This window comes from Orcinus orca, chromosome 1, assembly GCF_937001465.1.
Source record: "Orcinus orca chromosome 1, mOrcOrc1.1, whole genome shotgun sequence".
NCBI classification, from domain to species: Eukaryota; Metazoa; Chordata; class Mammalia; order Artiodactyla; family Delphinidae; genus Orcinus; species Orcinus orca.
In genome coordinates, this window is record NC_064559.1 from 95,883,193 (window position 1) to 96,027,371 (window position 144,179).

Consider the following 144,179-nt stretch of genomic DNA (forward strand, 5'->3'; position numbering starts at 1 on the left):
GATTTATACCCCATTCACTGGATCAAAACAAATTATAAAACCATCATACTTATTTCCACAATATGCTCAAAAGTATGTACAGGCAACCAGAAACTATAAGTCTACATAGAAAGTTTGAAGAAAAATAAATGAATTGCTAGAAAAGATATAGTTTTAAAAATTCAATTAACATCTATTATTAATATCATTTTACATGAAAGATATTTTAATAACAACAAAATAGAAAGGACATAATCACAGAGTAAATATAGTTCTTTACCTTGAATACATCTAATTGCATGGAAGATCCACATTTTTGTTCTTATATTTTTTATGGTGTATGCCAACTCCTGGAAACTGTCATGACCTGCCACCATCTTTAGAGGGCAACTTGTGAATCTCTGATTTAGTAAAAACTCCTCTCATGATCAAAACTTTTGACATCATTCATACCCCAGATCAATGAGTTCTCTGAGAAAATATATTTACCTCCCTTTCTCAGTGACAGAATCAACCACTTCTTCCTATGTATTTTCATAATTCTGAGACAAGCTTTTATTATGTAACTGATAACATTGCATTCAAATATTTATTTGCCTCTTTTAGCAATTATTAAGAGAGATGGTGATTTCCCATGTTTGCTAAGCTAATATTTTCTATTTTGAGAACATCAAGGAAATGAATTACTCAAAGGGTTCAGATGAATTAAAGCAAGAAATGAGTTCTCAGATGTCTAGCGTTACAAAGTTTTAAAAAAACAACAACAAAAAATTGCAGGAATAGACTATAACCAGGCCTAAAACCGGTGTCTGCCACCAGGGTGTTGTGACTACAAAACAAGCTTTCAGTACTCCTGTACACTGTGATATCCTGTAAGATTGAAATGTTAGTGTACTAACTGGGGTAAAACCAGGATGGGTTTTTAAGCAAGGAATGGATATGGTGACATTTTTTAAGAGGAATGTAGTTTTATTCAATTTGAAAATTTAATGCAAAATGTTCCTCAAGATATATATTAAGATACACATTCAGATTTCATATTTTTGAAAAACACTAAAATATTTTATTATACCCCAAATACTGGGATTTTGGAACTTAAAAGCTCTGTATTTCAGAATGTCAGCATATGCCAAACCTGTACTGTAATCACAAACTCCCCACTAGGCCCAGGTTTTCAGGCTGCTTGAGGTCTTACCCAGCAGTTACACACTTTTCTGGTAGGTCACTGAATACACATTTGTCCTCATATTCTCAATAGTCCTTTGTTAGAAACAGTATTCAGCAGAGAATAAACCCATATGTTGATGATCAAAGAATGAACATCTGGAAGATTACTAAATCCAAACGTAATTAAAAATGTATTGTTTTACTCCCCCAAATTTTACTAAGCAAATTTTAGAAGTTTTATATATCATGTAGAAACAATATTGCTCAGCTCCCTCAGCTGCTAGGTTGGGTCTGTGTCACTAGTTACTATATTGCACATGAGATACCACATAGCAAATACATGCTCTTGACTGAGGTGGATGGAGACAAAGATTTTGGGAGTGGTATTTTTTTGTGTGTGTGTGTGTGTATATATATATATATATATATATAGTGCCTGCATATGTGTCTGTGTGTCTGTGTGTGTCCTGATTGAAGATGATTTATCAAGGAAATTTTTCCATACTGTTTGCCTGTTGAAGACCCAGAATCAGTTATTCCTTTTGCTCCTGCTTGCAAAACAGACCACCTTTTCTCTCTGAGGTCCTGTCCTTTGTAATATAGAACCAAGGCAGCTGACATGCAGTGCTCACATTGTTTCCCAGAGGTCTTCCCTTAAAGCTCCAGTGCAGTAGGTACATCACATACCTCCTGAGATACCACAGGCAACACATGTAACATTTTCCCTACAACAGAACACAGAACTCCATCCTTTAACCTCCAAGATTAGTTTCTTCATCAGCTATAAGCATGCCACCAAGCCAGGGCTACATATTTGAGTTATTTCCTGAGGCTGGGAAAAGGGCAATGTTGACTTGTGCCCTGCCTGGTAAAGGCTTCAGCCTGAAAATAACCTTTTCTGCTTACATTCCTTGGCTAGAACAAGTCCCATGGCCCTTTTTAACTTCACAGATAAGAGGTGCAGTCTTCCATGTGCCTCTAAAAGAAGTGAATTGAATCAGAGTGAACAATACTAATGATTACCTGAAAGTTTTCCTGATGAGGTGACATTAGTGGTCATTTACTTATGGCTGTAAGAAACAGCAGAGATGCATGGGAGACAGTTCGGTCCTCTTTCTGTATCTCCTTCCCTCTCTCTCCTTCCTTTCCTCCACCCCTCCCTCCCCCTTTCCTTTTTTTTCATAATGACTTAGACACTTATAAACCACTACCCAACTCCAAAACTGGAATGTTATTAATAACCTATACCTACCCATGTGCTCCTCTACATTGCCGTTGTCTGAATTTGTGTTTACCATTCTGTTGTGTAGACTTACTTGGGCCAAGATTGTGGCCTGAGCTCTACTTCCTTTCATAGGCACAATAAAATTAAAACAGAGTAACTATTGATGAGAAAGATTGGAATCTAACAGAAAAGATCTTCTACAACTAAAGATATAGAGAAGGAATCTCAAGGAGTTAGGTAGGAGGGGTGGAGTCTTGATATATCAAGACCCATACCCTTGGGTGGATGACCCATAAATGGGAACATAATTACAATTGCAGAAGCTCTTCCTGAGGAGTGAGTGCTCTGAGCCCCACATCAGGCTCTCCAGACTGGGGGCCCTGCACTGGGATGATGAGCTCCCAGAACGTTTGACTTTGAAGGTCGGCAGGGCTTACTTTTGGGAGAGCCAGAGGGCTGTGGGAAACAGAGACTCCACTCTTAAAGGGGGCACACAGGATCTCACACACTCCAGGACCCAGGGCAGAAAGAGTAATCTGAAAGGAGCTTATAGCTCATAGCCACCTGCCTATCTTGGGAAGCCTCATGGAGAGGTAGGAGGTAACTGGAGCTCACCCTGGTGACATAGACGTTGGTAGCAGCCATTTTTGGGAACTTGTCCTACTACCTGGGCACTGGTGCTGGCAAGCACCATTTTGTAATCTTCTATCTAGCTTATTAGCACTGGAACCTGCCCCCCCCACCAATACTGTGATGCCTCAGGCCGCGCAACTGATTGGTGGGGACACAGTCTCACCCACCAGTAGGCAGGCTGCCTTAAGACTCCCTGAACTGACACCTTCCTTATGACATGGCCTGTCCACCAGAGCGTCCAGGACCCTGCCCCCCAGACCAGGGCATAGGCAGTAACCCTAGAACCCCCAGAGCCCTGCAGCCAGAAATTCCAGGATCTGGCTCTGCCTGCCAGTGGGCTGGTAGGCCAAATGACCAGTAAGACAGAAATACAGCCCCACCCATTAAAAAAAAAAAAAAAGGAACAACAACAAAAATGTTACAATGAAGGAGCAAGGTAAAAACCTACAAGACCAAATAAGTGAAGATGAAATAGGCAGCCTACCTGAAAAAGAATTCAGAGTAATGATAGTAAAGGATGATCCAAAATCTCAGAAACAGAACGGAGAAAATACAAGAAACGTTTAACAAGGATCTAGAAGAACTGAAGAGCAAACAAACAGTGATGAACAGCACAATAACTGAAATTAAAAATACTCTAGAAGGAATCAGTAGCAGAATAACTGAGGCAGAAGAAAGGATAAGTGACCTGGAAGATAAAATGATGGAAATAACTGCTGTGGAGCGGAATAAAGAAAAAAGAATGAAAGAATTGAGGTCTCAAAGACCTCTGGGACAACATTAAGTGCACCAACATTCGTATTATAGGGGTCCAGGAGAAGAACAGAAAGAGAAAGGGTCTGAGAAAATATTGGAAGAGATTAGAGTTGAAAACTTCCCTAACATGGGAAAGGAAATAGTCAATCAAGTCCAGGAAACACAGAGAGTCCCATACAGTATAAACCCAAAGAGAAACACACAGAGACACATATTAATCAAACTTTCAAATATTAAATACAACGGAAAAAATATTAAAAGCAGCAAGGGAAAGCAACAAATAACATACAAGGGAATCCCCATAAGTTAACAACTGATCTTTCAGCAGAAACTCTGTGAGCCAGAAAGGAGGGGCAGGACATATTTAAAGTGATGAAAGGGAAAAACCTAAAACCAAGATTACTGTACCCAGAAGATATCTCATTCAGATTTGATGGAGAAGTCAAAAGATTTGCAGACAAGTGAAAGCTACGAGAATTCAGCACCAACAAACCACGTTTACAACAAATGCTGAAGGAAATTCCCTAAGTGGGAAACACAAGAGAAGAAAAAGACCCACAAAAACAAACCCAAAACAATTGAGAAAATGGTAATAGGAACATACATATCAATTATCACCTTGAATGTAAAACGATTAAATGCTCCAACCAAAAGACACAGACTGGCTGAATGGATACAAAAACAAGACTCTTATATATACTGTCTACAAGAGACCCACTTCTGACTTAGGGACACATACAGACAGAAAGTGAGAGGATAGAAAAAGATATTCCATGCAAATGGAAATCACAAGAAAGCTGGAGCAGCAATACTCATATCAGATAAAATAGACTTTAAAATAAAGACTGTTACAAGAGATAAGGAAGGACACTACATAATGATCAAGAGATCAACCCAAGAAGAAAGCATAACAATTATAAATATTTATGCACCCAACATAGGAGCACCTCAATACATAAGGCAAGTGCTAACAGCCATAAAAGGAGAAATCAACAGTAACACAATAATAGTGGGGGACTTTAACACCCCAATTACACAAATAGACAGATCATCCAGAGAGAAAATAAATAAGGAAACACAGGCTTTAAATGACACAATAGACCAGATAGACTTAATTGGTATTTTTAGGACATTCCACCCAAAAGCAGAAGAATACACTTTCTTCTCAAGTGCTTACGGAATGTTCTCCAGAATAGATCACATCTTGGGTCACAAATCAAGCCTTGGAAAATTTAAGAAAACTGAAATCATATCAAGCATCTTTTCTGACCAAAAAGCTATGAAATTAGAAACCAATTAGAGGAAAAAAACAGTAAAAAACACAAATACATGGAGGCTAAACAGTGCACTGCTAACTGACTAAGAGATCACTGAAGAAATCAAAGAAGAAATAAAAAAATACCTAGAAACAAATGACAATGAAAACACGATGATCCAAAACCTATGGGACACAGCAAAAGCAGTTCTAAGAGGGAAGTTCATAGCAATTCAAGCTCACCTCAAGAAACAAGAAAAATCTCCAAAAAACAATCTAACTTTACACCTGAAGCAACTAGAAAATGAAGAACAAAGAAAACCCAAAGTTAGTAGAAGGAAAGAAATCATAAAGATCAGAGCAGAGATAAATGAAATAGAAACAAAGAAAACAATAGCAAAGATCAATAAAACTAAAAGTTCGTTCTTTGAGAAGATAAACAAAATCAATAAACCTTTAGCCAGACTCATCAAGAAAAAAAGGGAGAGGACTAAACTCAATAAAATTAGAAATGAAAAAGGAGAGATTACAATTGACCCTGCAGAAATACAAACTATCATAAGAGACTACTATAAGCAACTTTATGCCAATAAATTGGACAACCTGGAAGAAATGGACAAATTCTTGGAAAAGTACAACTTTCCAAGATTGAACCAGGAAGAATGAGAAAATATAAACAGACCAAGAACAAGTAATGAAGTTGAAACTGTAATTAAAAACCTTCCAACAAACAAATGTCCAGTTCCAGATGGTTTCACAGGTTAATTCTATCAAACATTTAGAGAAGAGTTAACACCTATCCTTCTCAAACTCTTCCAAAGAATTGTGGAGGGAGGAACACTCCCAAACTCATTCTACGAGGCTACCATCACCCTGATAGCAAAACCAGACAAAGATATCACAAAAAAAGAAAATTATAGACCAATATCCCTGATGAACATAGACGCAAAAACCCTCAACAAAATACTAGCAAACAGAATCCAACAACGCATTAAAAGGATCATATGCTATGATCAAGTGGGATTTATCCCAGGGATGCAAGGATTTTTCAGTATACACAAATCAATCAATGTGATACAGCATATTAACAAATTGAAGAATAAAAACCCTATGAGCATCTCAATAGATACTGAAAAAGCTTTTGACAAAATCAGCAACCATTTATGATAAAAAGTCGCCAGAAAGTGGGCATAGAGGGAACCGACCTCAACATAATAACAGCCATATATGACAAACCCACAGCAAATATCATTCTCAATGGTGAAAAACTGAAAGCATTTCCTCTAAGATCACAACAAGACAAGGATGTCCACTCTCACCACTATTATTCAGCATAGTATTGGAAGTCCTAGCCACAGCAATCAGAGTATAAAAAGAAAAAAAGGAATACAAATTGGAAAAGAAGAAGTAAAACTGTCACCGTTTGCCGATGACATAATACTATACATAGAAAATCCTAAAGATGCTAGGATTCTAGAAACAAATGAAACCAGAAAACTACTAGAACTAGTCAGTGAATTTGGTAAGGTTGCAGGATACAAAATTAATGCACAGAAATCTCTTGCATTCCTATACACTAACAACGAAAGATCAGAAAGAGAAATTAAGGAAACAATCCCATTTGCCATTCTCAACAAAAAGAATAAAATATCTAGGAATAGGGCTTCCCTGGTGGTGCAGTGGTTGAGAGTTCACCTGCTGATGCAGGGGACACGGGTTTGTGCCCCGGTCCGGGAAGATCCCACATGCCGCAGAGCGGCTGGACCTGTGAGCCATGGTTGCTGAGCCTGCGCGTCCGGAGCCTGTGCTCTGCAACGGGAGAGGCCACAACAGTGAGAGGCCCGAGTACCGCAAAAAAAACCAAAACAAACAAACAAACAAACAAAAAAATATCTAGGAATAAACCTAACTAAGGAGGCAAAAGCCCTGTTCTCAGAAAACTATAAAACACTGATGAAGGAAATCAAAGATAACATAAACAGATGGAGATATATACCATGCTTCTGGATTGGAAGAATCAATATTGTGAAAATGACTATACTACCCAAAGCAATCTACAGATTCAATTCACTCCGTATCAAATTACCAATGGCATTTTTCACAGAACTAGAACAAGAAATTTTACAATTTGTATGGAAACACAAAAGACCCCGAATAGCCAAAGCAATCTTAAGAAAGAAAAATGGAGTTGGAGGAATAAGGCTCCCTGACTTCAGACTATACTACAAAGCTACAGTAATCAAGACAATATGGTACCAGCACAAAAACAGAAATATATATCAATGGAACAGGATAGAAAGCCCAGAGATAAACCCACGCACTTATGGTCAACTAATCTATCACAAAGGAGGCAAGGATATACAATGGAGAAAAGACAGTCTCTTCAATAAGTGGTGCTGGAAAAACTGGACAGCTACATGTAAAAGAATGAAATTAGAACACTCCCTAACACCATACACAAAAATAAACTCAAAATGGATTAAAGACCTAAAGGTAAGAAGGGACAGTATAAAACTCTTAGAGGAAAACATAGGAAGAACACTCTATGACATAAATCACAGCAAGATCTTTTATTTATTTATTTATTTATTTAATTTTTTGGCTGTGTTTGGTCTTCGTTTCTGTGCGAGGGCTTTCTCTAGTTGTGGCAAGCAGGGGCCACTCTTCTTCGTGGTGCGCGGGCCTCTCACTATCACAGCCTCTCCTGTTGCAGAGCACAGGCTCCAGATGCATAGGCTCAGTAGTTGTGGCTCACGGGCCTAGTTACTCCGCGGCTCGAACCCGTGTCCCCTGCATTAGCAGACAGATTCTGAACCACTGCGCCACCAGGGAAGCCCCCAGCAAGATCTTTTTTGACCCGCCTCCTAGAGTAATGGAAATAAAACCAAAAATAAACAAATGGGACCTAATGAAACTTAAAAGCTTTTGCACAGCAAAGGAAATCATAAGATGAAAAGGCAACCCTCAGAATGGGAGAAAATATTTGCAAATGAAGCAACTGTCAAAGGATTAATCTCCAAAATATACAAGCAGCTCATGCAGCTGAATATCAGACACACACACACACAAACCCAGCCCAATCCAAAAATGGGCAGAGGACCTAAATAGATATTTCTCCAAAGAAGACAAACAGATGACCAACAAATACATGAAAAGATCCTCAACATCACTAATCATTAGAGAAATGCAAATCAAAACCACAATGAGGTATCACCTCACACCAGTCAGAATGGCCATCATCAAAAAGTCTACAAACAAGAAATGCTGGAGAGGGTGTGGAGAAGAGGGAACCCTCCTGCACTGTTGGTGGGTATGTAAATTGATACAGCCACTATGGAGAACAGTATGGAGGTTCCTTAAAAAAACTAAAAATAGAACTACCATATGACCCAGCAATCCCACTCCTGGGTATATACCCTGAGAAAACCATAATTCAAAAAGATACATGTACCATAAGGTTCATTGCAGCACTATTTACAATAGCCAGGACATGGAAGCAACCTAAATGTCCATCAACAGATGAATGGATAAAGAAGATGTGGCACATATATACAATGGAATATTACTCAGCCATAAAAAGGAACGAAACTGAGTTATTTGTAATCAGGTGGATGGACCTAGAATCTGTTGTACAGAGTGAAGCAAGTCAGAAAGAGAAAAACAAATAGCATATGCTAACGCATATAAGTGGAATTAAAAAAGTGGTATTGATGAACCTAGTGGCAGGGCAGGAATAAAGATGCAGACGTAGAGAATGGATTTGATGGCACGGAGGGGGAAGGGGTGGTTGGGATGAAGTGAGAGAGTAGCACTGACGTATATACACTACCAAATATAAAATGGATGGCTAGTGGAAAGATTCTGCATAGCACAAGGAGATCAACTCGACGCTTTGTGACGACCTAGAGGGGTGGGATAGGGAGGGTGGGAGGGAGGCTTAAGAGGGAGGGCATATGGGGATATATATATATATATATATATATATATATACACACATATAGCTGATCACTTTGTTGTACAGCAGAAGCTAACACAACATTGTAAAGCAATTACACTCCAATAAAGAGGTTAAAAAAAAAGAACAACAACAACAAAAATAACAAAGAGCCTAGAAAAGAGAATAAAAAGGAATAGCCAATGGGCTGCAAATGTGCCTGAGAAATCTTTTGGGGGTGATGAAAACGTTCTAAAACCAGTTTGTGGTAATGAAACTGCAAAACTCCATAAATTTACTAAAAGTAATTAAATTGTGAACATAAAATGGGGGAATGTAAATTATACCTCAATAAAGCTGGGATGGTATTTTTTTTTTAAACAAAACAAAACAAAACAAAAGAACAAAACGAACAGGGCAGGAGGAACCAATGCATTTCGAAAAGATAAAGGGGCTGGTTGTGAAAGATAAAATTGTTATTTTTCAGACTTGAGGAAGTGAATAGGAATAAAATTTCTGGGGTCCAAGACCCAAAAGTTATCCTTTGATATAGGCTGAGAAGAATTACTAGAATTAAAACACAAGGCAACAAAAGTCTCTGCCAAGGACTTATAAATCTGAAATGATGCTTTAAAAACCTCTGTTGGAATGAGGCTGATGTACTTTTTGACATTTAATGGTGTGTCTAACACTTGTGCTTGTGCTGGATTGCCCTGGCTGGGATGGAGGACAGAAAAGCAGTATCAGATAAGAGAGTGGAGCAAGGGGAGGTCAAGGCATGTGATCCCCAAGTCTCTTTCCTCACAAGAAGAAAGCACACAGATGTGCTAAGGAACACCAGCAGAGGCAGTTAGAACAGAGTCTGCCAGAAAGACTGAGAGAACTTCACATGAAAGTTATATAGGGAGGTTGGATGGGGGGAGAAAAAGGGGAACTCTTGGGGGATGGGAAATCCGATCTAGGCTCTTCATTTTTTGTGGTCTAATATGTGGACATGTGTAACCTGTGTAGTAGATGTAACCGCACATGGAATCAGAAAACCTGTCAGCACTGATATGGATTATACATGACAGACAAACAACAATGTGGAGAAAAGAAAATCCTCCAGAATAGAGTTTGCCATGTCAAGAAAATTTCATTTATGGTTTATTGCGAATGTTCATATCATTAAAAAAACAAGATAATTTGGTTTTAAGTTCCTAACTGCAGTATGAAACTTTGATCACATGTGCTTGTTTTCAGAGGTGCCAGTGTACCACAACTCAAAAAATTAAAGGGAACATTGGCTTGCACAAATTACCTTATCATTCAGACCTCAATTTTGATCTTCTAAATTTATAATTCACAAAGTAGGTGCAATTCACAAACTAGGTGGCAGGGCACCTAGAGTCATTATGTTTTCTTTTCCATTTTGCAAAACACTCAAATGTAACAATTTAAGTATAAAATTGGATGCTAAATCAGATTCTGATTTATACTATACAGTTGACCCTTGAAAAATGAACAATGGGGGGGTTAGGGGTGCTGATCCCGCCCCTTCCAAAGTCTAAAATTTGAGTATAACTTTATAGTTTGCCCTCCATACAGGCGGTTCTGCATCCGTGGATTCAACCAGCCACAGGTCACGTAGTACTGCAGAACATATTGAGTGACCAAAAAAAAAAAAGGTTTACTCTCCCTCAAGTAAGAGAAAATTTTCCCGCCTGATGACCTTCAAACTGAGACATTGGCTCTGCAGATTTTTGATTTGCCAGCCTCCATAATTTCATGAGCCAGTTCTCTATAATAAATCTCTTTATCTCCATCTCCATTTCCATCTCTATCTCTCTATCTATGTCTATATGTCTCCTATTGGTTCTGTTTCTCTGGAAAGCCTCACTAATACATTGATCTTATGTTATGTAGTTGAAAACCTGGGAACTTGGAGAACTGGTATTTTAAATCATCGCACATGTAATATAGTTATTGTAAAAAGTTCTGGACAGGAAGTATATGTGGAATAAAAAGTAAAAGTCACTCACTCACCTCTACTCAAAATTCTATTTCTTTATCTAAAGGTTGCCATCATGAATATATATATATATATATATATTTTTTTTTTTTGACTGTGCTGGGTGTTTGTTGCTGTGCGCGGGCTTTCTTTAGTTGTAGAGAACGGGGGTTACTCTTTGTTGCTGTGCGTGGGCTTCTCATTGCGGTGCCTTCTCTTGTTGTGGAGTTCGGGCTCTCTAGGTGTGTGGGCTTCAGTAGTTGTGGCACCCGGGCTCAGTAGTTGTGGCTCATGGGCTTAGTTGCTCTGCGGCATGTGGGATCTTCGTGGACCAGGGCTCGAACCCGTGTCCCCTGCATTGGCAGGCAGATTCCCAACCACTGTGCCACCAGGGAAGTCCCCAACATGAATATTTTTCCCCAGGCATGTTTCTTTGCATTTACAACCATTCAGAGAACATAAATACACACACATTAGTTTGTCCACCTAAACAGAACTATATTACGCAGATGGTTTTGTGAATGTCTTAAGCTTCTTTTCATGTGAGTATGTAGACATTTATTTTACTCTTTTAAAAGTCTTCTTAATATACTGTAGTATAGAATGAATACACCATATTTTTTAAACTGTTCCCCACTGATTAACTTTAGGTTATTTAGGATTTTTTACTTAACAATGCTATAAGGAAGAATCTTGCTTATCTTTGGGCATTTGTGAAAGTATTAGTGAGAGTATTTATATGGGTAAATTCAAAGAGGGGTATTGCTAGGTGAAAGGGCATATGTATTTAACATGTTAATGATTACTATTAAATTGCCTTCTAGTAAATTATCAAAGTTGAAGGTGGTCTTAGGGACCCCAAATTTAAAATTAGTCTCAGAAGTGGGTGGATTGTTTCAGACATTACATGAAATTTCTAAAAATATTATATGTTCTGGTATAATGTTATAAGTCATAATTCTAGTTATTACTTTAAAATGTATATCTCAGAAATAACTAAATTTCCTTGTCAATTGCATTATTATGAACTTTCATCAAATCCTTAACCGTGGTCATTTTTAAGTCTTTTGTCATTTACAGACAGTTCTGGGTGTACTCTGAGGCTTTTGCAAAAATGTTCCTATAAAAGCGTTTCATCTTCACGGAATCCATGGAAAAGACTGACAAGTACAGGTTTCTGGTAACTGACTATACTCCTGAACTGAATGAATAAGCATTTTCAGAACTCTAACGGAAAACTGATGAATTCATAAAAGTGCTAACAAAAGATGAAAAAACAAATTAATTACATGGGACTGAGTGAACTGATGAGGATGATTATAATTTTTGTGACTTTCTGTTTGAATAAAAAAAGAAAATCCCACAAGGACTCAGAGGCAAAAAATATACAAATCAATTTTCACTGCAAAGTAAAGGAGCTGTTACAGTGGAGGATTCCTGGACTGAATGTCAATATTATGACATAGTATGAGTGTGTTTCGTAATTGCAATCATTGTTGCTTTTGTTGTGGTCATCCAAAAAAAAAAAAAAAAGAAGTGAGTGGATTTGGGGACTCATCAGTGTTGTAGCTGGGATATACTAGAATGAACTTGACTCCTTGAAACATGGTGAAAGTGTGATTTGAGAAAAAGAAGGATGAGTGGGCGGGGGTTGATGGAACATTAATTCTTGGATGGTCACTGACCATTAAATGTCCAAGACTTACAAAGACCTGGGGAATATGCATGGGAAATGGGAATACAGGTGTTTCTGAGTTTATGTGGACTTCGTAGCATCTTGGGTCTTCATACTAAAGTGGCTGGATTACACAGAATGGCTCTTTGTACAAGGATCCTGCAGGGCAAGATATAAATTCCATGAAGGCAGGGACCATGGTGACTTAGTTTACCAGTGTATCTCAGAGGGAAGGGAAATGCTTTCTCTAGGGAACTCATTCATTCCTTCAGCACTCAACAGTCTATAACCAACTATTAAGAGCCAGGCACTGGGCCAGGCTCTGGAAACACTAAACTAAGGAGAGAAAAGACTTCATGTAGAAGAGCTCAAGGTCAGGCAGGGCAGAGTGTAGAACAAGTAGCAGTTATCATGGAGTAGAGTATGGTAAGGGCCACAAGACACAAAGTGGTACATCTGCTTCCAGTTCAGTTTCCAGGGGATGGTAGGTCATCCACGTGACTGGTGGGAAGAGGATGGAGCTGGTGCTGGGGTCAGGAGTGGCGAACCAGATTCCTAATTAATGTTGTCCATCAGTTGCTTTGAACAGATGGACCTTGTCCTCCATCTTTAATGGGAGGAAATTTACTCTTCCTTATTTTATCATGCCTTGAGCACCAGTTCTTAAGGTCAAGGGCATGGCCAGATCAACTCTGAGGAAATTTCCCAGGACTGAGGACTGCCCCTTGGGAGGAGAAAAATGAGAGAAGAGCTGATAACCATTAGATTAGCTGGAAAAATCTGTGTCGGTCTCCGTTTAAGAAAACAAACAAAACCTTACCGTTGTCCAGAGTTTTTTACACTCATCCTCTCAGGTACAGTTTTTAATTTGATTCTGAAACTACCTTGTAAGGGATGGGAGCCAAGTATTGTTGAGCCCACAGGCTCAGAAAATAATTTAGTCAGGATCACACAGGCTGTGTGTTGCTGAAATGGAACTCAAGTCTACATCTTTGACTCCAAATCCAGTGCTCCATCCGGAATATCACTGCTGCCTTTTTTGGCAGGCAAGGCTTTCAGTCTGCCTCCCCTCAGCCCAGCTTCAGACAGGGTGACTGGAAATGGATCAAAAGATTGAAAAGGAGAAGAAAGACTGACCTGAAGTGAACTGAAAGTATTTTCTGCTAAGGGGAAAGCAGAAGAAAGAGAAAGGCATAGAACTCTGGGGTGTGGTCTCAAAGCAATTGCATTCTGAGAAAGATGGGATGCCTCCACCTCTCCCTGGCGGGGTGAAGAGGATCAGATGCTACCTGGCCTTTCTGGAGGGTGGAATCAAAGTGCGTGCTTGGGGGAAGCAAACATGGGTCTACATCCTGTCTGGGTGAGAGAAGCTGAGAGAAGGAATAAAGAACTATTACGGGAAAGTAGAAAAAGAAGAAGGGAGGGAATTTAGAAGTACAGATAGGAAACTAGGGCAAAAGCACATTCTTAAGAAAAAAATTTAATTTGCATATGCTTAAACAGAGATTCCCCAGGCCTGTTAGATTTTTCTAGTGCCCCTTACTTGTCTTCTTCAACATTTCACCCACTTATCTAGGGTTCCACTTCTCAGTCCACATCCTTCCCAAACCCTCTCCCCTCCACCTTCACAATGTCTGTTGGGATGGGACAGGCTCTGATGATGGCTGTTTGGCCCCCATGTAGGTTCCTCCATATTGCCAGTAGGATGCAGAGAATTGGAAAATTTCTTGGGCATCTGTCCTTTAAACAAAGCAGCTGGGCTGGGGCAGAGCTTGGGACAAGATATTGAAGCTGGTTTTGTGAGTCACTGTGAACTCTGAACACCCGCCCACTCGAGGCAGACTTTGCAAGTTTAGCTTGCGGGAACTATCAGACCAGGTCCAGGGACTGGGGCTTCCTCAACGGCCTTGTTAGTGTTCAGCTAATGAGAACAGCCTCAAGTTGAGGAAACTGTGGCTGGAGCGAGGCCGTTCTGCTCTCCGTCAGCCTCCTGCTGATGGGTGGCTGCTGAGCCTGTGCAGGGCAGAGCATCTGGTGGGAGAGGACCCGGCCTGACCCCTCTGTCTTGTGGGGATGTTGGGGCAAGCACTTACCCTCACACTCCTTCTGCTCATCAAGGGGCATCGGGGCCAAGGTAAGGAGGCTTAGCCTGGCAGGGGTGGGGCTGGCATGGACTAGGGGCCGTGGCCTTCAGGGAGATCAGTGTCCAGGGCCTCTGGGTTGTGCTGCTTACATTGGTGACCTGGAACTGTGACTCTGAACAGTTCCCCGCAGCTCTGGACAGGCTGGGTCAGAGAGCAAAGGCTGGCAGTGGGTTGGGAGGTCCTTGAGAAGCACCTCTGGCCAAGCAATCCAGGCCACCTCAGGCAAGGTAAGTCTTTTCCACTGGCTTCAGTTTTCCTTTCTGTCTAGTGGGGAGAAAGTATCCTCCCTGCTGGCTGTAAGAAGGACAAAGGAAATATCCTCTAATTTGGTGCAGTTACCAGCAGAGAGGAGAAGTGGCCATGAGCTTGGGTTTCTCCAAGGAAGTAGGGGTACTGGAGCTCAGAGACTGACAGATTATTCTCTGAGGCAGGAGAGCTGAGCCCTGGCAAGGGATAGGGGAGAGGGGAAGGGTGAGGCCAAGGCCAGAACAGAGGCTTTACCAGCATGGCCTGGTCCCTCATCCCTCAGCTCTCCCAGCAGCCCAGAGGCCACGGGAGCCTGAGAATTATTAGGGAAATGTTGTCTGGGGGCAGCGTGAGGGGAAGGGAAGAGAAGGAGACAGTATAAGGAAGCTCCATAGCAAACTGTTAACTGTCAGCTAGGCCCTGAGCCAACTAATGTTTGTGTGTGTGGGAAGCAGGTTCCCCTTCTTTTTCCAACCCTAAGTCTAGGATGCTCTGAGACTCGGAGCCTGCATTTTAGATCAGTGACTCTTTGAGGGACATCATGAGTGGGGGGTGTGGTGAGAGGAGGGCACACTTTTGTGCAAAGGGAAGAAACAGAGGCACAAGGAAGTATTTGTGCAGGGCCTGTTAGAAGCCATCCCTGGGTACTCAGTTCAATCACTGAGCCCCTGAGCACTTTGGTATCCTTCAAGAAGACACATTCCAGGCTCCGGCTTTTGTAATGAGTACAGGCGGAGTAGGGCGGGGTGTAATAAGGAACAGGGAGCAGAGAGAGCAGTCTGGAGACTGGGGCTCATGCATGTGGGCTGGAGGGACCCAAAGACGCAGGATCCTAGGTAAGAGAGCTAGGTTGGAACCTGGGCTAAGTAGCCTTGAAAGCTGAGGTAGGACCCACATGCTTTGATGCCTGGCTCTGGGGGTGGGAGGGACAGAACGTTGAGGCTGACTCAGATCATGAGCCCAAGTGGCAGGAAGACGATGCTCCCTCCATCCCCATTCCCAGGGCTGTGGTGCTCTCTTTGGGTGTGGCTATGACAAGACCCATTGGTGGGAGGTAGTGGGGAGCCTGGCGAGTGATTCTTTGAGCAGAGGGAGGGATGGACTTTGGTCTTAGGGAACTTCTCTCTCTTCTTGCTATGCCCTGTGTCTGTGGGTCTGACCTCATGTAAGCTGACTGAAACTGCTTTGTTTATTTAGTTCAATTTTTAAACTTCTTAATTGAAAATGATTTTTAAGTTTCAGGGGATAGCCCAAAGAATTTTTGTATTTCCTTCACCTAGATTCACCAGTTGTTAACATTTTTTCACATTTGCCTTATTTCTCTTTCTCTCCAAATATAGGTATGTGTGTATAGCTGTATAATAATAATTACTTTTGTGGAATATTCAAGAGTAAGTTGCAGACATCATGCCCCTTTACTCTTAACTATTTTAGCACACATCTTCTAAGGACAAGGATGTTCCCATATCATATCATATATCAGCACAGTTATCAAATTTAGTAAATTTAACATAGATACAATCAAACATACAGTCCATATTTAAATATTACCAGCTGTCCCCCAAATGTGCTATACGACATCTTTTTTCCCCAACCAGAATCCAATCAGGATCATGTATTGCATTCAGTTGTTATATCTTTTTCGTCATCTTCAATCTACAATTATTCCTTTCTTTGTCTTTTATGAATTTGACATTTGTCGAATACAAGTCAGTTGTTTTCTAGAGGGTTCCACAATCTGAGTTTGTCTAATGTTTTGTCATAAGACTTAGGTCATGCACTTTTGGCAGGAATACCATGAAAGTGATGGCATGTCTTTTTCAGTGCATCCCATCAGGTGGTACAATGACAGTGAAACATTTTTTCTAAGACTTGGTTTACTGAAGAATGTAATATGCATCACATATGTGTAAGAGGCTCATAGCGCTCTTGAGCATTGCAAAAGTCTTCCAAAGGCTTCTCACTTCACGTAGAGTAAAAGCCATACATTTTACAATGGCCCATGTGATCTGGCCTCCCTGACCACTGCCCCTTCCTCTCTGGTCTTCTCACTGCATTTCAGCCACGCTGGCCTGCTGGTCCTCACGCATGTTCCACTTGGGGGCTTTGCACTGTTTTCTCCACTTAGAATGCTGCGTTTCCCTCATTTGCCATGAGGCTTCCTTCCTCATTCTGCTCAAATACCACTTCTGCAGTGATATCTTTCCCACTAAAAATGTCAACCCCTTCATCCTGTAACTTGTTATCTCCCTCTTCGTTTATTTTTCTCTGTAATGCTCGTCTCCATTTTGCATACTATATGTTTACTTATTTGTCTTATTTTCTATCTCCTAGGCTCTTCTTTACCTCATTAGAATGTAAGATCCTTGAGGCCAGGGCTTTTGTGTGTTTTGTTCACTGCTGTATCTTCAGCATCTAGAACAGTATCTGGCACAAGTCGACCCTCACTATGTATTTATTGAATGAATGAGTACTTTAAATAATCCATGGAATAAAGTGAGTTTATCTGCCTACCAGAAAGCTTCATTGGGAAAACTGTTTTAGATTTTAAAGCATGTAAATACTAACTACCTCTGTGGCCTTGAGGAAGTTAACAAACTTCTTGTTTCTCAATTTTTCATTCATAACATGAAGTTAACAGCGGTGCCTGCTTCCTGGGAGATGTGTGAGGATTAAATGAGATATAGTATATAAAGTGTTTAGAGAAATGCTGAGTTATAACAAGTCCTCCAAAATGAATGCTCATGTTAGTCGACTCTTTGGAGGCAGGGCATATATTTCACTTAGTTTTGTAGTCAGAGTAAAGAGGAGAGACTATTCAGTAATCTTTTGTTGACTTTAATTAATTGAATAGAAAGTGAGTTAGAGAATCTTCAGATAAGATGATAAAGTTTTAATGTGTGACCCTTTTCTGAGGGTTTCTCATTATCATAACCAGGATCTTAGGGAGACTTCAACATTTTTAACTTAAAGAAACATGTATTCAAGACATTTAATCACATGATTACATCGTAATGTAGAGCAGTCTGTTTTCACAATAGCACCTCCCTCTCTATTCCCATTCCTTCCCTGGATATGTTTTGAGTAGCTCTGCACCAGGTGCTGGACAAGATATTTAGGATTCAGTAGTGATTAAGTACACGGCCCCTTTGTTTATGGAGCCTACACCATTTTTATCCATCAGTACATAATTACAGCTGTGATTAGTGCCCAACGAAGTGCCCAACACAGTAAGTGCTCAAAACATGTTAGTTGAGTGAATAAATGAATTGTTTTCAGGCATCTTAGAGGAAGATTGGGATAATTTTGGTGTCAGATGGTTTGGGGACAAGGGACCTTCAAATCACTGCCCATAAGAGTGGACTTGGGCCCTAAAGTTCATTTTGGGCCCTAAATTCAGATTTTGGCTATACATTCTGAAGAAACTACAAAGGACACACCAGAGGCTATTAATGCCCAGGGGCCACAAGGTCTGGGGTGAGATGTGCTGGACCAAAAAAAAAGGGGCAGGGGCAGCATCTCACAGATTAGCTCTGAAGGCCGCAGGCTATTCCCATAGGTTGTGTTGAAACTTTCACTTCTCAGGAAGAAGTCACTGATCGCAACTGCTCTGGCTGGGATCCAGACAAGTTCTAAAAAGGCTGGATTTATTTTTGTCCATTTTTTCCTTATTGTACTCCCCCTCAGACAAAGTGTGAATAGTGAAGTATCTGTCCACAGGAGAGAGATCAGGACTCAGAGAACTCAGGGCTGCAGCACCACTGGAGGGAACCATTTCTATAGAAATCCCTGCAGAGGTAGCTGGGCCATTGTCTTCATGATACGTGTGCAGAAAAGTGTGCAAAATGGGGCTTCCCTGGTGACGCAGTGGTTGAGAATCTGCCTGCTAATGCAGGGGACATGGGTTCGAGCCCTGGTCTGGGAGGATCCCACATGCCGCGGAGCAACTAGGTCCGTGAGCCACAACTACTGAGCCTGTGCGTCTGGAGCCTGTGCTCCGCAACAAGAGAGGCCGTGACAGTGAGAGGCCCGCGCACCGCGATGGAGAGTGGCCCCCCCGCCTTGCCGCAACTAGAGAAAGCCCTCGCACAGAAACAAAGACGCAACACAGCAAAAATAAATAAATTAATTAATAAACTCCTACCCCCAACATCTACAAAAAAAAAAAAAACATTGGTTGAAAAAAATAAATGCTTTGGTACAGGCATGGCTAATTATTAAAAAAAAAAAAAAGAAAAGTGTGCAAAATTATAAACGTACAACTCAATGAGTTATTGTTAAGTGAAAACACCTGTGTGTTTACCACATGTTCCCTCCATTCCTTACCTCCACCCTCTTCCACAAATACAACCACTCTTCTGACTTCTAACATCATTGGTTAGCTTTGCCTGTATATAAATGGAATCATAAAGTATATACTCTTGTATTGGCTTCTTTTGCTCAACATCTGATGAGATTTATCTCTGCTATCACTTGCAGCTGGTCGTTTTCATGGCTGTATTTCATTGTATGACTATATAATAGTTTATTAATCTATTCTACCATTGATGAACCTTTGGGTTGTTTCAAGGTTTTTTTTTCCCTATTATAATCACGCTGCTAAGAGTCTTTAGGCCGAGCTGCTCAGCATGCGGGATCTTGGTTCCTAACCAGGGATGGAGCTCGCGCCCCCTGCAGTGGAAGCTCAGAATTTAAACCACTGGACCACCAGGGAAGTCCTCTATGAGCCTTTTAGTGCATGCATGTCTGTTGGGGGTAGAAGCACTGGGTATGTAGATATACCTCTAGTAGTTGCTGCTAAACTGTTTTCCAAAGTGGTTGAACCAAGCAGTGCGTGAGAGTTCCAAGTTTCAGGGCCACCAGCTTGTTCTGAGGACCTGCAAATGGGAAATGAAAGTGCAGGGTTGTGGAGCCTGAAAGGTGAAAGTCAAAGCCAAGAGAACCATGTCTGTTCTGGCTTCCCTGGTATACTGCACGAAATTCCTACATGAGAGTCATTTCTGGGAGCTGAATTTAATTAATTAATCAACTGAACACTTCATTAAACCCTTACTATGTTCCAAGAACCATGCAAGATTTTGTGGAGGAAACAAAGATGAAACACACATTGGTTCCATCCTTAAGAATCTTTCAGAAGTTAGAGGAAAAGAGACCTGTACAATATCAACTCTAAGGGAAGACAGCAAATGCTAAATGCTAAGTGTCTCCGACAGGCAAGATACATTTAGAGCACAAAGGGTGCAAAGAAGATGGAGAGTCCTAGGTAGGGACACTGGGGAAGTGGCCTTGAAGGACAAATAAGAGTTCAGGAGATAGGGGTAAGGTAGAAGGACAAGCTAAGCAGAGGGAACAGCCTAAACAGAAGTAGGGAAAACAGGTTTGAACGAGGAGACGTGAGAAGCAGATGCTCTTGTCATCTTGGAGAAAGACAGTATTACAAATGGGATGATCCAGTTAATTGATACAAAGAGTGGGACATAGCCTAGGTAAGTTGACAGAGGTAAGGGGTTGCATCGTCTGAGAAATGGAGTCAGTATAGCCAGGAGGAAGCCCCCCAGGGTGGGGCTAGGTGAAGAAGAAGAGAGGTGATGAATTGGGTTGTGGACTTGGAGGGGAGTTTATCTACTTTATAATTTTGCCTTGACTAGGGCCGGCCCTGCCCCAGCACTTTTGGGATCTCACTGAGCTTTACCCACCCAGACCCCATCAGGAACCCCTTCTGTTGCCTTCACTCCAAGCCTGGTGGCATAACCCTGAGCTGAGAAAACCTCAACATCCTTTGTTGGCTAGGGGAAGTTACACTTTTCTGAAAGTTTTCTTTTCTCTCCCCTGTCCCCTCTCCCAGGCTCTCAGGCCTCAACCTGCTTCCCATCTCGCCCTTCCTCCGACCAGCAGGTCAAGGTCAGAGGAAGCTGAGCTGACGGTGGACACTGTGGGACTTTGGAGGCTGCGGCTTCTGCACCCAGCTCTGGGGCTGAGCGGGACTCACTGCTGGGTCAGATCGTCTCCTTGACCGTCCTCTGTGCTGGCTTCCCTCTTCTTCCTGAGGAGGTGGTGGAGTTAATCACTTGACCTCTGCCCTCCCTCTGCAGAGTTGTTTCACCCCATTCTTTCCTAACCACCGGAAGAGAGGCCCCAAAGCTGCTGAGTGGTAACAACAGAGGTAGCAGCAGCCCTGGGGCCTGCTCTGACCACCGGAATCTGCTGTGGCCTCTCCGCTCTGAGCAATCTGCCGTGTGTCGGGGCCTCCTCCACTTCTCACTAAGCATGTGAGAATTTGTGTTGAAGTTATCTTTTCATACTGCCATTTCTTGTCTCTCCATTTGGCATATGTGCCCCTCTGGGACAGGGACAGAGGTCTTTCTGCCTCAGTCACAATACCCAGTACATAGTACCTTGCCCACTCATCTTTCTGCTGTATCCTCCCACTCCAACCTCACCCCACCGCCATCCCTGTCTAGCCCTGCCTCACCCTGAATATCTTCCTTTTCCCCACACTGGGCTGTTGAGGGCTGCAGAAGAAAATTCAACAACAAAGAGCAACTACAGATTGAGAGCCTTCAATTTCAGCTGGGTCCCCACTGTCCTGGGAATCCTTGTTTCTGATCCACAGCTTTCCCCTTTCTCCAAAGGGGTGATTCCAAACCTTCACCATCTCTTCAGGATCCTGTTCCATCATCATAGCTTTTATCAGCCTACACTCTCCTTCTCCAAGTGAATGGAGGCCCCAATTAGGGATTCTGCCGACCTCACCAACAAACCCTCAACATCAACTGACCTCACCTGTGCCCATAAATGACCACATTCACCTCTGCTCTGCGTTAGGGAGCTCTCCTCCTTTCCTTGGTCTGTCCTTCCCCGTGTGCTCTGGACATCACGGCTTCATCTGGTAGGTCATCCAGGACCTGCCCTGTTCACGATATCTCTGATCTTTCTTCAACTGCTCCTTTTCTGTTGGCTTTCCACTCTTAGTTCATTATCCTCCCATTTCAAAATCTATGTTGGAATACCATCCAGTTTTTCCCTACTGTGTCTTTCTTTCCCATGTGTCTCTTTTACTACTCATACAGAACACTTCGCTTCTGATACCTCTGGTCTCCAAATGTGTGTGAGGTTCTTTCCCCACACCAAGCAACTCTCTGTGGCCCCAGCTGGGTGTCTTACAATTTGACTCAATTCTGACACCATCTGCCCGGAGACAGTGTTAGATTTCACAGATTAAGGGCTCGTTCCCACAAGATTACCTCCCTCTGCCATTTCAGACACCAGTCTCAAGCCCAGGTTGTAGATCAGAGGTTCCAGTGATCCCCTCTTCTGATTCAATTAATTTGTTGGAGTAGCTCACAGAAGAGTGGGAAACATTTACTTACATTTACCAGTTTATTAAAGGATATGATAAGGGATACAGATGAACAGCCAGATGAAGAGATAAATAGGGCAAGGTCTGGAAGAGAGCTTCTGTTCCCTTGGAGTTGGGGTTCACCAAACTGGTAGCTCCCCTAAACTCGTGCTATTGGGATTTTATAGGGGCTTCCTCATGTAGATGTGATCAGTTATTAACTATTAACTCCATTTCCAGCCTCTATCCCTCCTCCGAAGGGTGGGGAATGGGGCTGAAAATTCCAAGCTTTTAATCATGGCTTGGCCTTTTTTGTGATCAGCCCCTCCCACCCAGGAGTCCATCCAGAGTCATCTTAATAGAATAAAAGATGCTCCTGGTGCTCTTGTTACTTAGGAATTTACAAAGGTTTTAGGAGCCCCATGTCAGGGATGGGGTCAAAGACTAAATACTAAAGCAAGAGATGCTTTTATCACTGAGAAATTATAAGGATTTCAGGAACTCTGTGCCAGGAACTGGGGGGAGAGAATAATGTATATATTTCCATTATCTCACAAAAACCAAACCAGCAAACCAAAATAACAGCTGGTGTTCTTCCTGCGGTAGCTTCTTTCCTAGCTCCTTTTTAGTTGGAGACAAACCCTTCTTAAGTGCATAAACTAATACAATTTACATGAAAATATAATAGAATAGTATAATTAAAAAATGACTACAATGGCAGTATAGCATCAGGAGTGTAGATCACACATTTGATTCCTTAATAATTTAATAGTTTAGTTCATAACTTAATCATTCCTTGTATACTCTATATTCAGTTTTTAATTAATTAATTAATTAATTAATTAATTAAATGGCTGTGTTGGGTCTTCATTGCTGCTCGCCGTCTTTCTCTAGTTGCGGTGAGTGGTGGCTACTCTTCATTGCGGTGCGTGGGCTTCTCATTGTGGTGGCTTCTCTTGTTGCGGAGCATGGGCTCTAGGCGCGTGGGCTTCAGTAGTTGAGGCACGCAGGCTTAGTAGTTGTGGCGCACGGGCTTAGTTGCTCTGCGGCATGTGGGATCTTCCGGGCCAGGGCTCGAACCTGTGTCCTCTGCATTGGCAGGCGGATTCTTAACCACTGTGCCACCAGGGAAGTCCTATATTCAGTTTTGTCATGATGAAGGAGAACCAGAATGAAGGCTCTGTGTTTTGATCTGATGGTGGTTATTCAGGAGTTTACTTTATAATTATTCATTATACTATGCATTTATATTTTAGGCACCCTTTAATATTTGTGCTACCTCTCAATTTTATAAAAGTTAAAAATAAAATAAAACCATCACAACCCCCTAAAAATTAAACTCATTTTCTATCACCCCAGTCTCCAGACCTGCTGGAGAGAGCTTTATTACCATCCTTAGCAGACCCATAAGCCAGAATTATGGGTGTCTGTAACAATGCTGCTGTTCTGTCTGTGATGCCCTCTTCCATACTCTTTTCTCAATCCGCCTGGCAGGCCTGGGTACCCCAGGCAGCACCTAGCTCACCTCCTCTGGGAAGTCACTCCTAATGCCCCAGGGAAGAGTAGAGCATGCTTTCCTTATGCTTGTGTCACACCTTGGGCATACCCCCATAGCACATTTCACATCAAGTCTTAGTTGGCTGTTTTAGGTTTATCTTCCTCTAGACTGTAAGCACAGTAAAACAGAGATTGTAACTTTTCCTTTACGTCTTTGCCCAGTGCCCTTAATAGTCCCCTTCTCCAAAATAGGAGTGATATTACAAATATCTACTTACAGATATGATATGAGCAACAGCAATCATAACAGATGCCAACTCTGAGCAACCTGGAAAGCTTTGTTTGGTGTATTGGCTGAACTTCTTCCCTGCCTTTGGGCCAGTAAGATGCACCCATGCATGCACCAGTAACCTGGGCTGTTCACTGCTCCCATATTACACTTATATGCTCCTGTTTTGGTCCTGTTCTCATCTTATGATTTGGCTTTCATTCCTTATTTAAAATCCTGCCCAGCACTATAGATTTTGGTTTGGTGACAAGCATTTCTGTCACCCATCCTGGAGCCCTTAAACTTGGCATTTTGTGTCGCTCTTGGAGTTGGCTCCTGTGGGATACTCAAGATCCATCTGTAGTCTCAGCCCTTTTGCTGCCTTAGGTGGGGTGGAGTTTTAGATACCCATTACTTAGCCCAGTGCCTGGTCAATGAAATATGTATCCATTGGTGTGGCTCCCTCTCTACTGAGCCTTACCCTTGACCCTTCATATGACTGACACTGCTATTGCCAGTTACCCAGTCTTGGGAGTTCCATATCTTCCTTTAGCACTTGCTTGTTATATATGGGGGGCATTTCTATCTTTCTGTGTACCATTCTATTTGCAACTCTCCCCAACTCTACTTGCCTGGGTTAATCTCTTGAATGTAATTTGGTTGTTTTATCATCTCCCATTTCTATAGTCTGTGAAGGTGATGTCCTGTTTCTAGGAAATTAAGACTTATCATATGTATGTATTTCTTTGCAAATGCTGCCAACCACTAAGACCATCTTGCTTAGTTCTTCTATCTCTAATATTCTGCCTAAGGGCTGCATCTTCTGCTTGATTCCCTGTCCCCAGAGGAGCTGTGAAGTTGCAGTTCCCCCTACCCAGAATGTTTTTTCTGTAGCTCTTCGCCTGGCTGGATCCTTCATATCTATCATTTCTTAGCTCAGATGTCACCTCCTCAGAGAGGTCTTCTCTGGCCATGAATCTACCAGTCACTCTGTTAACTCACCTTTTAAAACTACCTTCATGGCACTTATGCTTCTCTGAAAGGATCTTGTCTCATTTTTCACTTATTTATGGTGCGTACCCCAACTGGAGTGTAAGCTTCATGGGAGCAGGGACATTGTATCTCTTGCCCACCCCTCTAGTCCAATGCCCTTGAGCAGTGGTTCTCAAGTGGGGACAATTTTGCCCCCCAGGGGACATTTGGAAATGTCTAAAAACTTTTTTGTTTGTCATGAATGGGGCAGGGGTGCAGGCATCTAGTGGGTAGAGGCCAGGGATGATGTTACACATCTTTACAATGCACAGGACGGCTCCCGCTTCCTCTGCAACAGGGAATTAACAGGCTCCAAATGTCAAGTGTTGAGATTAAGATATCCTCCCTAGAGCAATACCTGACACACAGAGAGTATTCAATAAATAATTGTTGAATATAGGAGTGAATGGTCTTCTCATTGCCTCAAAGGGGCTCACTGATTCTTATAGATGTACCTGGAACCTAGGTTTAGAACATCTTTGTCAATCTGTAAATTTGCCCAACCTATTTTCTAGTCTATTTTACCTGTGAGAATTTCGGACCCACTGATTTCTGGTTGTCATTTGAGTAAGTATCAGGAAGAATTTTCTAATATTTCGCCAAAAGGTGAGTGCAGAAATCTCCTGTTTTTCCACTCTTGCTGTGGTAATGTTTCCACAGTGGCAACATCTTACTTTGCTCTTATCAAAGTATATTTTACTTAGTTTAATGATCAGAACAGCTCTCTGAGAGGTGGTAATTACTCCTTTTTTACATTTTGTATTTTTATCAAGATATAACTTACAGTAATGTACAAAAAGTTTAAGTGAATAGCTTGATGAACTTTTATATATGTATGTACATGTAACCACCACCCATCTCAAGATGTAAAACATTTCTAGCACCCCAATAGTCTTATGTCCCCTCCTACTTGATAATTTCCTCAGAGTTAACCAATATTCTAACCTCTTACCATAGATTTGTTTTTTTTGGATTTTGAATTTCGTATAAGTAGAATCATTCACTATATACCTTTTGGTGTCTGGCTCCTTTATTAATAACCAAGTCGATAGATCCATCCACATTTTTGCTTGTAGAAGTAGTCTATTCTTCTTTTTTTAAAAAAATTAATTTATTTTTGGCTGCGTTGGATCTTCGTTGCTGCGTGCGGGCTTTCTCTAGTTGGGCGAGCGGGGGCTGCTCTTCATTGCGGTGCATGGGCTTCTCATTGTGGTGGCTTCTCTTGTTGCAGAGCACCGACTCTAGGTGTGCGGGCTTCAGTAGTTGTGGCATGTGGGCTCTAGAGCACAGACTCCATAGTTGTGGCACAGGGGCTTAGTTACTCTGCGGCATGTGGGATCTTCCCAGACCACGGATCAAACCCATGTCCCCTGCATTGGCAGGCGGATTCTTAACCACTGTGCCATCAGGGAAGTCCCAGTTTATTCTTTTTCATTGCTAGGTAACAGTCCATTATATGAATATAACATGATTTATTTATTCATCTAATGATGACTGATATTTGGGTTGTTTCCCATTTTGAATTATTATGAATAAAGCCAATATGAACGTTCTTGTATATATTTTCTTGAGTATGTACAAATTCTCCTGGGTTATAGGGCATATGTAGCTTTAGTTTTAAAAGATATTGTCAGTTTTCCAAAGTGGCTGTACCAACTTACACTCCCATTAGCAATGAATCAGAGTCTCAGTTGTGCCTCATCCCTGTCAATACTTGGAATTTTCAGTCTTTTAAATGTTAGCCATTTTGGTGGGGATATAGTCGAGTCTCATTGTTTTCTGATATCCAACAATGTTGGGGACCTTTTTGCTGCTTGTTGGTTAACTGGGTATCATTTATTTGCCAAGTGCCTGTCCTAGTCTTCTGCCTTTTTTTTTTTTTTTTTTTGGGTTGTCCGTTTATTTCTTACTGATTTTTAGGAATTCTTTATAGACAGGCATACCTCGTTTTACTGAGCCTCACTTTATTGCACTTTGCAGATACTGAGTTTTTACAAATTGAAGGTTTGTGGCAACCCTGTGTCACACAAGTCTATTAGCTCCATTTTTCCAACAGCATTTGCTCACGTTGTGTCTCTTTGTCACATTTTGGTAATTCTCTCAATATTTCAAACTTTTTCATTATTATTATATTTGTTATGATGATCTGTGATCAGTGGTCTTTGATGTCACTATTGCAATTGTTTTGGGGTGCTACAAACTGCACCCATATAAGATGGTGAACTTAATCAATTGTTAAAATGACAACAAAGGATTCAGAATATTACATAAACTTAGTTGATGAAGCAGCAGCAGGGCTTGAAAGGATTGACTCCAATTTTGAAAGAAGTTCTACTGTGGTCAAAATGCTGTCAAACATCATTGCCTGTTACAGAGAAATCATTTGTTAAAGGAAGAGTCAATCCATGTGGCAGAGGAGGCTCAAGTAAAGGGCGGAGCCTGACTTTCCTTCTCCAACCCACTACTCCCCATCTGGGCAGAGACTACTTCAATGTGCATGGTGTGAGGGTGTGCTCTAACTTCATTGATTTACATGTAGTTGTCCAACTTTCCCAGCACCACTTGCTGAAGAGACTGTCTTTTTCCCATTTTATATTCTTGCTTCCTTTGTTGATGATTAATTGACTGTAGTTGTGTGGGTTTATTTCTCGGCTCTGTTCTGTTCAATTGATCCGTATGTCTGTTTTTGTGCCAATAGCACACTATTTTGACTATTGTAGCTTTGTAGTATTATCTGAAGTGTGGGAGGGTTATGCTTCCTGCTTTGTTCTTTTTCCTTTGTATTGCTTTGGCAATTCTGGGTCTTTTATGATTCCATACAAAATTTAGGATTATTTGTTCTAGTCCTGTGAAAAATATCATAGGTATTTTGATACAGATTGCATTAAATCTGTAGGTTGTTTTGAGTAGTATTGCCATTTTAACAATATTAATTCCTCCAATCCAAGAGTATGGGATATCTTTCCATTTCTTTGAATCATCTTTAATTTCCTTTATTAATGTATTATAGTTCTCAGCATATAAGTCTTTCACCTCTTTGGTCAGGTTTAATCCTAAGTATTTTATTTTTCTTTTGGTGTGATTTTAAAAGGTATGGTTTTGTTACATTCCCTTTCTGATATTTCATTATTAATGTAAAGAAATGTAACTGATTTCTGTATATTAATCCTGTATCCTGCTACCTTGCTGAATTCATCTATCAGTTCTGGTTGTTTTTGTATGGAGTCTTTAGGGCTTTCTCTATATAGTATTATGTCATCTGCATATAATGACAATTTTACCTTGTCTCTTCCAATTTGGATAACTTTTATTTCTTTTTCTTGCCTGATTGCTGTGTCTAGGATTTCCAATGCTATGTTGAATAGAAGTGGTGAGAGTGGGCATCCTTGCCCTGTTCCAGATTTTAACAGGAAGGATTTCAGCTTTTCACCATTGAGTATTATATTTGTTGTGGGTTTGTCATAAATGGCTTTAATTATGTTGAGATATGTTCCCTCTATACCCACTTTTGTAAGAGCTTTTTTAAAAATCATGAATGGATGTTGAATTTTGTCAAATGCTTTTCCTGTGTCTGTTGAGATAATCATGTGGTTTGTCTTTCTTTTATGAATGTGGTGTTGTATCACATTGATTGATTTATGTATGTTGAACCATCCTTGTGACCCTGGAATGAAATCAGCTTGACCATGGTGTATGATCCCTTTTATGTAATGTTGGACTCAGTTTGTTAATATTTTGTTAAGGATTTTTGCATCTATGTTCATTAAAGATATTCGCCTGTAATTTTCTTTTTTTGTGGTGTCTTTGTCTGGTTTCAGTGTCAGGATGATGATGGCTTCATAGAAGCCATGAATTTGGGAGTATTCCCTCCTCTTAAATTTGTTTTGAATAGTTTGAGAAGGATAGGTATAAGTTCTTCTTGGTATGTTTGGTAGAATTCCTCAGTGAAGCTGTTCAGTCCTGGATTTTTGTTTGCAGAGAGTTTTGTTTTGTTTCATTTTTAAATTACAGATTCTATTTCACTTCTAGTGATCAGTCTATTTAAATGATCTGTTTCTTCTTGACTCAGTTTTGGCAGGCTGTATGTTTCTACAAACTTGTTCATTTCTTCCAGGTTGTCCAGTTTGTTTGCATATAACTATTAGTATTCTCATAATCTTTTTGTATTTTTGTGGTATCTATGGTTAAAATTTCCCTCTTTCTTTTCTTATTTTGTTTATTTGGGTCCTCTCTCTTTTCTTCTTGGTGACCTTGGCTAGAGGTTTGTTGATTTTGTTTACCTTTCCAAAAAATTAGCTCTTGGACTTATTGATCTTTTCTATTTTTTTTTTTAATCTCGATTTTATTTATTTCCTCTCTGATTTTCATTATTTTCTTCCTTATATTGACTTCGGGTTTTGTTTGTTCTTCTATAATTCTTTTAGGTGGTAGTTTAGGTTGTTTGTTTAAGATTTTTCTTGTTTTTTGATACAGGCCTGTATTGCTATGAACTTCTCTCTTAGAACTGCTTCTGTTGCATCTCATAGATTTTGTAAGGTTGCGCTTTCATTTTTGTTTGTCTACAGGTATTTTCTGATTTCTTCTTTGATTTCACTTTTGATCCAGTGGTTTTTTAAGAGCATGTTGTTTAGTCTCCATATGTTTGTTCTTTTCCCGTTTTTCTTTCTGTGGTTGATTTCTAGTTTCATATTGTGGTCAGAAAAGGTCTCAGTTGAGTTCATTTTTCAGTTATGTTATATTTTATTCCTACAATTTTCATTTGGTTCTCAAAAAATTCATTTTTTCAGGTAACTATTGCTGCATAATGAAGCACCTCCAAACTTAGTAGTTTAAAACAACAACCACTTATTTAGTCAATGATTCTGCTAGTTGGCAATTTGGGCGGGGCTTAGCTGGGTCATTATTTTCATTTCAGCTTGCACCATTTTTGCATATAGGGTCAGCTGCCAGATTGACTGGGGACGGCTGATCTAAGAAGGCCTCAGCTTGCTGCATGTGATCTCTCATCCTCCAGGAGGCTATCTGAGTCTTGTTTATATGTCAGCTAGACAACATGCCAAGAGAACATGTAGAGGCACATTCCAAGAGGCATGTGCAAGGCCTCTTCAGATCTAGGCTTAGAACTGGCACAACATCATTTTTACTGCATTCTGTTCAGAAAGCCAGCCCAGTTACAAGAGATGGGAAAGTGAACTCTATCTCTTGATGATGGAAGGAGCTGCAAAGTCACATTTCAGGGAGCATAGCCATTTTGCTTTCTATCACACTAGTTCTCTGCTGTAATTCTCAAACATATTTTATTTCCTTGAACATGTTAAACAAAATTACTTTTAAGTTTATGGCTGATAACACTATTATCTAGATGTCCCTTGGATTTATTTCTATTTTTTCTTTTGGTTTTTGGACATGTTTCCTCTTCTTATGCCTGTTTATTTTTTTATTTCATTTTGGACACTGTTGTATGAAAAATTTTAGAAATAGTTTAATGCGCTGGTTTTTGTTATTTTCCTCCAGGAATAATTTGTATTTGCCTCTAGTCAGATTAGAAATACTAGAGATATTAGATAATGTTAATCCAATTCAGGGTTGAAATTATTCAAAACTGGGCTTCAATCTCTGTGAGAGCTGGCCTATTTCTTTTCTTTTCTTTTTTATTAACTTTTTGGCTGCGTTGGGTCTTTGTTGTAGTACATGGGCTTTCTCTAATTAAGGAGAGCTGGGGGCTACTCTTCATTGGGGTGCATGGGCTTCTCATTGCGGTGGCTTCTCTCGTTGTAGAGCATGGGCTCTAGGTGTGCAGGCTTCAGTAGTTGTGGCACACAGGCTCACTAGTTGTGGCTTGCGGGCTCTAGAGTGCAGGCTCAGTAGTTATGGCACATAGGCTTAGTTGCTCCATGACATGTCAGGGATCGAACCGGTGTCCCCTGCATCGGCAGGCAGATTCTTTTTTTATTTTTAAATTAATTAATTAATTAATTTTTGGCTGTGTTGGGTGTTTGTTGCTGTGCGTGAGCTTTCTCCAGTTGCGGTGAGCAGGGGCTACTCTTTGTTGCGGTGTGCGGGCTTCTCATTGCGATGGCTTCTCTTGTTGTGGAGCATGGGCTCTAGGGTGAGCAGGCTTTAGTAGTTGTGGCACATAGACTCAGTAGTTGTGGCACGTGGGCTCTAGAGCGCAGGCTCAGTAGCTGTGGTGCACAGGCTTAGTTGCTCTGCAGCATGTGGGATCTTCCAGGACGAGGCTTGAACCTGTGTCCCCTGCATTGGCAGGCAGATTCTTAACCACTGTGCCACCAGGGAAGTCCTTGGCCTATTTCTTGTTCACCCTTACTCTTAGTGTGTAGACCTTTATGGTACAAACCCCAAATCTGCTGGATTTTAGGTATACCCACTTCCTCTCAAGAGGTTCCTGAACTCCATGTTCTCTTAGTTCCTTGAGCTTATTGTAAGCTCTGCTTAGCTTCTCAGCATTTCAGATGCTTTTTATGGACTCAGAAGATGCCTCCAAGGAGCAGCAGTCAAAAATTCTGGTTTCACCTCTCTGAGTTTCCTTCTTCCAGATCTTGGCCCTATAACTTTATGCTGCTTTATTAGCTCTCTGATGCCATTAACAACAAACTTTTTTACTTTGCCCATTTTTTCTAGTTATTCTCAGTGGGAGCATTGGTTAGTATGTCTTAATCTGGTCTTCCATGATCCGAATTAGAATTCTTTAGATGATTATGTATCTCAACCTTAAATGTATGCTGTGGCATGAAAGCATGTTCTATTTCCAGATCACAAATTCTCTGGAGTCAGGAACCATATCTTACACATGAAGAGGCCCTGCCTTTTCAGGGCCCTCATTACAGTGGGGACTCAGTAAGGACTCAATAATTGGTGATGACAGTTCATGTCCTTTTTGTAGGTTTAGTAATTATTTTTCTGTTCACCTTTGTTCTCAACATCTTTAGGCAGTGCTAGGACCTCAAGAGACAAAGTCACAGAGATGTATATCACAGTCTCTGCTTTTGGCTTGGTAATAAGCAGAGCCAGTCCAAATCATGGGACTATGAGTAGGAACCTCATGTGTTTTACTCTTAGGAGTGTCAAATCAGAGGAACATATTATATTAACCAGATAGTAATTACGAGTCCTTTAGTTATTTACTTAGTCTCCTGAGAAAATGCTGACATGAAGGTATGGTTAGGAGTGAGTGTATTTATAATGCACATGGACATCTAAAGATCTCTCTCCATTGCTCTCTTCTCAATGTCCTCCATTTTAACAGATCTGTTTGTATAACTATCTCCTTCTTCTATTCTCTCCTCCAAATTCTCCCTGACCCTTTTCAACCTGCCCAGACAGACCTTTACATTTCCAGCATCCACTGGGCCATGCCACATATCTTCCTTGCCAAAAATGGCTACAGGGATTTCCACTTGTTTTCATTGATTGCACTGGAGTACTCTAGGGTAGGCAATGACATTATGGTCTAAGGACCATAATGGTCCTTAGAGAGGGATGCGCTAGGATATGCCTTGGTAATGTAGTTTTATTTTTCTCTATTTGTTTTCTATGGAGCAATCCTGTGGATACTTTCTAGTAACTAAAAAATTGGCAAACACTCATGAATAAAGACCACAATCTTATGTGCAAAGTGCTACAAGAAAGGATTATGAATCTAGTTCTATGAGGACGGAGGATGGAGGAGGGAGCCATTAGTTCAGCTTGGAGGGTTAGTCTTATTAGGTTTGGCCATTAAGACTTTCCAGCAGTCACTGATGGCCACTGTTGGTTGCCTCAGCACTGCGGGGAAGGAGTGACATCATATATGATATTTATAACATCGTGGTTAAGAATTCGTCCTCTAAAGCCAAATTGACTGGATTTTAAGCTCATCTTTCTCACGTGTAACTTGGGCCAATTACTTTTAAGTTCTTTCTAACTCAGTTTCCTAACCTGTAAAATGGGGATAAGACTCTTTTAGGGTCATTGTAAAGTGAAATAGTAAAAATATGTAAAGTGTTTAAAATCTATCTGTCCCATAATAAGAACTCAGGAGATTTTAGCTATTATTACTGGTGTGTGGGCCCTTCAGGCACAGAGCATGGAGGGAGGGGAGGCAGATAAGGGAGATACACTTTCAGGTTCTCTTAGACTTTGGGCTCCTCATATGCATTTCCATCCTCTTGGTTTAAGGGAGGTCACATCCAACAATCCACAATGCTCAGGCTTGAAATTTTCTTTCCACCTCCAGCCTGGGTTCTCTTTCCTATAATCCCTAGGTTCTGCTGATCATGTGGTTGGAATCTCGGGAGAGCCTGTCTGGTTACGGTCCCCCAGCATACAGATAAGGACATACTCTGTTATATGGAAGATGAAGCCATACTCAAATTCAAGCTGTTATTTCATATACTCTTGGAAGAATGTTTCCAGCCAGAGCGATGTAGGGAAGAGTTTGAATTGGACTTCAAATCATTTCAACAATAGACTGAGCTTTATAAGAGAAAACTTAACTCTTCTCATCATGGCAGCTCAGCAGCAGGACAGTGGCCTCTACCTCCTGGAGGTCACTGAAGACACTGGGAAGGTTTGGAGACATCAGTTCCAGGTTTCTGTATTTGGTGAGTCCTCAGGACAGCTCATACTGCACCTCTGACTCCTGCAGGGCTTGTATTTCCAGCAACTTTCTGATCAACATCTCTGCTTCCAGATCGTGTTGAGAAGCCCCAGCTGGTGGAGAGGTGGAAGGTCCTGGACAGGGGGATGTGCCAAGTGACTCTGTCCTGCTCAGTCTCCAGAGGCGGTGATGTGAGCTATGCTTGGTATAAAGGGACTGAGCTGATTCAGACACCCAGGAACCTCACCAAACTGGAGGAGCAGATTGATGTCAGTGGTTTGCACACATACACCTGCAATGTCAGCAACCCTGTCAGCTGGGCAAACCACACCCTCCAACTCACACAGGGCTGTCTGAATGCCTACTCGAGTAAGTGGAGCTCTTTGCGCTGTAACAGGGGCTGAAGGTGTGGGACCCCACAGCCAGGCTCATGTGCAAAGGAGGCTTGGCTCTGAGATCCCTTGGCTGCCTCCCCCAGGGCTTTGCAGTCTTTCTCCAGGGAGGTCCTGGCCTCTAGGCACACAGTTTCCATAAAGTCAGGGCTGTCTTTGTCTGGGAAGAATTTTATCCCAATAAAGAATCTCCTTCTGGGAGATGTGCATTTCTCCTTCATGTAGGGAATGCTTACTTGTTTGGTGAGTCGCAGCCCTGCCATGATTCTGATCATCACTTCCTTTCTCTGAGAGACTGATGGAGATCTACTTTCTCCTCCTGAGTGATAACTCCCCCAAACCATATAGCTCCCCAAGAGGTAACTATGCTGTATACAGTACTCTGAGTCATAGGGTCATCAGGATGATCTTGGGGGTAGCTAGAAGAGTTCTTGGGTTGTTTTTGCTTATGCACATCCTAAGAGTTACCCCGAGTTAAGTGTACACCACTATTGATTAGGTAAACAAAGAATGACTGTGCCATCAGCATGGGCATGATGGGAAAAAACAACCCACAGTTCCCATACTTAAGGAACTTATAATCAAATGGGGCAACACACTAAGCATTCATGGGCAAAAAAGAAACAAGCAAGCTGAAGTAATGTGGAGTGACAAGGACACTGGAGTTTGGTTCATGCCAGCCATGGCTTCATCATTCACTAGCTCTGTGAACAGAGGCTGATGCATTACCTCTCTGAGCCTCAATTTTTCTTTTGGGTAAAATGGGGATGATAATAATAAGTACCTCACAGGATTGTTGTTAAGGTTAAATGAGATAATGTTTGTAAAGAGCCTAGTCAGCTGGCATCTGGAACTTTAATTCATTTCCCTTCTCCCCATGTTGGCTGGGTTATATAAGAGGCTACACGTGTGACACAAATGTTAACGTTTGAATGAAGAGCAGTGAAAGCAAGAATAGCAGAAGGTGAAATGGAAGACTTGCCTGGCACATAGTAGGTGTGCAACAAATGTTTGTTGAGTTCAAAACAAAAGAGTGAATGGATTAACATTTGCTGTGCCAGATGTTTTACATATATTAGACTGTGTAATTAACCCCCATGTGTAGATAACATTATCTCCTTTCTGTAAGTGACAAAACAGAGGCTTAGAGAGTTTAATTAAGGAAGTTGCCCAAGGGCACAGAGGTTATAGAATTAGAATCGAGCCTGGCCTCTGAGATACTAATACCCAGACTCTTAGCATCACTCAGGGGAGGTTACCCAATTGAGAAGAGAGATGACTTTGATGGTGAATTCACAGGGTGCGAGGAGACCAGCCATTTGAGAGAGGAGTGTGGGTTTTGAGGCAGTCCCTGCAGCAGACAGGTGGGAAGGGAGAACAGAGAGGGCTTAGCACTCAGGCCTGGTGCCTTCCATATCCCTCAGATTTCATCTTTCTGTCCACTTTGGTGAGCATCATGATTCTCCTAACGGCATTGTTCCTGGGCGCCCTCACCTGCTTCTATGTGCGGAGGTGGAAGAGGAAGCAGTCACGTAAGTGGGGGGGTTCCTAGGAGGTGTGTTGCCTGATTTGTCATCCCCAGTGGCATGTGCCTGGGAGCACAGTACCTGCTTTTCCTTGGGGGCATTGAGGTATGTGTGTGTGTGCTTGGGGGAGGGGAAGCAGTGGCTGCTGGGCCCTCTCTCCCAGGCCACGCCTTCTGGGGTGGCTGCTGGATGTTTACAGTCTGATCCCCAATGTGCAGATTTACCTGCACTCTGCCTGGCCTGACGGAATAGGTATGTCAGGGCAGGTTGCTGCCACTGTGCATTTCGGGTATCCTAGGAAGAGCACTAATCTGCCTCCTTTCTAGAACTTTTCTCAAGGTCTTGGTCATCTGGGATGGAGGGAGGATTTCCAGAAGCAGAAGCCTGGACAGGACGCCCTCTGGAGGTCTCTGCAGCTCTTTTCTTTGCTTCTTTGCTTTCCTCTCACAGAGACCAGACCAGAGGAATTTCTGACGATCTACGAAGATGTCAACAACGTGCAAACCAGGAGAAATCAAGTACGGCACCCTAGGGGCTGTGGTTTCTCTCAACTAGTCTGGGAGATGCTCTTAGGAGAATGACCATCCAGAGCAGGGGGTCAAAGAGGACCAGACAATTGTCCTCAGTCCTCCCCATCTGTCTTTTCTCCGACAGCCTCCTAGCTCTGGCCGTGGAGGAAAAGAGGAAAACGAGGGGGCCTGGGTGCAGAAAAAATGAAGGAGGCAGAAGGGGCATCTTGGTGCAGCATCGCACCTGTTGGGGAGGGATGGCCCCCTGGTGTCCTCATTTCTGTCCTGTCTTACCAGCCAGGCTCAGCCCCATGAAGAGTCCAACCTTCTTGTATTTTGCGTCTGACCACAAATTCTTGTGTCTCTGCAAGTCCGAGTTTACTTTTGCGGGTCCCTTGATCGTTGCCCAGGCTGAGAAGGAGGCCAGCCTGAGCAGCCAAAGCACAGCGGTTTCACAGATGCCTCAGTGGTCTGTGCTCACAGTGTTTTGGGAGGAAGAGGCCCGGGTCTGGCTGAGGTGCTAGAGAGAGTAACCAGGTTAGCACAAAGGTTAGTTCCTCTGCGAACCTCTCTGGCCAGTCAGTCTCTGCAGGTAGTGGCCAACTCTGCCTGTCATCCAGGGGTGTCGAAGAGGAGGAAACTGCAGGGGGCTGCAGGGGCCCTCCTGCTGTTCTGCCCCTGAGCAGGGCAGGATGTGTGACAGGCCTTGGGGAAAGGCAGTGCCCAGCTGAGATGCCAGGTGGGAAGGGTGATGGGCGTGGGGAGGAAGGGCCCTCTTCCCACCCCTATTCCTGGTGCTTCACCTGTGGGGGCGAGGCAGGAAGTCACAGCAGTGGGACTCTTGCTTGTCACAGGTGTGAGGCCCTGTGAGACCTCATAGAACAGAGAAGCAGCTTCCCAAAGGTCTGGGCTCAGTGGGAATTAGGAATCAGTGTGGCTCCCCTGGCCTGTTTCCTTGCCTCACCCATGGAATATTTTGGGACATGAAAAACAAAAGGAGACTTTGTTTCTCCCATCATTACTGGATGCTGGTACAAATTCCTGAGAGCAAGTGCATCTTCCTACAGCCACGGATGCCCATTTGCTCAGTAAAAATAACCTTTCTTCCCCAACAAAATGAAGGTGACTTCAGATTAAGTAAAACGGAGGAGAAGACAAAGGAAAATAACTACTTAGAGTAAAAGAGACCTCTTGGGGATTCAGGTCTGTTACTCTGCATCTGACTCAGGGCTTCCTCCCTCCGTGGCCACATCTCTCTATGGCCTGTCCCTACTGTCCCCAAGGTTCTGCTTGAAGGCCTAAATCTCAAGTCTCACGTGCTCTCACTTTGGGCCCCAGCTCTGACCTTTCTGGAGACACTTCACTCAGGTCTGGGCAGAAGAGAAAAGCACAAACTCCTGTTTCTTGCCAGATGCCAGCGACTCCAGCCTCCACGGACGGTTCATGTTTCTCTGCTCCTCTTAGCGTCTTCCTGCTTCTGGGGAGTTCAGCTTCTTCCTTGTCTAATGGACTCTAATGGTCTCCATGGGCTCTCCCCTAGAGCCCCGCCTGGCAGTCTGTGTTCGGGGTCGAGCAGCATGAAATGCCTCCAACTCCAGTCTCCCGTGGGACAGGACTGAAGAGGGAAGCCGGAAGGGCATGTGCTCCCTGCCTTTGGCCTCGCTCCAGGGTTCCACCCAGCACCACCAGCACTGCTCAGAGGCTGGCTTGAGGCCAAAGGCAAGCTGGCCACCAAAGCTGGATCTAGAGAGGGGGCTTTAGAACATTTAGAGTGCCTGAATTTGTGTCCTTATAGGTACGACTCAGATTAGAGCCCCACCCAAAGCTCTGTCCATTATCAGTAGTTATGTTGCAAATTTAGTCAGAAAGTCAGCAAAGGCAAGTTTCTAAGTTACTCAAGTAAAGCAAGTGACAGGAGACCCTTTGGGCAGGGTCACTCGATGCAATTCTTTCACACTTGGGAGTTTCCTCACTTCTGACACTAACTGCTGCACGGTGAGTCGCTCCTACTGTCTCTCCCTATCCTGAGATGCTCAAAGAACACCTCCCTCCCAGGTTCCCGGGAGCGCCTCTTCTTATGCTGTTTCTCCCCCACTTGATCCAAATTCAGACAGACACAGCTGTCTGCTCACGTTACCATATGTCCTTTTACTATCTCTTGTGCAGGAGCAGAATTCCCCTGGAGAAGGGAGAAGCATCTACTCCATGATCCAGTCCCAGGTACCACTCTGGTTTCTCGAATCCATTCTGTACCTGTCCATGGGGTTTCCTAATGCCCCCTAGACACTCACACCCTTGAATGGCAGAGTAAGACCTTGGTGCTCCTGGAGTCCGGAAGACAGCTTGGCCTCAGCTGCATTAAGTTGTTTGTAAAGATGAGTGTGATTCTGGAATGTCTCGACAGCTGAAAAGAGCTGGAAAGTCTGATGCAGACATTCTTTTCTCTTCCATGCCTGGTAGCAAGTGTGGTCCAGATAAGTCAGTGGGAGGAGGAAACTTGTCAGGGGACTCAACTTCTGTTTTCCCTCCCTGTTGCTTCCAATACTTGGGGGCCTTGCACTTTTTATTCCTGCCCTTGATTATACCTGTTTTCAGGAGAGAATGCATCTGTGTTGTTCTCTTTTATCTAATTATGACTTAACAATAGCATTTATTAAGGACTTAACATGTCTATTTTCTTATTGAATGTCACAAAACAACCTCATGAAGTAGGTCTAATAAAAACCCCGTTTCGGGGACTTCCCTGGTGGCGTAGTGGTTACGAGTCCGCCTGCCAGTGCAGGGGACACGGATTCGAGCCCTGGTCCAGGAAGATCCCACATGCCGCGGAGCAACTAAGCCCGTGTGCCACAACTACTGAGCCTACGCTCTAGAGCCCATGAGCCACAACTACTGAGCCTGCATGCCACAACTACTGAAGCCAGTGTGCCTAGAACCCATGCCACAACAAGAGAAGCCACTGCAATGAGAAGTCCGTGCACCACAACGAAGAGTAGCTCCCGCTCGCCACAACTAGAGAAAGGCCGTGCGCAACAACAAAGACCCAACAAAGCCAAAAATAAATAAATTAAAAAAAACCCCATTTCGTGGATGAGGAAACAAACTCAGAGGTTAACTAACGTGCTCAAGGCCACATAGCTGTGTTGCGGCAAAGTTGAGCCAAATTGTTTCCGAGTCTTCACTCCACCTCTACCTACTTCATCTCTAACATTCTGGGATTGTGGAAATTCACCCGTAAACTGGAGAAGGGGCCTGTACTGTAATATTGACTGCTAAAATGACTGTATTGATAACCCAGACTGCTGAGGCATCTCTCGCAAAGGAAACACTGCCCCCTGGTGGCCAGTAATGATAATTTCTGATGCAAATGACATTATTTTACCTATTTATTTTTTAAAGAATTAAGACTTGAAGCAGCAACCTCTTCAGCTTGGTGGCTAGGCTGCAGGGCAAAGAAAACTCTTGGGGAATGGTGATAAGCTTCAGAGGGAGATCAAGAAAAGAGGGAAGAGGAGAAGGGAAGGCAATGGAGGGGAGAGGAAGAGAGGAGAGAAATGGAAGAGAGGGAGGAAAGGAGGAAGGAAGGTGCCCGACCCCTCAGAGCCACTCTGGAATTCCCAGGCTGGGTGTTGCCTACTTCTACTCCCCTTAAGATAACGTGATCCACTGATAATGGGTCAAAGTCAAAGAGAGATGTAAGGGCCATTGATATCTGGCAGTTTTCTGGCTTTACTCACATTGAATTCCAACAAGAGGAATTTAAATAAATGCAAGGAAGAAATCCTCTTAGACTGAGATGATGGTGAGAATGAGATTTCTCCTCTGGAGCATCTTAAAAAGAGGATGGTTACCTGCCTTTGAGGACACCTGGCTCAGGTCCAGAGAGGGAAGGCATGATGTCAGAGGGAGGCACTGAGGTGTTGAGGAAAGAACCTTGGAGAGTCTGAGGTTTAGATCCTGCTTCTACTCTCTGACTTGGGCTATTTACCCTTTTGGAGTCTCATCTGTAGAATGGGGCAAATTATGATTATTCCTATTTTGTAGGAGTGTTATAAGCGTTAGGGGAGAATGCATATACAGAATAAGCACTCAAAAAGTAGCAGCTGTCTTTTTTTGTTGTTTGTTTTTTTTGCCGTACGCGGACCTCTCACTCTCGTGGCCTCTGTCGTTGCGGAGCACAGGCTCCGGATGCGCAGGCTCAGCGGCCATGGCTCACGGGCGCAGCCGCTCCGCGGCATGTGGGATCTTCCCAGACCAGGGAACGAACCCGTGTCCCCTGCATCGACAGGCAGACTCTCAACCACTGCGCCACCAGGGAAGCCCACAGCTATCTTTAATAACAGAGCAGGACTACCTTTCAGGTTGTCTGACCTCCCAACTAGTCCAGGATTCTTTTCACTAACACTCAAACCTGCTGTCTGGGCAAGGTTGAAGGGGAGAAATGGAAGAGATAGATGCCTGCCTCCCCAGGGTTGTGTTGGATCTCTGCTTCTGAAATGGTTTTATTTCTCTTTTCTATAGTCTTCTGCTTCCACATCACAAGATAACGCACATACATTGTATTCATTAGTACAGTCTTCCTGGAAGGTAAGTCTCCTCTGCAGGGTGCTCTTTATGCAGATACGTATTTTGCCTGTGCATACGCAGGCATGTCTTTGCAGAGGGTGTGTGTGTGTGTACTTCTGAGTGAGTTGTCTTCCACTGTGTGTATCTGAGTAGCTTGTGTTAAATGACTGTGTTTAAATGTTAATGGGTCAACTAGAAATGCCTTTCTGGTTCTGTCTGGAGAAAAAGAACAGCTCAGATTAGGAGAAGAGTGGATTCTATAGGAGTTTCTGTGGGAGGCAGAGGACCGTCAAAGACAGAAAGGAGGTGCTTTGTGCAGAAGGACCACAGAGTCCTCATTAGACCAACTGAGGCTATGGTGGGAGATAATGGAGTCATTTCCAAGGCAGAAGCATATAACCTGGAACTGGAGGAGTAGACTGGACCTAGAGAGAAACAGTGTTGACTTTCAGAGAATCAGACAAAGGTTCTGGCCAGTCACCTGCTGGTGGTGGTCTCCAGAACGAGGCAACCCATCACGGTCTCCTTGAATCCTTCTCCAAGCTGAGCTCACAGCTGTTACATGTGCCTGGGACCACAAAGTGGGACATCCTAGTGCCCATGGTCATATTTCCACCTTGGGGGGTGGGGGGTGTGGGAAGAATGTTAATTCCAAGGCTGGAGTCACAGTATGAAGCCAAAACCTTACCATGGTAGTATGGGAAGTTTGCGATCTGCCAAACTGTGGAAGTGTTGAGTTCATGTGTGTCAGGATCCTGTGTTTGTGTCAAATGGGGGAGAGGTTTGGGAAGATTTTTAGACTTTTCACTCACCCTCCTTCTAATAAGTCATTAAATCAACTTGGATTCTACCATGAGAGGTATTTATATTTAAAGTATACACTAGAGTTTATGGACATATAGATGGTCACGGGCACCATGATCACATGCTTTTGTATTAGGTTGTGAAGGCTCTGTAGACTACTGAAAGTGCTTCTGAGTTCCTGCACTGTCTCCAGTATTTCACCATGTTCAGGGTATGTGCTAGGATTGGTACTTATGTATGTGCCAGAATTGTTTACACTAAGGTGTGTATGTATGCTGTGTGTTGAAAAGATACACAGTTTGAGGCAGTATTTGTATTAGGTTTGTCTGAAGGGGGTGTGTGTGTGTGCTGGGAATGTGTGTATGTGTGGATTTTAGGGATCTGTGGGTGTGGGATACTAAACTCTTTTGGTTCAGAAATGTCATATCATAGGCAAGTATGTACTGTGCCTTCTCTGGAAACCATAAACACCATTGTTTACTCCCGGGGTAGGAAATTCTATTCACTCCTGGCTGGGGACACTTCAGGGACTTTCTGGGCCCTGAGTCTCCTTTGGGACCTCTCACATCAGTTAGGAGTGGTACATTTCTTAACTTGAAGTTAAGCACTCTTTACCCTCTGAATTTCCAGTCTGGATCCAAGAAGACGAACCGCAACACTTCCGTCAATAAAACTATCTATGAAGAGGTAAGGAGCTCCTCTGAATGGGTTTAGTGCTCATAGCATAGCCCTGAACTCATACACGTGTGAAAAGTCATCCATAGAGTCTCAGGGTTGTAGGGATTTTAGGGATCTTCTAATCCAAATCTTCATTTTAGAGATGAAGAAACTGAAGCTCAAAGAGAGTGATGGTCTAACCCAAGATCATATCATATTTTGGAGTTTGACCCCTGTTGGGGAGATAGAGTTTTAAATTAGGGCTATCCCCAGGCTAGTTTCCCAGCTGTGTGCCACACACCGGACATCTCTCCTTTCTACGGGTATGTGTGTGTTGGGGAATGGGGAGCAGAGAAGGGAGGATAAATGAATTTAAATGATTTTCCCATTAGTAAGTAATTGAGAATCATTCCAGGATATAGGTGATCTTCAGCTGCTGCTGGGATGGACACTGCACGAAAGAGACCAACGAGCCCGGTGGCCGAAATGATTCCCATCAGGCCATTTAGGGAATGGAAAGTAGGGACTCAATGTTTATTGGAGGTTTATTGCATATATATATATATATATATATATATGCCTGCCAGTGTCTTCATGTGAACTATCTTATTTAATCCTCACAGAATACTATGAGGTAGTATAATTATACTTCCCATTTATACCCAGAGAATTTAAAGCATGGAGAGCACCCCACCCATCAGCCTCATTTAACACCTGAGCTTCCACCTGTGGCCTGATAAAGATGTTGCCCCTGGTCACAAGGGAGAAGGTAGAGGGGGGCCTGCTGGAATTTCTGGCACTTGAGCTGCAGCCCTACAGTAAAGCCAGCTGGACAGGCCAGGGCTGTAAAGGACACCATGTGGGCCAAGGCAATCTAGGTGGGTCACGAAGAGGGGTGGTGTGGTTAAAAAGCACTAGAAATGGAACCAGAAGAACTGGATACAAGCCCCTCCTTTACTTCTTACTAGTAGTTGACCCTGAATTTTTTGCCGTACCCATGTGAGCTTCCTTTTCTTACGAATTATGAATCGGGATAATAATTCATGGCCCAGAGGGTTGTTATAAGGATCTCTTGGTGGGAGGGTCTGAAGTTCTCCTTTTCTTCTGCAGGTGGGAAAGAGAGCACCCAAAGCTGAGAACCTGGCTCGACTGAGCCTCAGGGAGCTGGAGAACTTCTGTGTATATTCCTAGTTGCCGCAGCTGTTCTCATCTTCCTTACAGTCCAGCTTCTGTTGCAATGGATGACACCACATGACTCTCTGCAGAGCAGTTCCTAGTCTGGAGAGGATATGAGAGTTTGTGCATGGTCTATATTTTGTTTTGAAAAAATGATTGCTAACAGCCATTATAGGAGCAACGCTGTTAAATACTATCTCAACTCACAGACTGGACAAGAATGAGTAGAGATATTGGGTAGTTTCCAAAAACAGACTCAGCAATCCAAGTACTGGTAATCTTTCAAGTGCGATGTAAATGTACGGTGGTGTTATTATTAGCATTAAGATTCCCTTCCGCTGGTTTTCTAATCTATGACTTGTCTTCCTTCCTCCCTAATCAGGGATGACCACGTTTTTAGACCCTTCCCTTGCCCAGGCCCATCTTCCAAAGAGGAAGGAAAGATAATGGGGATACAGAGGAAAAGAAACAGCCCCCTCTGTGAGGGTGGAATAACTAGCTGTAAGCCAGCTGGCAGGTTCTCCAAGGGGGCCATGCCTGGGCTTTGGTCACAAAAGGGTGTAGGCAGGAGCGAGGGTAGATGGTGCAAAGCAAGCCCATCTCTGAGTGGAAAAATCACGCAGAGCCCACGCCATCCTGATAACCTGGCAGTGGGACCAGCTCTGTCTACAGAACGAGGTTTGACTTACAAAAACACATTATTAGACATCTATTCCGGTCTCTTCACAGTTACAAACTATATTGTATTTAAGTTCTGAGTCCTGATGTTCCCCACGGCACATGCTGGAGGGAGGGCTCAGACAGCTGAGCAACTGGGAACCAGGCACCTTGCTGGGCCCCCCTGAGTCTTCAGGCCAGACCCTTCCACAAGGCTGTGGAGAGCAGGCTGAGACTCTGGCCAAGCCCAGGAAAGAGTAAACTGGAAGAGGGCCTACTCAGGGACCCCCAACAGGTGACACTGCATGGAGCCTGTTCTTCAATTGCCCCACTCTGTATATAAGGTATGAATTTAATATAGAACTGTGTTGTTATTTAGAGGCAGTCTAAATTTCTTTCCTGAATTAAATGTCTGGGTCTCCTCCCTATTCTGTACTTTTCTTCTCTATAGCAGCCAAAGGGCACACGTGGGCCATCAATAAACACGTCTGTTCAACTCCTGCTGGAGAGGAGTCTGGCTTCCTGGTAAGCTGTCAGTGTCTCCCCGCCTGTGTTCACACTGGAATCACGGATTCTAGGGTCCCCAGATCCCAGGACCACTTAGTCTTGGGGGATAAGCTACTTGTTCATGCCCCACCTGATCCCTCTCCTCTGCAGGTGTGTGGTCGGCCAGGCTAGCTTCTTCCTGGAGGCAAGTGTGGACAGACCACATCCTAGAGAAAGTGTCAAGGGTAAAACTTGGAAAATATATGCAAAAGGAAGGGCGGGGGGAGGAGCCGAGGCACCTATTCGGAGCTGAGCTGCTCTGTCAAGGAGTTTGGTGAGAAGAGGGAGTGGGAAATGATGGGGGTCACAGCAGGTCAGATGAATACCAGAGATGTGGACTGTTGCCTGCTGCTGGCCTTTCACATGTCCTGAGTTGCATAGCTCTTGAACCGGCCAGATTTGTTTAAGGAGCAGAATAGATCCTATGGGCCCAAGACCTTTTGGGATGCTCTATTCTGGAGTGTAATCACGTATATCATTATCATCTTACATGTCTTTGTTGAGCTTCTGTGATAAAGCCTTACAAAGATGATTATCCATGCAATGACCAGCCAATGAGCAAAGCAGTAATTAAGCTCCTGCTGTGTAGGAAGCACTGCCTGGCTCCCTGGGAGTACTCACTTCAGGCCGCAGAAGTCATACTGACCCCATGGACCATGTGCAGGGGCGCGTGACAGCAGAAGCACAGTATTCAAAAACATAAACGGGCTGCAAAGCACATGTAACGCAAGTGGACACGAGGGTATCATGAACGTAAATCAAGGGCCGTGTAACTTACAGGCAGGGGGACAGGGCTGAGGCCACAGTTTGGGGGAGAAGAGAGATATTATGCCTGTTATGCATCCAGACCTGACAATAAGGAGGGAAATTCTCTTGGGTAAATACGGGAGGCTTATTCAGAAGAGGCATTCTAAGCACTTAAAAAATATATCAAAAGAGCAGTACACACAAATGGTTTAAAAAATATCTGGCAGTACAAAATGTATGCATTAAAAAAATCCCCAAGCCAGTCTAGTTCCCTCCACAGAGGCAGCCACTGATAAGATCTTTGTATTTCCTTTCAGAACTTTTCTTTACCTATATAAACATACAGTTATTTTTTTTATCCAACCGGTAGCATATGATACACACTGTCCAAGACTTTGTTCTTTCCATTAACAATGTATCTTAGAGCTCATTCTATATTAACACATGTTAGTCTTTCCTTTCCTTTCTTTACAGAAGTGGCAGGTTTTGCCATCGCGTGGGTATACTTTCACGTGCTGAACCAGATTCCTACTAGATGGACACTTAGGTTATCTGTAGCCTTTTATTTAAAAAAATACTACTGTGGTCATGATTTCACCTAGATCTTTGTGTCTGTAAGTGAGAATATCTGTTGGATTTATCTTAGCAGCTCTTTAGAGGAACATGTGAAGGTCCAGGTCCCCTTCAACAACATGACAAGCCTTGGCAGAGTTCTGAGGTGTGCATCTGAGCTGAGAGGCAGAAACAGTATGAGCATGCAAGGAGACAAATGGAGCCCAGAAGTTGTCTGATCTGCTAATGGGTTTGGGAAGTCATGGGGGTGAGAGGAAGGGGGAGCCACAAATCCAGACATCGCTGGAACCCTGAAGGAAATTCTGAAGTGCTTCTGCCTGTGGGAGCCCCAGGCCCTGTTAGGTCCAGCACTCCAACCTCATGCAGGGAGGCAGCTGCATTTCAGGGAACATTTTCATAGGTAGATATTTCAGGAGACTCAAGATCATTCTGTTGCGGTGCTGGTACCACCTGTGAGCCAAAAGACACACAATAATATGGTTAATAAAGCAATTATCCAAGCTGATGACAAGCATTTACGGAGAATCTCCTAATGGTGAGGGCCATGCGCTAGGCTCTTTGGAAGGGAGATATGAGACAGTTTAGTGCAGCAAATTGAGGGTGTTCCAAAATGACAATAAAAGGCCTTGTTCCCAGGAAGCTACAGTCTAATGATCCCAGTCTCTACCCTAGCGAGAGAAACAATGCAGACATTTATATAAAGATAATTCAGGTGATAGAGGCTAAGTTCCAAAGTAATAGTCCAAACCATTAGACCTTCATATTCCAAGGGTTCTGAGGCTCCCTTGTCTGACAGTGTTCAGGAAAAGCTCTAAAGAGAAGATGAGACTTGAGCTGATGCAGAAAGGAGGTTAAGTATCATCAATAGCTTGGAAATAGCACAAACCTTCTTTGAGATATCATGCAGAGACAAGTGTCAGAAAATAACTAAAGTAGGTTTGAGAATTTCCTGATCAAGTGGGAAATAATGACCTTAGGAGACCCAGAACCAGAATTCCTGGTCCTGAAAATTCTGAGGGCAAGGAATAAATTCTTTCTAGAGTTTGGCTGAGGAAATGCACTGATTTCCACTTATATTGTGGGTGAAGGTGGTTTTAGGGGTCTTGAGTTCCTGGAGTGGTGTGGGAGTCATGCAGGACTGACCAGACAAGGTGGGGGGGGGGTGTCACATGACCATTCTGAAACTCAGAGCAGGGACTGCTGTCCATGACTTTAAGATTGACCAGTATTGACCCAAACGCAAAGGGCCAGGCCCAAGCAGCTTCAGTGAACGTAGTGAACAGTACAGATTTGGCCTTGAGGACAAAGATAAAGTTCCTAGCTGGCTAGGCATTAGGCCATGCTCTAGAAATCAGGACATGAGGCAGAGATGGTTGAACCAAACTGTGTATTTGCACAAGCGTTTACTGAGCAAATTCTATCCATCTTTTAAGACCTCATCCAAATTATTTTTTTCATGAAGCCTTTCCTGGCTACCTCCATGCATAGCTGTCTACCATTTCCAATGTCCGAAAAACCCTTGGGAACTGCACACAGTGCAGTTTTCTCTCATCATATTTTCTCTCATCTTTCAGGTGACTAAACCAATCCAACTCTCCTACATCAAAGATAGATAACAAGTCTTCAAAGTCAAAAGTGGTGCCTTAAACATATTTGAATCCCCGTAGCCCTCAGCCCAGTTCTGGGCAAACAAAAGGTATTCAATACATATCTACTGATTGATTCATCAATCACAGAGAAGTAGCATAATTGAAAAACTTTGAGAGTTAAAAAAAAAATCTTGTTCGCACAAGTCTTCTGGGGGAGACTTGAAAGCAAGTATGAATGGACCCAGTATTTCCAGGAAAGTGAAAGTGGAGTGGACAGCCAGATTCAGATCAAGGTTAATTGTTGAAGACGTTTCAGGGTTATTTAAAAACTCCTTGTGGTTTTTAATATTGAAATTCCAACCACTATCTGTGTGAACTGAGGCAAATTTAATTTCCTGAATCTCAGCTTCTCTGGCTATAAAGTTTGGATGACAGCACACTTGTAGAGTTGTTTTAAGGATCAGATGAGAATATGTTTGCTAATGTTTTGTAAACTGTAAAACTTTATATAAACTTATTATTAATGGGAAATTCTAAGCTTAAGGGATGTTTTAACACTCTAATGAAACCAATGTGCTGTAGTTAATAGCACATATTCCAAAAAATCTTGGCATTAGACTGTTGGCTAATTTCCAATTGTTTTGGGAAGTTGCCATTTTGATGAATTAGAGATAGATTTAGAAACATACATGGACCATACAGTGTTTGGGTTTACAGACTGTTATTCTGGTAGTATTAAGATTAATCAATATAAGATATCATTAAATTAATTAGAAATGTTCAGCTTTTGGCCACACAGATGTAAATCAGGAATATTTGTTTCAGCATCTCTATGCACCATGGAGTGTGTCAGGGGGGCACACAGTGATGGAACTTGAGCTCCTCTGCTTTCAGTTAAAATGGTCTGGGCAATATTTCCTCACTTTATGGGCCTTAGGATACAGAGAAAATTGTTCTCACCTTCTGAGGTTTCTGTATAGAGTAGTAGATTGTGGCTGACTTCTCTTTCTTCTGAGGAACTGGGGTCTGTCCCTGTAACAGACCAGCACCAGGATATCCATAATCACAGACGAGAGAGAGCTTTCCAGAGATTCGCCCTCAACTCGCACCCCACCAGGTTCTGATTACACATAGAGGGTGGGAACTGCCTTAGTGCAGTGGAAACAGTGCCTCTGGTTTCCCAGCACCTCCCTTATTTACGGCTCAAGAATGGGAGCGAAGTTCCTTTATATCAAGGGACCCCAAGGTTGGTAAACATGGATAGAATCACAATTCTCTGCCCTTGCACCGCTGGTCCTGTCCCCCAGTTTGGAGAGATTAGTCTTTCAGGTTACTGGATGGTCCTAGAATGGGGAGGGGGAGGGAAGGTGTACTGATCAAAAGAGCTCACCTGAAAGTCAAGGAACACCTGTGTATACACAGTTTCCCCTTCAATCGCAAGCGCTGGTGTCGTGTCATCTGGAGTGACGAGATAATACTCTGCTTGCCCCTCAGAGTCCGAGTCATGTCCAGCGTCCTCCTGAGTGACCAAATCACACACCTGGTCTCTTCCATTGACGGGCTGGTGCATCTCTGTCCTCTCCTCATCCTCCTCAGTTGTCCCATTGCTGTCAGAGCTGCTGTCGGAGACGTGCCTGGCGGTCTTAGGGAAAGTGTCCACCTTCTCATACCCTTGGGAGAGCATGGAGCATACTGTGTGGTCAGCAGTGGGCTCTGGAACACATTCTGCAGGGTTGGTAAAGTATGTACCAGCCCCCTTCTCTCTCTTGCTTTGTGCAAGGATCCAAGCTGCTCTGACTCCTAACCCCAGATGAGGCCTAGAGAACTGGAGGAGAAGGTGTTTTCCTGTCTTCCCTCACAGGACTCCATTCCATTACCCCTTCCTTCTTCCTTTCAAGCATTCACTTATTCATTCATTTGATAAGCATTCATCGAGTGTGATATGTGATGGACTTAGGAGCTCTCAGTGAGCAGGACTGGCCCCGTTGAATAAACCATCCTAACTGCCATGACAGGTACTCTGGGGAAACACAAAGGTGAGTTAGACCCGGTCTTGAAGGAGTACACTGTCTACCTGGGGGTCAGATCTATGCATAAATCAACTAATGTAAGGCCAACTGTGTCATAGGAAAAGTATGAGGAAAGTGCAGAAGTGAGAGGAGATGGTCTCTGGTTAGGAAGCAGAGAAGAACTTGTGAAGTGGCAGAATTAAGGTAGGCCTTGACATTGGGGCAGGACTTTGTTGAATGACAGTGTATTCTTGGTGGAAAGAACAGCATGATTAAAGGCAGGCATGAAACCTGAGGCACCCTCTCTTTTGGGAAAGGATGATACTTAAAATATTTAACAACCACAATGGTTTGGGCATAGGACAATCAGAATGGGTACCTGCTACGAACACCTGGGTGGATGTCTACTGCCTTCGGGACGTATCAAGCAACCCATTCGATCTAAGTGTAGAATAATAATGGCTCACATTTATTAAGTGCCCACTATGTGTCAGTCACTGTTCTAAATGTTTTTCATGAATAAATTCATTTAACCTGCATAAAACCCCATGAAGCCTAGACGATAACTATTCTTATTTATGTTTCACAGATGAGGAAACTGGAGCACATAAATGTTAAATATTTGCCCAAGTAAGTGGGAGGGCCAGGATCTGAATGCAGGTAATCTGGTCCCTGGTGTTCTTAACTGCTACTCAATACTGCCCCCTATGCCCTTTGTGTAGGAAAAAAGTAGACAAAAGGTGTCCTGGCCCAATACTGAGCAATAATCATAGTCATCACCTATTGAGTGCATACTGTGGGTGCTGCCCCACGCAGTCCTCACAGCAACTGAGAGGTTGGTGCCTTCATTTTGCAAAGTAAGGAAACTAAGGCTTAGAGACTGAATTGCCCAAGATCACTAAAAAGGAGGAGAGCTAGGATAAAAACACAGGATTATCTGACCTCAGGACTCATACACATGACCACTAGATTATCTTGCCTTTTGAGTAACAGACAAAGCCATGAGGAGCCATTGATGGTTTTAGAGCAGTCAGAATTAAGCTTTTCAAAGGGGGAGCAGAAGGGATAGAAAGGAAGAGTTCTGGAGTGGGAATGGCCAGTTAGGAAACTATTAACAATATTTCAGGGAAGAAGTTACAAGGAATGGGAATGTCTGTTAATAAGGACTTGTTAAATAAATTAAGGTACATCTGTAGAATGGAATAAATGGGAGTCAGTCTTAATCTACGTATGCTAATATTGCTAGGATCTACTGTTAAGTTAAAAAAGCAGGTTCAGAAAAATGTTATAGATGGCTCCCATATGTGTAATCAAAGGAAGAATATATGGCTTGTAAACGCGTTAAAGTGCTCTGAAAGGATTTAGACATACATATATCTTAACAATGGAGGTCTCTTCAGGGAGAGCTGGAGATTGGGATTTAGAAGGAGATTATTTTTAATTTATACCATGTGAATATGTGACTTTTCAATTAAAAAAAGAACCTGTTTCATAAAACAAAATATTGATGACAGCATGAACTCAGGCAGTGGCAGAGTCTCCAAAGAGGAAACTCTGGAGAGATAGTGGAGAAATAAAAGAAGCAGACCTTGGGCACTGAGGAGAGGTGCTGGGGGAGGGAGGAGGGACAGGGATGACAGTGGTATCCCCAAAACTTTTTTATTCCTCCTCCTGTGCCCAGGGTGCCAAGGAAGGAGGGTTCAGGCTAGGGGAGACCAGGGTCTGTTCTGCCAGCTCTAAGGAGGAAGCTGGTGGGAATCTCCAAAGTCTAACCTCATTTCCATTTCATGCCCCCTTTTTCTTGGTTACACTTTCCCATCAGAAAAGGCTGCAATGTTGGATTTCTGAGCCCCTGGCTCCCCCACACATTCCCTTCTCCTATTCCCTCTCCTTGGGGCATCCCCTCCATGAGAGGTGACATAGGGGTTTTTAAAGCAGGATTTGACTGAGTGGCCAGAGTTTGGAGATTCCTTAGAACTCCAGAGCTTCAGAGTTCAAGGTGGTAATTTAGGACACTGAGATTTGGGACTGGGAGAATAAGGAACAGGCATCTCAGCTCTCCACCCCAACACTCATCAGAACAGCTCCACTTTTACGTGCATTGTGATTTGGGGGTGTTGCATAATATTTTGTTTGAAGAAAGAATTCCTTAGCTTTTTCGAAAATTGGAAAACCACTGCCTCAGTAATACTTATGGGTAATAGGTATCTAAACAGTCTTATGAGTTTTAACTAACTTTTAATTTTGCTTCAGTCACAGATTTACTGTTTCATCTGGTCTTTGTTTCTCCATTCTTGGAGTGGAGACAGTAAATTCATCCTCATCATGGGGCACATTCCAGTGATGGCAGTCAATACCTGAGGAATCCTAGAGACCCCGGAGGAAGGACTAGTTCTCCTAGCTCTGGTTACCATCTTTCAGGAGTTCAGTCTGGTTGTGGCTTTTGTTCTCCAAACCACCTTCCTTTAGCATGCCGCTTGTCAGACTTTAACAGGCATACGATTCACCTACAGATCTTGTTAAAATGCAGATTCGTGTTCAGTATTCTGGGGTGGTGCCTGAGAGTTGTGTTTCTAACAAGCCCTTGGGTGTACCCACGTTGCTCGTCACACATTGAGTAGCCACACTCTGGAGCTTCCATCTGGCCTGGGAACCCCATAGCCTGTGTCACTGGTGATATATTACCTGATGTGTCAGCTGGAGCCTCAACTTGACTGGAACTGAAGGCTGGGGCTGAACCTGAGAAATCAAGTTAGAGAAGGATTATCATTAGGGCTGTGAGGGGAGAGAGTCGATTCTGTGAGAGTCAAAGGAGAGAGAGAGAGATTTCTGAGGACATAGGGAAAAGGCTTTAGGGAGGAGAGTGAACCCTGATGTGAGCACAAGCCCATGGGAAATGTTGGCCAGAGTCTAGGGTCATCTTCAGCTGAGGAGAATTCTCTGGAGTTTCCTGCCATCTCTCTGGAAGGGAGAGCTCTAACCCCTCTGTGGTAGCCACTCATCAGGTTGGTTTGCTGGCTCACAGTAATTCTTCCAGGGACCCTATATATTCTAACCAATCTGTTCTTTCTGGGAACTACTCCATTCCCACTTCAATACTGACATTCTAGAAGGAGCTACCAATCACAAACACTCATTCCATTGCCCACAGTGATTAGTCCAAGCAATAGTCACATGACCTAAAGCTGAGCCAATCAGAGAGATTTCTGAGGTTCTTCAAATTCGAGTTGGAGGGGAAACATCTTTTTCCCCTTCCTGGTGTCAGAACTACTAGTATGTGTGAGTCTGGAACTACCAGTTGCTGTGTTTTGGTACATTCCACCCCCACCCCTTCCCTTCAGCTGGCTGTATTAAGAGAGTTAAGCTGGCTTATAGGGAAAAATAGGGATGAGAGATGGAGAGCTCTGGTGGCTTTTGAGTCTCTGGTGACATTTGTCTCTAGGCCAGCTCTTCTCTTCCTTGCCCATAGACTGATTATGTGAGTCTCCAAATAATAAACCAGTCCCTTGCACCTCTCCCCACCCTTTCTTGTCTAAGCTAGTTTGAGTTGGGTTTCAATTATTTGCAACTAAAGAGTCCCAGCTGACACTCCTCCCCTATCATTCTGAGAAGAAATGAGGTCTTGGGAGAGAAGGGGTAGGAGGGAATTATGAGAGGACAAAGAAGTCTCCAGAGGTCCTAGGGAAATGGCCTCGTACTGGCAGATATCATTGATCTCAGAAACTCACATCGTCCTTTTTTCTTCCAAAAGCACCAGCCAGAGATCCCAAAGCACAGAAGGGTGAAAAGAACCATCAGGGAGATCCCAAACCAAAGTGCTGTCCTTCTCTCAGGTCCTGTGAAGAGGAACTGAGTGATATCAATATAAATAACAAGGGAGTTGGGGCAAGCAAAGGACAAAACATAAAGGCCATCCTACCTGCCTCTTAAAATCCCATACTATTGCGGGAAATATTCCTTTTCATTCATTCATTCATTCTACAGCTATTTATTGAGCAGTCATATTCCAGGCAAGAAATTATAGCAGTAAGACAGACACTGTCCCTGGGTAGAGAGGTTTATTGCTTGCCCAGTGTCACAGAGTTTTAAGTACCTGAGCTGGGATTTGAATGCAGGCTGTCAGATCCTAAAACACCCTTATCCATCACACTACACTGCCCCTCTCTATAAATGGCATAAGGACAGTTCTAGAAAGTGAATCCAGATTACTATTGATCGGGGCTCTAAAACCACTTGCCAGACACAGCCTGACCCAGCATTTTCACATCCTGGGTAGACCTTCCTTTTTTTCTACTTCTCTCTAGGGAAGAGCAGAGCACAGAACTCAGAGCCTCAATCCCGCTTCTGCTGTGTGACCTTGGTTAGTATGACTGAGGAATTAAATTGTCTATTTAATTTTAATTAATTAAAATTTAAATTAAAAATCAGCTACTCTATTCCTTATTGAAAAACTGATAAGTATATTTGGAACAACTCAGATATAAATATATTTTTTCAACTGCAAATTTTATGAAATCTGAATACAGATCAACTACTGCCCATGAGAATTTAGCATCTGAATTAAGATGCGCTGTAAGTGTAAAGTACATACTGGATTTCAATGACTTAGTACAAACTGAAATGCAAATTATGTCGTGAATAATTCTTTGTATTGACTACATGTTGAATTGATGATAGTTTGGATATATTGAGTTAAATAAAATATATGATTAAAATTAATTTTACCTGTTTCTTTTTGCTTTTTCTAATATGACTATTAAAAATTTAAATTACCTATTATAATTTCATTATATTTCTATTGGAATGTGCTGCTCTAAAGACTCACTCACACTCCCTCACTGCACTTTATAAAGAACCACTCAGAATGAAAACTCTTGGGTCCACGGACTTAAGGCTCTGAGGTCTGGCTGAACAGGAGAGCAACCTGGACAGAAGTCCCTAGAAAGAAACTGCTGGGAGCTGTTGCTGACAGGATTGCTGGCTCTGCATGTGAAGCTGGGGTGTTTTTCTCCACTTCTCCAGGAGACGCTGAGGTGAGCTCCCCCTTGGGACACAACAGCTCCTTTCTGTAGGGGGCTCCATCTGTATGTCACATTGTGTCCACTGTCCTCCACTGAGCATGTCAGGCTGATCCTGCAGACGCCGTCCTCAGTGAGCCCGAGGCTCCTGGTGACTTTTGGCTTCTTCAGCCTCCCTATGTGAGGAGAAAGGCAAACCAGATGTGGAGTCAGGCCTGCACCCTGGGCAGTTACCATTCAAAATATATTCATGAAGTTGTGGGTTGACACTGCCTTAGGGCTGGGAAGGTGCCTCCAGGAGTGCACCTGGACTTTTCTTTGATAGATCTAAAATCTCAGACTCATCACTTTACTCATCTTTGGTCCTTGGAAATAGAGGGGTTAATGAAAAGTGAAAAAAGATACCCCATCATTCTATACAGTATACTGTGAAGAACAAGCAAACCAATCAACACAAATAAGCACAACACTTCCAAGTGCACTGAGGCCCTTCAAGGCTTACATTTTGAGGTCCCATCATCTAATTTGTTTCCTTACGTGAGATAAGGAATATGGAGAGGTGAGCACAGCACTGTCACAGAGTAAGCACTTAATAAATGTTAACAATTTTAAAAGCAGCGTAAGACTGGCACTCTTTGTTCCCAATTTCTTATTCTTTTTGCTTGATCATCTTCCTGGTTCTTTGATACCTGAGTCACAGTAGGCAATAGAAGTGAACTAGTTGACTTGCATATTTTAACAGGACCATGGACAGTGACTCTTTTCTCATGTACTGAGACACCAACATGCCCAAGCAGAGGATAGGTTGACCATGTCTGAATGTTAGAGGTGAAGGAGCTGGCAAATTTAAATTATACAAACCGTCCAGCTAAGCTCCTGTGAAGCACAGGGCTGAGGAGGAAGACTCTGAGTTCTTTCCCTCACACTCAAGGAAGCCAAGTAGCCTTCCAAGCTCTTGGAGGTCACAGGACAATAAAGGCTTTCTCCTCAGTCTTCTATGATTTTACCCAGCCAGCTCTGCCTTATGCAAAATGATAATGTTCTATAAAAATACAGGTTGGAGAGTTCCTTGTCCTACCCAGTAATCAATGCAGGAGGACAGGGCAAGTACCAGAAGTTGGTTGATTGAGGCTTAACTGGAAGCCTAGAAGAAGGGGGCCTGGGCTAGGGGAATTTGCTCAGCTGCTGATTGTATTGTCCTCCTGTGAACGTACTGGTTTGAACTGAGTAGCTGTCCTGTGGGTCTGAGGCATTTTGTAGGAGGAGGGAGGTGGGCTAGGCAGCAAAGAGGAGAAAGCTTTCAGGGAATGAATCGAATGATGGGCGCTCTACTCAGAAACTCACGGTAGATGCTCAGGTTGATGTGTTTTGTGCTGGCAACTCTGGCGTTTGAGCACACATAGGCGTGGTAGGGGCCGGCGTCCTCCATCTTCAACTGGCCAATCTTTAGGGAGTAGTCCTGGCTGGAGACCCACACCGTGCTCTGATTTGGGTCCTTGAACTTAATGAGTTGATTGGCTGTTGCTTCTTCTCCCCGCTCTTCGCTGATAATAGAGGTGTTAAACATCCAGACAACGTTGTCTATGTGCTGACTGTCTGGGAGTGCCAGGGACAGGGTGATGGACTCCCCCAGGATCCCCGCCACTGTCTCCCCCATTGGTCTTCCTCTGGAAGCTCCTAGATCTGTAGCCAGAGGTGAGACATTGCAGTTTCAGCCACTGGTCTCGATCCCTTGACCCTCAGCCTGCCTGAAGGGGACCATAGCCTGATACACCCTCCTGCCCAGGCCTCCTTCCCCCTTTCTCTGATGAGGCATCCCTGCTGCTTTCCCATGACCACTTGTCATGCACAGGTATGCACCTGGCTCTGCCTATTGCATACCCAGTCCTCTCCTGCCCTCTCTGCCCTTCTAAGGACACCCTAGGAGACACCCCTACCCAAGCAAAGAGAAATCTGGATTTCTGCATCCATACTCTCTTTCCCTCTCTTGTGTTATAGACCCTTGGAGTTTCAGAGTGCCCTGGGAGTTCCCAAGTCCCCTACCAGTCTCTCTCAGGCTCCTGAGGGTAGAGAAAAAGGGATTTTCGGGCCTGTTCTCTTACCTCCCTACCTCATCTGTGTCCTGCCAGAATCCTGGGATTTAGACTCTGTAGCTGCTTAGACTGTTTCTGGAATCCCCTGGAGGGCCTCAGTGGAGCCAGTTACCTGTACAGAACTGCCAGGCATGGACAGGGCGGGAGCTGCTCTGGCTGACGGGGTTCTTGGCTCTGCAGATGTATGGCAGGTTTGGGTCACAGGGCAACCAAGAGATGGTGAGACTAGGCCCCCCCCAGGATTCAGAAGCATGGGGATCCCTCGAAGTCCAGTAGTACTGAACATCTTCCCCTGCCCCCTTCACGGAGCATACAAGGGTGATGTTACAGGAGGCGTTCTCAGACATGTTCACAGACATCATGGTGACTTGGGGTTCCTGCAGCTGTTCTGCAGGAACAAGGGCAATAGGAAGACTATTCAGACTCCTTCCCCAGCAGGAAAGGGCTAAGTGAAAAATATGGTGTTGGTAGAAGAGCTGGGGGCCAAAGGAAGAGGCCAGCATTATCTGTTCCAGTGGCAAGTCTTTTTTTTTCCTCTTTGTATCCCATGCAAGCTAGGTTGATTGCCTTTCCTCAGTGCTTCCATAGTATCCTCTACAGCTGTTATCACCAAGACTCAACATGGCAATAGTCTGATTATTCTCTCTCTCCCCCACCAGTTAGTGAATTCCTTGAGGACAGAGCCAGTGTCTGTGTCTGAACATCTAACATCTGCCTGGTCCATGAAAGACACTCATGAATGTTTGGTAAATAAATGGATGAATGAGCCAGCCTCAAACACGGGGGATTTGGAAGCTCTGCCTCTATAATTTGAGTTGCCTTTTGGTCTAGATTTGGGACCCACTGTGCTTCCAGACTTTCTTCCTGGTCCTCTCCTTTCCTTTTGTTCCATCTCCTCTGTTCACAGCCTGTGTGTGTGTGTGTGTGTGTGTGTGTGTGTGTGTGTGTGTAAGTTCATTTTCTTTTTTGAATAGGCAATACATACATAAAATTGAAATTGCAAAGATACAAAAAGGTACATATGCACACACAAAGAAACAAGCTTTCTTGCCCCAGCCACCTAGTTCCTCTCCCCAGGAATTATTGTTCTTGGAGGCAATTACTGTTATGAGAGTCTTGTTGATCTTTCCAGAGATATTCTAGTTGTAGACACACATATATATAATAGCATGCTGTACATATTGTCCTTAAGCTTTTAAAAATTTTAATGATATATCTGGGAAATTGTTGTATGTTAGTACATATTAAGTTGATTCATTCTATTTCTGTTAATTGCATAGAATTCCATTTCTTTAATATATCCAGAGCACCCTAAAATATCAATCAGAAAGGTCAAACAATCCAATAGAAACACGGTGTTATAGGCTAAATTCTGTCCCCACAAAGTTCGTATGCTGAAATTCTAACCCCAAGTACCTCAGAGTGTGATTGTATTTGGATATAAGACTGTATTTGGAAACGGAGGTAATTATTTTAAAATAGGGTCATTAGGATGGTCCCTAATCCAACATGTCTGGTGTCCTTATAAGACGAGGAGATTAGGACAGAGACAACATAGACAGAGAGACAACCGTATGAGGACATAGGGACAGAAGGTGGCCGTATACAAGCCAGGGAAAGAGGCCTCAGAAGAAGGCCTCATGACCAGCCCCAGATTTGTGAGAAAATAAATCTCTGTGGTTTAAGTTACTCAGTCTGTGCTATTTTGTTATCGCAACCCTAGCAAACCAACACAGATTTTGGCACCAGAACTGGGGTGCTGCTATAATGAATACCCAAAAATATTGAAGTGGCTTTGGAACTGGTTAACTGATAGAGGCTGGAAGAGTTTTAAGGTGCATGTTAGAAAAAGCCTAGATTGTCTTCAAGAGACAGTTCATAGAAATGTGGATGTTAAATGTGATTCTGGTAAGAGCTCAGAAAGAAAAGAAGAGATCTGTAAAGAAAATTTCTATTATCTCAGAGATAGACATATTATTGTCAATATAACATTGATAGAAATATAAACATTAAACGTGTGGCTGGTAAGGTAATAGTTGAAAAATGAAGAGCCTGTTATTGGAGGAAAGGTGATACTTATAAAGTGGAAAAGAACTTAGACAAATTATGTTCTAGTATATTGTAGAAAGCAGAACATTTAAGTGATGAACTGGGTATTTAGTTAAGGAGATCTCCAAGCAAAGCGTTGAGGGCACTGCCTGTTTTCTCCTTTTGCTTGTAGTAAAATGTGAGAGAAGAAAGATAAATCGAGGAAGGAAGTGTTAAGAAAGAAGAAACCAGAATTTAAAGATTTGGAAAATTCTCAGCCTATCTATAGAGCAAAAAATGAGAATTTGTGTCTGGGGAAAACACTGAGAGTATGGATAGACAATGGTGTAATTCAAGGATCCAGTCAACCATTTCAGTAGAAATTCTGCCACCTTGGACTGAAGGGACACAGATGGGACAAAATGAAGGAAGGCTGTCAGATTTGGGGGATTTTACAGGATAAGCCAATAGAGATGTCCAGCTGAGACCATGCTTTATCCTTCAAGAAAAGGGAAGAATGACCCCAAGGGCAGTTCAGAGGTCGACAGGTCTGCCACTGGCACCACAGGCCTAAAGGTCATAGGCCCAGGGGCCGTTGGTGGCGTGGTTTCCTCCTTGGTTCCAGGGGGCAGGGCTGCTGGCCAGGGCCCAGGGCCAAGGAGGTATGGTTGCCACCCCAGTGGACCAGGAGGATAAATCATAGAGCCAAAGGGGATTATTCTCAGATCTAAGAAGATGTGGAGACTTCCCTCGTGGCGCAATTGTTAAGAATCCGCCTGCCAATGCAGGGGATACGGATTTGAGTCCTGGTCCGGGAAGATCCCACATGCCGTGGAGCAACTAAGCCCGTGCACCACAACTACTCAGCCCGCGCGCCTAGAGCCCATGCTCCACAACAAGAGAAGCCACCTCAATGAGAAGCCCACGCGCCACAATGAAGAGTGGCCCCTGCTCGCTGCAACTAGAGAAAGCTGACATGCAGCAACAAAAAACCCAATGCAGCCAAAAATAAATATATAAATAAATAAAATTTATTAAAAAAAAAAGAAAATACATCATCAAAGAAAAAAAAGATGTGGTACATATATATACAATGGAATATTACTCTGCCATAAAAAAAGAATGAAATAATGCCATTTATAGCAACATGGATGGACCTAGAGATTGTCATACTGAGTGAAGTAAGTCAGACAGAGAAAGACAAATATCGTATGACATCACTCATATGTGGAATCTAAAAAAAGGGTACAAATGAACTTATCTACAAAATAGAAATAGAGTCACGGATGTAGAAAATAAACTTATGGTTACCAGGTGGTAAGGGGGGGATAAATTGGATTGACATATACACACTACTATATATAAAATAGATAACTACCCCAATAAAAATAAAAAAAAATCTAATAGAATTTGCCCTAATAGGTTTTAGACTTGTTTGGGACCTGTGACCCATTTCTTCTTTCAGATTTCTCCCTTTTGGAATGCAAATGTCTATGTTGTGCCTGTCCCATCATGAAAGCAGGTAACTTGTCTGGTTTCAAAGGTTCACAACTGGAGAGGAATTTTGCCTAGGATGACTTATACCTCAAGTCTCACTTATACATGATTTAGATGATATCTAGATAAGATTTTGGACTTGATGTTGGAATGGGTTAAGACTTTGGGAGCTGTCGAGATGGGGTGAATGTATTTTGTGAGAAAGACATGAGTTCTGGGGGACCAGAGGGCAGAGTGTTATGGGCTGAATCAAAATTCATATGTTGAATTCATAATCCCTATTACCTCAGAATGTGACTGTATCTGGAGATAGAGATTTTAAAGAGATAATTAAGTTAAAATGGGGTTATAATGTGGGCCTGAATCCAGTATGACTGGTGTCCTTGTAAAAAGAGGAGACTAAGACACAGACAACACAGATAGAGGGACGACCATGTGAGGACACATCAAGAAGGTGGCCATCTGCAAGCCAAGGCATGAGTCTCAGAAGAAATCAAACTTGCTGACACCCTGACCTTGGACTTCTACCCTCTAGAATTGTGAGAAAATAAATTTTTGTTGTTTAAACCACTCAATCTGATCTTTTGTTATGGCAGCTCTAGCAGCTAATACAGATGGATGGATAAAGGATATTAACACAGAGAGAGAATCCACATGGCAGAAAACAGAATCCAAATAGCTCTTAAACACAGTTTGGCTGTTCTTCGCTCTTGACATCTGTATTTATGGAATTGGGGGAAAAGGACCAATGTGATAGTTCTCTTTGTCCTAGAGAGATTAATTCCTGGAGAGGGAAAAACCCTGCTTTTAAAAATAAAAGGTCAAAACCCACAGACGCTCTCTGGAACTCACCATAGATAGACAGGGTGAATTTCTCACTTGTGGTGACTTTAGAATTCTTTTGGTTTATCTGGGCTTTGTAGGATCCTGCATCTTTCAGAGTCAGCTTGTTGATAGACAAGGAGTTGTTCTGGGTGACGTTTATTCGCCCCTGGTAGCTTTTGTCTATTAAGATAATCTTTCCGCTTGCATCTGCTAAAGCCAAAGCTTGTTGGGGACCACTCCAGGTGATGTGCTCAATTTCTGCATCTACTGAAATGTTCAGGGACAGAATCACCGAACCCCCTAGAATCCCTTTCACCACTGTTGGTGTTGTGTCCTTTTCAGAGGCTCCTAGCCCTGCAGAGAAAAAAGAGGGACTTGGAGGAGGAGCTGGAGTCCTCAAGCCAGCGTTCATTTGTTTGTTCATTTATTCATGCATGTGTACATTCATTCATTCAATAAACACATATTGGCAATAAATGCCAGATGTTGAGAAATGAAATGATATTTTGGCTGTCCTCCCTCTAGGTCCATTGCTTAGCAAATGGACCTCATTCATCCATTCATTCACTTCCCAAACATTCTCTCCCAGGAATGTAGCTACAATAATCAGTAAAACAGACTTTATAGGTTTCTATTCCTACAGGGAAATTAGCATTGTGGCTTTCAACGAATTTCTAAATTTCTCTGAGAATCAGTCTACACATCTGTAAGACAGAAATGTTCACACCTGTACCATCTTCCTCCAGGAATGTGGTAGAGATGAAATAAAATCAGGTTGCTGTAAATCATAAAGAACTAATGAAGTAAAAATATGGAGCATCTTTAAAAAAACAAGATGGATTGATGGATGGCTAAAAGGGTGGATAGATGAATAGGTGTGTGATAAAGGAAGTAAAGTAAAACACCAGTGATAGAACTGAGCTGGGAGGTATCTGCATGTTCACTGCAAAATTCTTTCGAGTTTTCTGTACGTTTGAGAATTTTCATAATAAACTATTGGGAATTAAAGGAGCATCTCTCGCCTCTATTATCACCTTACCTTTCCCTCTTTGCCCATGGATCTCAGCCTGACTTTGGCTTGGCCAGGGAAATCTGGTCTGTGCTTGGGAACAAGGTTTGGGGTTGGGAATAGGTAGGTAGCATTGATTCAACACCTGATTTCCTCATCTCAGGAAAGACCCGGATCTCTGATAACCATTGTTACTAAGGGCTCCAGAGGCCTGACATTTGGCCACGGCAGCTTATTTCCTTGTAGAGGTCCTGTGAGTATCCTCTGGGTGACCCCAACCTGGATTCCCAGATTCCAGGACTTCTGAGGCTCTAGAGAGTGCTCTGTAAACCCTAGACCAACTCAGATGGGTTCAGGACCCAGACTCCTCCAGGAATTCTGGGTGGAAAAATATGTAGAAAATGTTAGAGAGAGAGGAGTGTCCAAAGTACAGCCTGGATGGATGGGAAAAGGTTGAAGTGTGTTCTGAAAGCCTAAAGGTTACGGGTTCCGTAGACACAGAGAAGAGATTGGTGCAGGCCAAGGGGGTCTCTGCCCAGACCCCCATCAGCAGAGCGCTTGGACCTTGTGGCGTGGTAGCTAGGGAGGACACAGGACTAGGAACCCTGGACACGAAAGGGTCAGTTCAGGTGGACTCTGGGGGCAGATTCAGAAGACAGAAGCTTAGCTGTAGTGATGTTGGTTTGAGGTTGCCTAAAAGAGAGCTCTTCTCATCCAGAAGACACTGCTTATGATTGCTATGTGTGTATTAGGCACTTTGTAGAAATCACTTCACTTAATCCTCAAAATTATCTGATAAGTAGTCCTGTTTTTCTGATAAGGAACTGAAATTTAGAGAGTTTAAGCCACTTGCCTGAGATCACAGGTTTGGTCAGTTGCAGAGCCCAGATTCTATGTATGTGATGCCCCAGGGTATAGAGGCCAAGAGCACTGACCACCCCATCCTGGAAGCCCAGAGGTGCTGGGTCTTGGCTGGGCTCATATGAACATGTTTTGACATCATCGCTCCTCACATCAACGATAAACAAAGCCTCTCATACTGTCAGTGGGAGGAGCAGGATGTGGTCCTGATCATATTGTAGCAGAGTGCTACACAGCTCCCTGCAGAGTGACAGGAGCCCCAGGTATCAGCCATCTTATTTTTTTATTTTTTATTTTTGCGGTACGTGGGCCTCTCACAGTTGTGGCCTCTCCCGTTGCGGAGCACAGGCTCCGGACGCGCAGGCTCAGCGGCCATGGCTCACGGGCCCAGTCGCTCCACCGCACGTGGGATCTTCCCGGACCGGGGCTCGAACCCGTGTCCCCTGCATCGGCAGGCGGACTCTCAACCACTGCGCCACCAGGGAAGCCCAGCCATCTTATTTTTTAACTACATCATTTGACAAATAATTAAAGGGGGCTTCAAAGATTGTGATAACTGAATTTGACTTGCCCATCCTTGAATAGTGTCTGAGAATAATGTACTTAACAGTGATTATCATAATAACAAACATAGCTTCCACCAACTATGTGCCAAGCACTGTACACATACCATCTCTATTGATAAAACAGTCTTGCATAATACATCTTATTATTTGTATTATACACTTAAGAAATAGAGGCTCACACACCTAAGAAATGATGGAGAAAGGACTTAATTTCAAATATTCCTGGTACTGAAGCTGGGGACGAGGGGCCAAAACTTTTCACCCTACTGCCTCCTAGGTTCCTGAAACAACTGCTTGGAAACACAAAAGCCTCAAGGAAACTCCCTTCTAGACCCAAACAGTGAGGTTTGAGGTAACCCTAATTGGTGGAACCAGACAGAGGGAGATGTCTCTTTGCCCTGAACTGTTTGAAATTTCCTGCATTGACCACCTGAGGCTTGGAGGTCGTTGGATGTGGCTAATTCCAGGTTTATCCAACATAACCAAGAAGCACCTCAAGAGCTGGGTGTGGATATAAACAGCCTGCTGCCACCTGTGTTTTTATGGTGAGAAAAGATGAAATAGAAAGTGAAGGGGCTTCCCTGGTGGCGCAGTGGTTGAGAGTCCGCCTGCCGATGCAGGGGACACGGGTTCGTGCCCCGGTCCGGGAAGATCCCACATGCCGCGGAGCAGCTGGGCCCGTGAGCCATGGCCGCTGGGCCTGCGCGTCTGGAGCCTGTGCTTCGCGACGGGAGAGGCCACAGCAGTGAGAGGCCGGCGTACCGCAAAAAAAAAAAAAAAAAAGAAAGTGAAGAGAGGGGGCTTCCCTGGTGGTGCAGTGGTTAAGAATCCACCTGCCAATGCAGGGGACACGGGTTCAATCCCTGGTCTGGGAAGATCCCACATGCCACAGAGCCACTAAGCCCTTGCGCCACAACTACTGAAACCCATGCGCCCTAGAGCCCATGCTCTGCAGCAAGAGAAGCCACAGCAATGAGAAGCCCGCACACAGCAACGAAGACCCAACACAGCCAAAAAAAGTGAAGGGAGGTCAAACTAAAATTCAGCCTTGAGGTCTAGGCTCCCTCTACCTCCATACATGCATCTAAGAGTTTTCTAGAGTTTTCCTCACTGCCCATCCCCACCCCTATCCTCACTGCTGTCAGGTCCTTAGTGCTACCTGCATTATCCTCCCTGAATCCCTGGTGAGGAAGAAGGATTCCAGACAGATAGTAACTGTCACAGTCCCAGGTGGTTGAGATACACCCTGGGGTACTGGGTTAGCTCTGCCCACTGGAGAGGGGTGAGCAAAGATGAAATAGAAAGTGCTCTTGAGAAATGTTTCTCAGAAACTAGCAGGACTTGGGCCTTGAGGGGGAGGTAGGATGGTGGGGAGAAAGGATATTCACATAGAAGCCACCTAGCCGAGGGCAACCAGACCATCTCCAGATCCCTAATGAAGCCTCCATACATGTGATAAACAAGGCAGGATGTAGAAAGAAGCTCGAGCAGTTCTATCCCTCCCTAGGAAATTGACAGGTGGCTTACCCTCAGGACAAGTTCCCTGTATCTCTCTGTGTGTTTTACCCACAGTGTATAGGGAACAAACTCATCACCCAGTATTTCTTAGCAGGAAGATGTGAGGGTGAGAGGAATAGAGTCTGAGCCCAGAGTTATTTGTGACCGGGGCTAGAATGTCACCTATTCATGGTGTGTAACTATGCATACTCACACACACACATACAGAGCTCAGAGTAAGGTGGAACTTGCAGAATAATTACCAAAAGGAGAAGAGTTTCCTGCTTTTATCAGTTAGAATCCCCAGCAGAAACGTGACCAGCCTCAGAGGAACACCAGTAGCAAGCGGCGGTGGCCATAGTGTGGACTTACCCATGAGCAGGAAGAGGAGAGAGATCCATAGAAAGGGAGAGAATATGTGTGGCTGACTCTCTGGTGGCTTATTGGAGAGAGTTTGTAGAGCCCAGCCATCTGTTTGTCTCCCTGGGCTCGCCATGATGATCTGTTTTCAGATAACACGCTGAAGGAGGAAACACTTACCACAGCTTCCGCAATTGCATGTGAGTGTGTGTGTGTGTGTGTGTGTGTGTGTGTGTGTGTGTGTGTGTGTGTCCCAGGGAGGGTTGTTTATACCCAGCACCACGGACTCCTCCCACATGCTCAGGCTGGGGTACAGGTCCCGAGTCTATTAATAACCTTCATGGGATTTGCAAACCAATAGCGGGTATCACTTGCTTCAGCCTCAGGAGACTTAGGTTCTAAACTTGGCTCTGAAGATGCCGCTTAAAGATCTCTACCTCCTGGTATTCATGCCCTAGTGTAATCACCTCTTCTTGAGTGTGGGATAGATTTTGTGACTTGCTTCTAGTGAGCAGAATGTGGCAGAAGGGATGGGATGTGGCTTCCATCTTGGGCTCTCTTTCTCCACCCCCATCCCTCCTTGAGCTCATGCGAGGAGCCAGGTATTATGCTGTGAACTGCAGGCCTCCAAGATAAGGAAGGCCTCCAGCCAGCGTCCAGCATGGAACTATCGGCTCTGGCCAATGGTTGATGAGAACCTGAGGCCTGCCAAGAGCCACAGGAATGAAACTGGAAGTGGATCCTCCCCTAGGAGGGCCTTGAGGTGACTGCAGCCCTGGCTGACACCTTGACTGTAGCTTAACGAGGGACCCTGAGCCACAGGCACCCAGCTAGGCTGTGCCTGGATTCTTGATCCACAGAAGCTGTGAGATAATAAATGTTTATTGTTTTAAGCTGCTAAGTTTTGCAGTTTGTTACACAGCAATGGATAACTAATACAATGGTCTAATAAATTCCCTATTTTGCTTAAGCCAGTTTGTGTTGGCTTCCTGTCAATGCAACTGAAAGACTTTGAATTAATCCTGAAAAAACACCAGGGAAATTGTGCTGAGGATGGATGTTGCAGGTAACGGTTGTAGAACTGGCTGAGTTGAGAATTAAGTTGCGGGGGGTAGCATAATTCCCTTTATTTGCCTTGGGAAGCTGACTTCTTTTAATTGATAGTGTAATAGCTGGTTAAGCTGTAGCTTGTTGTATCTTGAGATTTATATGTTTACTTAGACTATAACATTAGAGGACTTAGAAAACTTCAGGATGGTGGAGTGTGTGGTTTGAGCTAACATTCAGTGAGTGCTTCTCGGGTCCTAGGCCCTCTTCTAAAACTTGACACAAATTAACTCATTAGTCCTCACAACAGCTTTATGAGATAGGTATTTTTTTTATCATCTCCACTCTATAGATGAGAAAACTGAGGTATAAGGAGAGTAAGTAGCTTGCTCTGAGTTTTGTAGTTACTGAGAATTTGAACCCAAGAAGTCTGGGAGGAAGGAGGGAGAGAGGGGGACAATTAAGATAACAGGCCTCTGCCCATGGAGAGCTTCTTCAGAGGCTGGTCATGAGCTGATGCTGTACAATCCTGAGAGGGAAGCCCTCCTTAAATTTGTGCTTTAGACACCTCTCTCACCTCACTCGAGTACTGGCCCTGTGGTTAGAATGTGGTTTCCTAGAGAGAACTGCAGGACATGGGGCCAGGAACGGTTGCCGCAGCTCAGATAGAGAGTCTTACAACCTAGGAGCTATGGACTAAATGTTTGTGTCTCCCCAACATTCACATGTTGAAGTCTAATCCCAAATGCGATGGTTTTAGGTAGTGGAATATTTGGGAGATGATGAGGTCTTGAGGGTGGAGCCCTCAAGAATGGGATTAGTGTCCTTATACAAGAGACCCCAGAGAGCTCCCTCACCCCTTGTGCCATGTGAAGACACCTTGAGAAGATGGCTGTCTATGAACCAGGAAGCAGGCTCTCACCAGACGCCAAACCTGCTGGTGCCTTGATCCTCGACTTCCCAGCCTCCAGAACTGAATTTCTTGTTTATAAGGAACACAGCCTATGGTATTTTTGTTATAGTGGCCCAAATGGACTAAGACATAAGACTACAGGCAGTGATGGTCCAGCAAGTGTTTTTAAGCAGAGGCATGGCCTGACTCAAGGACTCGAAGAAAGATTACTCCAGCAGCAGAGTGGAAGGTGGATGGAAGGAATGAGACTGAGATATGAGAAGACAGGTCACTAGGGAGCCCAGGTAAGAGCATGAGAGCAGGGACAGCCTGGATGGGAAGAGAGAACAAAGGTGGGAGAGGGTTCAAAGATATTGTTAATAATAAAAATAATCACTAACATCTGTTGAGTAATTGCTGTGGGTAAGGCTTTGTGCTTGGAGTTTTACATACGTTTTCTCTTTTAATCCTCAAATCAACACTATTTGGTTGGTACTGCTATTATCCCCATTTTAGAGATGAGGAAACTGAGGCTTAGTGAGGGAAATGTCATTGGAAGGACCATCTTTGAAGTTGTGAACATAGGTAGACGCAATCTTGTGATAGAATCCAAATGAAGTATCATTTAAGGATAGTAATTAAGTACAATAAAAATCTAAAATAATGCGAGTTTTGATATAATGCAGTTGGCAAATGGGGTCTTGTACTCACCCAGCCCCTGTCTTCACACAGCGAGCGCTAATATTCTCATTGGGCCATGGATGCAAAGACACCTAGTGTTGGGAAGCAGAGTGGAGGCAGGTTGGTCCCAGCATCTCGTTTCTCAGTGTCCTTGTACCAGGCCAGCAAAGGGTGCAAATGACTGGAAAGTCTGGAACCCCTGCTACTGTCCTGGAAATCCAGCCAGTCATAGGCTCCTATTTAATGGGCATTGCCTTCAGGTAGTATCAGACTCCAGCCTGGGCTGCAATTTGGATCCTGCAGCCATAGTCCCAAATTTAGTTGCATAGATTCACCATGAGCCCCAAACCAGCCCTTCAATAACTTTGCAATTAAGATGACCCTGCATGTTACATAACTGCATTTTTTTGACTTTACTTTTAATGTTATGTGGGGTTCTAATATGTACTATTCCTAAAGATTGGAAGAATATGAAAAGAGTATAGAAGTTTGGCAAGTTCAAAGCTCTTTACACCTAAATGGAAAGAGAGTTAAATATCTTAAGAGCAAAAAGAAATGCAAAGGAAAAATCAAGTTCTGAAGTTGCAGGAAGGGGAAAAATTAGGTAATATCACAGTGTGCAAATTGAATCTAGGGGTCAAGGGCATGAGACCAGCCTCTTAGAGGGCATCAACAAAGTAAATAAAGGGACCATCAGCTAAAGTCTCAGTGATATCTGATCATTAACCAACTGTCCTTGGTTGAGAAAGTGGCCCAGGGAATAGCTGGGATTGAGATGATTGTTTCCTTTGTAGCTATGAATCTTTCAATCCTGGAAAGATAAGGAATTCAGAATAGACATGTTCAAGATATCAGTTAATACTTTTTGTTTAAGCATATGTATTGTTTAAGAAATTCAGCTTATTAAAGTTATAGTTAACTTTGTGGTTCTGATTTGAACTGTGTTAATTGAGTAATTGATTTACACTTTGATTTTAGTTGGAAATCTTAAGTATATATGAAGTATTGAATATTTTAAAACCACTTAAGAACCACCATATTTAAAACTTTAATTATTAGATTTATAAGCTCTCTTTAAGTATTTGGGGAGGCTTATTTGTTGATGAAAATACTTTAGAAGGAAATTAAATATATGACATTCAATAGTGAGGTTTGAAGTCCTTAAGGGAATCAATTTATACATTTGTAAAATGAGTCAAATATTATCAGGGTTACTAAAAGTTTCCTGACTTGTAAATGGAACAATATGTTCGTAAGCTGAACTGGCCTTAAGGCTGACAGGTTTTTAATTTGTCTGTTCGGGTTTTTTTTAGTAAATTGAATATGAATTCTTTTTTTTTTCAAAGTATTTGTTTATTTGGCTGGGCCAGGTCTTAGTTGTGGCACACAGCGTCTTAGTTGTGGCACACAGCATCTTCGTTGCCACGTGTGGGATCTTTAGTTGCAGCATGGGGGATCTAGTTCCCTGATCAGGAATCGAACCCAGGCCCCCTGCACTGGGAGAGCGAACTCTTAACCGCTGGACCACCAGGGAAGTCCCTGAATATGAATTCTTAAAAGCAGTATAACCTACGAATGATTTTTTTAAGCACTAAAACCACCTTCAGGGAAATAAATGATAGTGGGGGAGTCTTATTTACTGGAAGGTAGTTTGCTAAGGTCACAGGGCTAGAAAGCAGCAGAGGCAGGATTCAGATCAAAAAGCTTCACACACATCCCACTGCACCCAATCCCTCCTGACGCTAAATCATTCACATAACTTTATTTTTCTATTTTTTTTTTTTTTTGTGTGTGCTATGCGGGCCTCTCCCGTTGCGGAGCACAGGCTCCAGACGGGCAGGTTCAGCGGCCACTGCTCACGGGCCTAGCTGCTCCACGGCATATGGGATCTTCCCAGACCGGGGCACGAACCCATGTCCCCTGCATCAGCAGGCGGACTCTCAACCACTGCGCCACCAGGGAAGCCCTATTTTTCTATTGATGTGACTTTCCCACTGGCCTGTGGGCAACATGCTTGCAGAAACTTCTTTTCATCTTTGAATCCCCAGTCTCAACACAGTGCCTTTGCAGCTCCCAGCAGGAGCTCATCCTGTGTGTGTTGAATAATTGAGCGAGGAGAACCCAGTGAGAAGAGCATCCCGCAGCACCCTCAAGAGAGGGTTTCAAGTAAGGAGTGTTCCAATGTCAAATTCCACCAAGCGGTCATATAAGATAAGGACCAAAGAATCTACAGGATGTGACTGATGGGAGACCGTTGGTGATGTTCTTAAAAGCAACATAGATTCTCTTCAAGTCTTGTCGGGGCACCTAGCCTCCACACACGGAAGGCCAGGGAGATACTTATCAAAGTCCAAGGAATAAGGGAGCCTTACTTCTGACTAGATTGTGACTAGTGACAGGTGACACTAGTCACAATCACATTCTCATGGAGATGTCAGAGGAGCCTGCATAGTCTATCAAAGCCATCAGGACTCCTTGGTGTGGAGGGGAACACCAGGACTTTTCACACAACTCCCTCAACCGTACCACTAACAGGGCAAGAGAGTAAAATGATATCTGGTCGTCCTTCGTGGTTGGAGGCAGAGGCGGTCCCAAAAGTCTTGTCCCCTGGATTCTTCCAGCCTTGTTTCTGTGCCTAAGAAGCTACAGTCAAGGCTGTGCCTTTCCCATTTTTGTCTCTGGGCCATTCTGGGCTCGTTCTTCTCTGCCTGTTGACTCCGTGTCTGCTCATGGACTTACCAAGCGTGTAGGAACTAAGCCCTTACTATATGCTGATACTGAGCTAGTCACTGGGAACTGAAAGGTGAAAAAAGTAGACCTTACCTTCAAAGGGCTGAGAGACTACTAGGAAGTGTATGCAAGTAAGCAGTTGTTTATGGTAGAGCAGGATGGGTGTTACCATAGAGGCTAGTAGGGGGAAACTGAGAGGCCCAGAAGAGGGCAACTGTTCTAGTGTGGCGTTTCAGGCGAAGCCTTTCTCAAGGTGGTGATGACTTTAGTCGGAGAACAAGAGGATATTAGAGGGAGGCAGGTGAGCCAGGTGGCAGGGACTAGGGCGGTCCAGTAAGCCAAATTGCAGGAGTCAATTTACAAGAGTGAGAAATCATAAGGTATGTGAGGTGGGAGTCCAGGCGTGAGGCTCAGGGACACCATGAGGCCGAGCTCATGTAGGGAAGCCAGCAGATCCTGAAGGACTTCATCTGTCAGGACTGTGACCCTGGACTTTACCTTGTAGGGGATGGGGGACCTTAGAAGGATTTAAAGCAAGGCTGCGACAGCGTCAGCTTTGGCTTTTAAATAGCTCACTCTGCTACCTCTCACACTTCTTTCTTTCATATCCCCTTATTTTCATAGCATGTGACTCAAAAACTACATGTGATTAAAGCAGTGAAGTCTAAAAATGGGAAATGTTTGTGGGCTGATATTTACATGCACACGGTCCGTCAGCTGCTGTGAGGCAGGCCAGTCTGCTGCATATTGTGGGCCTTTCTCTACGGTGGTCCTTGCTCCTCCTAGGTCTTCTCACTGGTAAGTCTGTCCTTGCCACTGCCTCCCAGGCACCTCTATCTGCCTGCATGTTGGGTTTCTCCAGCAATGGGTCATTTTCACTGAAGATGCTGCCTCACTGGGAGCCAGACTCTGTGTGTGTGTGTGTGTGTGTGTGTGAGGTGTGTGTGCGTATGAGGGGTGTGTGTGCTATCATCTCAGACCATGCAAACCCAGATTGTGTCCTGTCACTTTCACACTTCTTCTGCTAGTGAGTCACAAGGACCCTGGAAGTCCCCAGACAGACCGATGGTGGAGGCATGAGATAGGAGATCCGCCACAGCCAGTTTCAGGACCTCATCTGCATCTTGCCATTTCAAGCATGATCCTCTTATGCTCTCTCCCCCAAGCCTCTGAGAGTCACCTTTATTGTGAATTGGGCTTTCCTGTCGCATAAATGACTCCAGTAGGGGATCTCAAACCTGGCACCTTGTGGCTGTTCCTGTCCCTCTGGGTTCTTACTGCTCACTCCCATGGCCCCAAGGACCTGGGTGGTGGCAGGAAACAGGCTGGAGAACTGGAGGCCAGAGGAACAGAGCTCTTAAGAAACCCATGGGGAGGGGCCAGGTTCTGCTCTTAGCTTCCAGAGTTTCCGTCTTTTGCTTTCATCCTCATTTAGGAGGAAACCAGCTTGCACTGGTTATCAGGGTCACATGCTTTCAGGGTGGCCACCACCCCAGCCTTTAGGGTGTCCCCTAAGCCTGCTGTAGAATCCTTTAAATGTGTTTAAAACTTGGCAGTTTATAAAGAACTTTTACTCAAATTTAAAATATTCTGATCCCCGGCTTCCCTGGTGGCGCAGCGGTTAAGAATCCACCTGCCAATGCAGGGGACACAGGTTCGAGCCCCGGTCCCGGAAGATCCCACATGCCGCGGAGCAACTAGGCCCATGCGCCACGACTACTGAAGCCCACGCACCTAGAGCCCGTGCTCCACAGCAAAAGGAGTCACCACAGTGAGAAGCCCGAGCACCGCAACGAAGAGCAGCCCCCGCTCACCGCAACTAGAGAAAGCCTGCGCACAGCAACGAAGACCCAACTCAGCCAAATATAAAAAATTAAATAAATAAATTTATTAAAGAAAGAAAGAAATTAAATAATCTGATCCCCACAACAATCTTGTGATATAGATAAGGCAGGTAGTATTAAGCATATTTTACAGACGGTGGACTGAGAGATTAGGTGACATCTTCCGGCACACAGCTGGTGATCTGTGAGAATGGAAGTCAGCACGGCCCAGCTGTGGGAATGCAGCAGCAGCAAGGAAACTCAGAGAGCCACAGTGTCCCCAACCAAAGTCACAGAATTGAAACTCAGACGCCGGATTCCTGGAAGCTTCCCCTTGCCTCCACTTTCATAACCCTCCATGAAGCAACAAGCACATCTGTGAGCTTCCCTTCCTCTGTGGCGTCCAGGCCAGGCCCTTGGAGGTCACTGTTCACAGGGGCATCCCTAGGGCACGTGGCAAAAGAATGGGTGAGACAGGTCTTGCCTTAAAAAATGTTCATATTTCTTCGGTTCAATTCCAGAAACATTTATTGAGGCCTCTTGTGTGCTGGTCCTGTGCTGTGTGTGTGTGGTGGGGAACGGGGTCAGTGGCACACAGGGAGGAATTAGGTGTGGTGCAATTCTGCTGCTGGCAGCGCAGTGTAGTCAACAGAGCATAAGCTTCGGGGTCAGGCGAACTTGGGTTTCATGTGACCTCTATTGCTTCCTAGCTGGTGACTCTGGGCAAGTAATTTTCTTAAGCTCTTTGAGTCTCATGGTCTTCATCTGTGAAGTGGGAATAAAAATACGGACCTTACTAGTTTGCTGGGAAAGTTAGATAAAATAATGTGCTTAACGTCCTCAGCAGTGTCTGGCACTGGCGTTTCATGTACTGATCTGATCCCTTTGTGTCTCTTTCCCTCATTGAATCCAGAAACAGGATTCAGAAAGGGAAGCTCTACACACATCCCACTGCACCTAACCACGTGGCTAAACCATCAGCCTTACTTTACTTTATTGCTCAGATACTAATTCCCTTCTACCTTCTCCTGTCCTTGGGGAGCTCATGAACTATGGGGAAACACAAACAACCCAGCTAGTTGTATGAGACAGAATGAAGTAAAAGCTTTAAACAAAACAAGCCAACAAAAGCACAGGCTGAAGGAAACTAGGAGGAAAGCATGGCCAGACTGGAAGTATGGAGCTCAGCTAAGGCTCCAGAAAGGAAGTAGCACTTGAACTAGGCTTAACGAGTTACTGCGCTCAGGGGTGCAAGGGTGACCATAGCTGCTTGGTCAAGGTGGAATTCCTCCGGGCCAGACTTTAGGTCCTGGGCCAACTTGGGATGAGAAAGATCCATCTGGTGCTAGCACTGCCTTGGCATGCTTCCAGCCGATTTGTACCATCCTCCAAGTGGAGCCAGAAGAGCTCCATGGAAGAAATGAACGCCAGGCCGTCAAGTGGATTCTGTGGTGGGCACACAGGATGTTGTACGTCCCCACAGTGTGGAATCCCCACTCCCACAAGACAGCAACCACACCCCTACTCCTCGTCACCACAGCTACTATCACAGGACTTCTCAGTTCAACTTTCAGCAGAAAAACCTCACCACCAGGCCTAGGAATCAGTGATGCGGCCAGTGCATCTAGATTCCAGTTTGAATCAGGACCTGCATCCCTCCCCGGGCCAGGCAGCCTTTTCTCTTTAAACAGCTATGCAGCAGACCTGAGTCAGTTTCAGACTTTCTGCCTCCTGGGACTGTGTCGGTGTTGCAAAAATAGAGGTGGGTCGCACTACTTAGGAGTGTTTTTTTTTACATTTCCCTGCAAGAGCACTGACTAGTTTTGGTAAGGATGCAAACAAGATGCAGTCACCAACTTATTTCAGTGACGTTAAGTATCTTTAATAATACCATAGTGAGGCATTTCCTTGCATTATCTCATTTAACACTCACAAAATCCTGGAAGATGGTACTCCCTGTTTCACAGGTGAGAAAACCAGGACTCAGAGAGGTTAAGTAACCTGCCAAAGATCACACAGCTAGCACCTGGTAGAGCAATGGCTTGAACTTGGGCAGTCTGACTAGTGCCCTGGTGTTACACTCTTCTCTCAAGGGCAGTATAGGCTGGTATCCAAATGACTGTCCCACTGACCGTGCTTAACCTGGCTTGGCTAGCACAGCACCATGCCCCCTGCTCTGGAAAGATATGTTCCCAGATTCCTGGCTGGGCCTCAGAGGAGCTGGCTTTTGTTTCAGAAGTGGCCAAATAAGCAATTATGGGGGATGCTGGAAAGCAGTTCCTGCTGTGGATGCAGCTGGGCTAAGTGAGTTCTGGTCCTATTCCCTGAATGGGCAAGAGAGTGACTCACAGAAACAGCAGAGATCACCGCCCCCACAGGCCCCTCCCAAGAATTTTGCTTACTCTCCATGACACTTAGTACCTGCAACCCTTAGGACAGCCTTCATTGATTATTTCCTTATATGTTAATTAATGTAAATGCTGAAGGAGACCACTTTGGTGTGGAGGAGTGACCAAGTTGTGTTCTAGTTCTATCCCTATAACTAGCTATGTAGTCTTGAGCAAGGCATCTAAATTCTGTGGATCTCTGTTTTCTCACCTATAAAATAGGAATAATAATCATGGCCCTGACTCTCTCTCAGGCCTGTTGTGAGCCTCCAATGTAATAGGCTGCCTCTGAAACCTCTGTTCTGTGTTTGCAGGACCAGGGGCTTCCAGAGAGGACTCAGCCCCCACGGTGGTAACTGGGACCCTAGGGGGGTCTGTCATTTTGCCCCTGCAGCTGCAGGATGGACAGCAGGTGGAGAGCATCTACTGGATGTGTCGTTTGGTGTCCGGGGTAATAGCCACGGTAACCTTGGTAGAAGCTGGAGGGCCAGACACCTTTTACCAGGCAGAAACGCAGTACTGGGGTCGTTTGAGTGTGGTGGGCCCAGGCTGCTCCCTGCAGATCAGCCACCTGAGCTGGGAGGGTGCAGGGTCCTACCGAGCCCACGTTAATCTGTGGAGTTCCCGCATCACCCACGCCTGGGAGTACAGCCTGCACGTCTATGGTGAGTGTCTGGGGAACGGCAACAGGTGGGTGTGTGTGGTGACTGTCTTTCAGTCATTTTTATAGCCTTTCCCACTTTGGTTACATTTATAATTTTCTTTCTGATTAAAAGGCTAACACGTGCTCACTGGGGAAAAACATGGAAAATAGAGTTACCTGGGAGAATACCCTGAAAAATCTCGGGGCCCAGGACGTGTCCCAGACCAGTTGCAGCAGAACCGCTGGGTCTGGGCAGAGAATGGTATTTCAGGCCCTGAGAACTGGCTTCTGCCACAACCTACTTATGTGGCCTTGAGCTTTCTCCTTGCTAAAATAGGAACACTACCTTCTGTGAGAATGAAATTCATGGGAAAGAACTTTGTAAAGCTCTGTACAGATGTACGAGAACACTATTATCATATTCATTTAAGGAAATTTAAACGACTGTTTTAGCAGGGGAAACTACAAAGGGGACAAGGAGTCGGGGGCGGGGGGTGTCAGGCATACGCAGCAGCAAGATCGGCCAGTGAAGACACAGTCAAGTACTTTTAGATTCAAACAGCTTATTACTTATATAGGTAGTGAGAGGGAGAGGGGCCAAAGGTCCTCATCCCACGCCCCAGAAATGATGACACTGAGAAAAAAGGAACCGGATGAACATAACGGGGGTTGCTGAGAAACAAATTCTAGACTGCAGAGAAAAGGTTTCGTAGTCAGCAGCTCTGTTCTGCGAGGGTGGAGCAGGAAGCCCTGAACCCCATGACAAACTGCTCATGACAGCCTCCCAGGAGGGACCGGTGGGAGTCCTGTGGGAGATGGCTTCAAGGTAATTCTTCACAGGCCACCCTCCTGTCGTGTTCTGGGAGGATCACAAGGCCTTTTGCAAGACTCGGATTAGCCGTGATTCTAGTCTTTGCTTGAGGAACAAGGAGGCCATGGATGGCAAGTTCACCAGGCAAGGTCACCATGATGCCATGGCAGAGCTGTTCCTCTACAGTGGGTCGCAGGAAAGGTACCAATGAGGAGTGAGGATGAACACAGGAAGCTAAGTGATGGAGAGAAAGTGGATATCCTTCTCAGACATCTTCCTGGTCTATGTGACAGGAAATATTCCTATTAGGTGAAGGCATTTTTTTTTTTTAAGTCGGGGATGATGGAATTGCCAAGGTCAGGTTCACATGGTTGGGGAGAAAGCATTTCTGCCATAAACTGGCCTGCAATGGCTGTGGCCCATTCCTCAGACAGGGCGAGGGAACACTGGGTGAGGGGCTGCTGGGACCTGGGGTAGGACTGTTCACCCCAGGGGTGGTGGGAGAGCCCTCGCACTATGCTGATGGTCATTCTGGCAAGATGAGCTCAGTGCGCGTTCTGGGCAGGATATAAAGCTGTGCTAACCAATCAGAGAGGGCTCCTGGGGCAAGAGTGATGATAAGGGGCCAGGCTTTCATCCTTCACAGGGTATTTCCCAAGTCAGTGGCGGTTCGTGACAGCCTTGCTAACAGGCAGGAAAGGGGTTTTGATTTCTAGGCTAAGGAGACTGAGTCTCAGAGAGAAAAAAATGACATACCCGTGACAGAGAGCTAGAAAGATGCAGAGAGCTGGGAATAGAACTCAGGTACCCCAATGCCACACCCTGGATTTCTCATATGTCCCTGTATTTATCTTCCTGAGCTTGAGAGGACACTGAAGAGACAAGGGCCTGCAGGAGGGGTCGCAGGGGAAGGGTTTGGATCCCAGGGCCTGGTCTATGGAAGACACACTGGAGTGAGGCAGCAGAAAGTTACCCAGCAGTGGACATGTCCAGCTTGCCTTCTCCTGGGGGACATTCCGGGCTGTGTTGTCCTATTTTGCACAGTTGAGTTGCCCCTGGGGCTACTGTCAGGTGGACCCCAGGGCAGAGGCCCAATAGCAGAGCAGTCTTCTCCCAAGCCTTGTGACTTTGTTGCCTGTCCTGATTGTCTGTTGTCTGCAACTGCTCTTGCTGCTGCCCTCAAACCGTCCTGATTCTGGCCTGGGGAGGCAGGTGGGCAAATAACGAGACTCTGGATACATTAAGGAGAGCATCTGGGTGCCTGGTCCCGGGATGAGAAGGGATGGAGTGGAGGTGGAAGGGAATGCAAGGACGTAGGAGAAACCTCAAAGGCATAGGGCCACCTCCTCTGGGAGCCTGGTTCAGCATCTGGAAGCTCAGTGTATACTGCAGAGCGCCCTACTGGAGGAAGATGTAATTACAACACGGTTCCTTGTTTGCCCGTACAGACAGCCTTCATCTACTCAGGGCAGGGTGGGAATTCAGGTTTGAGGTCAGATCCATTGGATTTAGGATCGATGAGACTCTGGGCAAGTAACTTAATAGAGTAGATATAACACCTTCCCTACCTACTTCATAAGATTGTTCTGGGAATCTGAGGAGATATTAAGTGACATGCCTTATAAAGCCCAAAGCTTGAGAATAGACGTGGCCAGCTTCTGCCTCTGTTGTTCCTTCTGTATATTCAGGGTGGCGCAGGGTCTTGGCAGCCATGCCTCCTGCTTCTGCCCTGTGAAGGGAAGGTCCAGAGCAGTTTTCCAGTCTTCCGTTGGTTCTTTGTTGCACACAAAGAGCAGCTGGCCCGGCCCCGTGTCACAATGAGCTCTAGGATGAGTGGGAATGGACACTGCCTCGTCATCCTAACATGCATGGCAGAAAGCAGAGGAGGCACTGTGACCTACAGCTGGACACCCCTGGGGCCCCGGACTGTTGTGTCCCACGGAGGGTCTGTCCTCAGTGTCTCCTTGAGACCTGGGAACAGTGCTCTGAACCTTACCTCTGTGGTCAAGAACCCAGTTGGTAACAACAGCTCCCTCCTTGTCTTGGTGCCGCCCTCACGCACAGGTACCTGAAACCCAAGCACACACCCTGCTTGGCAGCTCTAGAGTGGACGGAAGCTGGAGGAAGGAGTCTTGTCCCCTTCAGGCCCCGAGGAGAGGGGTGAACACCCTTGAGAGAGTGGGGGGGCCAGGGTTGGTCTGTGTGGTCAGGGGAGAGGAAGGAGACCCGCTGGACCTGATGGGGAGGCTGGAGTGGTCTGGGCAGGAGGGGCTGGATGGGACCTATGGCTGCCCCAAGTGGCCAGGGAGACTCTGACGCTGAAGCTGTGGTTTTCTCTCTCCATCTGCAGGACCAGGAATCCTGGGAGGGGAATCAGTAGGGGAGATAGTGATCAGCACCCTTGGGAAGTCGGCCCCTCTGCCTCTGGAAGTCCCGATGGGGCAGGAGGTTGAAAAGGTTACCTGGAGCTCTCCAGGGCTTGTGGCTATTTTGCAACCAGGACGGGCAGGCAAACCAATCCTTGTTGCTGGGATGCAGGGACCCAAGAGCAGGAGAGTGAGTGTCCTCCGCCACAACTACCCTCTTCAGATCAGCTCCCTGAGGCTGCAGGACTCTGGCTCCTATAAAGCCTGGATAACTCTGCAGAGTCCCCCGATCAACAACACCAAGGATTTCACCCTGCGCGGCTGTGGTGGGGGTGGGCGGTAGAGGGCCTACGTTTGAACTCTGACCTTTCTTCTCCTCTGCTTGGCCAAGCCAGAGCCTTCTCACAGCTTGAACTATCTCTTCTTGGAACAGAGAGTCTGCAAGAGCCCAATATCACGGCCAGCTCTCAGATCATGAAGGATGGGACCTGCTTCATCACCCTGGCTTGCTGGATGGACCAGGCTGGAGAGGATGTTAAGTAGAGCTGGGACCCCCAAGGCCAGGGGGCAGTTGCGTCTCACAGGAGGACCACTCTCAGCGTGTCCTGGAGATCTGGGGTCAGTGACAGGTATCGCTGTACTGCCAAGAACCCCATCAGCCAGAGCTCCAGCTCCATCCCTGTCAGGCCCCTCTGCTCAGGTAACCGCTTCCTTCTGAGAACCTTTCACTGCAGACTCGGTCCAGATTCACAGCATCCCTGCCTGCCTTCCTCAGGGTTCTAGGAGTGGTTAAAGAAAAATAGGGCAGGATTAGTTTGCAGGAGGGAGCATCTCTGGGGTGGCAGGAGATGAGGGTTCTGGCACTACCATCCCACTCTGCCCACCTTCTGTCGGCCCCAGACCCCCATGCCTGGACTTGCAGCAGACTCAGCTGGGTATTGGCTCATTCCCGGCACTCCCTGAGGGAAGGTGCTTCCCCCATCCTCACTCAGTCCTGCAGAGCCCACCAAGGAGGGGTCCCAGACCTCCTTGCTTGTGTCCTCAGAGAAGCCTCAGCCCCTACTCCTGCCTAGAGCTGCTCCGAGAGGGTAACAGGGCTGTGCTCCTCCGGTGGGCAAGGGTGGCCTCTCCTGGGTTCCACAGGCCATGACAGGAAACTGCCTCGGTCCAAACACACCTGTTCCTCTCCTCTTCTCCACTGACCTCTGAAACAGTTGTCTCTGCTCCCTGTCTCTGGTTCCTCACCAGCCATTCACTCCTCAACCCCTTGTGGCTGGTTTGCCCCAGTAGCATCCTGATAGGTAAGCTCAGGGGCTACTCCTCAATTCTGTTACCCTCGACCTGCTCTCCTCAGCCACATGGGCTGCTCTCTCATGGACCTCTTCTCTCGGGTCACAGTCCTTCCCAGGACTGATGTTGCCCCATGCCCATGCCTCTCCCCACATCCCTTGTTTTCTTCCTGTTGCCAAAGGCAGAAAGCTGGTTATTTAGAGCCCTTGTCTTCCTCACGCTACCAGCCATTGCTCACACCTTCCTCACTTCACGTATTCCTCACCTGGTCTCCTAACTCCCCTCCCCTCCCAATCATCCTCCTGACTGTGCTGCTAGGGGGTTAATTCTAAATGAAAGCCATGCTTATGTTTCTTTTCGCTTAAAACCCTATGATGTCTGCCCACTATCTAAGGTATAAATATTTTTGCACCTCTTTCTTCATTAAGCAACATGCATTTACAGAGCATTTTTAAGGCACCCAGTGTTGTTCTAGTCATTGAAGGTACAGTGAAGAAGAGGTCTGGATATATTCCCACCCCTTGGGGAACTCACCGTTACAATCATCACGATCTGCGGCTAACCCTAGTAAATGACTTTAGGAGAGCACTGAGCGTGCTGTATAATGGCCTTTGTGCATGTGTCTGTGTTCTCCACGGAACCATGACAAAGCCCATGCTTACCCTTCTCTGCATCTCCAATACACAGCATGTAATAATAGGTGTCTGAAGTGTGAATCTGACAAGATTTTAAGGGGCAGCCTAGGCTGGGTGTAATGGGACACAAGGAAACAGGATAATTGGCTTCAGACATTAACATTCTCCCTCCTTCTCTATGGGGCCTGGAGAACATTTCAGCTCCATCCCCAGATCCAGCTTCCTCAAGGGATCTCCAGCCCACTCACACCTCTGACTTTTCTTCCTGGAATACTCCTTTCCCTGTTTCCCTGTCTTACCATTTCTTTTCTTCTCTTCCTTTTACCCAATTCCCAACCTGTGATCATTGTTTATTCAGGTTCCTTCCTACTCTGCTCCTTGAGGAAAGAGTTTCTTCTCTTTTTGATCCTGGGAGCTTTGCAGATTAAATAGATTTCACCTTGACCTGTGGAGAAGCCAAGAGGAAGAATGTGAGAAGAGGGTCACCCTGTGAGACACAGAGATAAGGAAGTCTACACAGAGAGAGAGGAGTGTGACCTGATACCAGCATCTCCTGGTGTGAGTGAGAGAGAGACATCGATTCTGATTAAGTGGAAAACTGATTTCTTTTGCAAACCGAGTTCAAAACAAGCAAGAAACTGCTACATATCTTCAGTTTAAAATAATCTGTTTATGTCTTAACTGTTTTAAAGTGTTCAGAAAGAAAAGAGGGCTTATTCACATAAGAAAAATTGAATGGTTTGAAGCATAGTTAATATATAATGATAATATGTAATTAACAAAACTATTAAATTTTGTGCATATACACTATTTTTTGTTAAAATTTAAGTAAATGGGCTCAGAGGACCCAGATTCAACTTAAATTTCATCTCCTTGGAGCAGCCTTTGACCACCTTATTGAAGCAGGTCTTACTTATTCATAGTCATTGTACCCAGTTCAGTTTTGTCAAATTATCACAATTTGTAAATATATATTTATTTGTTAGTTGTCGTGGTCTGAACGAGGGTTGGAAAATAATTTCTAGACACAAGGCAGAATGTAAAGAAGATAGAATTTATTGGAGGGCAGGGTCGCTGCCAGAACAGCGTGTTGACTTCCTAGTAGTCTGGGACACTCAAGCCAGAACGTGTGCTACTGCTCAGTTTTTATAGCCAGAAAACAAAAGAATGGTCCAAGGTGAAAATTTCATTTACTGATTGGTCAAGGCACATATACCTTCCTTCTATAGAGTGGGAGTGGGACAGGACATATGCCTTTCCTTAGTTGGGACAGGTCCTGTTTCCCAGGTGAGCATTGCCCAGGTGGGCTCAGGAATTTTGTAACCATTACAACATGGTGGGGAGGGCAATTAAGAGTCCAGTAGGGGGTGTAACGCTGACACCTTTTCAGGCAACGTCGTCCTTTATCCTTGAAGCATCATTGTCCTTGGAGCACCACATTAGTTTACTTGTTTATTGTCTCTCTCCCCCACAAGATATTCAGCCCATGAGGACAAGAACTGTATCTATTTTGTTTACAACTGTAAACCCAAAGGGTAATAGAGTTCTTGGCTTGTGGTAGATATTTCAATATTTTTTTTAATGCATGAATAACTAGTTGGATTAGAGTTGAGAACATTCTTTTTAAGATTTGAAGACTATCAGAAAGTTTCGTAAAAATCTGGGACCTATACCATTGTGTGTGTGTGTTTTTCTTTCTGCTTTCGATAAAGGAAGAAGAAAATGGGATCTTTAGCTTAAAATTTCCTTGAGTGCTCAACAGCGAGCAAAAGAAAGAAGTTAAAATAAGAAGAAAGTCTCTCCTACGAGGTTCTGACAGGAAGCTGCTCTGAAGTGCTAAATAGGTTTATCTAGAGTTTGAACCATATATAAACAATGGAGCCAAAATCATAATTTAGGTGTGAGAGAGGACTTGAACATCTCCTTCTCTTTTTTCACTCTCAGCTGATTACCTTGGTTCCTATTTCACTTACAATGAGGATTGACAAACTCCACCCATTACACACAAATCTTCTAGCCAAGTAGTTAGTGATTTATTCTGAAATGTAAATGGGGTGCTGGAATCACAAGATATTTGAGGAAAACCTCAGTTGAGAAAGACAGCCTCCAAACAAACAGAATCAATTAGAAAAAAAAAAAAAAAGGAACCTGGAAGAGAGATAATGCAGGGAGCAAGAGAAAATGAAATAAAAGCCTCTAAACCTGTATTTAATATTCTTAGAAACACATGAGAAAACATTACATTTTTAAAAAGGAGTGGGGAGCTTCTCAAGATGGCAAAGGAGTAAGACATGGCAATCACCTTCTCCCCACAGATATATCAAAAATACATCTATATGTGGAACGACTCCCACAGAACCTCCATTGAAAGCTGGCAGAAGGCCTCAGACTTCCAAAAAGGCAAGAAAATCTCCATGTAACCAGGTAGGGCAAAGGAAAAAAGAAAACAAAAAGAGACAAAGGAATCGGGATATGACCTGCACCTTTGGGAGGGAGCTGTGAAGGAGGAAGAGTCTCCACTCACTAGGAAGTGCCCTCACTGGTGGGGATTGGTGGGGAGCTTCAGAGCCTCAGAAGAGAGCACAGCAACAGGTATGTGGAGGGCAAAGCAGAGAGACTCCTGCACAGAGGGTCAGTGCTGACCAGCACTCCCCAGCCTGAGACGCTTGTCTGCTCGCCCGCTGGGGTGGGTGGTGGCTGAATGCTGAGGCTCGGGCTTCGGAGGTCTGAGGTTGGCTGTGTGAAGACAGCCTGAGGGGGCTTAATGCACCACAGCTGAGGGAGTCTGGGAAGAAACCTGGTCCTGCCAGAGAGGCAAGAGACCACTGTTTGGGGGTGCGCAAGGAGAGGAGCAGGCCTGCCATAGGAGCTTCTATCTCTGTGCACTCACAGGTGGCAGGGCACAACCTACACAAGCTCCAGAGGCAGGAGTGAGCTGCGGCTGCTATCTTGGACCCCAGAGGCAGGTCTGCTGCTGCCCCTACCACCAAAGGTCCTGTGAGCAAGAGCAGGTCACTGCCCACACCTTTCCAGGAGCCTGCGCAGCCTGCCACTGCCGAGGGCCCTGCGATCTGGGGCCAAATTCCCCAGGAGAGCTTACAGCACGCCTCAGGCTGTTGCAACTTCCTGCTGGTCTCTGCCGCCCCAGGCAGTCCTCACACATCCCAGTTGTGACTGCCGTATCCCTCCCTCTCCCTGGCCTGAGTGAGCAAGTGAGCCCTAATCAGCCTCTGCTTTCGACCCTTCTTGCCTGGGCAGGGAACAGATGCCTGAGGGTGGCCCACAAGCAGAGGTGGGGCCAAAACCAAAGCAAAGCCCCAGGGGCAGTGCAACCAAAGAGGAAGGGAAATCTCTCTGTGCAGCCTCAGGAGCAGCCGATTAAATCCCTGCAATCTGCTTGGTAAACCTTGCATCTACAGAATATCTGAATAGACAAGTGTTCCCACAATTAAGGCTGTGGACTTTGTAGGTAACTGTGGACTTTGGAGGCAAGGACACACAGGAGTTGGGACAGTTCAGAGTCTGAGCTGGCCCCAAAGTGCCTACAGCTGGTCCAGAGAACTACCTAGAGATTTTGGAGGACTTCAGGTGGAGGCAGGGATTCACTGTGGCTCACTGAGGGGGCAAGGACACTGACAGCTGAAGCCTCAGGAAAATGTTATCATTTTTACAATTATTTTTGTTGTTTTTGGGTTTTTTCTGTCATTGCCCTTTTTCTTATTCCTGTATTTTTTTACATATTTTTCTTTTATTTTTTATGCTTTTATTTTTAATATATTCTAAATTTTTTTCTATTTTTACTTTACTTTTTTGTTATATTGTGTTTTTTCCTTGTTTTTGTTTTTTTCTTTGTTTGGCTTTGATTTTATCTTTTTTAAACTATATTTTCCATTTTTACTTTACTTTTGTGTTTTTTCCTTTTATTTTCTTATTTCTTTTATTTTGTTTTTATTTTTTTGATCATTTTTGTGTGTTTGTTTTATGCTTTTTTGCCTTTTTTTTACTTTACTTTCTGCTTTTGATTTGTTTTTTGTCTTTGTTAGTTTCATTTTTATTGTTTGTTTTCGTTTTCAGGTTCATTTACTGTTTGGTTGCTCTCTGCTTTTCAGTTCTCTCTCTTTACCTTTATTTTCTGTTTTTGTGTGTCTGTGTGTTTCTTTGTGTGTTTTTGTCTGTTTGGTTTTGCTTTTACCATTTGACTTGGGGTTTTGTTTGTCTGTTCGTTTTCTTTCTTTCTTCCTTTTTTTTCTTCCAAGCCACGTGGCTTGTGGAATCTTAGTTCTCTGGCCAGGCTTTGGGCCTGAACCTCTGAGGTGGGAGAGCCAAGTCCAGGACGCTGGACCGCCAGAGAACCCCTGGTCCCAGGGAATATTAATCAGTGAGAGCTCTCCCAGAGGTCTCCATCTCAGCACTAAAACCCGGCTCCACCCAAGGGGCAGCAAGCTCCAGTGCTGGACGCCTCACACCAAACAACTAGCAAGACAGGAACACAATCCCACCCATTAGCAGTCAGGATGCCTAAAGCCATACTAAGCTCACAGACACCCCAAAACACACAACCTGATGTGGCCCTGTCCATCAGAGGGACAAGATCCAGCTCCACTCACCAGAACAGAGACACCAGTCCCCCCACCTGGAAGCCTACACAAGCCACCGGACCAGCCTCACCCACTGGAGGCAGACACCAGAAGAAAGAGGAACTACGACCCAGCAGCCTGCAGAAAGGAGACCCCAAACACAACAAGTTAAACAAAATGAGAAGACAGAGAAATATGTTGCAGACAAAGGAACAAGGTAAAACCCCACAAGATCAAATAAGTGAAGAGCAAATAGATAATCTACCTGAAAAAGCATTCAGAATAATGATAGTAAAGATGATCCAAAATATCAGAAATAGAGTGGAGAAAATACAAAAAATGTTTAACAAGGACCTAGAAGAACTAAAGAACAAACAAACAGTGATGAACAACACAGTAACTGAAATTAAAAATACTCTAGAAGGAATCAATAGCAGAATAACTGAGGCAGAAGAATGGATAAGTGAGCTGGGAGGTAGAATGGTAGAAATAATTGCCATGGAGCAGAATAAAGATAAAAGAATGAAAAGAATTGGGGACAGTCTCAGAGACCTCTGGGAGAGCATTAAACACACCGATATTCGAATTATAGGGGTCCCAGAAGAAGAAGAGAGAGAGAGAGGGTCTGAGAAAATATTTGAAGAGATTATAGTTGAAAACTTCCCTAGCATGGAAAAGGAAATAATCAATCAAGTCCAGGAAGCGCAGAGAGTCACATACAGGATAAACTCAAGGAGAAACAGGCTGAGACAAATATTAATCACACTAACAAAAATTAAATAAAAAGAAAAAATATTAAAAGCAGCAACAAATAACATACAAGGGAATCCCCATAAAGTTATCAACAGATTTTTCAGCAGAAACTCTGCAGGCCAGAGGGGAGTGGCAGGATATATTTAAATTGATGAAAGAGAAAAACCTACAACCAAGATTACTCTACCCAACAAGGCTCTCATTCAGATTTAACAGAGAAAACAAAAGCTTTACAGAAAGCAAAAACTAAGAGAATTCAGCACCACAAAACCAGCTCTACAACAAATGCTAAAGGAACTTCCCTAAGTTGGAAACACAAGAGAAGAAAAAGACCTACAAAAACAAACCCAAAACAATTTAGAAAATGGTAATAGGAACATACATATTGATAATTACCTTAAATGTAAATGGAGTAAATGCTCCAACCAAAAGACACAGACTGGCTGAATGGACAAAAAAAACAAGACCCATATATATGCTGTCTACAAGAGGTCCACTTCAGACCTAGGGACACATACAGACTGAAAGTGAGGGGATGGAAAATGATATTCCATGCAAAAAAAAAAAAGCTGAAGAAGCAATACTTATATCAGACAAAATAGACTTTAAAATAAAGACTGTTATAAGAGACAAGGAAGGACACTACATAATGATCAAGGGATCAATCCAAGAAGAAGATAAAACAGTTATAAATATATATGCACCCAACATAGGAGCACCTCAAAACATAAGGCAAATGCTAACAGCCATAAAAGGGGAAATCAACAGTAACACAATAATAGTGGGGGACTTTAACGCCCCCACTAACACCAATGGACAGATCATCCAGACAGAAAATAAATAAGGAAACACAAGCTTTAATTGACACAATAGACCAGATAGATTTAATTGATATTTAGAGGATATTCCATCCAAAAGCAACAGAATACATTTTCTTCTCAAGTGCTCATGAAACATTCACCAGGATAGATCATATCTTGGGTCATAAATCAAGCCTTGGTTAATTTATGAAAATTGAAATTGTATCAAGTATCTTTTCTGACTACAGCACTGTGAGACTAGATATCAATTACTGGAAAAAATGTGAAAAATACAAACACATGGACGCTAAATAATATGCTACTAAATAACCAAGAGATCACGGAAGAAATCAGAGGAAATCAAAAAATACCTAGAAACAAATGACAATGAAAACACAATGACCCAAAACATATGAGATGCAGCAAAATCAGTTCTAAGAGGGAAGTTTATAGCAGTACAATCCTACCTCAAGAAACAAGAAAAATCTCAAATAAACAACCTAACCTTACACCTAAAGCAATTAGATAAAGAAGAGCAAACAAACCCCAAAGTTAGCAGAATGAAATAAATCATAAAGATCAGAGCAGAAATAAATGAAAAAGAAATGAAGGAAATGCTAACAAAGATAGTAAAACTAAAAGCTGATTCTTTGAGAAGATAAACAAAATTGATAAACTTTTAGCCAGATTCATCAAGAAAAAAAGGGAGAGGACTCAAATTGATAAAATTAGAAATGAAAAAGGAGAAGTTACCACTGACAGTGCACTGAAGTTACCACTGTCAGTTACCACTGACAGATACAAAGAATCATAAGAGACTACTACATATAGTTATATGCCAGTAAAATGGACAACCTGGAAGAAATGGACAAATTCTTAGAAAGGTACAACCTTCCAAGACTGAACCAGGAGGAAATAGAAAATATGAACAGACCAATCATGAGTAATGAAATTGAAACTGTGATTAAAAATCTTCCAACAAATAAAAGTCCAGGACAAGATGGCTTCACAGGTGAATTCTATCAAACATTTAGAGAAGAGATAACACCCTTCCTTCTCAAACTCTTCCAAAAAATTGCAGAGAGGGGAGCACTCCCAAACACATTCTACGAGTCCATCATCACCCTGATACCAAAACCAGACAAAGGTGTCACAAAAAAAGAAAATTACAGGCCAATATCACTGATGAACATAGATGCAAATATCCTCAACAAAATACTAGCCTCTGAATCCAACAACACATTAAAAGGATCACACACGATGATCAAGTGGGATTTATTCCAGGAGTGCAAGGATTCTTCAGTATATGCAAATCAATCAATGTGATACACCATATTAACAAATTGAAGAATAAAAATCATATGACCATCTCAATAGATGCAGAAAAACCTTTCAACAAAATTCAGCAACAATTTATGATAAAACCTCTCCAGAAACTGGGCATAGAGGGAACCTACCTCAACATAATAAAGGCCATATATGACAAACCCACAGCAAACATCATTCTCAATGGTGAAAAACTGAAAGCATTTCTTCTAATATCAGGAACAAGACAAGGATGTCCACTCTGGCCACTAGTATTCAACATAGTTTTGGCAGTCCTAGCCATAGCAATCAGAGAAGAAAAAGAAATAAAATGAATCAAAATTGGAAAAGAAGTAAAACTGTCATACTTTGCAGATGACATGATACTATACATAGAAAATCCTAAAGACGCCACCAGAAAATTACTAATCAATGAATTTTATAAAGTTGCAGGATACAAAATTAATGAACAGAAATCTCTTGCATTCCTATACACTAACAATGAAAGATCAGAAAGAGAAATTAAGGAAACAATCCCATTCACCATTGCAACAAAAACAGTAAAATACCTAGGAATAAACTTACCTAAGGAGGTAAAAGACCTGTACTCAGAAAACAATAAGATACTGATGAAATAAATTAGATGACACAAACAGATGCAGAGATATACCATGTTCTTGGATTGGAAGGATCAATATTGTAAAAATGACTATACTACCCAAAGCAATCTACAGATTCAATGCAATCCCTATCAAATTACCAATGGCATTTTTCACAGAACTAGAACAAAAAAATCTTTAAATTTTTATGGAAACACAAAAGAACCCGAATAGGCAAAACAATCTTCAGAAAGAAAAATGGAGCTGGAGGAATCAGGCTCCTTGACTTGAGACTGTACTACAAAGCTACAGTAATCAAGACAGTATGGTACTGGTACAAAAACAGAAATATAGATCAATGGAAGAGGATAGAAAGCCCAGAAGTAAACCCACACACCTATGGTCAACTAATCTATGACAAAGGAGGCAAGGATATACAATGGAGAAAAGACAGTCTCTTCAATAAGTGGTGCTGGGAAAACTGGACAGCTACAGATAAAAGAATGAAATTAGAACAATCCCTAACACCATACACAAAAATAACTCAAAATGCAATAAATACCTAAATGTAAAACTGGACACTATCAAACTCTTGGAGGAAAACATAGGCAGAACACTCTTTGACATAAATCACAGCAAGATCTTTTTTGACCCACCTCCTAGAATAATGAGAATAAAAACAAAAATAAATAAATGGAACTTAATGAAACTTAAAAGCTTTTGCACAGCAAAGGAAACTATAAACAAGAAGAAAAGACAACCCTCAGAATGGGAGAAAATATCTGCAAACAAAGCAACTGACAAGGCATTAATCTCCAAAATATACAAACAGCTCATGCAGCTCAATACCAAAAAAACAAACAACCCAATCAAGAAATGGGCTGAAGACGTAAAAGGACATTTCTCCAAAGAAAACATACAGTTGGCCACAGGCACTGGAAAAGATCACTAATTATTAGAGAAATGCAAATCAAAACTACAATGAGGTATCATCACCTCATACCAGTCAGAATGGCCATCATCAAAAAAATCTACAAACAACAAATGCTGGAGAGGGTGTGGAGAAAAGGATACCCTCTTGCACTGTTGGTAGGAATGTAAATTCATACAGCCACTATGGAGAACAGTATGGAGGTTCCTTAATAAACTAAAAATAGAATTACCATATGACTCAGCAATCCCAGTACTGGGCATATACCCTGAGAAAACCATAATTCAAAAAGACACATGAACCACAATGTTCACTGCAGCACTATTTACAATAGCCAGATCATGGAAGCAACCTAAATGCCCATCAACTGACCAATGGATAAAGAAGATATGGTATATATGTGCAATAGAATATTACTCAGCCATAAAAAGGAACAAAACTGGGTCATTTGTAGGGACGTGGATGGACCTAGAGACTGTCATACAGAGCGAAGTAAGTCAGAAAGCGAAAAACAAATTTTGTATATTCATGCATATATATGGATTCTAGAAAAATCATACAGATGAACTTGTTTGCAGGGCAGAAATAGAGACACAGATGTTGAGAACAAACGTATGGACACCAAGGCGGGAAAGGGGGTTGGGATGAATTGGGAGATTGGGACTGACATATTTACACTACTATGTATAAAATAGATAACTAATGAGAACCTGCTGTATGGCACAGGGATCTCTACTCAGTGCTCTGTGGTGACCTAAATGGGAAGAAAATCCAAAAAAAGGTGATATATGTATACATATAGCTGATTCACCATGCTGTACAGCAGAAACTAACACAACATTGTAAAACAACTATACCCCCACACACATAAAAGGAATAGAATGGAAAATGGAGGAGTAGGAAGACCCTGAGCTCATCTCCTCCCACAGGCACAGCAAAATTATAACTGTTTACAGAGAGACTATTGATGAGGTTGTTTCCATGTCTTGGCTACTGTAAATAGTGCTGCTATGAACATTGGGGTGCATGTATCTTTTCAAATTAGAATTTTATCTTTTCTGGATATATGCCCAGGAGTGGGATTACTGGATCATATGGGAACTCTAATTTTAGTGTTTTGAGGAACTTCCATATTGTTTTCCATAGTGGTTGCACCAATTTACATTCCCACCAATGGTGTAGGAGGGTTCCTTTTAGAGACTCCACTCTTAAAGTGAACACACAGGATCTTACATACTCTGGGACCCAGGGTGGATCAGACCTACCTGCTGACCTTGGAGAGCCTCCGGAGAAGCAGGAGGCCACTGGAACTCACCCTGGGGACGTAGACACAGGTGGCAGCCATTTTGGGGAACTTGTTCTACTACCTGGGCACTGGTGCTGGCAAGTGCCATTTTGGAATCCTCCCTCTAGCTTATTAGTGCAGGGACCTGGCCCAGCCCACCAGCCTGTTGGCAACAGTACTGGGATGCCCCAGGTCAAGAAGCTAGCTGGGCAGGGACACAGCCCCACCTACCAGCAGGCCTGGTCCTAAAGACCCCCTGAGCTCATAGCCACTTCCACCAGAGGGCCTAAGACCCAGCCAGCCCCTCACACCAGTGGGCTGGCATTCTTCCTGGGACCAGCCTCACCCACCAGTGGGCAGGCATCAGCTCTAGGACCCCTTGGGCCCCAGTCCTGCCCACCAGTGGCCTGAAACACCAACTCTGGGAATCCCTAGGGCCCTGCTGGCAGAGACCTGGGACCCAGCTCTCCCCACAGTGAGTCTGCACTAGGCCCAGGACCGGGTTTCACCCACCAGTAGGCTGATACCAGCTCCAAGAGACCTTGGACCACTTAGCCAGCTGCCCCAGCATCCAGCTCCACTCACCAGCAGGCCAACATTAGATCTTGGACCTCTGGTTCTATAACTACACACTCCAGAACCCAGTTCTACCTAAGTGGGCCAAGACTAGCCCCTGGGCCTCCTGGGGTCCTGCAGCGAGCAGCCTCATGATAAAACCTACCCACCAGTGGCTGGCAGCCTCTGCATAAGACAGGACCTGGCAATCAACTGGGGGCCAGTCATGCCTACCAGATCATCCACCATAGTCAGCCCACAGCAATAGAAGGACCCACACAGCCCAGATAGGGAACATCCCTAAAGCATATAGCTCCAGTGATCAGAAGGGAGTGTGTTGCTGGGACACATATGATGTCTCCTACAGAAGGCCACTTCTCCAAGGTCAAGAAATATAGCCAATCTATTGGATACATAGAAATAAAAACAACAAATTAGGCAAAATGAGGGGACAGAGAAATGTGTTCAAAATGAAGGAACAAGATAAAAGCCCAGAAAAACTAAGGGAAGTGGAGATAGGCAATCTACCCAATAAAGAGTTCAAGGTAATGATCAAAAATATTATCATAGGGACTTCCCTGGTGGTGCAGTGGTTAAGAATCCACCTTCCAATGCAGGGGACATGAGTTCTATTCCTGGTTGGGGAAATAAGTTCCCACAGGCTACAGGGCAACTAAGCCTGTGCACCACAACTACTGAGCCTGCACTCTCTGGAGCCCACGCACCACAACTAGAGCATCCACACATTGCAACTACTGAGCCCGTGTGCTCTGGAGCCTGTGCACCGCAACTAGAGAGAAGCCTGCGTGTTGCAATGGAGAGCTGATGCACCACAGTGAAAGATCCCATGTGCCACAACTAAGACCCGATATAGCCAAATAAACATTAAAAAAAAAAAAAAGATATCATCATAGAACTCAGGAGAAGAATAGATGAACAGAGTGAGCAGTTAGAAGTTTTAACAAAGAGTTAGAAAATATGAAGAACCAAACAGAGATGGAGAATACAATAACTGAAATGAAAAGTACACTAGATGGAATCAACAGTAGGTTAGATGATACACAGGAACAGATCAGAGATCTGGAAGACAGAGTAAGGGAAATCAGTATAGAGGGACAGAAAAAAAGCATAAAGAATAAAAAGAAATGAGGGCAGTTTAAGAGATCTCTGGGACAATATCGAGCATACTAACATTCACATTATAGGGGTCTCAGAAGGAGAAGTGAGAAAGCAAGGGGCAGAGAACATTTTTGAAGTCATAATAGCTGAAAACCTCCCTAACATGAGAAACGAAACAGACACACAGGTCCAGGAAGTCCCAAACAGAATCAACCCAAAGAGGAATACACCAAGAAGCACTGTAATGAAAATGTCAAAAATTAAAGATAAAGAGAGAATATTAAAAGCAGCAAGGTCCCATTTGTTTATTTTTGTTTTATTTCCATTTCTCTGGGAGGTGGATCAAAAAGGATCTTGCTGTGATTTATGTCATAGAGTGTTCTGCCTACGTTTTCCTCTAAGAGTTTGATAGTTTCTGGCCTTACATTTAGGTCTTTAATCCATTTTGAGCTTATTTTTGTGTATGGTGTTAGGGAGTGATCCAATCTCATACTTTTACATGTACCTGTCCAGTTTTCCCAGCACCACTTATTGAAGAGGCTGTCCTTTCTCCACTGTACATTCCTGCCTCCTTTATCAAAGATAAGGTGACCATATGTGCATGAGTTTATCTCTGGGCTTTCTAACCTGTTACATTGATCTATATTTCTCTTTTTGTGCCAGTACCATACTGTCTTGATTACTGTAGCTTTGTAGTATAGTCTGAAGTCAGGGAGCCTGATTCCTCCAGCTGTTTTTTGTTCTCAAGATCCTTTGGATATTCGGGGTCTTTTGTGTTTCCATACAAACTGTGAAATTTTTTGTTCTAGTTCTGTGAAAAATGTCAGTGGTAGTTTGATAGGGATTGTATTGAATCTGTAGATTGCTTTGGGTAGTAGAGTCATTTTCACAACGTTGATTCTTCCAATCTGAGAACATGGTATATCTCTCCATCTATTTGTAGCATCTTTTGCACAGCAAAGGAAACCATAAACAAGACCAAAATACAACCCTCAGAATGGGAGAAAATATTTGTAAATGAAGCAACTGACAAAGGATTAATCTCCAAAATTTACAAGCAGCTCATGCAGCTCAATAACAAAAAAACTAACAACCCAATCCAAAAATGGGCAGAAGACCTAAATAGACATTTCTCCAAAGAAGATATACAGATTGCCAACAAACACATGAAAGAATGCTCAACATCATTAATCATTAGAGAAATGCAAATCAAAACTACAATGAGATATCATCTCACACCAGTCAGAATGGCCATCATCAAAAACTCTAGAAACAATAAATGCTGGAGAGGGTGTGGAGAAAAGGGAACACTCTTGCACTGCTGGTGGGAATGTGAATTGGTACAGCCACTATGGAGAACAGTATGGAGGTTCCTTACAAAACTACAAATAGAGCTACCATATGACCCAGCAATCCCACTACTGGACATATACCCTGAGAAAACCATAATTCAAAAAGAGTCATGTACCAAAATGTTCATTGCAGCTCTATTTACAATAGCCAGGAGACGGAAACAACCTAAGTGTCCATCATTGGATGAATGGATAAAGAAGATGTGGCACATATATACAATGGAATATTACTCAGCCATAAAAGGAAACGAAATTGAGCTATTTGTTTGTTTTTATTTTTTTGCGGTACGCGGGCCTCTCACTGTTGCGGCCTCTCCCGTTGCGGAGCACAGGCTCCGGATGTGCAGGCTCAGCGGCCATGGCTCACGGGCCCAGCTGCTCCGCGGCATGTGGGATCCTGCCGGACCAGGGCAGGGACCCGCGTCCCCTGCATCAGCAGGCGGACTCTCAACCACTGCGCCACCAGGGAAGCCTCGAAATTGAGCTATTTGTAATGAGGTGGATGGACCTAGATTCTGTCATACAGAGTGAAGTAAGTCAGAAAGAGAAAGACAAATACACTATGCTAACACATATATATGGAATTTAAGAAAAAAAAATGTCATGAAGAACCTAGGGGTAAGACAGGAATAAAGACAGAGACCTACTAGAGAATAGACTTGAGGATATGGGGAGGGGGAAGGGTAAGCTGTGACAAAGCGAGAGAGTGGCATGGACATATACACACTGACAAATGTGGAGTGGGTGGCTAGGGGGAAGCAGCCGCGTAGCACAGGGAGATTGGCTCGGTGCTTTGTGACCACCTGGAGGGGTGGGGTAGGGAGGGTGGGAGGGAGGGAGACGCAAGAGGAAAGAGATATGGGGACATATGTATATGTATAACTGATTCACTTTGTTATAAAGCAGAAACTAGCACACCATTGTAGGGCAGTTATACTCCAATAAAGATGTAAAAAAAAAAAAAAAAGCAGCAAGGAAAAGCAACAATTACATTCATGGAAACTCCCATATATCACCTGGTTTTTCAGCAGAAACACTGTAGGCCAAAAGGGAGTGCCCCTTTCATCAAAGGGAAAAATCTACAACCAAGAATACTCTACCCAGCAAGACTGTCAATCAGTTTTTTTTGCCGTACACGGGCCTCTCACCATTGCGGCCTCTCCCGCTGTGGAGCACAGGCTCCAGACGTGCAGGCCCAGCGGCCATGGCGCACGGGCCCAGCCGCTCGGCGGCATGTGGGATCCTCCCGGACCGGGGCACGAACCCGTGTCCACTGCATCGGCAGGCGAGCTCTCAACCACAGCGCCACCAGGGAAGCCCCTTTCAATCAGTTTTAATGGAGAAATCAAAAGTGTTACAGACAAGCAAAAGCTAAAAGAGTTCACACCACACCAGCTTTATAAGAAATGTTAAAGGGACTTCACTAAGTGAAAAAGAAAGGCCACAACTAGAAACATGAAAGTTATGAAAGGATAAATCTCATTGGTAAAGGCAAATATACAGTAAAGGTAGCAGATCAGCCATGTATAAAGTGAGTAGGAAAGGTAAAAGACAAAAGTAGTAGAATCATCTCTATCTGCAATGAATAGTTAAGGGATACACAAAACAAAAAGATGTAAAATATGATGTCAAAAACAGTAAACATGAGGAGGGGATAAAAATTCAGGGTTGTTAAAATGTATTTGAACTTAAGAGATCAACAACTTAAAACAATCACAGATAGATAAATACTTATGTACAGTGTGGAGAATATAGTTAATAACTATGTATCTTTGAATGGTGACATATTGTAACTAGACCTATCCTGGTGATTATTTTGAAATGTAAAGAACTACCAAATCACTATGTTGTGTAATAGGAACTAACATAGTGTTGTAGGTCAATTATACCTCAAAAACAAACAAACAAACTTACAGAAAAAGAGAGCATATTTGTGGTTACCCGAGACAGTGAGGTGGGGGGAGGGAGAATTGGATGAATTGGTGGTCAAAAAGTAAAAACTTCCAGTTATAAGATAAATAAGTACTAGGGATGTAATATATAGCATGATAAATATAATTAACACTGCTGTATGTTGTATGTAAAAGTTGTTAAGACAGTAAATCCTAAGAGTTTTCATCCCTAGGAAAACAGTTTTTTTCTAATTCTTTAGAAATAGAAAAATTTATATTTTTCTATAAAATAAAATTCTATAAAATAGAATTTTATATCTATATGAGATGATGGATGTTCCCTAAATTATTGTGGTAATCATCTCATGATGTGTGTAAGTCAAATCATTATGGTGTATACCTTAAACTTATACAGTGCTTATGTCAATTATATCTCAAAACTGGAAGAAAAAAATAAAATAAAACCTAAAAAAAAAAAAAGGAATAGAATGCCAAATAAGAAAAACTGAAAAAATCAGAAAATAAGGAAACGCTCTAGAAAATAAAAATATATGATAACAGAAATAAATAAAAAACAATGGAATTTTTGGAAAATTATGTTGAGGAACTCAGAAAGCAGAGCAAAAGACAAAGAGATAAAAATAAAAGAGAAAAGATAAGACAGTTAAAGAATCAGCCCAGCAACCCCAACATCTGAATAATACAAGTTCCAGAAAGAGAGAGTCAAGAAAACAGATAGAAGAAATTTAAGAAAGAAATAATACAATTTTTTCCCCTTAGAGCTAAAGAACATGTTTTTCAATTGTGTTAAAAAAACCAAAATCCAACTGAGTAAATTTGAAGATCTAATTGTCTTTATTCAATGATTCATGAATAGATCGGCATACCATCTAGTAAATAGAAGGGTGCTCTGAGGAGCTGTACAAAACGGAGGGTTTTTATAGGAGTGTTGGGCAAAGAATTTGTCAGTAAAAGAAAAGAAAGAATGTTTTCAGGCTGGGTCACTTTCTTTTGAGAAGAAGGTGAGGGTCTGTCATGCAGACTACCTCTTCTTCCTTTGACAGGGGGATGGAAAGAACACATGTGACAGAATACCTCACTGATACTGACCAGAAAATTCCAGACAGGCTAATTAAGATTGTGTCCCTGGGGAAGGTCATAACTACAATTAGGTCAGATATTAAATCTAGGTTTGTGGTCATGGGCTTTAGCACAAGTGACACCATTTGGGGCCTGTGGTTTTCTCTTTCACAAAGGGCCCATCTGATTCCCAGAAATATAAATGAAAAAACACCCACTTCCAGCCACAAGATCGTGCATAGAAAAAGAAAAGAAATAGAAAAAATATTCTCAAAACTTTCAGAGAGAAGGGGTTTCCCTGGTGGTGCAGTGGTTAAGAATCCACCTGCCAATGCAGGGGGACACGGGTCTGGGAAGCCCTGGTCTGGGAAGATCCCACATGCTGCGCAGCAACTAAGCCCGTGTGTACAACTACTGAGCCTGTGCTCTAGAGCCTGTGAGCCATAGCTACTGAGCCCGTGTGCCACAACTACTGAGCCCGTGCACCTATAGCATGCGCTCCACAACAAGAGAAGCCACCATGATGAGAAGCCTGTGCACTGCAATGAAAAGTAGCTCCCAATCACTGCAACTAGAGAAAGACTGTGCAGAGCAACGAAGACCCAATGCAGCCAAAAATAAATAAATAAATTTATAACAAACAAACAAACAAAACAATTAAAAAACCCAACTGACTAGTAAATTGGCTGAATTTGCCAGCTGGCACCAGGAGGGGGCAGGAGCGAGCTGACCCAGGGCTTTCTAAATGACTTGATGGAAAACCCTAAAGTCACTACTGTGCATTGTGACCTTACTTTCACTGTTTCCTCTCTGTTTTTTTTTTTTAATGTTTAAATTTAATTTTATTTATTTTTTATACAGCAGGCTCTTATTAGTTATCTATTTTATACATATTAGTATATATATATGTCAATCCCAATCTCCCAATTCATTCTATGACCACTCCCCACCACCACCACCACTTTCCCACCTTGATGTCCATACGTTTGTTCTCTGCATCTGTGTCTTAATTTCTGTCCAGCAAACCGGTTCATCTGTACCATTTAGCTAAGTTCCACATATATGTGTTAATATACGATATTTGTTTTTCTCTTTCTGACTTACTTCACTCTGTATGACAGCCTCTAGATCTATCCATGTCTCTACAAATGATCCAATTTTGTTCCTTTATATGGTTGAATAATATTCCATTGTATATATGTACCATATCTTCCTTATCCATTCATCTGTCAATGTGCATTTAGGTTGCTTGCATGACCTGGCTATCGTAAATAGTGCTGTAATGACGATTGGGGTGCATGTGTCTTTTTGAATTATGGTTTTCTCTGGGTATATGCCCAGTACTGGGATTGCTGGGTCATATGGTAATTCTATTTTTAGTTTTTTTAAGGAACCTCCATACAGTTCTCCATAGTGGCTGTATCAGTTTACATTCCCACCAACAGTGCAAGAGGGTTCCCTTTTCTCCACACCCTCTCCAGCATTTATTGTTTGTAGATTTTCTAATGATACCCATTCTAACTGGTGTGAGGTGATACCTCATTGTAGTTTTGATTTGCATTTCTCTAATGATTAGTGATGTTGAGCAACTTTTCATGTGCTTCTTGGCCATCTGTATATCTTCTTTGGAGAAATGTCTATTTAGGTCTTGTGCCCAATTTTGGATTGGGTTGTTTGTTTTTTTAATATTGAGCTGCATGAGCTGTTTATATATTTTAGAGATTAATCCTTTGTCCATTGATTCATTTGCAAATATTTTCTCCCCTTCTGAGGGCTGCCTTTACGTCTTGTTTGTAGTTTCCTTTGCTTTGCGAAAGCTTTTGTTTCATTAGATCCCATTTGTTTATTTTAGTTTTTATTTCCATTACTTTAGGAGGTGTATCAAAAAAGATCTTGCTGTGATTTATGTCGAAGAGTGTTCTTCCTATGTTTTCCTGTAAGAGTTTTATAGAGTCCAGTCTTACATTTAGGTCTTTAATCCATTTTGAGTTTATTTTTGTGTATGGTGTTTGGGAGTGCTCTAATTTCATTCTTTTACATGTAGCTGTCCAGTTTTCCCAGCACCACTTATTGAAGACACTGTCTTTTCTCCATTGTATATCCTTGCCTCCTTTGTCATAGATTAGTTGACCATAGGTACATGGGTTTATCTCTGGGATTTCTATCCTGTTCCATTGATCTATATTTCTGTTTTTGTACCAGTACCATACTGTCTTGATTACTGTAGCTTTGTAGTACAGTCTCAAGTCAAGGCACCTGATTCCTCCAGCTCCATTTTACTTTCTTAAGATTGTTTTGCCTATTCGGGTTCTTGTGTTTCCATAAATTTTAAAGATTTGTTTGTTCTAGTTCTGTGAAAAATGCCATTGGTAATTTGATAAGGATTGCATTGAATCTGTAGATTGCTTTGGGTAGTATAGTCATTTTCACAATATTGATTCTTCCAATCCAAGAACATGGTATATCTCTGCACCTGTTTTTGTTATCTGATTTCTTTCATCAGTATATTATAGTTTTGTGAGTACAGGTCTTTTACCTCCTTAGGTAGGTTTATTCCTAGGTATTTTACTCTTTTTGTTACAATGGTGAATGGGATTGTTTCTTTAATTTCTCTTTCTGATCTTTCATTGTTAGTGTATAGGAATGCAAGAGATTTCTGTTCATTAATTTTGTATCCTGCTACTTTACCAAATTCATTGATTATCTCTAGTAATTTTCTGGTGGCATCTTAAGTGTTCTCTATGTATAGTATCATGTCATCTGCAAACAGTGATAGTTTTACTTCTTCTTTTCCAATTTGTATTCCTTTTATTTCTTTTTCTTCTCTGATTGCCATGGCTAGGACTTCCAAAACTATGTTGAATAATAGTAGTGAGAGTGGACATCCTTGTCTTGTTCTTAATCCTAGAGGAAACACTTTCAGTTTTTCACATTGAGAATGATGTTTGCTGTGAGTTTGTCATATATGGCCTTTATTATGTTAAGATAGGTTCCCTCTATGCCCACTTTCTGGAGAGTTTTTAACATAAATTTGTGTTGAATTTTGTCAAAAGCTTTTTCTGCATCTATTGAGATGATCATATGGTTTTTGTTCTTGTTTGTTAATATGGTGTATCACATTGATTGATTTGCATATATTGAAGCATCCTTGCATCTCTGGGATAAATCCCACTTGATCATGGTGTATGACCCTTTTAATGTGTTGTTGGATTCTGTTTGCTAGTATTTTGTTGAGGATTTTTGCATCTATATTCATCAGTGATAATGGTCTGTAATATTCTTTTTTTGTAGTATCTTTGTCTGGTTTTGGTATCAGGGTGGTGGTGGCCTCATAGAAGGAGTTTGGGAGTGTTCCTTCCTCTGCATTTTTTTGTAAGAGTTTGAGAAGGATGGGTGTTAGCTCTTCTCTAAATGTTTGATAGAATTCACCTGTGAAGCCTTCTGGTCCTGGACTTTTATTTGTTGGAAGGTTTTTAATCACAGTTTCAATTTCATTACTGGTGATTGGTCTGTTCATATTTTCTATTTCTTCCTGGTTCAGTCTCGGGAGGTTATACCTTTCTAAGAATTTGTCCATTTCTTCCAGGTTTCCATTTTATTGGCATAGAGTTGCTTGTAGTAGTCTCTTATGATGCTTTGTATTTCTGTGGTGTCTGTTGTAACTTCTCCTTTTTCATTTCTAAATTTATTGATTTGATTCCTCTCCCTCTTTTTCTGATGAGTATGACTAAAGGTTTAAGAATTTTCTTTATCTTCTCAAAGAACCATCTTTTAGTTTTACAGATCTTTGCTATTGTTTTCTTTGTTTCTATTTCATTTATTTCTGTTCTGATCTTTATGATTTCTCTCCTTCTACTAACTTTGTGTTTTGTTTGTTCTTCTTTCTCTTGTTCCTTTAGGTGTAAAGTTAGATTGTTTATTTGAGATTTTTCTTGTTTCTTGAGGTAGGCTTGTATTGCTATAAACTTCCCTCTTAGAACTGCTTTTGCTGCATCCCATAGGTTTTGTATTGTCCTGTTTTCATTGTCATTTGTCTCTAGGTATTTTTTGATTTCCTCTTTGATTTCTTCAATAATCTCTTGGTTATTTAGTAATGTATTGTTTAGCCTCCATGTGTTTTGTGTTTTTCACAGGTTTTTTCCCTGTAATTGATTTCTAATCTCATAACCTTGTGGTCAGAAAAGATGCTTAATATAATTTCAATTTTCTTAAATTTACTGAGGTTTGATTTGTGACCCAAGATGTGATCTATCCTGGAGAATGTTCTGTGTGCACTTGAGAAGAAAGTGTAATCTGATGCTTTTGTATGGAATGTCCTATAAATATCAATTAAATCTATCTGGTCTATTGTGTCATTTTTTTTTTTTTTTTTTTTTGCAGTATATGGGCCTCTCACTGTTGTGGCCTCTCCCATTGCGGAGCACAGGCTCTGGACACGCAGGCTCAGTGGCCATGGCTCACAGGCCCAGCCGCTCTGCGGCATGTGGGATCTTCCCGGACCGGGGCACGAACCCGTGTCCCCTGCATCGGCAGGCGGACCCTCAACCACTGCGCCACCAGGGAAGCCCTATTGTGTCATTTAAAGCTTGTATTTCCTTATTAATTTTCTGTCTGGATGATCTGTCCATTGGTGTAATTGAGGTGTTGAAGCCCCCACTATTACTGTGTTACTGTCGATTTCCTTTTTTATAGCTGTTAGCAGTTGCCTTATGTATTGAGGTGCTCCTATGTTGGGTGCATATATATTTATAATGTTATAGCTTCTTCTTGGATTGATCCCTTGATCATTATGTAGTGTCCTTCCTTGTCTCTTGTAACATTCTTTATTTTAAAGTCTATTTTATCTGATATTAGTACTGCTACTCCAGCTTTCTTTTGATAACCATTTTCATGGAATATCTTTTTCCATCCCCTCACTTTCAGTCTGTATGTGTCCCTAGGTCTGAATTGGGTCTCTTGTAGACAGCGTATATATGGGTCTTGTTTCTGTATCCATTCAGCCAGCCTGTATCTTTTGGTTGGAGCATTTAATCCATTTACGTTTAAGGTAATTATCGATTTGTATGTATTACCATTTTCTTAATTGTTATGGGTTTCTTGTTTAGGTCCTTTTCTTCTCTTGTGTTTCCCACTTAGAGAAGTTCCTTTAACATTTGTTGTACAGCTGGTTTGGTGGTGCTGAATTCTCTTAGCTGTTGCTTGTCTGTAAAGCTTTTGATTTCTCCATTGAATCTGAATGAGATCCTTGCTGGGTAGAGTAATCTTGGTTGTAGGTTCTTCCCTTTCATCACTTTTAATATATTGTGCCACTCCCTTCTGGCTTGTAGAATTTCTGCTGAGAAATCAGCTGTTACCCTTATGGGAGTTCCCTTGTATGTTATTTGTCATTTTTCCCTCGTTGCTTTCAATAATTTTTCTTTGTCTTTAATTTTTGTCAATTTGATTACTATGTGTCTAGGGGTGTTTCTCCATGGGATTTTCCTGCCTGGGACTCTCTGTGCTTCCTGGCCTTGGGTGGCTATTTCCTTTCTCATGTTAGGAAAGTTTTCGACTATAATCTCTTCAAATATTTTCTCTGGTCCTTTCTCTCTCTCTTCTCCTCCTGGGACCCCTATAATGTGAATGTTGTTGTGTTTAATGTTGTCCCAGAGGTCTCTTAGGCTGTCTTCATTTCTTTTCATTCTTTTTTCTTTATTCTTTTCCATGGCAGTGAATTCTACCTTTCTGTCTTCCAGGTCACTTATCTGTTCTTCTGCCTCAGTTATTTTGCTATTGATTCTTTCTAGTGTATTTTTCATTTCAGTTATTGTATTGTTCATCTCTGTTTTTTTTTTTTTTTTTTTTTTGCGGTATGCAGGCCTCTCACTGTTGTGGCCTCTCCCATTGCAGAGCACAGGCTCTGGACGTATAGGCTCAGTGGCCATGGCTCACGGGCCTAGCCGCTCCGCGGCATGTGAGATCTTCCTGGATGGGGGCACGAACCTCTGTCCCCTGCATTGGCAGGCGGACTCTCAACCATTGCACCACCAGGGAAGCCCCGTTTGTTTGTTCTTTAATTCTTCTAGCTGTTTGTTCTTTAATTCTTCTAGGTGTTTGTTAAATATTTCTTGCATTTTTTTTTTTTTTTTGCGGTACGCGGGCCTCTCACTGTTGTGGCCTCTCCCATTGCGGAGCACAGGCTCCGGACGTGCAGGCTCAGCGGCCTTGGCTCGCGGGCCCAGCCGCTCCGCGGCATGTGGGATCTTCCCGGACCGGGGCACGAACCCGTGTCCCCTGCATTGGCAGGCGGACTCTCAACCACTGCGCCACAAGGGAAGCCCTCTTGCATCTTTTTGATCTTTGCCTCCAGTCTTTTTCCAATGTCCTGGATCATCTTCACTATCATTATTCTGAATTCTTTTTCTGGAAGTTTGCCTATCTCCACTTCGTTTAGTTGTTTTTCTGGGGTTTTATCTTGTTCCTTCATCTGGTACAAAGTCCTCTGCCTTTTCATTTTGTCTATCTTTCTGTGAATGTGGTTTTCCTTCCACAGGCTGCAGAATTGTAGTTCTTCTTGATTCTGCTGTCTGTCCTCTGGTCAATGAGGCTATCTAAGAGGTTTGAGAAAGCTTCCTGATGGGAGGGACTGGTGGTGGGTAGAGCTGGCTGTTGCTCTGGTGGGCAGAGCTCAGTAAAACTTTAATCCACTTTTGTGCTGATGGGTGGGGCTAGGTTACCTCCCTGTTGGTTGTTTGGCCTGAGGTGACCCAACAATGGAGCCTACCTTGGCTCTTTGGTGGGGCTAATGGAGGACTCTGGGAGGTCTCATGCCAAGGAGTACTTCCCAGAAGTTCTGTGGCCAGTGTCCTTGTCCCCACGGTGAGCCACAGCCACCCCCAACCTCTGCAAGACACCCTCCAACACTAGCAGGTAGGTCTGGTTCAGTCTCCTATGGGGTCACTGCTGCTGTCCCTGAGTCCCGATGCAGACAGTACTTTGTGTGTGCCCTCCAACAGTGGAGTCTCTGTTTCCTCCTGTCCTGTCAAAGTCCTGCAATCATGTCCCGCTATCCTTTAAAGTCTGATTCTCTAGGAATTCTTCCTCCCGTTTCCAGACCCCCAGGGGAAGCCTGATGTGGGGCTCAGAACCTTCACTCCAGCGGGTGGAATTCTGTGGTATAAGTGATCTCCAGTTTGTGAGTCACCCACCCAGCCATTATGGTATTTGATTTTATTGTGATTGTGCCCCTCCTACCACCTCACTGTGGTTTCTCCTTTGTCTTTGTATGTAGTGTATCTTTTTTGGTGAGTGCCAGTGTCTTCCTGTTGATGATTGTTCAGCAGTTAGTTGTGATTACAGTGCTCTCACAAGAGGAAGTGAGTGCACGTCCTTCTACTCTGCCATCTTGAACCAATGTCCTTTTTTTTTTTTAATGCATATAGTAACTTACTGTTTACAGATGAAGAATCTGAATTGGGCACAGAGCAGTTAGAAAAGTTGTTCAAAGCTTCAGGACCAAGGAAAAGAGTACCATGATGGAATTCCAGCTTCACATCATTTCATCCTGGGATATGTTGGGAGTAGCAGTGACTTCTTTGTAATGATACAACCAGCTGACAACAGGTGCATGTGAACTGCTAACTTGGCACACCACTTTGGCATTCTTTTCTGTTTGAACTTTTGAGGACATACCACTTCTCTGAAAGTGAGTTTTTGTAAATTTCCAAAACAACAGTAGCTTCCTGTATCTGTCCTTTGGTATCTGTTGCTCGACAAGATATATATCTGTGCGTCTTCTACATTTGCAATGTAGATGGCTAATCATGACCTAATACCTTCCTTCTGCACCACTACCTTCTGTGTTGAAATTATCTTCTCTCCTTGAGGAATTATACGAATCTGTACTCTCAGGTTCACCAATTGCTGTATGTGTGAAAAATTTAGATTCATCCACGCTGAGTTCTACTTTGATAAGTGGAATTGTCACTTGAAGAACAGCTTTTTTCTTTTCCTTTGTGCTTAGTCTAGTTTCACTTGCTCAGAGGGTGCTGCATGCAGAGGTCTTGCACCCAGAACTTCAGACCAGGGTTCCTCGTTTTCTCTCTGTTTTTGTTTGTCATCTGTGAAATAAAGAGTTCGCATTGAGTGATCCTTAGAGTCTCTTCCAGCTCCATAATTCTGTGTGTAAGGTTTAAATAGGAGAAGTTTGGCTTTGATCTAGGCTCTGGGGACAGAACAGAGAAGTCTTCAGACAAGAATTCCCCACCCTTATGAAGCTGACGTTCTGGTGGGGACTTCCAGAGTCCTGTGGCTGCCATAGTGATATGGAAGGTGTGAGGAATGGAGGGTGTGGGATGAACAGGGCCTCAAAACACTGCTTGACCAGTAGGCACTTGACCAGAAAACAAGTAATGCAGAAAACAGCAAGGGGTTTGCTGGAGAGTGTTAGGTACATCACTTGATCTGTGAGCACTGGTCTGCCACCTCTTATGACATGCTTCAATATTTTAATTATTTGATTAACAGCTATTCCCAGGTCTTCAATTATTCTTTATACTTAAAGGTAGAGGTCCAGTTCCAAATGGAATGTGCATGATCAGGCAGTGACCTACTTAATACTAGGTAACTTTTGTTGAATGATTATTATGTAATAAATGCTCTGCTAAACCATTTTCATGTATGATTACCTTTAACCTTTAATCTCACTACACACCTATGAGGTAGAAACTATTATCTATATTTTCTAGATAAGGAAACTGAGATTCAGAGAAGCTAAGCTCCTTGCTCATGGTTATAGGATCAAGAGGAGATATATAATTCTCAGAGCTGTTCTCTCTCTCTCTCTCTCTCTCTCTCTCTCTCTCTCTCATCCCAGTTTTCAGGGTGGCAAAAGTAATTCAGATTAGTGATTAACCACCTTTGGGAACATGGACTTTTCCTTTCCTTTCTCATTTTTTAATTAAGAATCCTTTATTTTTGTTCCCTGGTGCTCTAAGCCAGTTTACCCCTTGGTTTTTGTTCTGCCTAGCATCAACCAAAAGATAATGCAGGAGCCTGCAAATAAGAAAAGAGTTTAAGGGACTTCCCTGGTGGTCCAGTCGTTAAGACTACATTTCCACTGTGGGGCATGCCACGTAGCACAGCCAAAAAAAGAAAAGAAAGAAAAAAGAGTTTATTTAGGGTCTTAAGAATTGCAATTCAGGAGACATAGATTTGGTTAACCCCAAGAGAGTGTAAGAGTGTTCCAGGGAAGAGGAAGAGTCAGGGACTTATAAAGACAAAAAGCCACAAGGTTCTTAAAAGTTGCCTGGTGAAAATTATGGTTGACTCTGAAGGTATTTTAGGGTAGGGGCCAGATAATGTTATCTTCTAAGGAGTGACATGGCTGGTGCCAGAAGGAGAAACATTGATCTTTATGGTTGAGTAGATATTTCTGCCATTGGTGAGGTCTGGTTAACACATAACACATAATGTCGCTGCACAATACACACTAGGGGTGGGGGTGGGAGGAGTCCAAAGGGCAGAGAAAAAGTTTTATGTTTAATTTTTTTCTTGTCTTGCCTTAAAATGCGAATTTTTATTTCATCACTTGTTTATTATAAAAGATACATTTCGGGAACAAAGTAATTGAAGAGATGGACAGAGCAAAGTTATGTGGGAAGGAGTGTGAAGCTTCCAGGTCCTCTCCAGGCTCACCACTCTCCCAGAACCTCCATGTGTTCACCAACCTGGAAGCTCTCTACCCCCTTGGCTGGGGATTTTTTTGGAGGCTTCATTATGTAGGCATGATTGATTAAATCATTGAACACTGGACAGAACTCTATCTCCAGCCCCTCTCCCATCCCTGGAGATTGGAGGTGGGTGAGTAGAGGAGTCCGGGGAAGATGGGGCTGAAATTCCAACCCTCTAATCACATGTTTCGTTTCCCTGGCAACCAGCCAACAGCCTGAGGCTAGTCAGGAACCTCTTGCCACCAGTCATCTCACTACACAAAAAATCACTTCGCTTTGAAGATTTCAAGGGTTTTTGGCACTGTGTGCAAAGAAAGTATAAGACCAACATATATTTTTTATTATATCACCATATCACAGCCTCTTTCATTAGAATGTTAAGTACCATGATGGCAGAGAACTTTGTTTTGGGCTCACTGCTATATTCTGTGTTCAGCACAGTGCCTGGCACTGAGTGGTGCTCATTAAGCCCTGCTGAATGAGTAAATAACGAAGGCATGCATGAACAAATGAATACCTGCCTAAAATGGTAGACTGCTTTTCTGTATTTCTGTATTTGAGAACCTGGTATTTACAGCTCACAGGCCCCAAACCACACAGCACTGGGGGCTGCAAGTGTTGGACCTTGACATGAAGTGTGACTTCTCACCTAACCAGCTGGTGGTTTCCTTTACCTGCTGGGTGAGCTACTGAGGTGAGGTCTCCTTCTGCATCTGGCCTTGGGAAAGATCTTGAGTGTCCAGACTCCAGATCTATTCGTATCCCTGGGCCCAACTTCATCACTGGTGGGAAAAAAAAAGAGGAAGGGGGAGAGTAATTCTAATTGTTTTACCATCTAAACTGGCTCAGAGGAGAGAGGGGGTGGGGGGAACGGATGCATTTGAAAGCTGACAGTTACAATTCTCCCCCTCTTAATCTTCACCCCTTTTGAAGCTCCTCCAACCTCAAGCGGCCTCTCTGTAACATTTTCCTCTGATCATCGTGGAGGGGCTTCCGCACCTCTCCCCACCCATCCTCAGTCAGAGGAGGCACTTTCCATCCTCCTCCACCTCACCCCCAGCATGTGGGTCTCAGACTTTCCCTTGCCCCTCATAGTGGGCAACACCTTTGTTTTTCTTCATGGAATGTTTTTAAAAATTTCTTCCACTCTTGGACTTTCCTGGTGGTGCAGTTGTTAAGAATCTGCCTGCCAATGCAGGGGACACAGGTCCGAGCCCTGGTCCTGGAAGATTCCACAAGCCGTGGAACAACTGAGCCTGTGTGCCACAACTATTGAGCCTGCTCTCTAGAACCCGCGAGTCACAACTACTGAGCCCATGTGCCACAACTACTGAAGCCCGCACACCCTAGAGCCCATGCTCCTCAACAAGAGAAGCCACTGCAAAGAGAAGCCCGCACACCGCAATGAAGAGTAGCACCGGCTCGCCGCAACTAGAGAAAACCCGTGCGCAGCAACAAAGACCCAACACAGCCAAAAATAAATAAATAAATAAATAAATGAAACAAAATTCTTCCACTCCATTATGTAATATGCGCTTTCTCATTAAAGAACATTTGACAAATGAAGACAAGTAGAAGAAAACCATGCCACCTATCACCCACCCCCAAAAAAACCAGTGTTAATACTTTGATGTTTTTCTCTTCTGATGAAATAAATTCATATTTTATTTCAAGACAGAAGAAAAATTTAAACATAAAATTTTTCTTTGCCATTTTGGCCTCCTTCCTCCCCGTTACTGTGTATTGTGCATCTGCAATAACCAGACCTCCTTAGGAGGTAACATTCCTTTTTAATCTCATAAAGGGTCATAACTCCTTAGGAAATAACCTTCCTTCTTAATCTTGTAAGGGGTCGTGACCCATGACTCACTACTTGCTTTGTACGCATAGAGCTGGATTGTGTAAACTGTCAATTATCCATCATTTGACTGTAGCCATACGTCTGAAAACCATATATAACTGTGCTTTGGCCTCTAAGGGGCTGAACAGTCCTCAGAACTTTCTGAAAGACTGTCTCCCAGGTAATAATCCTCAGGTTGGCTCAAAGAAAATTTTCCATTTCTTCCTTAGATCAACTATTGATTAATTTTTTCACGACAATTTTTTGCATAGGCGTTTTTAAAAAGCAGTTTTAATTATACAGCATATTAAAATTTACATTCTACTTTTTTCACTTGTGATGCTGTAGGGGAGGAAAAACAATCTTCCGCCCTCTACCTTTCTAGGTTCTATAACTGAGACCTTCCCCTTAATCAAAGATTAACAAGAGAATATTCCACCCCAAAATGTGCCACTTTGGCAGGTGGATTATTTTGAGCTGAAGGCAATCAAGATGGAACCAACTCAGAAAAAGCTTTTTACCATCCCTTAAACTGACTAAAAGAATTTAAAAATGGGGTCTGTGCCAGAAAGAGAGCTACGACCAGAGACAACTTTTTCATGAGTCACTTATCTGCATGGCAGGGCAAACATCTGTTAACCAAACATCTGCTCTTCTCATCTACCTGTGAGTTGTCTTCTACCCCTCTGAAGTCCCAGACCCCCATTTCTTTCATTAGCTCAGGATGATATATAGGTTTTAGTTGTCTGACTGCCTTTGAGTCTCATATTCTTATGGGTCCCTTGTACGTATAAAATTGAATTTGTTTTTCTCCTGTTACTCTGTCTTCCATCAATCTAATTATTATACCAGCCAACGAACCTAGATGGTGAAAAAGGGAAATTTTTTCTCCCCTACAATAGATACTTCTCTTTTAAGGGCTGAGTCTCCACTTTAATGCTTCTTTTACCTTATTCTGAGTTGACTTTTGGGAAGTTAACCATTTTTTATGTACTGTCTTCTTCCCTAAGCATCATGTACCATATGTGAATCTCCAACTACAGGCCAAGCACTTGTTTCATATAATCCTCACATTGCAAGCCCTATAAGGGTTTTAGAGATAAGAAACTAGAAGCTCATGAAACCCAAGTTTTGGTGAGGGTTACTCTGCTAGTAAGGGCTCTCAACCCCAGTCCTAACGGTCTCAAAAGCTATGTCCTTTCCTCCACCTACAGTTGGAGCTTTGAGCTCCAACCCCTCTCAAGCTTTGAGCCCCATCCTCCTCTGCAGTAGACAATGGCTGGTGGAGAGGGCGCTGCTTTTGTTCTAGCTTTGGCTGCATACTGAAGTGTGAAACTTCAGGCAAGTTTCCTAGTTTGTCTTGGTTTCAGTTTCAACATCTGTAAACTGGCCATACATACCCCAGACAAGCTGGTCCCACAGGAGTCATATGAGGACCCATGGGACAAAATTTACACAAAAGTAACTGGTCCCTAGCAAGGGATTGTAGGCTGGGGATGTGTGGGGAGAGAGGGGAGTCTTAGAAGACTCACTTGTTGTTGGGAGGTTTAGGCGGGTGCAAAATGCTAGTGGAATCTCAATGACACATTTTCTCCAGTGGAGTCAGGCAAACACCCAGAGAGGTTGTCATCTCAGTTTAGGGAATACTGTAAATTAGTATTTTTTTCCACTTAGAATAATGGGGGACTCACACTCTTGCCTAAAGACTCACCTGGCTTTGGGCTGAAGGAGAGAGAACAACGCAGCTCAGAGAACAAAGTATCAACATTTTGACTAAAGACAGAATCAGTATTACTAATTTTTCCTCTTCCTTCAGTCTCCAATCTGACTTGGCATGGCATTTCTTTATTTAAAATTTTGATATTTTGTCCATCACAGTGATGGGGCAGAGAGCAGACCACCCCAAGATGTGCCACTCTGGCATGCAGATTATTTTGAGTTGAAAATTACCAAGGTTAGTCATCAGTTAGATCCATTAAACTTGTAACCTGCCTTCACTGATCAAGCTTGCTTTAATAGTTTTAACAAAAACTTTCATGTTCTCCAAGAGTCATGTAGCCTAAATGATAAGATGTTTGCCTTAATTGTTTTTCAGGAATTTGGAGTTAGCTATGTTCAGTTGGAGCTTGAGCCAGTTAAGACCTCTGGCCTCCAAGTGGGCATGCATGAGTGTCCTCTCGGTGACCTTTTAACATCAGAGGGTCTAAAACTCCACCCTGAGGACATGCATGCAGCCGTTTTCCGAATATGCATCCTACGAAGAAGCCTGCAGTTTAGTTGCAGTGTGCAGAATGATGATTATCTCACCTTTTTTTTCTTATTTCCTTTCACCTTTTCCCACATTCCCCATGCTTCAGACCACCCTGCTTTCTTACCCCATAAATAACATGAACCCCTCACGTTTGAGGAGGTGGATTTGAGATTTGTTCTCCTGTCTCTCCACTTGGCTGTCTCAAGAATAAATCTTTTCTCTGCTGCAGATCTTGGTGTCTCAGGAAGAATCTTGAACTTACCCCTTACTGACTAAAAGACTTTAAGATAGGAGGCCTGTCCAGGAAGATGCTCTCACCATAGAAAACTATATAAAGTATTAGGAGTGGCAGACAGTGGTAGAACCTAGCAAAGCCCATTTGGTCAAAGTCCTGTGTCCCATTATCTTTTGATGGCCCAGTAAACATTTGTTTACCAAACATTAACTCTTTTTATCTTCCTGTGAGTTACCTTACTTCCCATTGAAACTTCAGACTCCTACCTCCTTCTCCTTAGTCCAGAATACATACACATCTCACCTTGTCTTGCTGTCTTTGAAATTCTTCATACTTACATGGAGTCCTACTGTGCATGTAATAAATTTGATTTTCTCCTGTTAATCTGCCTCACATCATTTTAATTGCTAGCCAAAAGAACTAAGAGGGGAAAGAAGGGAAACACTCCTTCACCCGTAATGGATTTTTTGCATTAATTTTGATTTTTCTAAATATTGCACAAAAATATTATTTACCTTGATGGCTGAGTGTTTTGGTGCTCCCTTAAATTTTGTGCCATGATGAATGCCACACTGGCTTCACCCTAGGCCATGAAGATGTGGTACAGTGCCACAGCTGAGGTGGCATCAGTGTCGGCCACACATATACTCAGTTGGTAGCTTCCCCTTCTGGCTCCAATGTAGATCACCCTCCCCTCCAAGTGCTGCTATAGCTACACTCCACCCCACTCCACCCCACACCAATCTTTGTGAGAATTAGAAAAAAAAAAAATCTTCCTCAAGACAGGTTTATTTTATTAAAAAGGTAATTGTAGTAATAAATACAGACATTTACAATATTTATATGTGAATCACACTCTATTTGATGTGGTGTCTCAGAAAGGACACATCTGTGAAGGGGAGCAGAATTTGTCACCTCAAAAATATGTCTCTTTGGCATAAGGATTATTTTATGCTGATTACTTTTAAGAAACAACAGACATAGGAAGAGCTCTGAAAATGAGTAGAAGTTACCCTTTTGTAAGAGACATTTACATTTACGAGAGATATCTCCATTTGCAAGGGCATCTCCTTCTCTGTACCAGGAGGAGGGGGGTGACTAAATCTCTAAAAACTCATCAGTGGAGAGGGCAGTGATTTAAAACTGCGTAACAATCATGTGGTACTGTGCTTTGCCTGATAACCTCCCATAACTGCCCCCACCTCCATCTTCTTTTGTCTGGAGATGGTGGTGGAAGAGGCCATTTCAGGGAGGTTTATTCAGTTTTCCTGGGTAACTCACATGTATATAGGAGGAATACTTGTTATTAAACGTGTTTGTTTTTCTTCCGTTAATCTTTTTATTGTGGGGTCTCAGCCAAGAACCCAGAAGGGCAGAGGAAAATTATTTTTTCTCATCTACATCTGCACGGCTCCACGTGGAGGCCAGCTGGGCCCTCCTCCAGGTTCCTCAGAGCTGGGGGACTGCCTCCTACTCACAACCTTTGTTTCCCCTCAAATCAGCCTCAGACTGTTCTGTTGGTCCCCTCCCTTTTAGTTTTTTTCTTGACAGCTTATTATCTCTTACATTGGCCATTTTATATCTGAAAGTTTTTTTTTTGCGGTACGCGGGCCTCTCACTGTTGTGGCCTCTCCCGTTGCGGAGCACAGGCTCTGGACGCGCAGGCTCAGCGGCCATGGCTCACGGGCCCAGCCGCTCCGCGGCATGTGGGATCTTCCCGGACCGGGGCACGAACCCATGTCCCCTGCATCGGCAGGCGGACTCTCAACCACTGCGCCACCAGGGAAGCCCTATCGGAAGTTTTTTTTTTCTAGATATTTCCTCTCTCTCTCTCTCTCTCTCATGGTTTAAAACAACAATTTTTAAATTTCTTACTATTCTCTGGATTGCCTAGCTGGTTCTTCTGCTTCACGTGGTGTTGGCTGAGGTGTCAAGAATGATGGAATATCCAGAATGGCTTCACTCTCGTGGCTGGCAGCTGGTGCTGGCTGTCGGCTGGAAGCTCAGCTTGGCTGTCAGCCAGTGGACTTGCTCTTCTCCCATGTGGGCCTTTCCACACAGAGCAGATATTTTCTGCTTTCACAAACTTTAACACACATTTCTTCACTTTATTTCTAATAGTTCATATATTTGGACCCACAAAATGGTAGCTGCCCCAGTGGTCCAGCCCACATCACGAATCTAAGCCTAAGTCAGCCTGCACTTATGGGAAACACCTGTCCAGGAACCTAACATCCACTCATCACAATCCTCCAACTCAGCTTTCCCTAGCTCACCTTACCCTAGAAACTAGAACTTATAGGGAAATCCCCACCTCTTAGCCGATCACGCCCTGTTTCTAAGTTGCCTCTTCTAAAACTCTATAAAACTCACTCTTGTCCAAAATCCCTCAGGAAGAGTGCTGCACTGCTTGTGAGGCACTGTACTCCCCCAATGCAGAAGTTGTTTTCCCTTGAATAAAGGAAATACTTCACAACCCTAGACCTGAGACCTCAGATCCCTTTCCAACATTTCCATTCAAGATGCGTGTCCAGGAAGACATCCAAAGCAACACTCTCCCTCCACATATTTCTCATTTCATTAAAAAGGTGAGCTCTATGGGGGCGGGGATCATGTCTGTCTTATTTGCTAGACTGACCTAACAGAGGTTCCTAATAAATATTCATTGAATGAATTAAACAACTTTAAATGTTTGCAAGTCTCCTATAAATAGATTCAAAGTATGTCTTCAGGGCAGTTCTTCCACTGAGATGGGCTCCTGCATAGGCCTAAGGCCTGGGTTTCTCCCTTGCAGCACAAAAGTGTAAATGAAGCTGGGGCAGTGGTCAATCACACTTCTGAGTTTTCACTTGGCTTCTACCTGGTCTTCTACCTGGCTTCTCTGTCCTTGTGTTCTTTGACTCCCAAGTCCTGTGAATCCACACCTGACCCCCTGGGTGTTGGGAATCCGTGGTCAGGCCTGATGCCACTGCCCACGGAAATAATTCATGAAGGGTCGGTTTCAGGAGAACAGAGAGCACATCTGACGAAAATCACAGCTCAGCACAGTGCCGGGCACGTCGTTGATGAGTCAGTAAATAAATCCATTTCTGACTGCTGTCTTCTGCTTCTGCGGGGAATATCAGCTGGCTGATCCGAAGTTCTTGCCCTCTTGGCAACCAAACCCTTGGTATATTCCTCATCTCCAAACCCTGGAATGGGAGCTGTCATTCAAATGTGTGAAACCGCATTTACATGTCAACAGAGATGCTTCTAAGCCCTTGCTTTGAGTTGGCTGATACATTCCCAATCACATTTCCAGGAGGGATTCTGGATTTGAAGAGATTTCTCAGCAGTGGGTAGGATGAAGAACTCTCTCTCTCTCTTTTTTTTTTTGGCCTCACCACACTGCTTGTGGGATTTTAGTTCCCCAACCAGGAATTGAACCCCGGACCTCAGCAGTGACAGCACAGAGTCCTAACCACTGGACCACCAGGAAATTCCCAGATTGGGAACTCTTAAGTCTGTAGGAGCCTAAGGGATACTTTATTCTGGAAGGAAGTCAGTGTCCTTCATTCTTCCTTGATGTTTTTGATTAAGTCAGTGAATTCTTTTGACCATTTTCTTTGGAGCACACGGCTGCTTAGTTGACATTCTCATGGGTAAATTTCCTTGGTGTGTCTGGCAACGTAGGCAGTGAGTGGGATTTCTCCACCTGCTGGGCAAACATAAGGATGCAGAACACTGAAGAGGAGCAGAACTATGGATCCCCCCAGGAGACCCCACCATCCCAGACACTCTTCATTGCCAAGGGTACCCAACCTAAACCTCTCGCTATGCTTTCTCCCACTGTTTAATCATTTTGACCTTAGAAAAACTACGCCTCAAGCCTAACCCACATTTATCTTGTTGAATGCTTAATGAACTCAACTTACCTTCTAATGATCTATCCAAACCAACCTTTCCTATTACTAGGCAAAGTGCATTACCCATCCTCATTTTTCTGATGTGGTTGGGAGAGGAGACAGGAAGGCATTCCTGGCTTCTGCCAAGTATGATCTGTGAAGGAATAAGCTTTAAAAGCTTACTACGTTAGTAGCTTGACTGGGGAGAAGTTGCAAATCGCATGTAACATAGCTAGACCATGGAAAAGAAGAGGAACACTCTCCTGCCTCCAGTTTACTAGTGGCTCAGAAACAAGCCGGAGTTGTCTCCCCAGCCATCCCTTTCTCCCAGGCACAGCCTAAGCCATGGAACTTTTCCCAGGCCCTCAGTCAGGATCCTGCTGATTTTCCCTATTGATCCTGCCTGGAACCTCTCTCCTACTCTATTTGTTCCACATTGCCCCCATTTTCACTCCTAAAACACAATTCTCTTCTATTCCCCACATACTTGTGTAACCTTAAGCAAAGGGAATGGGTATCCTGGTGTGCCTTTTAGTACCAGGGAAAATGAGATCTCTGGGGCCCAAGAAATTCTAGCTAAACTTGAAACAGGAAGAAGGATGGGACAGCTAAGATAAAACTCAGCTCTAAAGCTTCTTACCTTTGGGGGTTATTTGCACAGTGGAATAAAGTGTATTTACTGCATTTTCCTCTGGTACAGTGCTCTGTTAAAAAACAAAAAACAAACAAAAGAAATCATTGCCAACCCCCTGGGTCACATAGACAAGGCCAAAGAGACATCCAGAATCCAGAGAAGGGAAAACAGAGGTGGGAGGAGACGATGAGAGAGAAGAGAGGGTTCTGGAGCCTGAATGGGGGAGTGGGAAGTGCTCTTGTCAGTGACTGCTATTGTAATTATTAATGACTTTTTCAAGAAGCAATTGCGGGCTTCCCTCGTAGCACAGTGGTTAAGAATCCACCTGCCAATGCAGGGGACGCGGGTTCGAGCCCTGGAGGAAAGATCCCACATGCCATGGAGCAACTAAGCCCATGCACCACAACTACTGAGCCTGTGCTCTAGATCCTGCAAGCTGCAACTACTGAAGCCCATGTGCCTAGAACCCGTGCTCCGCAACAAGTGACGCCACTGCAATGAGAAGACTGAACCGCAACGAAGAGTAGCCCCTGCTCAACACAACTAGAGAAAGCCCGTGCACAGCAACAAGGACCCAATGCAGCCAAAAATAAATAAAATTTTAAAAAGAAGAAATTGCATTAGTTTAAAACTGTATCTTGTTTAAACTGTATGAGCTATGAGCCTCCTAAGGTTATTAAAGGATAATTTGAAATCATATTGTCAATGTTGGAAATAAACTTTTTCATCAGTCAAAAGAACTTATGGGGCAAATCAGAAATGATGACTAAAGGGACAAAACAAAACAAAACAATGACAGCAATAACAAAAGCTCCTTCCAGGCTGGAGAAAAATATCCTGGGTCAGTGAAGTTTATTCCTGAACATCTAGGACAGTCTTGTGGTCTCCAGGGAATGTGTCTTGAGCAGGGGAAGAGGGAGGATGGTGATAAAGTGATCGAATTTGACAGAAGCCGGGCTGAGTGAAGCACAAAGAGGTCACCCCTGTGAGGAAGGAAGGAGCTCTCAGGACACCAACAACTTCGAAGAGGAAACATAATACCTCCTCTTGGAAAAGTTGTGGATAAGTGTAAGAAGATGCATCCTGATCAGGAGGCACTGAAGGCTGGAGTAAAACTAAGAGTTTTGAAGCTCCAAAGTGCTTTTATTTCTTCATTAAGTGGGCCAATGTGGAAAGGGCACTATGAAACCTAAGGAGCAAACCTAGCCTCAGCTGCAATGATTTTTGCCAGTGGACCTTTTGAAGCTGTCTACCTAGTTCTTGTCTACAAATTGTCTCTTGTTATTTGCATTTCTTTAAACCTTAGTCTTAGGATTTTCTTTTCAAAGAGTGTTCTTTGAATTAACCTTGTGTTTGTTCACTGCAGCTTGGCGACCCACACTTGGGAAGCCTTGAGTGAGGGCCCAGAGCCACCATGGACCCTCTGAGCCCCCTCCTGATGCTTCCTTGAGTTGCCTCAGAGGAAATGGCATCTCTAAAGCCAGTTTTCTGATACCATAACTCAAACATCATATCAAAGTCACATTTCTCTACCCGCCATCCTATGCAAAAGGAATTGGGTCTGTTGAGTGGCCATTTTGAACAGTGGAGGGGAAGGAGTGATTCCGTAGATCACAGTGTGAGCGTTACTGGCTAGGTCAGAGCCAGATGCTCCAGGGGCCACCAGTTCCTGCACAAGAGAGAATCCATGAAGACTTGGGGGAGGCACAGGTACATTGGGTTTAAAGGGTTATACATTTTCATTTCCCATGTTGCCCAAATCCATGGAAAAATCTCAAGTAAAGCAAGGAGGGCCTCAGAGAGGAGAATCAGCCCCCAGGAAAGACGGGAAAGAACTCACATTTAAGTAAGAGATTGTGTCATACTCCGAGGCCTCTCCAAAAGTGGGGGAGTAGTTAAGAGTTTCTGGATGAAGGTTCAGTCCCTTCTTCTCTTCAATGGACTCTGAAACCAAGTTGGGAGAGAATCAGAGCTGGCTCCTCTTTCCCCTGGCCACCCACATTGGCCCACCATCTGGATGACCCACTTAGGGTGACCAACCATCCTGATTTCCCTGTAACTGAAGGGTTTTCCAGGACATGAGACTTTCAGTGCTAAACCCAGGAACCCCAAGATGAACTGGTCACCCTCATCACTTCACTTCCCAATTTCTGGACAAAGGCAGCCAAAAGAGGAAGCAGAGGAGATCAGAAATGCTTTTACAGTGTTTACAGGAGGGAGAGAATATCTCAAAGTTTGCAGTTCGTACCCAACCAACGCTTAGGTCCCTCCCCAATACCCTGAGTGGACAGTATCAGTGGGAACCTGAGAAGACAAATCAGCAGGGTTTAGGGACACAGAGCATGGGGTACAGCCTGGAGAAAGACAGAGAAAGGCTTCTCCAGGAGTAATGTATCTAGACTGAGGTGGGGAGTAGAGAGAAGTCTCTGGAGTTGATCCAATGGAGAGAACTGGGATGGATTGGGGGCTCTGACAGGGATGGGCTGAACGGACGGTGCTGGTTTGTGGACCTCAGAGTTGAAGGCCATGGCCTCCCAGTCAGGGGAGCAGAGTCAACAGTGTGTGACCTGTGTCAGCAGGAGGGATACACTAGTAAGTCCCTCTGAGGGGAAGGAGAAGGGCAGGCACTGGAGAAGGAATTAGGAGAACCTTTGTCTTAGGAGAGAAGTTAAGGGCTCAGGTATTCTCTCCACTCCAGAATTAAGGAGTACAGATGGCTGGTGCTGTCCTTTAGGACAGAGATGATGGCTTCTTCATTTCTGCATCCTTAGTGCCTAACACCAAGCTTGGCACACAGTCCAACATACTGTTGAATGAGTGAAGGAGAAAATGCATGATTGAGGGTGAAGACAAAAATAGTTCATGCTCTACCTTTTCTTCTTTCTCTTCGTATGATCAAAATAATTAGCACCAGTGCAATGAAACAGAGCAGGGTGAGTGACAACAGGAGTTTGAGGATCACAGTGGTAGCCAGGCCACCAGCAGCACCTTTAAAGAGAGAATGGGTGTAGGCACAGGGCAGGGAGAAGAGTCAGCTAGGGAAAATGACCCAACTTTTGGAGCAATTGCAACCTTCCTCCCAGTCTGATGACTTCCCCAGGGCTTCCAGTTTTCACAAAGGGCTTGTTCCCAAGGGGGGCCAGGAGCTGAAGAAGATATAGGTCCTAAGACCAGGGGCTCCTGGAGAAAGAGGAGAGACAGTCACCTTCACAGAGCTTCCAGGCAAAGATGGGGTTTGAGGAGTTGCTGCTGATGGGGTTTCTGGCCATGCAGATGAAGGTCATATCACTTTTCTCCTGCCTCCAGGATATGGGGAGGGTGGAGCCACTATGGGACTCATTGGTCACCTGTCCCAGGGACTTCCAGCTGTAAGTTACATCCTCTCCTCCCTGTTCCATGGAACATGTCAGATTGGTTACACATGTGCCATTCTTATTGTTCTGCAGACCTATGATGACTTTGGGCTTTGACAGGTGCTCTGTAAAAGAGAAATAGACAACCAAGTGTGGAAATTATGCCCATAGCCCTCATTTTTTCTGCATTATTCTTGTAAACCTTGGACCTGAATCTCCCTTGTGTGCTACAGAGTGGAGAGGAAGCAGCAATTCAGAGCAGAATTCTCATTCTTATTTGGGGAAGAGAACAATCTAGGTCAGATTGCCCACAGCCATAAAACAACAACAGTAGTAATAGAAATAATTACAATGCAACAAGAATGAGCTGCCATTTACTAAGCACAGGCATATGGTAAGCACTGTGTTAAAAGCATTTTAGATGTTCATTAGTTTTATCTTTTTTGGAGGCTCCCTATTCCCCTGTCCTCAGGCTTCCTTGAAGAGACTCACTTTACTCTCTAGGAGAGAACAAAGGTATTGGAGCAACACTTCTGGTTCCCCTCTCTACCTTGTGCTCACTCTTTCAGAGGATGAGCAATTGTTTCATTGCTGAGATGGTGAGTCTGACATCCCTCATCTACATTTCTCTATTTACATGTTTGGGCTGTTATGATTGCTGTTTAAATGTGGTTTACCCTCCCCCCTCCCCCCACCCCTGCTAGTTTGCCTGCAGAATGCAGGTCTTCCATTCTTCTCAACTATATCTATATGGAGGACACACCTGGATCAAGGTGCATGGTCTACCTCCTACATGCAAACCTGCAGGCCTATCTCCTGGTGTCCCTGATATTGCAGCTCAGTGAGAAAGGCAGCTATTCTTTTAGCTGGTTGAATAATTGTTTCATAAGTTCATTTTCCCTGAATAGGCACCAAAGTCTAGACTTGGGGGAAAGTATTTTTATTATCCAGCTTTACCAGAAAAAATAAAACTGATATTTTTATCTTCCTTTCTGATTCTTCTGTCTATTTCTCATTTGGTTAGAATCTTCATGGGAAGAGGTGTGATTGATAGTTATACCTGATAATCTTTCTAAGATAGGTATCACTTTACTCCCCATTACAGATATGGAAACTAAGTTTCAAAGAGATCAAGTAACTTGTCTAAGGCCATGTAACTAGTAAGTAGAGAAGCCAACATTTGACCTGCGTGATTGTCACTTCTCATAAAGCCTATCTGCTGCACCACAATCCTTCTTACTGAATATCTAAGAGGGGACTTCAAGGGTTGGCTATATCTACTTCATCCATGCATGAGTTCCCTCTTCCACTTTATTGCCAAGGGTTTATCCAGCCTTTGTCTGAACAGCTCCAATATCAGGGAGTTCACCATTTTAAGAAGGCAGTCATCCACCTTTGGAACTGGTTCTGCTCACCATAGACACGCAGCTCATACTCCTGGGTTAGGGGATCCTGGAGGGTTGAGCTGTGTATCTCCACACGGTAGACACCTGAGTCATTCTTCTTCAGTTTGCTGAGCTTCAGGGAGTAGCCTTCATGTGGGAAATTCACCCTTTCCTTGTTACGATGTTGGGTCACTATGATAAGGGCTTTTTTGTCTGCCAACTTTGGCTGTATGGTGACAAGAGTGGTTGTGTTGAAGACCCAGATAATGCTGTCAATTGGATCTGCTGAGAGATTCAGTGGGAAATTCACAGACCCACCAAGGGCACCAACTAGCTTTTTCAGTACTCCACAGGCTGCTGGTCCTGTAAAAACAGAGAACCATAAAATAAACCTGAGTTCCTGACCTTGCCACCAATTACTCACTCCCTTTGGGTCCTGGAAAGGTCCCAAGAAACCCTCTCAGTCTAACCCAACCAGTCCTGGGAAACCCTTTGGAACCTCACTCACACAAAGGCACTGAGGTCAGAACTCTCTGTCTGAAAGGGGTGACTACAGGCAAACCCACCCCATTCCCAGAGATCTCTGGCTGAAAAGACCAAGCTCTGAGGTAGACCATGAGGTTGGCTGCATCCTTGACAAGTTCCTGTGGGGTGACAAGTGGGGAGGTTACTGTCCAAGCTCCATTTAGGACTCTCAGATTGCTCCTGGGAGAGCTGATTTTGTTGCAGATGAAGAAGGTAACAGTCTATCTGACCTGGGGCAGAGATTCTTAAGCACAAACCAGGGCATCGAGAGGCAAGCTGTAAGTCTTTAAAGATAGTGATAGCTTAGAAGTTTGAGGATGATTTATCTTTTTATTTTATGGTGGATGGGAGTGAATTAAAGCTCATCCCCAAATGAGGTTCTCATTCACTTGAATTCCAATATCCTTCCTTGAGTGGAAAGGAAAAGGGTGAGTGACTGGGAGCTCTGGAATATGCCCAGGCTACCTTGTGATGTTTAACCTGAACTATCAGGAATTGTAGTAGGGCTTTACTGCTCCCTGCCTCCCAAATTTCTGTTTCAGTGCAATCTTAATTCACCTCAGAGACCGTGACTTGCAAACAACCATCACTGATTTTGTGGCTCCAGGTGAAAAACAGTTAGGAATGGCTGCTGAAAAAGCTTCCAGAAGTGGTCAACTGAGCAGCAACCTAATAAATAGCCCATGGGCCAAACCTGGCCTGCCCCCTGTTTTTGAAAATAAAGTTTTATTGGAACACAGCCATGTTCTTTCCTTTGCACATTGTCTGTGGTTGCTTTTCCACTACAGAGGCTGAGTTGGATAGTTGTGACAGAGCTCATACTGCCTGCAAAGCTTAAAATTTTACTATTTGGCCCTTTACAGCAAAAGTTTGTTAACTGGATTTGATTAAAAAAACAAAAACAAACCTGAGATTCAAAAAAAGTAAGTAAGTTTTCCAAGGGCACAAAGCTAGCAGGTGATAATTTGAGGATTTAACCCAATGTCACTCCAGCCCTGGAGTCTGGACTCTTTCCACTATGGCTCAGTTTGAAGGTCCCTTGGCATTTGTACCAGCTCCAGCCCTTTCCATTAGTCCCCTTCTTCAGTTCCCTCAAGGGCTCAGGTGTCAATTCTGAAGCCCTGGGGTCTCATGGAATCCTGATTTACCATTCAAGTCCTTTGGTGACCTTCCTTCAAGTACAAGCTGCTCTACCAGTGCCCCCAGAGTAAGGGAATCTGGTGCTACCAAATGTTGACCTAGCCCCTTGATAACAGGTCTTGGATCTTGACCAAATTTTTTGCTAAATTTATCTCTAAAAGTACTTGTTTCTCTTCCTGAGTAAATGCCTTTTAGGAGCTGATTCCTGTTTTCAAACAGTTTTCCCCTATAATTTATATATATGCATATATACTTTGGATCACTCAAGCCTTTATCAAATCATCCTGTTAAGTAAGCTGATTTTCCAAAAAGCTACCCTCCCTGCTACTCTAATACTAAGGGAGGATGGTTTTTCATTACTTTCTCTTTGATCATCTCATGGGGTGTCAAAATATTTCCACTAAATGTTAGAGACAAAACCAGTTTTATTTGAATTTTTGATTTATCAATTAATGTATTCATTCTCTTACTTCAACCATGAGATGGAAGGGGTGAATATTTTGCAGTCAAATAAAGATTGGATATCACTTGCACCCAAGTAGGTTCAATTATTGGATTAAGGCACCTTTGAGTATTTTAATTTTCATGTGAGGTTTGGGGGACATGTATATGTCAAGGAGGTGACAAAATTGTAAAGATGTGGTTTTAGTGTTTTAGCATGTGTGCATGCACTTAAGCCATGAATAATTAATTGTTCTTTTTACATCTTTATATACATGGTGCTATCTTCCTAGGGTACATTTTAAGAAATGTTAATTGTGTGGAGATATAAGAAAATATCCCCAAATTCATTGTTCCTTGTTAGAATGAAATTGGAGGACAATACAGTGCAAATTGCCAATATGAACCTAGGTGGAAGATATTGGTCTATCTTTATTGTATCTTCAGGGTGAGGAGAAGAGTCGTAAAAGAAGAAAGTAGTTCCATGCCATTCCCTAAACGTGAGCTCAGACGTTAGGGGCCTGGGTTGGTTAAGTCCTAGCCAGTTTTGTTTCCTCTTCCCAGTTGACTGTGAAAGGGGGTCCAGAAACAAGACACTTCTCTTCTCAGCTTCTAAGACTGAACTGAAGCTCCCCTTTCTCTGATGGCTTCTCCACCTGTGATGTGTGACCCTATAGGGTTTTACCATGTCTAGGTAAGTCATGCTCTGCTCATTCAGTCATTCCTTCCTTTAACTAAAATTTGTTTAGTTCCATACTTGTGCCTGGCACTGTTTAGGAGCTGAGGGTATAAATGGGGAGCAAGATAGTCATGATCCTTGCACTCATGGAATTGGGAGAGAGTCATTAAATGAGTAACAACATGTGCTGTGAAAGGGGAAATGACAGTACTTAGGGAACACATGATGGGGGTGGGGGATGTAACATGACCTGTGTGATCAGAAGGCCCTAGAGAATGAGTAGCTACTAACACCTATCTACAAGGCCAGGGAGGATTGGGCCCCATGAGACTCATCTACCCTCCCACCTGGATCAATGTGGTGACTGTTGTAACTTGCCTCCTCTGCATTCGTTTCAGTCCTTCCTCATTTTGTAGCAGCCATATGGTTTGGGTAACTCAACTCAAGTGGTAGCTTTCCTCTGCACAGTAATTAGTTCAGGGGTATCACATGTCCCAGGTTGATTGTATCTGATTGTATCTGAGATACAATCTGAGATTGTATCAGGGCTTTTGTTCCTAGGCCAGCAATAGTTGATGCTGTGGGAAGATATGAAGCCTTGGACTGCCACCCACTTACTACCACCAGACAAGCAGCCAGGGCTCCTTCCTCAGCTTATCCCCAGTTTACCTCCTAACTCACGCTTTTATTGGTGCTTTATCCTTTTCTCTGTCCATCTAAGTCTTATTTAAGACCCATAAATCCTAGTTCAAAGCCCTTCCCTGAGGAAGTCTTCAACTCTTTCTCACACCTACCCCCTGAAATTCCACCATGAATGTCACTTCATTTTCCACTTGAAATTCCCCATGAGGAGCTATTCCCATGGGTGGTGACTGGACATACCATTTTGCTGTGAGTTAGCGGATCACTGATCTACAGGCTTTAGGTTCCAGATCACCTGGTGATGGGGTCTGGAGTCTCATCCAGGGACATGTGGGGATGGTCTCTTCTCCCAGACAACATGCAACAGTGTAAAAAAGTTAGAGGTCTGGCCTAAATGGGGGTCAGGAGACCTGGGTTCCATTCTGGTTCCACTGTAATAATAACTCCAGCAATGAATACTTGGTTTAATGGGTATTCCCGTTCTTGATCCTCAAGTCAACTCTACGTGATAAAGGTTAAGCTGCACTTTATAGATGAAGACATTGGGGGTCCAAGATGCTGAGTGACTTTCCCAAGGCCCCAAACTGGAAAGTGGCAGAAGTGACATGAGAAGCTAGTTTGTTCCCCCATCTCCTCTAGAGGCCTGCATTCTTTCCACTGCTACCTCCCACTACCATTTTGAATTTCAGCTTATTCCCAGTTTACATCCTAAACGTAAATTTGAATTTCAGTGTTCTTACCTCTCATAGGAGAAAAAGAATAATCTTTATTCACCAAGATTTAGGGAAGGATGAAGGGTGAATACAGATGTGAAAACACTTTGAGAAGTACAGAGCAGTCTGAGACATGGTGGGAGGCAAGAGGAAACGACAGGCAGGAGTGTTATGAGACAGGCTTTGAGAAACCTTCCCACTTTTTGGTCTCATTTCTGCAAGAATGGCTAAAAGTGAGATTTCCCAAAACTTCTTTGGATGGCTTCTCAGTAAGGTAAGCTTCTTAGAAGGTGGTCTGGACACTAACGCCTATACATCAGTCACTGGCTAATTCACAGCAAAAGAGTAAGTCCAATCACCACGCAGGGAGATAATTCCTACAGCAAGCATCCCCACCAACCTACTTTTGGAGGTTGAGGAAGCTGGGGCAGGAGACCCTCTGCTTTCTGCCCTGGCCAAGTCTCAGGTATTTTTGGCACCAGAAGATTCAGCCCTAAGATGCTCTTCATAACAAGAACGGACAACAGCTCCTCCCTTTTGCCACCTGCCTTTCCTTTTTGCTGTCACCTCCTCCCCTTAACCTGTTCCCCCAAGGCTCATGTGTTGAGTGGAGGGAAGGAGCCAAATTAGGAGGAAGGGGCACCATCAGTACAGCCAGAATCAAGGAATGGTGACCTAGGAGGAAGACCTCGGCATAGCGGAGTGTGTAAAGCCCACCTCCTGCTTGCCAGCCCTGTCCCCGAGCACCCCTTCCAGTACTGGGTGCCTCTATCAGAATGCACCACAGTGTCATGCCACCCTCACCATGGAAACCAAGGATCAGAGCATCTCAAAGCTAGGAGGAATTTTAGGGACTACTTAGTCCAATCCCATTTTATAGATGAAGAGTCTGGTGCTCTGAAGGTTATAGTGATGTGTGCCAAGTGAGTGGAAGGCCAGGATTAGTAACAAGGGCTCCTAAGGCAGGGTTTCCCAAGCTGTGCCCCTGCTACCTTTGAGGTCTGTGGCAGTGCCTCAGTGTATTTCTTGGGAGCTTAGATGGAGGTCAAGGGGGTAGGGGATGGGGTGGAAGCTATGGAACTACCCCCCTCCATCAGGGAGGCTTCAATTCTATGCATCAGAGTTGTTTGTTTCTGTGTAAGTTTTCTTTTTATAAAAGGAAACCACTGCTTAAAAAAGAAAAAAACGACTTTGGAAACTACTGTTCTTTACCCAAATTCCCCTTAATTAATGTACTTGGAAAGGGCATTTACAATCAGTACCATGTAAGATGTACATGGAACAGAGGCTGACAAGCCTCCCAATTCACCAGCCACCTTTGCCAACACTCCAGTTCTAACCTGCAACATTCATATTCAAGTTCCCTACTGTTCTGCCCCTCACTCATCTCCGAAACGTTCCTCTTGTTTGTCTCTTCTGGTCTTTTTCAACACCTCCCCAATACCTCCTCACCCACTTTTTCTGATTTCCTTTTATAAACTGTCTCCTCAACCCTACTGTATCCTATAATCATCATAAAATTGTGTCCATTTTCCAGATGAGAATACTGAGGCTGCAAGAGTTATTCCTTGGTCCCTCTGAATTTGGCCAGGGTGAATTTTGTTTGGTGCATTCACATCCTGGAAATGGAGTTCCCTACTCTTCTTGGGCATTTCCACTGCCTACCTTGGCCTCATGTACCTGGAGAGGGAAGGAATCTCTGGGGAAGATTCATCTCAAATACACATTCATTGAGCACTTTTTCTGAGGGTACAATATTAGGCCATTAGTTTGGTGTGATGAAATGAGCACTAGGTTTGGAAACTCAGTTTCTGTTCTACCTCCTAATAGCTGTGTAATCGTGTCTAAGACACTTGACCTCTCAGAGCCTAAGTTTTGGGGATAATAATATCTATCTTGTAGATTTGTGAGGAGATTGTATGAAAAATGCCTTGGATGTAATAGGAGCTTAATAAATGGTGATTATTATTATATTGTTTTGCATTTGATATCTTATTTAAAACATGACAATAATTTGCAAGTTAAGTTTCATTTTCTCTTACATACTTGTAAAGACCGAGGTTCAGAGGCTAAGAAACTTATCCACAATAATATAGCTACTAAGTCAAGCCCAGGAGTTCTTCTCCAGGGCCAGCACTGCTTTCACCGTCCTGCCCACTGGAGGCTCTATGACAATCTCAGATTATTCTTTCAATCATGGAAGTTATAGCACGCAGGCTGCCACAGCCTCCTGGAGCAGGGTGCACACTTGCAACTTGCACCCTGCTGCCCCAGATCATGTTTCAGGTGGGCACCTGGGTTTTGAAAAGTCCTGCCATGTCCTTCCCCATTTCACCATCCCCAAGTTCCCCTTCTGATCACCATTTCCGTTCAAGGAGTGATTTTTAAAGTAAGGGTCAGTTCCAGTTCCAGGACCAGGTGCTTCCTAAAAATGCAAACTTTTAACGAACTCACAGAGGGTGAGAGTCTGTTGATGCTGAACAGTTCAAGACACCAGGTGGCCGGGAAGAGAGGATAGCGAGGCCTGACTTATTACGTGGGCTTGGGCAGTTCTCTTCTGGCAGGCCTGGGGCACACATAAATGAACCAGCCACACCAAATCCTCAGAGGGAGACCTCATGGTGGTTCTCCATGAGTCTGATGACCAGAGAGATATTCCTAACTTATGGGGTTCCTGGTCCTTCCTGAGAGCCCTGAAGATAGTAACATCTTGAAAGACTAGAATACCTGTGACAGGCATAGAAAAGTCCTCAGTCCTTCATGGCATTAAATATAAAGTTCCTACCTATGAGTTGGTTTTCTAAGTAGAGACTGATTGGGTTACTTGGGTTAAGAGAGAAAATTCAAATGTTCTCTGCCATCAGTATGATTGTTAAATGCATAATAATTTAAAATATTTTTCTAAATAATACATATTTATATTTACATAAATATAAAACATAGAAGTATATGTATAAATGTTATAAATGTATTTGAATTAAAATATTTTAAATATATATTTCTAAGTAAATAAATATACACCTGTACCATCTCATTTTGTTCTTAAAATTACCCTCAAAATGAAGGAAGGCTGAGGTCTGAGGAAGATGACATTCTTCATCTATTTCATGGCAGAATCCAGATAAGGACACAGGTTTTCCTGATACCCAACACCACTTCTTTCAGCCCTTTGTTCCCTGGGACAGTCAGAAGGGCAGTCAACTCCCAAAGTCATTCCTTCTCCTCTCCCTCCAGTCTCTTCCTACCCTCTGTGAGTCAGAGACCACAGGATGTAAAAGCTTTTGCACAGCAAAGGAAACCATAAACAAGATCAAAATACAACCCTCAGAATGGGAGAAAATCTTTGCAAATGAAGGAACTGACAAAGGATTAATCTCCAAAATTTACAAGCAGCTCATGCAGCTCAATAACAAAAAAACAAACAACCCAATCCAAAAATGGGCAGAAGACCTAAATAGACATTTCTCCAAAGCAGATATACAGATTGCCAACAAACACATGAAACAATGCTCAACATCATTAATCATTAGAGAAATGCAAATCAAAATTACAGTGAATTATCATCTCACACCAGTCAGAATGGCCATCATCAAAAAATCTAGAAACAATAAATGCTGGAGAGGGTGTGGAGAAAAGGGAATACTCTTGCACTGCTGGTGGGAATGTGAATTGGTTCAGCCACTATGGAGAACAGTATGGAGGTTCCTTAAAAAACTACAAATAGAACTACCATATGACCCAGCAATCCCATTACTGGGCATATACCCTGAGAAAACCAAAATTCAAAAAGAGTCATGTACCAAAATGTTCATTGCAGCTCTATTTACAATAGCCAGGACATGGAAGCAACCTAAGTGTCCATCATCAGATGAATGGATAAAGAAGATGTGGCACATATATACAATGGAATATTACTCAGCCATAAAAAGAAACAAAATAGAGTTATTTGTAGTGAGGTGGATGGACCTAGAGTCTGTCATACAGAGTGAAGTAAGTCAGAAAGAGAAAAACAAATACCATATGCTAACACATATATATGGAATCTAAGAAGAAAAAAAAGTGTCATGAAGAACCTAGGGGTAAGACAGGAATAAAGACACAGACCTACTAGAGAATGGACTTGAGGATATGGGGAGGGGGAAGGGTAAGCTGTGACAAAGTGAGAGAGTGGCATGGACATATATACACTACCAAATATAAAATAGATAGCTAGTGGGAAGCAGCCGCATAGCACAGGGAGATCATCTCAGCGCTTTGTGACCACCTAGAAGGGTGGGATAGGAAGGGTGGGAGCGAGGGAGACGCAAGAGGGAAGAGATATGGGAACATATGTATATGTATAACTGATTCACTTTGTTAATAAAGTAGAAACTAACACACCATTGTAAAGCAATTATACGCCAATAAGGATGTTTTTTTTTTTTTTTTTTTAAAAAAGCAATATTAGATGAGGGAGCAGAGCCTCCTAAGTTGAGCCAGAGGCCCAGAGTGGAGCCAGAAGCCTGGAGCTACAAGCAGGATGGGGTAGGCAGTCCAGAAAACAGGAAGATCTTGCTGGACTCACCTGTGAGCTGGCAGAGGAGAAAGATGAAGGTGAAGCATGCTGTGGAAGAAAGCATATTGCTCTTTGGATGTCAGTCACTAAAATGAACCCACTTCCCTCTTGTAGTCACCCGGTGTAGTCACCCCGGCTGGGATTTTAAGTAGGTGGGGTCATGAGATTGAGAATGAGTCATCTCAATTTTCTCCATATGGCCAGCATTTTCTGTTACACATGTGCCCTTTCAGAGATTCATAATAGAGAACCTGGAAGGAAATAGAAGGTTATACAGAGAAAAAAGGGTGGCACTGGGGATAATAATAATATCTTTTGAGCTTTGCTAAGTACCAGGAGTACCTGTATTCTTTTATTTATTCCTCATAACAACCCTGTGAGTGAAATACTACCATAATGCCTAGTTTACAGATGAGAAAATGAAGGCTTAGAGTATAGTACAGCAAAATTAAGAAGTTCTTTTAATCAAAAGTAACCATTATAATAGTAAAAAGGCAAGCCACATAGTGGGAGAACATATTTGTAATACATTTATTCCACAAGAGGCTTATATCCATAATATATGGTTGTCCAATTGTTCCAGCACCATTTGTTGAAAAGACTGTCCTTTCTATATTGAATTGCTTTTTATTTTAAAATTAATTTTTATTGGAGTATAGTTGCTTTACAATGTTGTATTAGTTCCTACTGTACAGCAAAATGAATTAGCTATACATATACATATATTCCCTCTTTTTCGGATTTCCTTCCCATTTATGTTACCACAGTGCATTAAGTAAAATTCCCTGTGCTATACAGTATGTTTTCACTAGTTGTCTATTTTGAATTGCTTTTATACCTCTGTCAAAAAGCAGTTGATTATACTTGTGTGGGTATATTCTGGGCTACCTATTCTGTTCCATTGATTTATACAATGTAATTATTGATATATTATGACTTAAGTCTGCCATTTTATTGTTTATTTTCTTCTTGTTTCTTCTGTTTTTTATTCCTCCGTTTTACTTTCCTGGCCATTCTGTAGGTTATTTGAATATATTTTTAATAATTCCATTTTGATTTACTATAGTGTATCTTGAGTATATCTCTTTGAATAGATTTTTAAATGGCTGCTCAAGGCATTACATTAAACATACGTAACTTATGGTTTACTGATGTTGGCTTTTTACCAGTTCAACTAGCATGTAGAAACATTACCCTTACAAGATTCCTTTACCATCGCTCCTTGATAACTTATCTTAACCATATCCTCTCCACATATTGAGAACCATATCAGGTAATGTTATAATTTTTGCTTCAATTGTCAAGTATAATTTAGAAAACTCAAGAGGAGAAGGATAGGGAATTCCCTGGCGGTCCAGTGATTAGGACTCAGTACTTTCACTTCCAGGGCCTGGGTTAAATCCCTGGTGGGGGAACTAAAACCCTGCAAGCCACCTGGTGCAGCCAATAAAAAGAAAGAAATGAGGAGAAGGATAGTCCATGATATTTAACCCATATTTTTACTCTTTCCATTGCTCTTTCTTTATTCCTGATGTTCCAAGTTTCCTTCTTTTTTCTTTCTGTTTCAAGATATTCCTTTAGCCATTCTTTTAGGGTAGGTCTGATGGTGACAAATACTTTTAGTTTTCCTTTACAGTGAGGATGTCTTGATTTCACCTTCATTTCCTGGGCATAGAATTCTATTTTTTTCACAAATAAGATCTTTTATTTGTCACCATTGGAAGTCTGATTTTTAAACAGATTATTGGACTGGTGGCTCATATCCATCAGTTCACTCAACTTTAGCACCTGCTGCATCCCCAGTAGCTTTTCCAGAACTACTACCTTCACTATGTAGCTCCATGAGTTTTCCCAATTCAAACTTGGGCTTCTTCAGCATTTTTACTTTTCTAACAAAGGCATCATGGAGTGGATAAATAGATTGGAAGACCTTTTCTGTCTTTCCCAATGCTGCCTGGAATGAATTTATTTACCCTGTTTCAAGTCATTTGTCTACACCTCTTGGGTCATGGTTTTCATCATCTTCTTGCGGATCTGGAGGACCTGCTGGTGTTGGGCGTAAGAGGTCTTCCGAATCTGATTGTTGCGTTTTTTAGTAAAACCCGTACAGAATAGACGAAGCAAATAACCATAGGTAGTCTTGACATCAGTGTGAGCTTCAATCATGGTCTGACATTTTTTGACCATGGAGCACATTTTATCATGGGTAAGATCCATGCCATGGAAATTAGTCGGGCAGTTTTTGCCCTGAACATCCTCAGTAATTAGCATGAATTTTCTAAATGCAACTTCATCATTCTGCAGATCAGCAAGGCTCACTTCAAAAATATGACCCTTGAGGCCATCAGATGAGATTTTGGTTCCTTGAGTTCTCGTGACTAGTGTTTTCCCAATATTTCTTACATTGAACATAGCTGGTACTTTCATATCATACCAATCTTTCTTAGAAAATGGGTCAACTGCTTTCTTCTTGGCTCCCTTTTTACCACCTTTTGTAAGGCACTTGATCTTGCTGACCCTGGGTATAGAATTCTAGATTGACAGTTCTTCTATTTCAGCACTTGAGAAATGTTATGCTACTCCTCTTGCCTGCATTGGTTTCTGATGAGAAATCAGCAGTCATTTAAATTGTTTTCCCCTGTAGTTAATGTGTTGTTTCTCTCTGTTATGAAGATATTTTTTTCTTTTTTGTTAGTTTCCAGCTGGTTGATTATAATGTGTCTTGGTATGTATTTCTTTGAGTTTCTTTGGGGTTCATTCAGTTTCTTGAATCTGTAGATTTGTGCTTTTTGCCAAGTTTGGAGAAATTTCAATACTTTTTGAATAGTTTTTCTTTCTTTAGCCCAGCATTCTTATTTTTTCTCCTCTCATTCTGAGACTTTGATAACAAGAATGTTAGATCTTCTATTATTGCCCCCATAGAGCTCTGAGTCTCTGTTAATTTTTTTCAGTCTGTTTTCTTTCTGTTGTTCAGGTTGGGCATTTTCTATCTTCAAGTACACTGATTCTTTCCTTTATAATCTCCATTTTGCTATTAAGCCCATCAAGTGACTTTTAAATTTCATTTACTGCATTATTCACTTCTAAAACTTCCCTTTGTTTCTTCTTCATATATTCTGTTCTTTTGCTGAGACTTTCTAGTGGTTTTGTCTTTTTTTTCATTTCCAGGGTTTTATAATTACTTGTTGAAGTATTTTTATGATGGCTGCTTTAAAATCCTTGTCAGATAATTCCAACATCTCTCATCTTGGTTTTGGTGCCTATTGATTGCCTTTTCTTCATTCAAGTTGATATTTTCCTGGTTTTTGGTATGATGAGGGATTTTTGACACTGTGGTGGTGGGGTAGGTGATGTTATTACCACTGGGTGGTTGTGAAAATACAAATTTTCCCTTGTCCTTGCTCAATAACACCCCAAGCAAGAGAGGGAAGTAGTGCCTCATTACTTCAGGGTGGGAATGGAAGTTCAGTCTTCCCAATCAGCCTCTTCTGACGTCACCTCAGTTGGGAAGAGGAGGGATTCCTCCTTACTGCCAAGAGAGATGGAGGTCTAGGCCTTCCTCTTGGCCTTGCTGATGGTGTGGGGTCCCACATTTTTCCAATGGCATTTGGCCAGAATAAGGTGATTATTGCCTAAAGGCTTCTATCTTGCTAGGCCATCTCTTTTCTCATCCTTTGCCAAGAGAGAGAAGAGTTCTCTTGGGATTGGCATTTCTGGGTTACAGACTTGTTTAACACACAGCCCAAGGTATATACATGACAAAAAGGAAACCCAGGGAACTAACCACCATGTCATTCCTTGGATCTTGAGGTCCCTATCCAGTACTTCTTCTCTCCACCTTTTAGAATCTTCTTGTGTTTGTGTTTTATATATAATGTCCAGGATTTTTGGAAAAGTAGAGAAAAATGTGCCCACTTCATCTTCTCTGGAATGAGTAGTCTGATAATGTGTTTTTATAACCTTTCTAATCTATCTATCTATCTATCTATCTATCTATCTATCTATCTATCTATCTTTCTCTCATGGAAATAATGGTGGGATCTTTAAAAATGACTTCTTGTTAATTGGTAAAATCTCAGAAGATTTAATAAAAACTTGGTAAAATTCAGTACTCACTCATAGTTGCAAAAATTTGTAGAAAACTACAGCAAACATAATATTTAGGTAGTGAGCCTTTAGAAGCAATACTATCAAAGTCAGGAATAAAGCAGGAATTTCTCCAGTTACTGCTACTATCTATTAATTAACTGGTGTCTTGGCCAAAGCAATGAGACAAGAAAAATAAAAATGTATGTGGATTAGAAAAGGAGACACAAATTATCATGTTTTTAGATCACATTACTGCTGATGTAGAATATCCAAAGGAATCTGCAGGCAAATTATGAGAGGTAATAAAGGAGTGAACAGGACTCCAGCAAACAACCATATCGTATACAAGATATTATTCTAACTTGGCTCACAGGTTAACACTTGTTTACTAATCTTGACATAGTTCAAGATTACCTCCTAGTAAGTCCTCAGTAAATATTAGCTATTATTTTAATTATAATTCATTTAAAATAGCTTCTAATCAGTTATAAAGAGCCAGACCTTGGGCTGTAAGTGTAAACAGATGAAGTCCCAGTCTTTTTTTTTTTTTAAGTCTTTATTGAATTTGTTACAATATTGCTTCTGTCTTTATGTTTTAGTTTTTTGGCCGGGAGGCATCTGGAATCTTAGCTCCCTGACCAGGGATCAAACCCACACCACCTGTGGAAGGCAAAGTCTTAACTGCTGGACCATCAGGGAAGTCCCCTAGTCCCAGTCTTTATGTGAGGAATGCTGGTGAGCCATATGCCTGCTGTGCATCTGCACTTGCCCTCTGCCCTCTGCGTTGATGTTCCAGCTCCCTCCCCACTGCAGAAAAGCCACCTGACTCATTCAGGTAGGTCACAGCACTCCTAACTGATACCTCATCTCTGATTCCCTGACTCTTTGCTGTTATCTGCTGGCACAGATATGTGTGCCATGTGCCAGGCTTAGGTAAGAGGGATGGGGGAGGTAGGTGGGAGATGGAAGGTGTGTGTAAGTTGACAAACATGGAGATGTCTGTTACACCTAGTCTCTGTTTCCACAGAGCTCATGACACAAATTGTAAGTTCTGACATTATAATCATATACAGTAGTCCCTTGGTATCCATGGGAGATTGAGTCTAGGACTGCTCACTCCACACCAAGATACCCTGGATGCTCAAGTCCCTTACAATCACCCTCTGTATCTGTGGGTTCTAGAAACATGGATATGGAAGGCTGACTGTAATGTAAATCTTTTTCAAAAAAAAGAAGGGGGGGAATTGGTAGAATCTCAACATATTTCAGTTACTTAGCAGCTGTGCAAATTAGTATAAACAGATTTAAAAATCACTCTGGGAGCCATTTTGTGGAAATTAAGGGTGATTTTTATATAAAATACTATATTTTGATGTAAAGAAGGTACACTGTGTTAGCACATTAAGATGAAATTCACATCAAATTGATACTAAGACTAGAAAGCACACTGGAAGAACTTGCTACCATGTGCCCCTGACAAGCTGTGGCCAGATCTGATCTCATGTAAGTAGTCAGTATTGACTCCACAGCTAAATTGGGCAAATGAATGCAGTTACAGTTAGTAAAAACTCACAGAAAGAACACACAGATATTGTGATTAGCAAGTGTATAGAAAAATTCAGTCTTAGAAGAGACAGGAGTAAAATGAGCAAGATGGTAGTGTAGGATTTTTTAGTGCCTGTCCCCTCCTAGAAACATCAATTTGAACAACTCCAGTGGCTCCAGGCAGCTTCTGTGACAACAGGCTCCTGGTGGACTCCAGTGAACCAAGCCTCCTGGACCACCCCAGAGCAAGACAGCTCCCTTAGATCATGACTATTGTGGCCCCAGCTCCCAACTAGCTCCCATGAATCTATGCTTCTATGAACCCAGACTCCAGCTGGGCCCATGCTACCACACCCCAAGCTGCCAGCCTGCCCCAGTGCCAGGCTGGCCCCTGCAGACCTAGACTTTAGATAATCTCTTACAGACCCAGGCTCCTAGTCTGCCCTCCTAGTAGTGCCAGATGACTTCCCTCAGACCCAACCTTCAGACCAGCAGCTGTAGCCTCAGGCTCCAGGATCACCCTAGGTCCAGGCCAATCCCCATGTCCACAGCCTCCAGGCTGGCTCCCACAAAACCAGGTTCCTGGCCCATTCCAGCACCTGACTGGTCCCTTTAGACCCAGATGTCAGGTTCATCCCACTGGTACCTTGGTAGCCTTGGTTTAGATCACACTACTGCTGATGTAGAAAATCCAAAGGAATCTGCAGGCAAATTATGAGACTAGCCTTGGTTGACTAGCCTTGGTAGCCTTGGTTGACCCCTGTGGTCCTAGAAGACAGGTCTTCCCATTTGGACACAGATCCCAGGCTCCCCAACACAGACTTATGCATCAGACCCACCCAAGTGAACACAGGCTCTGGGCCCAACCCATGGACCCAGGCACAAATGAACCCAAGCACCAGGCCTGCCAGTCTGCTGACCCAGGCACCATACTTGCCAGTACAAGGACTCAAGAAGTAAGCCCACTCAGGATCTCTGGATCTCTGATGGGCTGACTGGTAAATGGCTTTGCCTGCTGAAGCTAGTCTTTAAAGACTGGAAGAGGTGCCTACTTCCTCAAATGTGCAGACACCAATTCAAGGCCACAAGGATCATGAATAATCAAGGAAACATGACACCATCAAAGGAAACTAATAAAGCTCCAAAGGCTGATGCTAAAGAAATGGAGATTTACAAAGTGTTTGACAATTCAGAATAATCTTCTTAAATTCAGTGAACTCTAAGAAAACACAGAGAGACAACTAAATAAAATTAGGAAAGCAGGGCATGAGCAAAATGAAAAGTTCAACAAAGAAATAGAAACCATAAAAAAAAAAAAACACAGAAAAACCCAAAACAGAAATCCTATGTTGCAGAATACAGTAACTAAACTGAAAGAGTCCATAGAGAGCTTCAACAATAGACTCAACCAAAGAGAAGAATTAGTGAACTAGAAGACAGGTCCTTTGAATCATTCTCTCGGAGAAGAAAAAACAATGAAAAAGAGCAAAGAAAGCCTATGTGAATTATGGGCTAACATTAAAATAAACAATCTACACATGTTTGGAGACCCAGAAGGAGAAGAGGAGGAAAAAGGAGCAGAAAGCTTACTTAAAGAAATAATGGCTGAGCAAGATCCTTTTTGACTCACCTCCTAGAGAAATGGAAATAAAAACAAAAATAAACAAATGGGACCTAATGAAACTTAAAAGCTTTTGCACGGCAAAGGAAACCATAAACAAGACAAAAAGACAACCCTCAGAATGGGAGAAAATGTTTGCAAATGAAGCAACTGACAAAGGATTAATCTCCAAAATTTACAAGCAGCTCATGCAGCTCAATGTCAAAAAAACAAACAACCCAATCCAAAAAAATGGGCAGAAGACCTAAATAGACATTTCTCCAAAGAAGATATACAGATTGCCAACAAACACATGAAAGAATGTTCAACATCATTAATCATTAGAGAAATGCAGATCAAGACTACAATAAGGTATCACCTGACACAGATCAGAATGACCATCTTCAAAAAATCCAGAAACAATAAATGCTGGAGAGGGTGTGGAGAAAAGGGAACACTCTTGCAGTGTTGGTGGGAATGTGAATTGATACAGTCACTATGGAGAACAGTATGGAGGTTCCTTAAAAAACTACAAATAGAACTACCATATGACCCAGCAATCCCACTACTGGGCATATACCCTGAGAAAACCAAAATTCAAAGAATCATGTACCACAATGTTCATTGCAGCTCTATTTACAGTAGCCAGGACATGGAAGCAACCTAAGTGTCCATCGACAGATGAATGGATAAAGAAGATGTGGCACATACATGCAATGGAATATTACTCAGCCATAAAAAGAAAAGAAATTGAGTTATTTGTAGTGAGGTGGATGGACCTAGAGTCTGTCATACAGAGTGAAGTAAGTCAGAAAGAGAAAAATAAATACCGTATGCTAACACGTATATATGGAATCTAAAAAAAAAAAAAAGCTTCCGAAGAACCTAGGGGCAGGACAGGAATAAAGACACAGATGTAGAGAATGGACTTGAGGACACAGGGAGGGGGAAGGGTAAGCTGTGACAAAGTGAGAGAGTGGCATGGACATATATGCACTACCAAACGTAAAATAGATAGCTAGTGGGAAGCAGCTGCATAGCAGAGGGAGATCAGCCTGGGGCTCTGTGTCCACCTAGAGGGGTGGGATAGGGAGGGTGGGAGGGAAACACAAGAAGGAAGAGTAATGGGGATATATGTATATGTATAGCTATAAAGCAGAAACTAACACACCATTGTAAAGCAATTATACTCCAATAAAGATGTTAAAAAAAAAAAAGAAAGTTCTAAAAAACCACAAAAAACAAAAAGAAATAATGGCTGAGAATTTCCCAAATCTGGAAAGAGATTTTGACATCCAAGTTCATGGAACTAATAAGTCATGAACATGTTGGTCATTTATGTCTTCTTTGGGAAAAATGTCTATTCATGTGCTCTGCCCATTTTTAAATCATATTTTTTTCTATTGAGTTGCATGAGTTCCATATATATTTTTAAATTGAAGTATAGTTGATTTACAATGTTGTGTTACTTTCTGCTGTAAAGCAAAGTGAATCAGTTATATGTATACAGATATTTACTCTTTATTAGATTCTTTACCCATGTAGGTCATTACATAGTATTGAGTAGAGTTCCCTGTGCTATACAGTAGGTCCTTATTAGTTATCTGTTTTATATATAGTGGTGTGTATATGTCAATCCCAATTTCCCTGTTTAACCCTCCCCCCTTTCCTCCCGGTAACCATAAGATTGTTTTCTACTTCTGTGACTCTATTTGTTTTGTAAATTAGTTCGTTTGTAGCATTTTTTTAAGATTCTACATATAAGTGATACCATACGATATTTGTTCTTCTGTGACTTTCTTACTTCATACTTTACTCAGTATGACAATCTTTGGTCCATCCATGTTGCTGCAAATGGAATGATTTCATTCTTTTTCAGGGCTGAGTAATATTCCATTGTATATATGTACCACATCTTCTTTATCCTTTCCCCTGTCAATAAACGTTTAGGTTGCTTCCATATCTGAGCTACTGTAAATAGTGCTGCAATGAACATTGGGGTGCAGGTTGCATGAGTTTCTTATATATTTTGGATGTTAACCCTTTATCAGATGTTTTGCAAATACTTTCTCCAATTCAGTAGGTCACCTTTTCAATTATTTCTTTTGCTGTGCAGAAGCTTTTTAGTTTGATGTAGCCCCACTTCTTTATTTTTGTTTTTGTTGTTTGTGCTATTGATGTCATATTCAAAAAACCATTACCAACACCAGTGTCAAGGAGTTTTTCAGCTATGTTTTCTTCTAGGAGTATCACAGTTTTGGGTCTTACACTTAAATCTTTAATCCATTTTGATAGTTTTTGTGACTGGTATAAGATAGGGATCTAATTTCACTCTTTTGTATGTAAATAACCAGTTTTCCCAGCACCATTTATTGAAGACTATACTTTTCCCATTGAGTATTCTTGGCTCCCTTGTCAAATATTAGTTGACTGTATATACATGTGTTTATTCCTGGACTCTCAATTCTGTTCCATTTGTCTATGTGTCTGTCTTTATGCCAGTACCACACTATTTTGATTATTATAGCTTTGAAATAAAGTTTCAAATCAGAACATGTGATGCCTCCAGGTTTGTTCTCCTTTCTCAAGATTGCTATGGCTACTTTTGGTCTTTCGTGGTTCCATATAAATTTTTCTATTTCTATGAAAAATGCCATTGGAAATTTGGTAGAGTTTGTACTGAATCTATAGATGGCTTTAGGTAGTATGAATATTTTAACAATATTAAATCTTCCAGTTCATGAACACAGGATATTTTTTCACTTATTTATGTCTTCAATTTCTTTCATCAAAGCCTTGTGATTTTCAGTATACAAATCTTTCAACTCCTTGGTTAAATTTATTCCTAAATAGTTTACTATTTTTGATGCTATTACAAATAAGATTGTTTTCTTTATTTTTCAGCTAGTTCATTGTTAATATATAAAAATGACTCATGATTTTCCCTTGCCAAGCAAACCAAAAATATACCAATGAAACTGATCCTGTTGTGTTCATAACCATCAAGTGAATAGCTCAAACCATTTCTCAGAAAGATATATATAGATCCCTACAATAAAATCTTGCAGCTAGTTAAAAAAATACAATTGATTTTTTATGTTGATTTTGTATCCTGCAACTTTACTAAATTCCTTTATTAGTTCTAACAGTTTTTTGGTGGAGTCGTTACGACTATTTAGACAAGTTTACTTCTTGCTTTCTAATTGGATGTCTTTATTTCTTCTTCTTGTTTAATGGCTCTGGCTAGGACTTTCAGCTCTACGTTGAATGAGAGTGGTGAGAGTGGGCACATTTGTGTCCACTTTCTTAATGTTAGAAGGAAAACTTTCAACATTTCACCACTGAGTATATCGTTAACTATGGTTTTGTCATATATGGCCTTTACTATGTTGAGGTACATTCTTTTTATACCCCATTTGCTGAATTTTTATTATAAAAGATGCTGAATCTTTTAAAATGTTTTTTCTGCATCTATTAAGATGATCATATGACATTTATCTTTCATTCTATTAATATGGCTTATCACATTTATTTATTTACCTGTGTTGAAATCCCAGGGATAAATTCTTCTTGATCACGATGTATAATCCTTTAAATATGTTGTTGAATTTAGTGTGCTAGTATTTGGTTGAGAATCTTTGCATCTATATTCATCAAGGATATTGGCCTGTAGTTTTCTTTTCCTGTAGTTCCTTATTTGGCTTTGGTATCAGGGTAATGCTAGCATAATAAAATGAGTTTAGGGATGTTCTCTCCTCTTCAAATTTTTTGGAAGAGTTTGAGAAGGACTGGTGTTAATTCTTTTTTAAATGTTTGGTAGAGTTCACCAGTGAAGCCATCTGGTCCTGGCTTTTTCTTTGTTGAGAAGTTTTTGATTACTGATTCAATCTCCTTTCTTGTCATTGTTCTGTTCAAATTTTCTATCTCTTCATTATTCAGGCTTGACAGGTTGCACATTTCTGGGAATTGAACCATTTCTTCTGGGTTATCTAGTTTGTTGGCATATAGTAGTTTATAGTAGTCTCTTGTGATGTTTTGTATTTCTGTGGTGTGAGTTGTAATGTCTCCTCCTTCATTCCTGTTTTTATTTATTTGAGTCTTCTCTCTTTTTTTCTTAGTCTAGATAAAGGTTTGTCAATTTTATCTTAAAAGGAGATGGCATGTTTACTGGAACATGCAAGAAATTTACCTCCTGAGAATATAACAGCACAATCAGTGTTATAAATCGTTCTACTCAAATAATGGGAGCAGTGGAGGGTGACTAGAGAATAGTGTGATAAATGAATGGAATTTAATGCCTCCCAGAACATTCACAGAAAAGTAGAAAACCACTGTTTTCTCCAAAAGGGGAGAAGTTCTTGGTACTTCAGTCTACACTTTCTCAACCTCTAGAAAGTCTCTGTGTGAAGGTTAGCCAACTGAAGTTGGGGGCAGTCCCTAAAAACTGCTTCACTTCTGACACCAATTACAAGTTCAGGGGGCTTCCCAAAACCACAGTCTATTTTGATTACTCACTAGAATTCACCTCACATGTGAAAGGTTCGAGATTTGTAACCAGGTGGAAATACCAGGCTCTCCAGGCAGTTCTGGAGAGCAGCAAAATGAGCCTCACCCTCACAGGCCCCTGTGAACAAGAACAGAGCTGGCCTAGGGGATTAGTGCACACAGCAGGGCTTGGGTTTGAATCCTGGTGCTGCCACTTGGCCACTGTGTGAGCTCTTTGCTGTGCTGACCTCTCTGGGTCTCTCTCTCCATTTGTTAAAAAAAAATTCACCAAAATCTTCTATACTCATGGTTATGATTTATTATAGGGAAAGGATACAGATTAAAATAGCCAAAGGAAGGGATGCTTGTGTAAGAGTCCAGGAGGGTTTTAAACATGGATCTTCCAATTGTCCTCTTCCCATGGAGTCATGAACAGCGTTAACTCTTCCTGGCAGTGACGAATGACAATATACATGAAGTATTGTCAGTTAGGGATGCTTACTCCAGTCTTGGTGTCCAGAGTCAGTGTTGGTTCATCATTCAGGCTCCAATATTACTGATCTCGATTTTCAGCCCTTCAGGAAGTTGAGTTGATATATATGACCCAAAGTCCCCACGTTGAATCACATTTTTGATGTGGCTTAAATCCCCTAACCTAAATCACATTGTTACTATCTGGCAGGTGCAAGCTCCCCTGGCATACAAAGACACTCTTATCAGGCTTGACATTCCAAGGGTTTAGAGATTACCTCTCAGACTTGGAGGAAAACCATCTTTGGCTGAGCTTGTTTATTAGAGCGATAAAGCTGTGTAGACCACACAAGAGTGAGGGAAGAGTGAGGCCTGCCTTGAGATTCACTCTCCTGTGAGGGAACTATACATCCAGGAGGTAAATGGTGGTGATTTCCAGTCAGATAGCTGGATAGGGGAGAACCACCAGCACCACCAGACCTGAAAATTCTACTTTCTGCTGCAAAAATGTAATAAAAGACTTGAATAACATCTACAGAGTTGAGGAAGGTGCAGATGATGACCCAAGAACTCTATTGCCACTTCAAGTCATCATTTAGTACAAGGGAAAAGAAGGAACATTCTCAGATGCACAAGAAATATGCCACCCTTGTGAAGTTTTAACTGAATGAGCTAGAGTCAATGCATGTTTAGACTGGTATGCCAATTGCTTATACTGCTATCAACTTTATCTTCTTGATATTAGAAAAATTCCATCATAAATAACATGACAGGGGATAGATGAAGCCACAGAAAAAGAGTAAATCATTCAGGGACCATATGTGAGAAGAGAAAGGATGAAGGACACAATTCTGGGAACTGCCAGTAATAAAGATGAACACAAGAAATAGAATCAGAGAGGTAGAAATAAAACAGGAGTGGAGTTTGGGATTAGCAGATGCAAACTATTATATCTAGAATGGATAAACAACAAGGTCCTACTATATAGCACAGGGAACTATATTTAATATCCTGTGATAAGCCGTAATGGAAAAAATATTAAAAAGTATATATATATAACTGAATCACCTTGCTGTACAGCAGAAATTAACACATTGTAAATTAACTATATTTCTATAAAATAAAATTAAAAAAATAGGAGTCTCTCATGTGTATTTGTCTACAATTTTTTTCTTCAACAATATATAACAGATTTCTTTTAGATCAATACCATCTGTTTTGTCTCATTCTGTATTACAGATCCATATTGTTCTATAGTATGTTTATACCATAATTTATTCACCTAACCTCTTATTGACTGGTATTTGTAAATTATTTCCAACTTCTTTCATTGTGAATTATGTTGTAATGAACATTGTTTTATGTCTCACTTATCCTTGTGCAATTGTGCTAGTATGTGTGTATACAGATTGTTACAAATAGAACAGAGTACCAAGGGTATCAAACAATTAAAATTTTGACAGGTAACACCAATTTTTTCTCCAAAAACTCTGCACCAATTTATACTTCCATAAACAGTGTATGTGCCTTGTTTCCTCTAATTTTGTCATCACTGGAATCTATCAGTTATTTTTTTCCAATTTCATAGGAAATACTATCAATATCTGTTTAATTTATATTTCTCTGATTCCTAGAATGAATGTGCATTTTTCATGTTTTTTAAGCATTTTCTTATTCTTATTCTATAAATTGCTGCAATGAACACATCCCTGTAACATTATTGTATTTCATTTCTGCAGTATTTGACATTGTTAACATCCCAGTTCTTCAAATTCTCTAATTTCCTACTGACCTCCTTTAAAACACTTTAATTTTCTTCCTACTTTTCTAGTGAGTTGTTGTCAATCTCCTCTGTGTATGTCTCTTCCTTTACAATTCTTTAAATATTAGTATTGCCAGGATGCTATAGACTGGATGTTTGTGTGCCCCTCCCCTTCCAACACCCTAAGTCTTCTGTTGAAACTTAATCTCCAGTGTGATAGCATTAGAAAGTGGGGCCTTTGGGAGATGATTAACTCAGGAGGGTGGAGCCCTCATGAATGGGATTAGTGGTCTTTTTTTCCTTCTAGTTTCATTGAGATATAATTGACATACAGCACTGTGTAAGTTTAAGGTGTACACCATAATGATTTGAATTTTGTACATCATGAATGATTATTACATTATTACCCATCATCTCATAAAGAAACAAAATTAAAGAAATAGAAAAACATTTTTTTCTAGTGATGAAAACTCTTAGGATTTACTCTCTTAGCAAGTTTCATATTTAACATACAGCAATGGTCATTATATTTATCACGTTGAACATTACATTCCTAGTACTTATTTATCTTATAACTGGTAGTTTGTAGCTTTTGACTGCCTTCATCCAATTCCCCTCCCCCCAACCCCAGCCTCTGGTAACCACAAATCCAATCTTTTTCTATGATTTGTTTGTTTGTTTTTAAAGTGTAATTGACCTACAACACTGTGTTAGTTCCTGTGCCACAACATAGCAATTTGGTGTTTCTATACATTTCAAAATGATCACCACGATAAGCCTAGTTATGATGTCATCATACAAAGATATTAGTTATTGACTATATTCCCCCCATTGTACATAACTATCTACCTGTATCTATCTGTATATACACACACACACATATAGTTATTTTAATTTGCTGATCTCTTAAATTCAAATGCATTTGACAAACCTGCATTTTCACTCCCCCCAACACACTAACTGTTCTTGATGTCATATTTTACATCATTTTGTTTAGTGTATCCCTTAATTACTTATTGCAGATATACACGATTTTATTACCTTTGTCTTTTGCCCTCCCTCCTAACTTTATACATGGCTGATTTACTGTATATTTGCCTTTACTAATGAGATTTTTCCTTTCATAATTTTTGTGTTTCTAGTTGCAGCCTTTCTTTTTCACTTAGAGAAGTCCCTTTAACATTTCTTGTAAAGCTGGTGTGGTGTGATCTCTTTTAGCTTTTGCTTGTCTGTAACATTTTTGATTTCTCCATCAAATCTGATTGAAAGCCTTGCTGGGTAGAGTGTTCTTGGTTGTGGTTTTTCCCTTTCATCACTTTAAATATATCGGGCCACTCCATTTTGGCCTACAGAGTTTCTGCTGAAAAGTCAGCTGATAGCCTTATGGGAGATCCCTTGTATGAAACTTGTTCTCTGCCCCTTGCTCTCTCACTTCTCCTTCTG

The 144,179-nt window shown here is 42.8% G+C and overlaps 4 protein-coding genes and 1 pseudogene across 9 annotated transcripts; 2 read left to right on the forward strand and 3 right to left on the reverse strand.

Moving 5' to 3' along the window:
• Positions 1–14,507: 14,507 nt before the first annotated feature.
• CD244 (CD244 molecule) lies at positions 14,508–44,526 on the forward strand. Its single transcript, XM_033414299.2, has 9 exons — positions 14,508–14,748; positions 33,405–33,743; positions 33,833–34,108; positions 35,556–35,663; positions 36,108–36,175; positions 38,333–38,386; positions 40,688–40,753; positions 42,167–42,223; positions 43,304–44,526. Exons 1-9 carry the CDS (start codon positions 14,688–14,690, stop codon positions 43,382–43,384), a joined length of 1,110 nt encoding a protein of 369 aa, XP_033270190.1. The 5' UTR covers positions 14,508–14,687; the 3' UTR covers positions 43,385–44,526.
• Positions 44,527–45,540: 1,014 nt separating this feature from the next.
• LY9 (lymphocyte antigen 9) lies at positions 45,541–65,419 on the reverse strand. Of its 5 annotated transcripts, none has more exons than XM_012538509.3 (10): positions 65,257–65,415; positions 60,979–61,305; positions 56,714–56,989; positions 55,853–56,191; positions 54,415–54,684; positions 53,219–53,326; positions 52,176–52,229; positions 48,872–49,152; positions 48,442–48,513; positions 45,541–46,342 (listed from the first exon to the last, which is right to left on the reverse strand). In XM_012538509.3, the coding sequence occupies exons 1-10, from the start codon at positions 65,378–65,380 to the stop codon at positions 46,274–46,276; spliced, it is 1,920 nt and encodes a 639-aa protein (XP_012393963.1). In that variant the 5' UTR covers positions 65,381–65,415; the 3' UTR covers positions 45,541–46,273. The 5 variants fall into 5 exon arrangements, with proteins under 5 accessions (XP_012393963.1, XP_012393962.1, XP_012393965.1 ...); XM_012538508.3 differs by having other exon boundaries at positions 54,379–54,684; XM_012538511.3 differs by lacking the exon at positions 56,714–56,989 and having other exon boundaries at positions 54,379–54,684.
• A 5,867-nt stretch (positions 65,420–71,286) lies between these two features.
• Positions 71,287–82,221, forward strand: LOC101283136 (T-lymphocyte surface antigen Ly-9-like; the record flags this gene model as incomplete). The annotated part of the gene is given in 5 exon segments (XM_049695020.1): positions 71,287–71,392; positions 75,119–75,469; positions 78,050–78,322; positions 79,058–79,324; positions 80,908–82,221. Coding segments are annotated over 5 exon segments (1,071 nt in total), but the record flags the coding sequence as incomplete, so codon positions are not given.
• Positions 82,222–115,162: 32,941 nt separating this feature from the next.
• On the reverse strand, positions 115,163–128,892 carry SLAMF7 (SLAM family member 7). Of its 2 annotated transcripts, XM_012538497.3 has the most exons (6): positions 128,794–128,892; positions 120,120–120,452; positions 118,557–118,829; positions 118,223–118,339; positions 117,192–117,295; positions 115,169–115,421 (listed from the first exon to the last, which is right to left on the reverse strand). In XM_012538497.3, exons 1-6 carry the CDS (start codon positions 128,846–128,848, stop codon positions 115,344–115,346), a joined length of 960 nt encoding a protein of 319 aa, XP_012393951.2. In that variant the 5' UTR covers positions 128,849–128,892; the 3' UTR covers positions 115,169–115,343. The 2 variants fall into 2 exon arrangements, with proteins under 2 accessions (XP_049550972.1, XP_012393951.2); XM_049695015.1 differs by lacking the exon at positions 118,223–118,339 and having other exon boundaries at positions 115,163–115,421.
• Positions 128,893–130,516: 1,624 nt separating this feature from the next.
• Positions 130,517–131,227, reverse strand: LOC101275409 (40S ribosomal protein S3a-like; annotated as a pseudogene).
• Positions 131,228–144,179: the final 12,952 nt, after the last annotated feature.

What these genes read in the sequence shown, in the direction of transcription:
- CD244 (XM_033414299.2), top strand. Translation starts at nt 14,688, where the DNA reads ATGTTGGGGCAAGCACTTACCCTCACACTCCTTCTGCTCATCAAGGGG. An exon ending in CAAGGGGCATCGGGGCCAAG is followed by an intron (nt 14,749 to 33,404) that starts GTAAGGAGGCTT and finishes TATAATCCCTAG; the next exon opens with GTTCTGCTGATCATGTGGTT. An exon ending in ACTCCATGATCCAGTCCCAG is followed by an intron (nt 38,387 to 40,687) that starts GTACCACTCTGG and finishes TCTTTTCTATAG; the next exon opens with TCTTCTGCTTCCACATCACA.
- LY9 (XM_012538508.3), bottom strand. Translation starts at nt 65,380, where the DNA reads ATGGCGAGCCCAGGGAGACAAACAGATGGCTGGGCTCTACAAACTCTC. An exon ending in TGCCTGGCAGTTCTGTACAG is followed by an intron (nt 56,192 to 56,713) that starts GTAACTGGCTCC and finishes CTCTGGCTACAG; the next exon opens with ATCTAGGAGCTTCCAGAGGA. An exon ending in AGGTGTTCCTTGACTTTCAG is followed by an intron (nt 48,514 to 48,871) that starts GTGAGCTCTTTT and finishes GGTCTGTTACAG; the next exon opens with GGACAGACCCCAGTTCCTCA.
- SLAMF7 (XM_012538497.3), bottom strand. Translation starts at nt 128,848, where the DNA reads ATGCTTTCTTCCACAGCATGCTTCACCTTCATCTTTCTCCTCTGCCAG. An exon ending in GTATGAGCTGCGTGTCTATG is followed by an intron (nt 118,830 to 120,119) that starts GTGAGCAGAACC and finishes TCTCTTTTACAG; the next exon opens with AGCACCTGTCAAAGCCCAAA. An exon ending in ACGAAGAGAAAGAAGAAAAG is followed by an intron (nt 117,296 to 118,222) that starts GTAGAGCATGAA and finishes ACTTGGTTTCAG; the next exon opens with AGTCCATTGAAGAGAAGAAG.